General features: G+C 39.6%; 2 protein-coding genes across 3 annotated transcripts; both read right to left on the bottom strand.

The window, feature by feature from the left end:
- Positions 1-2,468: 2,468 nt before the first annotated feature.
- LOC118210730 (ubiquitin-conjugating enzyme E2 E1) lies at positions 2,469-10,390 on the bottom strand. The gene is made up of 6 exons (XM_035387140.1): positions 10,244-10,390; positions 9,048-9,229; positions 8,244-8,294; positions 4,138-4,270; positions 3,467-3,614; positions 2,469-2,970 (listed from the first exon to the last, which is right to left on the bottom strand). The coding sequence occupies exons 2-6, from the start codon at positions 9,197-9,199 to the stop codon at positions 2,873-2,875; spliced, it is 582 nt and encodes a 193-aa protein (XP_035243031.1). The 5' UTR covers positions 9,200-9,229; positions 10,244-10,390; the 3' UTR covers positions 2,469-2,872.
- A 4,765-nt stretch (positions 10,391-15,155) lies between these two features.
- On the bottom strand, positions 15,156-67,601 carry ube2e2 (ubiquitin-conjugating enzyme E2E 2). Of its 2 annotated transcripts, none has more exons than XM_035390433.1 (6): positions 67,443-67,601; positions 65,364-65,546; positions 64,172-64,222; positions 20,642-20,774; positions 18,248-18,395; positions 15,156-15,925 (listed from the first exon to the last, which is right to left on the bottom strand). In XM_035390433.1, exons 2-6 carry the CDS (start codon positions 65,537-65,539, stop codon positions 15,828-15,830), a joined length of 606 nt encoding a protein of 201 aa, XP_035246324.1. In that variant the 5' UTR covers positions 65,540-65,546; positions 67,443-67,601; the 3' UTR covers positions 15,156-15,827. The 2 variants fall into 2 exon arrangements, with proteins under 2 accessions (XP_035246324.1, XP_035246317.1); XM_035390426.1 differs by lacking the exon at positions 67,443-67,601 and adding an exon at positions 67,197-67,333.
- Positions 67,602-121,896: the final 54,295 nt, after the last annotated feature.

The following is a 121,896-nucleotide window of genomic DNA, read 5'->3' as shown; positions in this document are numbered from 1 at the left end:
TTTCAGACACTGTACACAACATTAAATGTGCCTTATCGTTTATAATTTCCACTCCACTATACTACCAAAATATTTGTACAACTGTCATGCTCATCTTCTGGTCTGAAAACGGGTACATTCCAAACCACACCCATGGGAAGTCATCTGGGTAAACACAGATGGAACACAGATGCGTCTGTGTAACTCAGTTGCTAGTTTTGGCTGAGTAGAGGCAGTTTGCCCTAGTCCAAAAGGTTATGGGCACAGACAGGCTCTTTCCATTTTCACGCAATTGTCAATGGTGAGAAGCACAGCCTTTCGGCATGGAAGGAGCCACGAATACAACAGCTTCACATAGCATGTAAGTGGTACTGATAAGAGACACAGAAGTGCTAATCTACCCAAACAAATGGCACACAATCTGCCCAGACTGAATGGAGCTATGTTTCACACGATAATTCCGTATAATCATTAGTTCTAACGCCATAAAAGAGCTGTTAAGGCTCTTGTGTTTCTAATTATTTTCTTGTTCTTTTTGCCTTGGTGAATCATTTCACATTCAAAGACATATTTCTTTATGAAAATGCAAAACATATCAAGTTATGTGCTGGTAATTATATTTATAAAATGGCAATGCAGGCTTCCTATGGATTACTCAGAGGCACATGGAAAATATTGGTTACCAGCTGGAAAGGATCATTTATTGTCCATTAGCACAGAGATTTTATCACAATCTAGTTGAATGGCTTCAACTCTCAGGATGGCTTCCCAAATATACAAAACAAACCTTTTTTTAAACATGCAACTGATCATTTACACCATTTATTTAGTCAGCTTTTCAATCATTCACGTAAGGGAAATGCTTTTTAATCTATTATTACTAACATTGTTTACTGTACCTTCAGTGTTAACATTTTATGTTGCGCATAACATCATAATCATAGTTACTGTCTGTCAGAACTTATCAAAAACTTTATAAAAGGATCAAGTAAATAATGTAGTAATGTTTATGAAATGAGGACCTGACCATATGAAATCTATTTGCCTTGGAAAATAGTTATGCCACTTGGATAAGAAAGCTCACTAATGAGCTACTAGTGAAATACAAGAAAACAAAGCTAATTATGCACAGACTCAGCACACCCTGTATAGTGAGTTTCACATGTGATACACATATCAAAAAATACGTATTAAAGTATTCAGCAGGCCTGCACATATTTTGAAGGGACATTTTTGTTTCAGAGTGGAGTTGCAGAAAAATTAGGTAATGGAGAAAAAGTGCTTAATTTTATTATTCATAAAATTTTAGCGGGACATTAAGCGGACATAAAATGTTTAAGTTGGGCGATTATCCAACAAGGATAAATGGAATTAAGTTATCCCATTATAAGTTTTGCCCAAATCAGAGTAGTGCATTCTGTCAGGAAACCATAAATTAATTACAAAAAGAGGCAATTACACAGCAGAGTTAGCCTGCTGAACATGTCATTAGCAGCTATACACACCTGCGGCTGCAATTATGATCACTCAGAGCAATTTTAGCAGTCAATCCGAGCATGTGTGTATTGGGCATTTTTCCTTCATGGCATAACTGCACTGTCACTCAAGAGGGAAAATCACCCCTTTATATAAAAAGTTCTAATTTGTTACCGTTGAGAGGTTGCAAATGTGATTGGAATAAAAGCCGACATACACATGGGTCCTCAGGAAAGTTATAGACCTCCAAGAGAACTATAGAGGAATGACTTTCCATTAGATGACAAAACTGTTCATTTGTTCACATTACTATGGAAGAGAACAACTGCCAAAACACCACTAATCCTGGCCATCTTACTCACTTCTTTTACAATCAAGACACCTTTAGAATTCCTTTAAGGAGCTACATCAGACTAGAATTTATTTTCACTATCTTCTATACCAGCGGTTACCTCGGACCAGAGCGCTGGGCTCTTGAACACTTTCACATACGAAAGTATGACTTAGTATCAAAGGTTTATGCACTTAAAAATATCAACCCTCCAAAGAATAGTGAACAGTTTACTGCACAAACCTGAGCAGTGGAGACATTCTGCCATCATGTACAACTGGCAGAGAGAGAGAGCTGCTGTTGTCAGATTAAGGCCTTATGCCTAATCAGCCCTGTCATTGTGATGGATCCTGCTTCTGTAAAACAGTCATGTTTAGCTTCCAGTAAGCCGCCGAGCATAGCTCACAGTGTTTTATCACAGCTTTACTGGAAGACAGACATTTGCATTCAATTATTTTTCTAGTCGAAATGATAAATTGAAAATGTTAGCAGGTTAAAAATTCATTCAAATGTATTTTTGTGAGCAATTGTCTGACAAGGACAAAAGCACCTTCGGAATGCTTAGCAAAGGTGTGCAAAGCATTTAATCAGGAGAAAAACTGTCTTTACCCCCTATCCTAATCTCACAAATCTTAAGGGCTATGGAGAAGGAGAACACTTCTGGAATAAAAATAATCAATTATTCATCATTGAGAGACTTTATTAATGGTTCACATTTAAAACTGAAATCCTGGAAAGAGAGTAAACATGCTATGATACCTTTTAAACGAGCAGTCAATAAGTAAAATTTCTGTATTTTAACAGCACTAACTCACTAAAAGACCTAAATTAAAAAAAGAGAAAGATAAACTAAAGAACCCAAAGATACTTATTGCATTTTTTATTCCTAGCTGTGCCAAGATAACTTAAAACTGAAAACAAAAACAAAAAATATCAGGCAATAAAGGACTTAAAATCTGCAATGGAAATCCCCGCCCCGTCCCGCCCCAAAGCCCGCCCCCCGCCCAAAGCCCACCCCCAATCCCCAGACGTTCTCTGAGCAGCTCCCTCCACGACGCAGCCCCTGTGCTGGGCCTGGCGGTGCAGTTATGTGGCGTATCGCTTGGTCCACTGTTTGGCTATTCTGTCGTGCTCAGCTCTGTTTGTCATGTATTGGGTGGCGATGCTTCCAACCAGGGGATCAGCTGCACAGAGGAGACGGAACGGATTCATGAGCACATTCAGCTGATTCTTAGGCCACAGGTGGGTCTAACTGCACAATGCCTTGTGCAGTTTAACAACCTGCACAAGTTGACTTTAACAAACTGAAGCAAGCAATGAGATGAAAAAATTAGGCTGCTGATCATGTTAATTTTTCATTTGTGGGGGAAAGAATATGCGGCAGCTAGCATTTTTATTTTTAACCGTATAATTATACATTTATAAAATATGTCACATATGAAATCACAATCGTGAAACTTCATAACCGTCCTTTCTCTTGAAAATAAAATATTTAAAGAGTAATATATATAAAACACTCTGGTCTTGCTATAACCTATGACTCAAAGAGGGAAGGGATGGGATAAGAGGTGAACAGGGATGTCAGGGATGCTTTTCCTTACATCAGTCAACAGTGTCAGGCATGAGTATGAAGTCTGTGAAAGGTAGCAGGTCTGAAGGCAGGATGGGGGCGTGTCTTACCAGGGTTGCAGTCTGTGAGCAGGGAGCAGATGGACAGCAGCACCTTGGAGATGGTGAGGGCGGGGCTCCAGTTGTCCTTCAGGATGTCCAGGCAGATCACACCCTGGCTGTTGATGTTACAGTGGTAGATTCTTGTGCGGAACGTTACCTGACACAAACAAACCGTATTCATCATACAAGCACTGTTATACTGCAGCTTATTTTGAGGATGAAGGACAGAGATGCTGCACAGCCAAACACATTTTGTATCTATTCATGAGTACAAGCACAAGATCGCTCTATACTTTATACAGTACTTCTACAAAAACAATGGATGACAAAAAGACCTTGAAAACAAAACAGTTCCTAAAAGGGTTTTTCCACAAACACTCAAAGAAAAATGAGTAGGCCTATTGCAGTGGCCTGTTAAAGCGATGACGTAAGCATGACAGCCCTCTGGTGGTGGAAGAGTGGTATGCCAACCTTCCCTGCAGTGAGACCACACAGGGAAGTGCCAGACGCAGGCCACTGGAATGTTAAACAACCCTCCAGCACATAAACATTCCATGCATTCAGACAGCACGCAGGAATGAACAGCAGGGCTGTAGGAACTCCCTCTTCAATTCCGTCTTGTGACTTTACAGGACTCTCAGATCCGTTTTCAGTGCTGAGAGAACACCAGTGCTCAGTACCTTTGGAGGTTTGAAGGGGTAGTCGGGTGTGAAGGCGATGTCGAGGAAGAAGACCCCTCCCTCGTACACGGACCCCGGGGGTCCCAGGATCGTGGACCTCCACTCATAGATGTTGTCTCCTTTAGGCCCGGCACTGAGGAAACCACAACAATGATGTCAATGACCATTAAATAAGCAGCAGAACTGGCTAGGAGAGTAAATGTAAAATACAACATGCTCCTGCATGCCTTCTCAGAGGTCATCCATTTAAATACTCTCTCTTTCAATTGCAATTTCTATGCATCCTAACATCTACTTTTGAGGGAAAGTTGACCATATAACTACTGCTAAACAGCTGCTAAATAACCTAAAACATTTTCAGGGACTTCAATGGCAGATACTAGCACTTGAAATGCACTATTTTCATGAAAAATGTTGGAAGCTGAACGGAAAGATTAACACAGAGGAGAACAACCTCATCCTTGTGCTCCTGCATTGTGCTCAGGAAATGAACTACAAGTGTTCAGAGGGAAACGCTGAATAGTGAGAGCTGCCTCTTGAATGTCAAAAGTTGGGACACTAACGACACAAAAACAGAGGCTAACGCATCGCTTGCTGTCCCTTTGTATCCGCGGTAATAAAAACAGGCAGCCAAAGGGACCAGGGGGCATTGAGAAAGCCTTCTTGGCAGGAGCTGAGGAGCGGAGAGAAGCGCCCAGCTGAAGGCTGTGGAATCGCACCGTTTCCTGAAGTGCAATTAGCGGACAATAGGTTTCTCTAAGGACGGCTTGTGCAGGGGAAGCACTTACTGACCTGGAACCAAGGCAAAGGAAACCCCCCCACCCCCCTCTCCCCTCCCTCTCCCCTCCCCCCACAGAAAAGAAAGCAGGAGTAATTTAGTTTGTCGTCTTGGTTTATCACATTGTGTTGTTCCTCATACTGAAACAAAAAAAAGCCAACTGCATCCCTCTCTGTGTCCCTTTAGCAATACACTCATGGTGTGCTAGGATTATCCATCCTCATCCTCTTGCGTTTGCCCAAAAATAAACATTCAAATGTATAATCTCCTAATACACACATCTGTCCATTTTTATACAGTACACGGAGCAGAACAGTGGTTATGGAACACAGACGATGATGCTGTTATTATGGTAATATAGTGAATACCTCAGGGGTATAGATGCACTTCCATTATTAAATCATATGGCAGTGAATGGTGTGGCAGTGCATAAGCCCATTTCTCATATCACGTGTAAATTGGATGGAATACACCGAACTGCCATAAACACATTTCTAAGGGCAGGTTATGAATGTAAATGATAATATCATATTTGATGAGAGGTTCCCCAAGCAAATGAATAATCAGGTAATACATATTTATATGCTCGGGGGATAGGCTAAATGAATTGGGAAGGCAGTACAGTAGAACACCCCTAAAAAAAGGAAGGTCACATTAAAATTCAAACTAAATTCTCCTCGGCCCCTTTAGAAATAGACATTAGCATTCATATTTCTTAGTCTGAATGTTTTTTCCATACTGACATTTTTAAACAGATTTATTGAAGTCGTCATTGTAATTACAGTACATTCACACTTAATTTTATCCAACTCTGACGGTATAACCCTCTGTCACAATACAACTGTGGTGACTGCTAAATGATTGATTGATTGATCAATTGATCAAATGGCTGGCTGAAGCCAGGATGTTAAAACCATAGCAGTAAAAGTCTAGAACGTGACCATGCGCTCACACCTCAAGCGTAACACGGTCCTAGGGCGTATTCAGCCGTAGTGCCCTCAGCCTAGGCTTCACTCCTCACGTCTGGCTAACGGTGCCATCGCGCACAATGGGACGGGCTGTAGCAGTGATGTAAACTCTGCCCGCTCGCATGCGCTCGAACCCTAGGGGTTCGGCTCAGCGCCCGACGGTTAACATTCTTGCCTGCAATTAAGGGGTTCACCACGCGGCCCATTTCTCTGCTCCCAGAATGCACCTGACAGCAAACGCCCTCAGAACCAGAAGCTGGGCAAGAGGCGAGCGCATTACAGAGCGCCGCTGAGCCCAACACAAACGCTTTATTTACCGAACGAAAGCAAATAAACGAGCGCAGCGCCCGGTGCCTGGGGACCCACTCTGAATGGAATCCGTTTGTTTTGCGCCAGAGGCGAACCCATCTGTCAGACAACACCCTTTCTACCGTTCTGTTTCAGGTTGTTTGTTCAACTGAAACGTACCTGCATTGCCCTGCGTAATTTTCCTGACAAAACCAGACCTTCACACCTCAGAGTTTGATGTGACATTCCATTTTCAACACGCACATAAATATTTAAACTGATGCAAGAACATAAGATTAACGTCAAGCTATAGGACTAGAAAATTAAGTGAAATCTGACAAAACAAAGACCAATGGTAAAACTTTATTTTGTATTAAGTTGATATGAAAATGAATTAATGCTCTGCAGACTTAGAATTCAAATTGAGCCCCACAAACCACTCTAAAGTTTCTGCAATGTGTTTGTCATAATACCCTCATTACCCTCACATCTGTTTCAACTGAAAATGTTATCAATAGTAAAAAAAAAAACAAAAAAAAAACAGGCATGACCTATTTTCTGAGCAGTGTACACATTTCACTTGACATTCCTTGCAGGGCACAATATGTTGCCCTTATGAGTTCTGACTGAATCCAATTCACATACATTTTTGACACGGTTAAAGAGGAAATCCAATTTCAATTTCAACATACCAAACCAGGAGGGTAAACCACAACCCTCACGGTCTTGCTAAAACATGACCTGACAAAGACAGGATATTGACTTGCTATACAAACATGAGTAGAAGTATCACTACAAATATTCTCCTACATTTTCTGTGTTTCTGACCTAAGATAAGACCGTTACCTATTAAACAACTGGTTTAATGTGGGACTGAAATGCATTCCAACCACAAGCCCTACAGCACGCATGAATGCAAACATCTCTACATTAAACGCTATTCTCACATATTCACAACAAGCAGAAACCAGTCATATTCTGACTGCAAAGTTTAGGTTAATAGGGTGCTGTTCAGACTAGACAGTTCAGACTAAAGGAAATGCCCTTTCAGTCACAGGGCTCCTTCAGAAAGTATCCAGGTGTACTGACTTTTATGCAGAACTCATTTGGCTCATTTCAAAGACAGATACTTAAAAATGAAATATTGTACAGTCCTTCATAAAAACATGATGATACTACATCAAAAATAACCTAAATAGTGAAGGTAATAATGTTCAGCAGACTGCAATTAGCTGCGTTGCCATTCAAAATAGTTTCTCAAGGGTGTGCTCATCTGTGGGATGTCATTTGAGTAAGCATGTGAAGTATTCATTCAATAAATATTGTTGCTGAGTAATGACAGATGAATAGACCACTGAATTCCATCAAGGTTTCTTCCCACCTTCTCTAAAATGAGACGCAGAAACACTTGATTCTGACCCTCAAAGAAGGCAGCGAGCGGCTGGGAAGATAACATCAAATAACATCCTTTTCACCTGACAACCACGAAGAGACGTTTGAAAAACATTGGGGGCAAACTTAAAAAGGCAGAAAATTCTGAGACTGGTGTTGCTTCTAGTCGCTTCACACCAGTACAGACTTTCAAACAAACTGTTAATCTGCAACAATGAAATTTTAATGCTTACATTTTACATATCAGTTTAGACAGCTACGGAGTTATCGATGAAAAGTTCAGTGCCTCATTCAACAGCATAGTGACAGTATTCCACTGGAGGGTTTATCCTGCTACACGCGGACAAGTACTCCAGTTCACACTAATACACACTGTGCAATAAAATGATATTTCTTTATCCACTATAAAATTTGGTTTAACACCAAGACAAAGTACCATAAAACGACATCTACAGATTTAGTACCTTCCTGTTCCCATGGCAGCCATTAAAATGCGCTGACACCATCTGATTCAACTGAGGCAACTTGACATTTCTATGACTTAAAAACTTTCAAAAAACGACATGGATTTCTGAGAGCTTAGGAGTGAAAGACATTTTCGCAGAAAAAAACTATGCAGAATAGAGGTAGCAGCGTGGAACTGTGTGTGTGAGCATACGGCGCAGAAATAAGTCGCCTACCTGCAGTTCGGCGGCGGGTCCAGTGTGATGTCTGCCAGCTCTTTCTGAATCCTGTACAAACATCAAAAGGCATTCGCTTTATCTGGCGCCCCGTGCCATCGCGGAGAATCCCGATTGATCTTGTGCCGACACGCACAGCTACTGACCTTTGCGCGAGAAACAACATGGCCGCCAACACCGCCTTATATTCATTAGATAGACGCGTTTTTAAAAAAGATGAAATGACCTCCAACGAGAGTCCGTATCGCAAAAATCTTAACACTGCACCCAAATACACCATTCTAGGAAAACGTACCGGACCAAACAGAGCACATTGTCCTTGCCGTATTTTAGCAACAAACGCTATAAGCTAATATGCAAATGAGATGGTCTCCATTGAAATAGAATAGCACCGCTTGTTCCGAGATCTGTTATAGCTAGGACACGCGTCGACAACAGAATGCTCCACTGGCTGGGCGTATAACGTTAGCTAGCAACCTGCCGTTCCATATATCTAGCCTTAGTGGAAATACAAAAATGATATAACATATTCCAGCTAAATGTACCACTATATGTTTGGCAGAGCTGCCTGTAACAACTGTTGTTTACAGCCCGACTCAATCATGTTCTGCAACAATAAAATAGCTACTGACACTGCGGTGTTTACACTATCAGGTTGCATTCCAGTGATATACATAAACGGAACGATATAAACACTCAGAGCGTTAACCCTCCCCATCCCTTTGACACACTAATCACATGAACGCGTGACATTTATCCAACCATATTTCTTCACTGAATTTATGTAGCTAGCTAATGTTATACCTTTTCGCACTGGTCGAGAGCAGTTTCGAGGTCTTGCTCATGTTGGCTTTGCTCTCCCGTTTCTTGTTAGGTGTGTCTCTTTGTTTTTGTTGTTGAGTCGAGGAAGAGGAAGATGAAGAACTAGTGCTGGCACGCGAATCCTCATCCGACATACCGGCCTCAAATAAAAAGGGGAAAAGAACCTGAAAATATAATCAGACAGGGAAGTTTAGGTAACATTGGCGTATACTAACTTACACAGGGCTAACGTCAGTGATTTGCTAGACCACGTTACCTAGCTAATTGACGTGTTTAGCTATCGCAAAGTCAAGCTCACAAAATGGAATTTAACTTGATGGTTTTTAATTTAAGCCAATTCATGTAACGTTACTGTTAGCTATGTGGTTGTCCATCTATAATGTTGTACCCGACGTTTGCCTCTCATCAACACTTAGGTAGGGGAAACGCTAACGACAGACGTTTGGATTCCAGCTAAGTTCCCTAATGCGTGCTGCCTGGTTAACCAATTTTCTCGTATTCAGACAAATTTCTCTTCGCTACTAGCATGGGCTAGTACTAGTAGTACTACCGCCATGCATGAAGCTTAGCAAGTTAGCCAGCTAAATGTTTACACTAACGTTAGCTAGCTACACATCTGGCTTGTCTACAGCAAGACTCACTCTGATAACAAACCTAGCTATAACGTTAGTGATTTAAAAAACCTTTCCTGTTTCTGTCGCTGTGCTGATTAACTATCTGGTCTGCTAATTGACTTTTTAAATCCCCCAGTGTCGTTGCACTCCATTCTGGGAACGTTTTCACTAGACTCTTCCGTGCTAGCAGACCAATTGGCTAGCTCGCTAATTCCTGAATACATCACAAAACTTTGCCCCAGGAAAAAAAACAATAGTTTATGTAGCCTCTTGTAGATGTATATGAATAAGTCCATTTTAAACTGCTCCCCGAACAGATACATTGGCTAAAATGATTCTTTACGGCGTCTTTCCCCATAGTAATTCGCTATTGGACAACTGGTCTGTTCTGCCTTCACTCCACGGTGGGATCGTTTTCTTCGTTCTTTCTCCCGACAGCTATAATCCTCATTCATGTTATGAAAGTTCGACGAGAAGCCCTCCATATATCCTGGAAATGAAGTACGAACCAATAAAATTATGTAGTTATCGTACTTAGCTGTTATTTTGCCCTTTAAACAGTACCTTTCTTTGTGTCTTTGCCTCCGCCGCGTAGGCTCGTGTCTCGCCTCTTGCGGAGCGGAAGTGCTGCAGCAGGCAGCTATGGAGTCTTGTTCTGTCGCACTCGGAGTGGAGTTAAGACTGGGAGAGAACCGATTTGAACTGAGATCTGATCCACTTCAGCTAAGAGATACAGAATGATTTAAGGAATCTCATTTAATTCAGTATTTAAGCTGTTGTTTTTTTTTTTTTGAAGTTTTTTGTCAAATAAGACCACTTTAATGAATAAGTAGGCTATATTATTCTATACTGTAAAATGACATAGAGTTGAAGTAATTGCGTAATAAAACGATATATTCCCAGAAAATCGGTTCATCACTGAATTCAAATCAAGAGGAGGGATTATTTTTAAATGCCTTAAGCATTCCACTGTAGGTCCTGATATATGTGCTTTCATACTCTCATTTCTTAAGACCACCATTGCAAGGTGCACCTTAGTAAGTAGCTAACTATTTAGGAATGTAGGAGTTATTGCTTTGTATAATCAACAGACGATTAATAGTGATAGGCCTACTGCTACATTCTGAATTATTTACAGGCGAGAAAGGGTTCTTCCACTCTCCCCCTCCCACAGTCCCATACACTACCTAGCTACTGTATGAGTCAGGAAAGTATGTCAGATTTTTATGGATAGCATTTTATTGCACAAAGAATTTTAACAGCGAGGCTGAATTAATTTTCTACACCAAAATAGAAAGAGGAAAACTGCTGTTTACACAGAGAAAACGAAAGTCAAGCAGTCCACAGGTTTGAATCCTGGACATGACTCTGCACCTATTCCCTTTCTTGAACAACCCTGAATTGAACCATGTTAAACACTGTTTGGATTTCTTAAGTAGGCTTTAGTTCCCAAGCCATATGCAAAGGCTCATCTTTGTTGATGTGAGTCCATCTATATATATATATATATATATATATATATATATATATATATATATACTGTATATATAACTCATTAAAATGACTATGATAATAGTCTACCTAGTAGGACAGTTTCCAATTAATATTGTCTTAAGAAGATTGTTTATATGATTAACTGGCTGATTGATTGTGAAAATGCAAGTCTGGGGTCACATTCTGTCTCTGTATGGAATGTGAGAGGACTTCAACAGAATAGGAGCATGGGCATGTGTTGTTTGTTGGTGTAGACATTCCTTGGATTCTGTCATAGCTTCCAATTGACTGCAGTCAAATTAATGGTATTTTCAGCAATGTCTGTTTTGACTAAATCAGATATCACAAACTATAAAACTATAACAGGCTCTCCTTGGCCTCTCCTTGAAATTAAAAATCAGTGTTAGATAAATTGCCTCATCCACAGTACTGCAAAATAGTACTGGGTTTGGACAAAACATTTTGTTTTGACAGAACTATTTCTATGTAGATTTGGAGGTATGTTTGGGGTCACTGTGCATGGGGACAGCATGTACTTAAGTCCTCTTCCTGGCAAGTTTGCAACTGTTCTAGATGTTTCAAATGTTGTGATTGCTCTAACAGCAATTAGTGGCATGTTTACCATTTCTGTATTTATTGTATCCATTGCCTGATTTCCGTTGGCCAGCAACAGTCTGTCTCTTGATTTGATAGGTTTTTGGCTTTCCTCATGGTGATGGATGACAACGGGATTTTACATACGTGTTGCTGCGTTTTAACACCATAGTGAAACAGGAAGTGATAAAAGGCCACGATACAGTTCCCTAAGACCGAGATGAGGTTTTTTTGTTGTTGTTGCAGATTAACAGTTTGTTTGAAATTAATCTTTAGGGGTGCCAGTACTTTTGACACCATTGTTTTTGAAAACAATATTACTCAATAAAACAAGTTTTAAGAATAATTGTTTTGAAGTAATGTAATAGACCTAGGTCAGAACAGAATAGGTCAGAACATCTGAGACCCTGACCCACTTCAAGCGACAACTGAAGACTCACCTCTTCAGGCTGCACCTCCCCCATCCCTCCCTGTAATCTCCAAATTGACTGTAAGCTTAGGGTTGTAACTAGGTAGCTGTTTCGTAGTTGACTTAGTTAATGCACTCATCTTAACTACTGCTTGTATTTTTGCATAGACTGTGTTGTTGCTGTTGTTGTTTGTGTTAGTGGTAATCAGTTTAACCTACAGGGTCCAAGTTGAACTATGCGGTTGTTCCCTGCACTTGGAACGGTACTTCTCTCTAGGGTTTTCGACACACTTGTTCCTGGTTATGGTTATACACTTTGTTGTACGTCGCTCTGGATAAGAGCGTCTGCCAAATGCCTGTAATGTAATGTAATGTAATATAATGTAGACCTCATCTGTGTTGATTTTATGTGAGCCCCCTCCCCCATTTTCATCAATACTTAAACTGCATATGATTATGGAACTTGATATATAGATGTAGTGCCTTCAGAATCTCCCACCACTGTGGTGTATTCTACACTTTTTTTTAAACGAAGACTTGCATTTGTCATTTGTAAATGAGCAAATACTTTGTAGATTGGACTTTAGTAGCACTTATAGCTCAGCTTTCATTCCAAAGTTTTTTTATTTTTTATTTTTTTTGTAGCAGGAATACAAGGATGCTGGATTGTGAATGATCACATGGAGGGACGTAATTGGACAGACTGGGAGACACATGAATAAATAGATTCTAGCTGCATCAGAAGCAATTTCTCATGATATTTTTCTTTCTTTTTAAATACAAGTGAATGGTTAAACTGAATCCGATGATTTTGATCCAGTTTCTCCAACTCTTTTTAGCATGGCCCTTATTACTATTAATTTAATTTAAATGTAGGGTATATTGTTCTAATAACTCATTACTCCCCCTAACAGATATAGTTAATTGCATTCGCCATGTAATATCATTTATTGCACATTTATCTGACAACATAATATGTGCTTAAACACAGTTTTTATTCCAGATGTTGTTTGCAGTCACATTGTAATTATCTTAGCACATTCCCTGGAACAGACTATCTGCTAAATGGCAATAATAATCAAGACTGCATATTGAAGGGGGATTATTTAACTCACTCATTAATGAGCTCGGTGTTTATCTAGAACTGACTTTTGATTTAGCCATGAACAAACAATTGAGTCAGGTGTGGGCTCATGCAGATTGTAATATCAGGGAAAGGAAGCAGCAAAGCCACTACTGTGCACTTTTAGCATATGAATAAATAAATAAACCTGATTTAGTCTGAATCTGTAAATATAACACAGATCACTGTTCTGTAGAAAGAAAAATAGTTAAGCCAGAAGTCGTAATCACAGTGAGCAATCAGCATGGACAAAGTTGATCAGAGAAAGTACTGCACACTGTATTTAAACTGTGTGTCTGTGTGTACTGTTTATTGAGATGTGACAACGGCCTCAGAAGTGGTTGTCAACTACCTGTTTTTTTTTTTTTTAGAAATGGACCTACAAGTTTGAACTTGCATGTCATTTTTTGTCAAATTATTCAAACATGAATACCGTTGTAACCCAGGGTATTGTGTAAAGCTATTGTGGCAGTATAGATGACATAACAAAATGCTTCATCAGGGTGCCAGTTGCAAAAATTTCTCCACGTTTTGAAAAAAAGGGCAGTTTAGTTGGGGATCTTGGTGGATGGAGACCGTAATGTAGGGTAAACACAGGTAGGTCTTTGTTTTCTGCCTTCACACAGCAGTGGGTCTTCTGGGTGACTGTGACACTAAGGCTAAATAATCTGTCAGTTTCCTGTCAGAGTGTGCTTGGCTCGGCAGCATTCAGCAGGGAAACCCTTCTCCTCGCTCGCGGGGGCTGTCTCATAACTAGGTCAAAACTCTTCTGCGGCTGAAAATTCTAGCACCCAAAGTCTTTTTCTAGAAATTGATGCCAAGAAGAAAACAAGTTTGTCGTATGCATGCATGCACGCACACACACACACACACTGCTGCATGGAAGGGTTTGTATGTAACTGATGTGGTGCTGTATCTTATTGGGAGTGAACACTAAGCCAGTGACAGAACAGTTATGAGCACCTAATGTAATGACATTTAGAGAGGAGATTGTGACACCTGTCAGTCAAGATTCCTGAAGACCCATCAAAAATCTCCAATCAAAGATGCAAAATACATGTCGGGCACCAGTGATGCACATTTGGCGGGGTACCATTACCGTGTCTGCACTAGAAAGCAAATGAAGAAGCAGAAAGCACAAAAGTGCAGTAGTTCTGAATTTAAGCAACAAAGCAAGTCAATGTCGTTCCCATTCCATGCTGCATAACATTAATAAAAATGCAAGTTAGCTTAATGCTTGGCTAGAGACAATTGGCAGTAATTACAGTTTTTTCCAACTATAAAAATGATAACCTTGGATTATGTTTTAATACATCCTGATGTACATACAGAGTCCATTTAGTTTTTTCTTGCTCAGATGCAGAGAAATGAGCCACTGGGAATGCGTGCATAGATCTAGTATGTCAGTCCTTATTGATAGTAAAATGCTAATTAATCCTGAGGAGTGGGCAGCCTCTTTTGTCTGGAGTCATTAGGTATACTCCATTTACAATAGCCTGGCTTTACCTCAAACTTTTGTTTTGCAGTGTATGAATACAATTCAGATATATAACCAGGTGCTATAATACACACTGTATCTGAAAGAGAGTAATTTTCTCCTGGCTCACTTTCAGATACAGTGTGTATTATCCTTCTCTGTGTCGCATGCTTTCTCTTATGTTAAGAGGTACAGACCCAATACCAGAGTAAAATTACAACAGTGTGTGTGGTTTAAAAGGAAGTGATTTCAGGAAGTGGTGAGCTGGCAGTCAAACTGAGACACAGGCATTACCCATTTGATTAAAACGAGCATATTTCTGCTCACACGTGACTAAAATGAGAAGCAAATGAAACGCCACAGTGACACGTCCCAGAGCTGCAGTTCAGCCAGTGTTTTATTGGGTGCTTTAATAATGCAAAGTGTACAACAAGCCACTCTGGAATGTCAGAGGTGGCATGTAGCGCGTAAATTTACAAGTCCCGTCTTCTCACAGGCGGACCCATATTTTTGCAGTCCACCTCAACAGCCTCTTTTAAAAAATAATACATACAAACAAAATCCAACGGTAGAGCATGAACAGTTTCTTTTTAGATGCCACGTGAATGCGAAAAATAATACAATCTTCAATTTCCATCCTGTTAACATGCACATACCATGAATGAATTCCGTACAAAAAACTTCTAAACACTACAGTATAGTAGAAACAAGATATAATCTGCATTTGTCTGTGGGACCACTTAAAAAGGATGGGGGGGAGGGAGAACACACATTTACAGAGTGGGGGGGAAGAGGGAACAGTTATTATAATAAAACATTTTTTTCTATGACAGTTCCAACATTCAGTTCATTGGAAAATAAAATCCCAATCTACTCTTTGTATAAAAAAGAAGCTTTCAAGTCAACAAGGAACGAAAGACATTTCTTTTCACAAAAAAGGTAAACAAAAGGTACAAGGGAGGGTCAAAGGTTGCACTTTAGTGAGTGTGCTTTGACAAGGTGAGGGAAAGGGTGGAGAGGGGTGTGGAGTTTGTGTGAGTGTGGAGGGGGTCTATGTGGCGTATCGCTTGGTCCACTGTTTGGCTATTCTGTCGTGCTCGGCTCTGTTGGTCAAGTACTGTGTGGCGATGCTCCCTACTAGAGGGTCAGCTGAAAAAGAAGAGATCAAACAAACATGAACATGTGGTCACATGGGGAATGGGAAAAGCAAGCTTCAGGCTTCAGTTACAGAGATTCATGCTTTTCAGATTTTTAAGCCCCCGATAGCTTTACATACACCATCTGGAATAACAGACACTGTTATGTCAATGTAAAGCCTTAATGATAGGTAATGACCAATCCCTAATTTAACAAGAATGATCAAAACATTTTAAAAGCATTTTTAGCTATTTATAATAAGGTATAAACCACACTTCACAAAGTATTACATTTCTTCAATTCATTCATGACACATTTCACAAATTTCATGATATGCCTAACACCAACAAAAAGTAAACATACTGTACAACTGTATTCAATATGTCACTCAAATTTAAGTCCTAGTCCTAAAATCTGTTCAATGTGCCACCATAATATCCAAAGCTCGCAGTATGTGATGGACACATTTTGGGACTCCTCTAGCTTGGGAGGCACCAGCTGTGCTCTAGAGCTGGGGGAGGGGTGGATGCAGTGGGGAGGAGAAGGTGGATATTGCAGACTGGAGTGTAATTAGCATTTCCTCTACACTGCAGTACCTCAGTCCTGTCCACACACAGCCCCCTGTTTTCTCCAGTTATTAAGAGTGTCTTAAGTGTAAAAAGCTGACATTATCACTCATTCTTATCCAGAAAAGTAAGAAAGTACACAATGTCAGCTTCCCACTGTACAATGACAATAAGGGCTGTATTCTGCCAAAGGACTGCTATTACTAGCCTGTAGTCTTATCACTTAAAGTAAAACACATCATAGTACACTCAGTCACATACACATGCACACGCTAGCTATAAAATTGTAGCTCTGAACTAGGAGATCACTAAAAAGAAAAGGCAGTACAAAATTACACCCATAGAAAGCATTATGTTGTTGGAAAAAGCATCTTGAAGGAACACCTTTGCAAGGGTCATCTGCTATGAAAATCTACCCTGGCTATAATTTTTTTCAGAGAACAACACTGAAGGGCTAAAACCACAGACAAGACAGATTGTTCCTAGCGTTCCAAAGTAGTACAGTAAACAATAGGTTGTCCACTGCCAAAACAAGAGTGTTGTGCTAGTGACAGAGGGGTCATTAGTGGTTTTAACAGCCCGTGGTGGGTGTGCCCGGGCACGCTGCGTGAGCGCGATCGCTCCTCTTAGCTGAGTGGCGAGCACGACTGCAGCGCGCAGCGAGATAATAAATGCTTTGAGGGTTAATTAAGTGTTATCCTGCTTCTCTATAGAGCAATACCACAGAGCTCCCATGAGCCCCAGCTTCAGTGTGCAGGGGGGCGGGGTGGGTGGCCTGTCTCTCTCCACGCAGGGCTCAGAGCGAGCATTGTTACTAGCGCCGCTTTCCGTTGAGTCGAGGGTCGGCTGAACAGAAGTCCGCCTGAGGTGGGAAGTGACACAGGAGAGCAGGAGAGATCCGCACTGCTCTGAAAGGGGAACTAAAAACACGTGCAGATGCGCATGGAAGTGCTGTCAAACTGGACTGAGATATGGGCTGAGCAGAGGGATGTACCACAGGTCACCTTACCATCAATACGGATATAATCAGTGCGTGTGCTTGGAGGACACAATTGAAAATGAGATACTGGACATAATATCTGACTAGATATAATCAGAGATGCACTGTGCTATTAATTATTGCCTACCACTGCTTCTCAGTATAACCTGTGATTGAGTTTCAGAGCTGACCTACCTGCCATGTAACAACATTGTTCAATGACAATGTTTACACAAATTGCTCTTCAGATACTCATTTCAGTTATTTCATGGTGTGAAAAGAATTCCACATTGTGCATTGATCAGGGCATCGTTACACAAATTTCATGTTACACGTTTTCATGTTTTGACAAGGTGAGGACCCCAGTACTGATGTCCCAATTTATAGTAAGAGATTCTCACACAGTTTACCTAACAGTTAATATGTCTTCCCACAATATGACATATTTGTTGGAAGACAAATGACACAAGCAAGCTTGGGGCTTACAGGGCTGCTGGGTTGAGATCAACAGTCAAGGAGCATAATGTCAGAATGTCCATAGTCTTGTTTAAAGGCATTTTCTGATGAACATTTAGCACAGACTCACTGGTCTTAATGTACTACAAGAGGGAACAATGGCAGGGACAAGGATTAAAGAAGAGCTAAACACCAGCTCTGAAAATTTTTTCACAGCACGGCAAGCTGCCTTAAATATAAAAATGATCACAGTGGCATGTAATAAAGGTTATTTCCCTGCTTAAGGTTCCCCTGAAGGCAGGTGGTCTTTTTATGGACAGGGGCGTGTCTTACCAGGGTTGCAGTCTGTGAGCAGGGAGCAGATGGACAGCAGCACCTTGGAGATGGTGAGGGCGGGGCTCCAGTTGTCCTTCAGGATGTCCAGGCAGATCACACCCTGGCTGTTGATGTTACAGTGGTAGATTCTTGTGCGGAACGTTACCTGGGAAACAAATGATTCATAACCAACAATGTCTGCAGGATTAGTCCTTTAACCTACAATCATTTGGCCAAACGCACTTAGGCTATAAGTATCAGAAAACAGCCATTAAAGTCACATTTGGCATTTACCCAGAGAAGGAAGAATAAGGGTGTCTGAGGGAGAAGCTCTGGCGGAAATAATCTTTTTAGCCCAGATCAACTGTCCTATTAGCACAACCAGTGACTATCTAAGCGCAGGAGCACAGAAAGCGATAATAAGAGAGCTGATGTTCTCTGCCATTACTGTGGAACAAAATTTCACTCCCTGCTGTGCCAATGGCAGTGACAATGTCTTCCGTTGTTCCAGTCAGTTGTGCTGACACAGGGTCTGTTCTGTGATAACAGCCACATGCAGAGCAGGAGATGCATTCTAACTGCCATGCAGCACCACAGCTGTGGATGGCTCAATCACCTTTTGTACAACTCTAAATGGCAAAGGTAATTAGTGTATATTGTTGTCATTACTTAACATGATCATATCAATGATCATAACTGAAGAGAAAGAAAACAGATGCGGTTGGCTTAATTGAGCTCTTCTTCCATCACCTTTTGTTCAACTTTAAATGGCAAAGATAATTGGTGTATATAGTTGTCATTAATTAAGCTGATCATATCTATGATCATGACTGAAGAAGATGAAGACAAAGAAAAATAATGAAGAAAAAAAAGAATATGAAGAAGAAGAATAATCTAACCACTCCACCGCAACAACCTCTACTTCACTGAACTCACCGATTACATGTGACATAATGTCTGGGGGGGGGGGGGGGGCATGAATAAAACTCAGATCAGACAAAACCACTTTTTACTGGATACAAAGTACTATTTTTACTTTACTAGTAAGAGCCATCATGATTTAATTTACGAAAGCCATTGAATGTGCATTTTTTTCCACATTCATTCGTGAGTTTAATTTTCACAGTTATCTTGGCGGTATCTTGTATGTTCTATTAATAAATACGACAAGAACAATGTGAAATGTAACAAATCATGCTTAAAGGCAGCTGTTGTTCTGGAAATAATCAATCCCCATGTACAGCCTTTCAAAAGATGGCAACATCTGGGTCTCAACATCACACATTATTCCTCAATCCAGTAATTAAACAGGGATCAGTAGATTCATCTCAGTATCTGGGGAATGACTCCAAAGGACTGTCTGGTAATAACATTAGGCAGAGAGAACAGAGCAAATGCAACAGAAACGCAGAGTCTGTTGAATTCAAAATGAGTACTGCACACAAAGGCCTCCCCACTCTTCCAATCGCTAACATATGGGGGAAAATGACTCTGACCTTTACAGGAAACATCAAATGGCCTTTACATTCTTTCAATATACCAAGCATCAGATGTGATGATGCAGAGTGGGATTCAACAGAACGGACAAGTGTGAGTTCCCTTCTTGCCTGACCCTAGTCCTTTTTAACCACATGAATGTAAGAACAGTGTTAAAAATGGTAACTGAATCTTCATCGTGATCTCTAAAAGAGGGAGTCTGGAGCACAGCTGTGACTGTGCCCTCAGGCAGCACAGGGCACGGCTGCAGCTGCGTTCTGTGCAAACCTGAGCTGACATCTGCCGGTATGTGTGGGAATGCTGATTTACACAGCCTCAGCTCCCACATCAGTAAAAGAGAGAGAGGTGCCTATGGCAACTAACAGAGACACGTTTCAGATGATTTACAGTGTAGCTGGGCATTGCTTGACTATCAAAATGTATATCTAAAAGCATGCTCTGCTAAAGGGTACTATACTATCTTAGCTTAAGTATTCAATAGCAGTGTCATGCCCTGGATCCAAACCAGCAACCTTTTGCTCAATTAAATGTTCGCCTTTCCAAACTGTGCACTGCACAAACCGCTGCAAACTAAATGGGCAAAAGTCAAAGAAATCACCCCAATAAAAACTGAAAATATTTTCCAGTGTCAAACAGAGACTTTTGAACAAGCCTGCTTACACAGCACAGTAAGCCGGTACTGTGTTTGACACGGGCCACTCTGTGAGCGTGGTATTCCAAGATATGTGAGCTCCTATGAACTCCTATCAGAGGAGCAGAATGCAGCTTTCACCTCACCTCCGGAATAACCAGGCCTTTGCAGTCATTTTTATGAGATTATTTCAATGTGCAAAGTGAGCACTGTACAAATAAGGAGCAATGAACAGCAGAATACAAATGACCATAAAGCTCCGCCGGGAACATACTGGGTCTTACCTTAGGTGGTTTGAAGGGGTAGTCGGGCGTGAAGGCGATGTCGAGGAAGAAGACCCCTCCCTCGTACACGGACCCCGGGGGTCCCAGGATCGTGGACCTCCACTCATAGATGTTGTCTCCTTTAGGCCCGGCACTAGAATCAGAACAGCAAGATGGATCCATTCTGTCAGCAATTATATACATTTCATCGCTTACAATGTGAAAAACTGTCTCATTAGAAACAAGGGCCAATGCTGTTCAGAGACCCTATGTTCTGCATATGTCCATATTTTTAATAATAAATCAAATATTGATCACAAAAAAGACCAGTCTCATCAGCCCAGGGTTAAAGGAAGCACAATTAATTCATAATCACTTGATGATGTATGATTACTACAGAGAGAACAGGAAAATAGAAAATGGGAGAAGAAATGAAATATACAGAGGGATGGAGGGAGAAAGAGAGAGCTGATGTTAACCCTGACAAAAGAAAAATAGCTAGAAGGACAGCGAAGGGGGAGGAGGGACAGCCTTGTTTCTGATGGGTTAATGATCGTGTTACATTCCTGGCTCCTGATTCACCTCTGTCCTCAGGAGAGCTGGAGCAGTCAGCACGTTTCTCACTCCATCAGTCTTTGAGGGTTTCTAATGAACTCCTCTCTGATAACCTTCTCCTGCCCAGGACTTCATAGTGAGACACCAGACCAGAATGCACTGAGTGTAGCAGTCGGATCGCATCTCTCTTAATGTCCTCACCTGCCTTTCACTCTCCCAACAATGGGAGTGCTGACAAATGGAGGCAATGCTTTCAACATTTAACCTTCCACAGGCATTTCTGTAATTTCAGCATAATAAAAACACAATATGGTAGGCCTGAAGACTTGGCAAAAATATAATATCTTAATATTTTTTAAGATTTTTGGTGATATAGGATACACATCTTGATATTAATTAATTATCTGAAATAGATTTTCAATACAAATCACATACTTAATGTAAACAGCCTATATTTACTGCAATCAGATGTGCACAACTTGTGCATAACTTATTTTAGAACCTGACTATAAAATAATAACAGAGCTCAGACAGAGCTCAGACAAACCTATGCTTACGCTAAATATTGTTCCAAATAAAAATTGCAACGAATGCATAACTGTCAAATGAAAATAAATTTTGCACATTGGCCCGATGACATAGCATAAAAAGGTAAACAAAATTCTCCACTTTATACAATATTTTTTTCAATAAATCCAAAATATTGAGTGGGGTCTGTGAGATACACAGACCGAATTAGTGTACAATGAATCAGCACAAAGCACAGACAAATGCAAATTAACAGAAAAAAATGCCTTCTTTAAGCAGAAAGCAATTTTTCAAAGTATTCCATTTTATGTTGGTGTGCATGGGTTCTGACTCTTGTGTAAGGCAAACATCACAGCTACTCTTACAAGTTTCTAGACAGGAACACAAGTCTATCTGGTTCCTGGCTTGAGTGATGCTTTGCAGCATGACAGAATGTTGCCACTGGAATTAAATGCCTTCCAAGGGAGAACGACATGCCAACAGAGCTCGTTCGAAAACCAGAGTCAACCTTGAAACTGCTTTTCCTCGACGGCGACAGCTATCGAAAAACGATAAAAACGGATATAAAATATAAAACGGAGGTGAGTGGACGGGGTTTACGACAGAGGACACTTTGACTGTCATCACAGGACCACAGCAAAACTAATAATACTACAGTAAATAAGATATCCTCAAGAGAAATAGTTCTGTTTATTAAAGAGGCTTAGAAAAAGTATATTAAACCGTTTCAAAAAAGCTAGCAGTACATGCAGTGTTAACAATAATACAAATTAACACGACTTGAAAGATGGAACTAATTGTGATGTTAAAAAATATACGAAAAACAATTTTTCAGGATTGTTAAGCATATTTCTAAATGCAGTTTCTGAGAAGCCCGGAAGAATCCACTGGTGCACTACGCGTAGTAGTACGCTTTTGGTGTTAACTGACATGCTGTGACTGGGATGATACTCGTAAAATCCGTTTCTGGTGGAATTCCAGAAGGCTAGGTCATTGCACCCGTCTTCCGTGTCTGGCCAACAAATAGGCCTACATCTACTACGTGCTATGTGGTTTCACAGTCGCCTGGCTGGGCCTTCAATAATAATAATAATAAAAAACAGCATAAAAATAATTAGTATCAGCACCAGGCGATAGTATCAATGTCGATTCATTTTGTATCCCGACAAAAAGATATCAAATAAGTCACCCAGCCCTACATGGTAGCCTAATACGGGAAACACGGGCTTCTACATCTGTGATTTTCAACAAGGTATTTGATTGTTCCAGACCTTAAACCTCCTTCCTAGACAATTAAACTGCATTACTTCACTTGACATTTCCGCTTAAATCAAGTATGTAATCTCTATTTATGTATACCAAGCTTGTGGTTCAGTCTCTCATTTAATAAGTGATTTAAAATTCTCAGCTTTGACAGTTGTTTGAATTATTGCATTTTGTTCATGCATATGGAAGGATGAACAACTGATTTAATGATGATGTTTTTCCCACGGCGCGCAGGAACTGGCGCCATGGGCTATGCGTGGAAAATTGTGGTCACTCACTCACTAACTCACTCACACACGGACAATTTTGAGGGAGGTTTGGTGGGACGCATGCGCAGGTGGTGCTTCGTTTAGTAGGACGCATGTACAGGTGGTACGGCACGACATTTTTAAGCACTGCTTTATCGCCTAACGTTACTTTAGCTAACCCTAACATGTTCGCGTTTCGCCTACTAGCACAATCTGACAGCACTAACCCATAAAAATGTGAATGGTACTTGCTCAATCGAATGGTAAATGTGAAAAACATTCGATTACAGTCAGCGGCACCAAAATTTTGTCACACCCTCAATAAACGGCAAAACTTGCAGTAGAAGACTGAATTAAATCTTTTAACGTTATATATTTTCTGAAACGTTATCGATTCCGCTTGGCCACAGTGAGTGAAACTAGGTGATCTGAGCGTATAGTTTCTATGTAAATTACGTCAAAATGATTCAGCCTTGTTGTTTGCTACCTAAACTTCACAGCACAGTCATTGCCGTTATCATGATTGTAGCATGAAGTGTCTATTTTCAACCAACTGTCATATATGAGTGTGTAAACTCAACCAAAAAATATAGTTCGCCAAGTTGCGCCGTGGGTCTGGACGGTTTCCTGGTTGTTGTAGCATTACCATGCTATAACCATGGTAATAAGTGCTCAACTATCACATCAGAAAGCCCTGAATCCTGACAAATCAATTCATTTTTAAAGACAGATGATGAAACCACACATCTCTAGTTAATCCTAATCACAAGGCAAAAAGGTGAATTGCAGATATTTATAGACCCAACATTCTGCAAGTCCCAGAAAGGCAGCTCATTTCCAGTTATACATTTTTTAAATCACGTCAAAGCTACAGCACGTGACAAATTTATGGAAAACTTTAAGTCAGTTTTCTGTACACACACCTAAGGTTTTAACTAAGGATGGCACGTAGGACCTGTGATTTTGTTTCAAACATTACTTTTAAACAGAATGCAAAAATTAGGGGAACTGAACGATAAAACAAGCAAAAGTAATGGAGTATTCAACCACGCTGTTGAAGGTTAAGGTGTGAAAACCAGAGAAACCTTCTGAAGGCCTAAATATCTTTCTCTTCCTCTGCCTCTTTGCAACCTTGGTTACAGAGCTTTAACATTTAGGGGTCATGTGTGAATGAGAGCCGGGGTCGGCACAACGGAAACATTGCTCTGGCAATTTGTCAGCAGAAGACGTAGTAACATTAGCAGAAATATTCTGTTTAGACATTAGTGAGAACAAAGCCATAACATTACTGGATCAAGCAGACAAAACTGCTTTTAACTAAAATATCCATCCAGCTATGTTGTTTCTTACTAACAGCAAAAAATAAATGGAGCAAGTACATCAAAATAATTATACCTTACTAGCTACAGAGCATACACTGTCAATGTTACACATCCATGTTATGTAGTTATGCAAAAGTTCCCACAGGAGTTTGTTATGATTCACATTTTTTATTATCAGGCTACTTAATGTCAGATCGCTCACTAGTTATATAATGTTAACAAAGTCATACCTCATCAGGACTGTTCACATCTTGGTTATGCTCTTGACCTACTTCTGTCCCATCATAACTCTTTTTGAGTATTTGACAGCTGGGAGTGTTGCCGGAAAAGTTAATACAGCAACGTTACATGATCGATTTATACAAAGCGGTCTCTCTCTAACACACACACACACAGACACACAAGAAATCCAGTGCTGCAAAGTAACAAAGAGCTTGAGGGTAGGCTGAGGTAAAGGCAGACCTGTTTCAATTTATACACACAGGCACTCACAGTTGACAGGGTTCATGAGCTGAGACAGGCTGTTTAAAGTGAGGAGAAGGGAGGGGGAGGGGGCTAAAGAATAGGAAATACAACCGTCCTCTGGGAAAGCTGAGAGGGCACAATATGACACATGTGGGCCTGGGCTGGATTTAATAGGCTGGGGTCATAGGTCATGTTAATCAACTCCAAGTTTCCCCAGCCTTCCCACCAGCAGATCTGTCTGTGTGGAGAACAAAGTTTAACCATTCCAGGCTGCCTCACAGTCCACAACACATCCACACTTTGAGGGTGGGAGATATCTATGTTTAGTGGAAGAAATGGCAAATTGTCCTTTTGTTCATGAAGTGGAAAGAAAAGTGAATATGATCCATTTTCAGGTGAAATATTGTCTGGAAAATTCCAGAGCCAGTAGCTTGAATTTCCAGTGGCAGAGATTCCTTCACACATTAGGGTTAGACAATCCTGCATTATTTATCTTCTGTGTGCAGTGATTATGTATTTTATATTTTGATGTCCTCGGAAAGAGATTAAAGCTGAGTCTGGAGCATATCACTGTCTGTCTATAGTGAGATCATAACAACTAAAGTCAATAAATGTTCTGACAAGAGACAATTTAGACATGAATAGCTCTAGTCTCCATGTGTTGTACGTCTTTTAAACAATGATAAAGAATACAAGCTGTAACCGATTTCACATTGTTATTGATTTTGTAATGATGAGGTCTTAATGCGTGCTTGCTGAGCATGTGAGAGATGGGGGAACGTCATAACCAAATATGCAAGCACAATTTAACAGAACAGTGGGGAAGGTAATGAGGGATTTAGATCATTCTCACTGAGAGCTTGGAGCTGGGCGATTGCACTCATTCTCTTTTTTAACCCTTCAGTTACCACATTTATTTTCTGACATCACAAACACATCTGTATCCAATCAGACGGCAGTCTCCCTCCTTTCTACACTATACACCTTTTAATACCCAGAAACAAGGCATATATATTTCAGCAGTCCAGGTTTGCCAGACTTTAGCCAGAAAATCTTATGGCGGCCTTGGTATTATTAAGGTGAGCTGCTTGATGAGAGGCTTTAAGGATCAACAGGCCTATACAGAACTGAAATATGGAACTATACATGTACAACATCCGCTTGTCAGACTGGCCTGCATTAAGAGGTTGGAATTCCTACAAACCTTGAAATCGACACTGTGGTGCCCTTGCTGTGTTCAGCATGCATCCAAACAGATCTCTCATCTGCACTCAGAAATTAATCAACAAGCACTCCATAAGGAGGAAGCAGATTACTGCACTGTATAAGATAACCACCAAGACAGTATTGACATTTTCGGAAATGGTATTAGCAACCAAGCTTCTCGACTCACGCTGAGAGCACAAAACGTCTCACAATATTTTAATGTAATGCAAATTATGCAGCATGCTACTCGGCAGCATATTCAGATACATTTAAAGGGCACTGATCGGCACTGTATGCGTGTATGTACTATTGTGTCTGATCGCTAAGTCCAAGTTCTTTAAATACAATTCAGGGAGCAAAGGCCCAGCCTCTCAGTTTCCCCTATAATCATTTCCACCTGCAGCAAATATGAGGAATAACAAATCCAGAAAATAGCAATGTTCAATAGAAACAAATGAATAATGGTGTTAAGACAGCCTAGATACAGCACTGAGAATGTTACAGGAGACCACAATAACAGCCATGATGGGGTATGAACCAACTAAAATACCTCCACACAGCTTCTTTACATTTCTCACACAGTCACTTTCCTTTTTCTTCAAAGCCACCCCACCAGCTCACCCTTACAGATAATGCAATATATTTTACAAAATAAACACATACAGTATATAATCAATACATTTCTGGGAAATATAGTTAGGCTTTAGGCTTTCGGAAAAGTCATATTCAAAATACACTGTGGTGGTTTCAATTTCATCACAACCCACACTTGGAACCGCTCTGGCCAGCTAATTTTACACCATTTAAAACAGATCTGTCAGGCCTATAAAAAGTAGTAACTTTTAATAATACTCCTGAGGTTTTGTGCTGGAAGTGTTTCTCCTTGTGACACAGGATCAGGCTTGTTTCCCAGATGAATGGTGACCTGTACAGCTACCGACGACCTCCAGTTGCTGTTTGCACAGAAACCCAGCGGACCCTCTGGAAAGCTTTCCCTTCTCTCCACCCAGGAGGAGGAAGCGGTGGGGCAAAAATCACGATTAATACCCCTCAGCATTCGCTTTTAAGAGACTGCGTATAGAGGGGATATTTACGACCTGCAAGACACTCTCTTGCTGTGGATCTTGGCTGAGTTTTACTTGAGCAAGAGATTACTCTTTGCAATTGCTCGAAAACTGATCTGCTTTTGATATACGGAACCTGGATATTCAGCTTTCAGAAAAGCCACTGACTTGAGGTCTTTTTGAAATACTTCATATACGCTGCATTACCTTAAATCATTCATATGTTTAGCAGGTGCCCTTATCCAGGGTGACTTGCATAGATTTTTACTGCCGGATATTTATGGAAGTGAGGCAGGTTAGGTACCTTGCTTGAGGGCGGCAGTGCTTCAGTGGGGGGAGGGGAGTAAACTGCCACCTTACGCGTAGAGGTCTGGTTACTTTAACCCTGTGCCTCTACCGCCTGCAAAACAGCATGGTTATCAGCACTCTGCCTCTCTTCAGCAGGAGCTACACTAACCACTCCATGTGTGCTAAAGAGTTAAATAAATCCCCACACTATAAAATCCAATCTTTTTGATAATTTCCTCAGTAAATGGCAATGGGGTGGAGGAGTGGTTGGAGCATAGACTGAACTTAAGTAAACAGACAAAAAAAATATGACTCCACATTAGCAGTGTCACACACTTAAAATACAGTAAACACCAGCGGTCTACAGTACATCACTCTTATTAGCTGCAAGTAGTAAAAAGGTAATGATACCCAATGACTGGAGATGTCAACAAACCAAATGGGGCTAAATGGAATACTACATATAGCCCCTGAAGAAGAGTGGCTTTAATATAATGAGCAAGCCGTGCCACAGACACAGTCATGTGATTCACACTCCTCTCATAGTCTCAAGCATTTCAGAAGACAATGTCACCCCATTAGTCACGCATAAAACTGGCGTCTCTTAAACTCAACGACAGCACACTTTTTTCCACTCTCTAGGAGTGAGAAGAGATTAAGTGTGTACTAAAAACAGGCTAAATATAAATACAAGAGATTTATAAATGTGTACCCAGAACTTGCAAATTACAATACATTTGCAGGCGACTAAATCGTGACACACTGATAAGGTCACGCTGGCTTTGCATTGCAGTTAGAGACATTCTTATTTTAGATTACATTGCGGTTTTGCACAGCCAATCCTGGCATACAAGTCTTTTCTCACTGTTTAAAGTCCTTAGTTTATCCCACAATACAGTGGCACATACTTGAGGGGCTTATGAGAGAGAAAGGTGTCACTGGGTATTTTCCAGGGCAAAGACTTACTGCTTCCACCTACGGCACTGAATGCCCTCACATCTGCACTCTGAATACGAACACTGTGAAAGCCGAGCTAAAAGGAAGCATTGAAATGCTCTCCTTCTGGATAGGTGGACTGGCAGATGAATTCAGTACTGAACTCATAAGGTTTCAGCAACTTTTTTTGGTTTTTAACACCCAAGGTTGTTCCAGTTGTACTTAGAAAGAGGCTTTTGCCAAGAACATCCACTGTTTTGATCTCTTTCCATTCATGGTTCAGAGGTTACTGGTTGTGCATGTGGAGTCGACAAGACAAGACTTCTTCACCTTGGCCTGTAGAATTAGATTTTTTTTACCACTGGTTTCACTGCGATCACTACCAACCATGCAAATATGTGTGAAGAGAGCAAATATTTCTTTAGTTTAGACTTCTCAGAGTAGCTGAAGAGCTACATGTACAATACCCTAATAACGCTCTGTTCCTGAGTCAATAAATAGGTATTTAATAGGTATTAAAATCTTTAGCCAATACATCACATTTCAATTCAAAGCAAAGACAAATAAGGTTGCAGGATATTTTCAACAGTAAAACTGCTTAGTTTCCCACATACAGTGTTGTGTCATAACTCCCACACTAGCAGCATCATGCTGGCCCACAGCTAAAAAACAGAAATGCCCATTGCATTATTTCGCTGTAATTCGGTTTTTTTTTCTGTTCTGGAAGCTACTTTTCAACTGAATAAATAGATGGGATTTACGCACTGTCAAGACCAACATATTTCCAAATTTGTAACGACTGTTCAACAAAACATGAAACCATTAGTACAGTCCTATCATCACCTGTGTAACGTGCCAGTCATGTCACTGGATATTATAATGCAGGTGGTGGAAGTAAGCCTGCAGAAGGCATTAAAATTTAAGCCGTGACAGAAAGATGTGGGGATACTATTTATTCTCCCACAAATACTATGGAGGACACCTGTGCCAAAATAAATAAATAAATAGATAGATAAATAAATAAATAAATAAATAAATAAATCTAAGTTGATTCATGTAGAAATTATTTACATCAGTATTTATTTGCATATTTATTTTTTTATAAAATTCTATACAAATTTCAGGCACCATCGCCACTATTATTTGGAGACTTTTTGAGGACAACATGGATAATGATGTCATAAGACAGAGACTGCTAAGAGAACAACACAGTAACGAGCTGCACCAATAGGCCCTTCCAAAAAAGCTCAGCATCTCTGTGCATAGTGGCCAGTTGTGTATTTACACCCTCTCCTCCACAAACAGCTAAAAGATTTTCCTTTCCCTTTCATTCCAAGCGTCTCTATCCTGCTCCCATTTGCAGTTTTGCTCACTGGACACCAAAGAGAAACAGCGTGTTTAACCATCAACAGATTCGACGTGGAACATGGGGATCCTCTAAAACTGGAACATTTCTTTAATGAAGCACTTAATATGAAGAGCCCCATTATTGGTTTAATAAAAGTTATGTTGATGGGAAGCAAGTGATGGCCACATCTGCAGACCTCCCTTGTGATTAATGCTGTTTCCATGTTTAAGATTTATTGCCCCCTATTCCCCACCCCCCTCAGCTCAGCTCAGCTCAGCGTGCCGTGAGAGTGCTGGTCAGTGAGCTCCTTACTGGACCAGTGCCAGGAGCCTGGGACAAGATCCAGTTCCAGGAGCCCAGGATAATAAACAATCTCCCAGACTTCATGTAATTACTGTACACGGTCTAACTGACACAGCAAACACACACTCACAGCCTCCACATCTTCGCTTTAAATAAATAACTAACTCAAAACAACAGCATTGAGGCTTAACAGCTTATGCACACAAAAAATTATTCAAATGAATTAAAATTAATTTGAACTAATTACAAATTACAAACAATTCAGTCCCAAATGGAGCCAACTTCTGTCATTGGAAAATCTCAGAGGCTTAAAGATATCCAACTGAATCACAAATAGTAAATAATTTGACATATCCTTCAGGAGAGAGGATTTCCCTACTTTACTGTAATCCATTTCTGTGTGAGCCACTGTGAGCAGGAAAAAAGAAAAACTATGGAAAAACAAAAACAAAGCTAGCATTTGGCCCGTAAAATACCTCTGAGACTTTATAGTGAAGCAGAAAAGTATTTATTTTAAAGTGTCATTTAAAAGAGTGTGCCGAAAGGGAAATATTAATCATGAACACCATTCATAAACCATTTCTGTTATTTCATCTTCAACAGAAACATTGTTGTACAGATTCTTCTGGTTAAACACACACAGCTGAAATGCACAAAATGAAATGGATACCATGCCAAAAAACGTTGTCAAAATGAGATAATTACGCTACAATTTTAAACAAAAGTGTCTCTGTCAATATGAGATTATTAGGCTTCATTTACAAAAAAATAAAATGATTAAGTAATTAAACAATATAATTCAATTATATATACATATTTGTAATTTTTCCCAGATGAATAAACCTAGACCTTAATGTACCTGTTTGAATTTGACATAAAAAGACAGGGACTAATTGCTTTTCAGACTTCACTCATTGACTATTAAAATGTGTCAGACACCATGTCCACAGATGTATATGCAAAGCAGAAAAGAACAACTGTCACAGAGGAAAACAGCAAACAACACAGAAGCGCTTATTTCTAGATTCAGAATGATAGAATTCAGTAAAGAAGTATAAAGCCCCTACCACTTAGGCCATTACTTCAAAATGTTTAGGGCTCAGTCTGTAAACATGCTCACCATGCGTGAAGAGGAGTTTAACACTGTACACATAACCATGAGATGTTGACTGAATCATTTCTTTCCAAGTCTTAGTCATGCAAATAACAAGGTTTTGGCTAGAAGTAAAGTCCAATTAAAGTTGATAAACATTATCACTGGGCTCAGAAGTGGCTCAGCTGGTAAAGGTGCTTGCCAAGAGTGCAGACTGGGTGTACAGCTGGCCTTACAGCCTATAAACTGAGGGCTAAACAGAAAACAACAGGCTTCAGCCGGCAGACCACTTATCAGCAGCAGTAGCACTAATTTATTTGATTATTTGTTTGTATAGTTTTGTGTAGTCTGTGCAGTGGAAAATAGTGAGTTCATTGGAGGAGTGCATATGCTTCACTGGGCAGGATCCTTGCATGGGGTGTTGGAGGCACAGTAAACTGAGCAGCATAACTGCTGATTTGAAATTTGGGAAAAAATACGTTTGGATAAAAATAAATAAATTCAGACAAAAATAAACACATATTTAACAAAAAATTAAAAAACTGAGTCATTTCCCTTATTACAGTGTTGGCAAAGGCCAGTTTCATGCATCCTCATTAGTTTTAGCTGTCTACGTGTCAGTGCTTTGAGCCCTCATTAATTAATAGTGATTATCACCAGGCTGCTTCTGCCATGTGGTGAGACTATATTGCCTCATGGGAAATGTAGTCTTTTCAACTGCAGCTTTGGTTCCTGCACACAAAATGCCCAAACTATTTGATATGTGTTCAATACGCACAATGAGTGTTCAATACGCTGGATATAGAGAAAGACACAAATTTCCCAAGCCACATTGGGTATATCTTTGTCTTTTTGTGTCAAAAGGGCTCCCCACTTAGGACTTTGTCTGAAAGCTGGCACATAATGTGTGATCTAGGGAGGCCAGCAGTCCTGAGCATAATTTTGGCAACTCCTGACCTTTGGGTAAATGGGAAGTCAGGTGTTATAAATACCAGTCAGCACTGGTGGTTGCCTGGCAACTCTACTCAGGATGTTTCTTTGCCATAGATCTACAAAGCTTCCTTTAAAATAAACACCTGCTTGAGGTAGATTATAATAAAACTAATATTTATTTAATATGTTCGGCCTCCATACAAAGATACAATATTGCATATAAATATTTGTCGTAACAAAGTAAATAACCACATTATATTTTTTCTACAACCATTTGGTTTAGCATTCATATTAGAAAATATGGTATCACTGATATCAGATACACTGGTATCATAAAATTCTATACACAGAAAGGATTCAAACATTAATTAATAATTAACCAAAATCTCTTGTGTGGCCAAATCATTAATTAATTGCAGCGGTAAGTTAAATAACAATCAATTGCAGTTATACAACCACAATACCTAGGCAAGATATAAGCAGTGCAATAGTGTCTCAACATCTCAGAGACGTTCATGGACCACATCCACTCATATATTCACCTGGTGAGAATTTGAGAGACGCAAGAACACCATTTTTCACAAAAGCTGTGCTCCTTGTATGGTTCAGTGGAATGTGTGCTGGCTGTGAGAGCACATGGATGGTCTCTGTGCAAATCTGTAATCTAAAAATGAACACATTTAATCGTGACGAAGCAAAGCAACTGAGCAAAGCAACAAGCTACCCCATGAAATGGTTTCTAAGATCTGCTGCATCTGGTGGCTCCCCATAATGCAATTTCTGTCCACTGGGGATCCGCTCCATCAGTATTCAGGTGGTTTGCAATGCACAATACGGTATTACACATGCAGCCCAATTATCCCGCGTCAGCTCCTTCATCCTGGCCAACCCCCTGCAGCCTTTCAGCTCATTCAGAGCTGCCCTGAATGAACGCCTGCAACACTCAGTGGCGTCTGGGGGCTTTCAACTGCACATTTCTAATGCACATATGGTTGCAATGACTGCTCCCCAACACGAGCAGGCCATCATTTTGGGCTGAAAACCGTTTGGCTTGAGCCTTGAGTGGTATGTTGGCCTGTTAAGATCTCCGAATCAGCCATTGGTGGATAATTCACCAGTTCTGAAACAACATTGGTTAAAATCATCACATTGCACCTCACCTCCCACTCCCCAACCAGGCCATATTCTTTGATCAATAATGGGTGTGAGATATGTAAAATACTTAAGAAAACACTTTCCCAGTCCAGTCCTTCCCTGTCCATATATTAAACTGTTTATCACTGTTACATACTCCCTCAGGTCCAGACTCAGTCAGTTTGCAGGGCTTAGTTACTATTTCCTAACTGTTATTTACCCAGAGATCAAATAAACATCACCATAGTCTGCACTTAGCAATTACAGTGGCAAAATATGCTTTTAACAGGAGTAGGCCTACATGTCTCTAGTCTATTTTCAGTAGAAAAATACTCCATACTGTTAAGGGTAAATGAAGGCAGCATCAGTTGAAATCTGTTACGTTAGCTAATGCCATCGCAGCCATACATATAGGATCTGTGGAAAAAAATACCATTACGAACAGTTTTCAGAGCAAATTGCAAGACTACAGCTGGATATCCACAAGCAAGATTCTTATTCATACTGCATAAAAAATAATATTCATAAAACAAGTCACTTCAAAACTTAGAACTGCTAACAGCAAACACACAAATGTAATTTTACATTGAATGTAAAATGCGAGAATATTAATACATGTACATGTAGAAACATGAATATTTTTCACCCTTGAAAGCATTTCTCTGTGTTCTTTCATCACAGATTCCGCATAAATAAATGACAATGAATAAACTACATAATGATATGCCAAAGCGGTGTACTTTAAGCAACAGCAATCTGTGGAATATCAGAGGAATTTCAGATTTAATGAGCATCTGGGTCATTTGTTCCCAGAATCTGGGATGCATTAGCGATGAGGGTGTCTGTGAGAATTCCAAGCTATGTGTCCACAGAGATTATGCTCACGTGGGAACCAGCATGGCAGTTGGAACACTGTATCATCTGCGGTAATCCCTCAAAGCAGGCACTCTCGCTGGGTTTGCTTATGAACAAAACACTCCTACTGAGTTTGACAGCGATGAGAACATTTTTGTGGAAAACCGAGGCCTACAGTACACAGTAAATGACAGGGTTGGGGTTTGTCTCGGCTAATTCAGTGTGGCAATGAAGCTACAGTCTTTGGGGAGACAACATTGGCCCTCTGTTTGTGACACTTTATTTGGCACACAAAATTCATTTCTGTGGCAAGAGATTGTATTTGCGTGGGTTGAAATGACCATTATCTATGAAAGTACTGAACGACCAATATGTGTAAAAAATGACTTCATTGTACAACATTATTAGTACAATAATAAACATTCACTCTCCTGATGATGAGCTAGCTGCGTCAGCATTGAAAAAAGAAAGAGTCAGCTCACTATGGACATGAGCTGTGTATAAAAACTATTTACCAGACTGAGGAGTTGAGAGATATATGTTACTCATGTTGCACTTGGAAGCATGTGTGCTCAGGGCTTTGTGGCAAACATTTAATAGTGCTGCTCCTGACCACAAAACATCATGTTGAAGACCCAAATGGCCTTAAAACACTTCTGAATAAATCAAGCTAGAAATATATTAGACAACAGACATAAAATAGATTTCAACAAATATGTAGTAAGGAATTTTAAGTATAGCAAATCAGCAAATCTATACACACTAACTGTCCTGTGGGTTGTTAGTTTAGATATTTCCCTGTTTGTAGCCTGGTCAGTTAGGGTACCAGTAAAGCTGCCTTTGCATCCATCATACACGGCCTCAGTGTGCCAGCAGTACCAACATTGCTGGATCCCTGGATCCCCAGGTGTCCTGTGTGGCCTGCAGGTTTATTCATTTAAACATATCTGATCAATCCATCCTTTCAGTGAACCTTTCTTAATATTCATGCTATAAACAAGTGACCATAATTAATGAGCTGAGAATATAATATTGTGGTAAATTAAGAACAAGTACATTCAGGCTTTAAAATTTAAATTTATAAATTAAAAAATTAATTCTTCTGAATTATTCTGAAGTAGTATGACATAACAGACAACTGATAAACAACCAGAATGCCAAACAACTCACCAAAACCAAACAAACACTGAGGAATGCACACAAATAAAGTAAATGCACAAGATTGGGAATAAAGTCGAATAAGCTGTCACTTTGCAGCGATCATTAGCCCAACACACATTACCCAGAAGGTCAGGGGAGATAATTAAATGCTTCCACAGCAGACAGGGGCATTAATCAACAAATTAGACCACTGGTCCTACAGCACGTTAGGGTGGCAGCACTACACTGACACATCCCAGCCAGCAGAAGGCACTGCAAAACATGAGCCTGCCCCAACGGGTTGTGTGTGTGTGTGTGTGTGAGTGCACGTAAAAATCACACACACATCCAGAAACACACACAGTGTCCACCTTGTACCAGTGAGTGTTCAGACTTGCTTTTTAATACCAACTTTTCCTACAGTCAGTGTCCCTGAGGGACCACCTATATCCGCCTCACACACACATTCACAAAGAAAGAGCCCTCTTTCTCTTACTGACTTTACCCCACCAGTCATGGACAGCATGGTGTCCATTGCCCAGAGTGGATTGGACCTTTGTCCTCTGGATACTAAAGTAATTCCACAAACTGAACAACATCAGCATCATGCCATAAAGCAAGTGGAGCCTTGGGCCCAGTACTTCCCAGTCTGGCAACAGTAGGTCAAGAACAGGACAGTGCTGATGACAACCAATCGGGGGAAAGTACATGCAAATCGCCAGAAGCGGACATGAAGAGGAAGAGAGAATTTACGCAGGATGCCCACGCGGTAATGAGATCTAAGCTGTGTGACGCAGTGACTGCTGAGTGGGCTGATTTCCCAGAGAAGGGATCTAGAGATCAGGGCAGTACTACTTGACCTTGGCGAAGGAGGACAGTTGTATCTGCAAGCTTTCAATCCCACCAGACAACTCACAAAGTCAGGGCATTTTTTTAAAAGGATGCCCAGAAATACGAGGTGGCAGCAATCACTTTCACATCTTCTGTGCCAATTCTGTGAAACACTGGAAAATCAAACCGTGGCTTGAACAGAAAGTAAATCGAGGTAATGGAGAAAAGGTTCTGTGCTTAAACTGTGGTTTACATTCAAATTTGGGGTTCTTCTATGATTATGGTGAGAATTTGGTCATCACCTGTAGAGGTCTTCCTTGGCCTACAAGACCCTTTGCAATTACTGAGCTCACCAGTGCTTTCTTTCTTGTTAATGATGTTCCAAACAGTCCATTTTAGCAAGCATAAGGATTAGATTTTTGGCCTATGTCTCTGACTGTTTTTTCTTCTTTCTCAGTCTCATAAGGCACAGACTTTCATTGGCACAACTCCTCATGTTGACAAACGCCAATAACAGACTCCAAAGGCAATTGAAAACCTAGACTCAAGACTAGATACTTAAAGCTCTCTTATGTGTGCACTAAGGAAGCAATTGAGCTCACCTGACTAATCAGAAACACCAGTGAAGTCATTTGTCCCAAACATTATGGTGTTCTGAAATGGGGGGACTTGTGTATAAAAAGTGCTGTATTTTCTACCAAACATGCATAAGAATACCCTTTAATTTAATAAAAGAGAATCTGCACTTTAACCACACGTGAATTGTTTGATTATAAATACAATATTGTGGTGCACATATCCCAAATAAAAAAATATATATTTCATGTCTTAAATATTATGGAATTTGTTTGAGTTTGTTGCATCTCACTCTGCGAGGCTGAATGAGTGTAGGGAACAGTGACCAGACCAGGATTATGCAGGATAAATAAATGTACACAGAAATGTAATTATTAAGAAGTACTACTCACATATTAAAATAGACAATGACAAGACCTACCTAATACAAATGTTTTATGATTTTTGAAAGTTTCAGATAAATCTCTTTATAATACATACATTCTTTCATCTTGAAAAGGCACTTATAGTAACAACTTAATACGTTATAATACCAGGATATGATGTTACACACTGGGTAAGTATCTTGTTGGCCATTAGCAGCTTTTAAAACTCAATCTTGAGAGTGATCTGGCTGGCACACCCAGCTAAACACTGTCCCTGTTGTTGATTTTTCTTTCTTTTTAAAGTCCTATTAGCCTCCTGAAAACTTAAAATCAGTTTCAAGTTCCAATTACATAAGAATTTGAAAGGACAGTTATAAGCTGAACATCTTGTAATTGTTGAGAAAAGTGCCCTGGGTGTCCTTTAAAACCCAGGCTCTCATGTTACGGTCCAGAAGCAGGTAAACACTACAGAACACGTTAAGTCACTGTCAACAGTGGGGACTCGTGGCCACTCCCCCTACACTACAGCAGGCCCCAGGGGTGTGGGAGCAGCACATATTCAGCCATAAATCACTCACTTAAATTCACAAAGGGAGCTTCTTTTCCACTGTCAGGAGACAGGAGTCAGTGAGCACATACGCATGTGCATACACACACACAGGCGCGCACACGCACACAAACACACAGGCACACACAGAAACACAGGTGCGCACACACACACACAAACATACCCATACACACACACACACACACAGACACACAAACACATATACACACAGACAACTTCATTCATGGTCAAACAAACACACAGACCCAGTGAGTTTACTTCAGTTGGTTAAACAGTTAAAACAGAGAGTGGGTTTATACAGGTTAGATCCTTGGTGTCTTTTACAATGCAATAACTAGAAAATGTTTCTTAACCATGTGAAGTAAATGAATAGGATGAAGCACATTTTAACTGGGGCAATTGGCTGAACACGTGCACAGCGAGAGATTCTCATGTGTTGCATGACTGTTCCGATACCCCAATACACTCTGTGGATATCACATTTTTTCTTGTCTGGAAGCCTGGTAGGCAGGGGGCTTTTTAAACTCAGCTAAGTGGAGAACAAGGGGGGAATGTTTCATTTTGGGAACAAAGTCTTTTTTGGTGCATTATGCGAAGGCTTCAAAGACATATGGATCAAAGAGGTCAAACAGCTATTACATGCTAGGATTTCACAAAGTGCTGGAATGGATCAAATCAATTTTTCAGCAACATGGAATTGGAATAATGATGTGTGTAAGCATTCCCAAGAGTCAATACTGTATGTAATATTCAATATAAGGCACGCGTGTACGCTGGGCTGCTGTAAAATTAGGCCACTGTGTGTTTATGACTATATGTCAAATATTGACCCGTATGAGCCACAATACTGACAGGCATAAAAATGAGGAAAACCTGGGTTGTTCATTTCAGATTCCCATAGTCCAGGGCTATTTCAAGGCAGAAGACAGTATACCCATTCCCTACACTGCTATTAACAAAAACATTTCAAGCTTTATATCCGGTTTTTTGTTCTGCAATTCGGAACTGCCAGTTGCAGCTGTAAGCCTGTCCAACAAAGTAACATCCTCTGCTGTCTGCAACTTCTGTAGTTCAGCAGCTGAGCTGTGCAGTCGTTGCGCTGGAGGATTAAACTATTTGTCCAGGGACACGGTCAACCAGAGGAGGTACTGTGTCGTGAGGCAGGGCTTACCATGACAGCCGACTCCGTTACTTGTGAGATAACATCACAACTGACCCTTTGTGAAGCCCCTCCCAGGTCCCATTCTCATTAGTTACTGCTGCCAATTCCGTCAAGCTTTCTTAGAAAAGCAAGTTTCCATAGAAAACCCATTGAGAGGACCTGTCAGTGATATTCACTTGTATTTATATGGACTTGATCAGATTGAACACAGGCTCCCCCCTTGTTAATCAAGCAACTCCCGGGCATGTCACAGCGCCCTGCATTTAGTCCATTTCATGGTTATCTTGAAAACAGCTTTAATTTCCTGACCAAGTAGCACAACACAGGCTACAGTTACTGTATTCAACCAAGGCTTGCTGTAGTTACTGTGCTCGACCGGTTGACACTGTATGCATATAATTAACAAAATGCTTCCAGGTAATCAAATAAGTTGTCAAATCATTGTTATTTCTTTCTCTTTGTGCTCCCACCTCGTTAAAAGTCAGAGGTGTGTAGGCTACTTTTCTAGGCTAATAATGCTCCATTGTCAAGGTTGCCTGGCGCCTCCTTCATTCTCCTATCAGAGTCAATATCCCATATTTGAAGCAGTTTTCACAGATATGAATCTGACAAAGTTGACATTAAAATGAAACGTACTAGGAATACATTTTAATGTTAGCTAACTAATGATGGCTATTACCGCCAGCTATTAATGGCTACTTTTGGAGCCAGAGATCTCTTACCTCATCCAAAAGTTGACAGCAGCGTCTCCAGTATGTAGTCCAGGGTTATATTAATGACTTAACAGATAATAAGGAAAATATTAGCAAATAATGCTATCACTCTTAGTGTTAGAGAAGCCTCATCTGCTGTCAGTGAAAGTGAGAGGCACTGGCAAAATGGAGCATAACTGTCCATGCATTGCTGGATAACTAGCTAATAATTTCATTGAACATAATATTTATTATTTCCCTAATCTATGTGACATGGAAAATTGATTTGCTTATCGTTGATCCCTGTGCGCACAGTTTAACTGTATTTTTTTATTTTAGTTTTGATATAAAGATAGGCTACAACTCATTTTAATTACAATCCTCATAGATGGTAATGATTTCAAAAGGAAAGCTTGACGGTCTCCATGGTGATTAGCAACTGTTGCTATGCACAGGAGCGCTCTGATTGGTGATTCAGCTAGCCTATCAAAAGGCCAACAAAGGGTCAATTTGCTTCTGAAACTTTTGCTGATCAGAAATTCTTCATGGCCTTCACATGATCCCAGTAGTTAGCCCATCTCCCAGTCCAACATAACTTGTTGCTCTCTCATTGTCACCCCAAAGCGTGGGCTTTTCCTCAAGTCTCAATCTGGCTTCATTCACTAAGCTGTTCCTTCTCATTTTACCTTTGTGAGTCTTTCTCAAAATATCATCACAGAGCAGCAGTGAGAAAAGTGACCAGTTTTGTTGTCGTTCCTTATGGTTCTGGGGCCTCATGCGGCCGCATGGTACGCTAAAACGTGTCGCTCTGATTCTTCAGTTCCCCAGTCTGTAGTAAATACACAGTTTTGTTAATAATTAAGACACCCTCATCAATACTGCATCCAAGAGGCTCATGACTTGGAAATGGAATAATGATCCATATAGGCTAAATGTTTAGCCACTTCAGAGTCACTCAAAATAATCAGGAAAATAGTAATAGAACCCCCAGACACAGTAACCAGCTAATGAATACACTGTCCGCTAACAAGCAGCGTTCCCCAGCCTGACGCCCCCTGAGACAATGATAGATTTGTTCACGATGACATTAAAAGCCCACAACTATTATTATTACTCCACATATATGTTTCATTATAGCATTATGTATTCGTTCAGCAGATACACTTCCTGAATTTAGCCCATGTATAATGTATTCCACACATCTACTACTCAATTCCCCTGAATCAAACCTAACACCTCTCTCTACTCTGTGCTACCTACTGGCAGAAATACATGCTGAACAGGTGCCTCTGCAGTGCTGTAATGGTCCTGGGTCTACAGTAAGTACATGACACGGCTTGTAGACTGAAGCACTCAGTTGACTCACCATGACTGCACATTAACTCCCCTCACAAGTAGGAGAAATTGACAGAGAGTTGAGTTAAAGTTCCATCTGTGCACTCTGCGGGAAAAAAAAATCCCTTCTCTTTTCCATAGCCCAGCTATGTATACAGGACGCAGGCCTACACAGGCGTTTCAGTAATACCTTTCCAAGAATACTGACACATGAGCTGTTAGCCAATGCCTGTACATAGCAATTGCTGAGGAAACTCATACCTGAGAAAACATCTGAGATTAACCGCATCTGTCCTGTGCCATGTGTCACTGTACTGAAGAGAATGACCGGAATGACACCGGAATGACAAAATTGGATCCTACATATCATAATCTAATTAAAAGAAGGCACCTTGGGCACTTCAAAGAGACAACAAAACTCAGGCACAGCATCTGGTTGCATTTATTGTAAAAAAGTATCTATGAATCGCCCTTTGCAGAGCCATGGACTTGGTGTATTCTGAGAAGTGAACACTTTGCCTGGGGGTCATTTTCAAATGCTTACTGATTTCTGGAAGAAATATGATTCATTTCAAGCTTCAATAAATGTTAAATGATAATTGTAAAGTGAACCACGGGTACTTTTTCAGAGACATAGCCCCAGGTGCTCTTTGTATTACCTCATAATTGCTGAATTAATACATCGGCCGCTAATGTTTTTTTCTCTGCAGCACAGACTCACTATGCAAGCCCAAGCTTCTGACCACAGAAATGAAAGGCTTTTAAAATTTCATTATGTCTAGCTGAAATGGTCATTTTAACCACAAGTATGAGTGTACACTACACAGTGCTGTGATACACGTATGAGGCATGCTGCTGCAGACTAAGGGCCAGATTCAGTCTAACAACAACACACTCTGCATTCAATTCTGAACAACAAAAACAATATATTTCCTAATTAAATATACATCCATGAAATATACATCAATTTTAATTATAACTACAATGCACCAACACATAGACGCTGGAATTTGTTAAAAAAGTTTCCCATAATTGTTCAGTATTTAATATGCTGACACAAAGGATAATTCAACATTTTTCAGAGCTGAGAGTCATAAATGTGTTGAGAGGTTAAACAAATGGAAGCTTGTCATTTGTTAGAACATGTTAGCCACATGCCACAACAATGGAGAAGCGGTGAGAGAGCTGACGAGGAAGGACACCAAAGCAAAGAAAAGAGCAGGCTGGCTAATAATGTTCAGTAATAATGGTAGCCAAAATACCCTGAATATTAGGCATACCAGAAAAATTGGCACTTGACACCCAACTCCAGAGAAAGCGATCATGGCAAACGAGAACGATGCGACAGGTCCGACGAGCGCACGCTCGCGCAGGGTCCTCAGAACTTTCTCTGCGCGTTCCGGGCCGCTCCGCCATCTAATCAGGATCAGAGTTTATTCCTGCGCCGCAATTAAAAGGCTGTGCAAATGACACATCCATTATCCGCGAGATTTTCCCTTATCTCATTTCCTTCCCACACTTCCTCGTCGGAGTCCCAGGCTCATTGAGAGAGCCTCGCTCGACCGCCGCCGCACATCAGCAGAGCCGGGCTCATCAGCCATTCAGAGCATGCACTTAATGAGGAAATCTTCCGTTCCCCTGACCATGAAAGGCCCGGAGAGTCATTACGGCTCCACTGCAGAGGTGACACTCCCCCCCCCCCCCCCCCGTCTCTCCACTGCTTATTCTCCAAAACGACACGCATCGTTATAATTAGACATTTTGTTCATCGGTCTCAGTAACGTAAACAGCAGTTGTGCGGAACTATGTCATTTTGAAGTGAAAACTGACGAGCAACCAGCGTTTCCTCCAGTTCCAGGAATGTGTGTCAACGCCACCGACTCCAGACATTCATTACATTCTGTGCTGCATGTAATGAATGTTTGCTAAAATACATCTTATGGTAGTGAAAAAACAAGGAGTTTCTTCTGTGGGCTGTGACTGAACATATCCAGTATTCACTGGCATTGTGTGCTGCTGGAAGTGAAACAAATGGGCGACATGTCAATGTCTCAAGCACTCCTCCGAAGCTGTGTGAATTATGTCTCTGACACAAAGACCGGTGACAGACAAAACCCCTCTTCACGAAGCCAATACCCCTTTGTGTCAAATCAGCGCCTCTGCTTCAAGTACAGTTATAGAATGCCTCTCAGAGGATATTGTCAGTGTACTAAGTTTGGACTATAATATAAAACGGCATCAGAAAAATGTCACAGTTTTATGGTAACCACCTTAAATATCTGTTATTTATGCTCCTTTACATTGTAAGTGTCTATGCAACCGATGGGAGAATCAAAGCGCGCTGCAGTTTGGTGCGCGAGTACTCAAATAGAGAATTAAATATTCATTGCCAATATTACCTTTTACTCACACAAGATAAAATTTTTGTCAGTCAAACAAAATAAAAATGATTCAAGAATGAAAATGTCGCGAGAATTTTACTAACATATTAAAATGAGTATATGCAGAGCAGTAAGATTTAATCCAGGCCTGTGCTTGGATGTGAAATAAAACATCTTCCTTTTCTATTAACAGTACTGGCTCTTGTCCAGGTCGTAATCTGCCCATGTAAACACTGCCATTTCCTCACTCGTTTCATTTTCAATACAATCCACGTCTTTCGATCCTTCCTGTTGGAATCAGCAGGAGGTTAATCTTTGACTCCGAGGAGCTGTGGATTTTGTGGGAAAAACAAGCAGAAACCTTCCTTATTAAAACTACAAATGGGCGTTTGCAAAATATCCAGCTCAAATAATTCTTTAGGGTTTAAATTACACACAAATAACAAAGAGCAAACTCACGCAAAATGGCCATAGGGTACCTGATATCCAGGATATGGTGCACTTTTCTTTTCTCAGTCACAAAGCTGATCTCTGTCAGCACGTCTATCAAAAATATTGCAAGATACTGTCCAACAGTCATTGCCATAATCTTTAAACAGAGATGACTGTTTAATCACTTATTACTTTATAGCAATTCCCTCTCCCTTCTCTTTGTCCATGGCGAGCTTTCACAAATACCATCCTAAATGAAATGTGTCTGTTCACAGTCTGAAAGTGGATACATTGACTAATGTCAAACACAAGAAATTAGGAGACATTTGAATTTCAGGCCTTTCACATAGTTAGACTGGCAAATGAATTCTTTCGACAACACACTTTGGCCTAGAAGTACTGTGATCCATACTCATAGTAGGTGGTGTGTTACATTTAACTCCTCTAATAAATCCACAGAATAAAACCACTGCTGTGGAACCAGAGGACTCCACTTTGCCTACTAGAAATGTGCTACCGTTAAAGTACCAGACTAGATTTACTTGAGCTCGGCAATTCATTTTTTGCGCCCTGTAGGAGACATGAGTCACTGGTCTTAATCTCAAGAGCCATTCTATTATGCTGAAACTCACACTACAAGAAACATCCAATAAAAATAAAATAAATATTTCCATTGCAACAGGTTTTAACATGATACACATGTCATTGAAGACACTAGTGGTATGCCAAAAAAATGTAATACTTGTCTTCTGGGTCTCTGGGGGATAGAATATGTCTTTCTTTGTTAGGCTATTTAGTGATCATTTTTCTAATTGCACAATTTCAAACTTACAGTTTCAACAGTACTTGCTGTGTGAGGTTATAAAATGACCAGAAAATCAGCATCATGTGAAAAAGAACATGCACCAAGCTGTTTACCATAATGATTTTGGGCTCCATTCCAATTTCTTTTCAATAAAAGAAAGGATTAGTCTTCAGTGAGCAGACTGCTTTTAGGAGTATGAATTTTTATGAAACATATTTCCTGGGAACTGTAGTGCAATACAGTGAAATACAGATTATGTTAGATATATCAAGGGCAACAAACAGACAACATTTAATGAATGTGAATTAATTAAATTAATTTCTCGCAACTGATTTTTCACATAAGTGGGACATCAGATGGTGTTAGGCAACAGGTTTGAATCTGAATTCCAGATGTGGAACACCCATTCAACTATGAGACAGGAGCAGATCTGGTCTTTCCATCACAGCAGATCTGGTCATTTATAAAAAAAAACTAGTGTATAGTCACAACCAAGCCCTAACTCTTTTCTAAACCACAGAGATAGGTACCAAATATTGCAACCAACACATTTATATGAATCCATGGTGTTGATATTTAAACCATTCTTCTACATAATAGGATTCACTCCAACACAATCCAGTAAATACTAGCAGCGGTCAAACATTTCCACAACCTACTCAACATGTCATTCCACAGTTTAAGATCAATGTATAGAGCATCAATACTGAGGTTGTTCGCAGACACCTGTATTTACAACTATCAATAAATTACATACAGATCCAAATTCTTAACTTTATGGTGGCACACAGCTAAAAATGATTATGTTTCTTTGTACTTTCAAATAATCAATTTCATAAATATGTCATAATAAGCTTGACTGCAGTTTAGAAAGGTTAAGTCAACAGTGGTGAGGTTTTTCATGTTTTACAGGCAATTAAACACAAGGTGGGGAGGCTCTGTTCCCTTTATGACCTCTTTAGCTTTTAAAAACAATCAGAGCTGAAAAGATCCATCATCAGTTTGTCTATAGGGCTCTATGAATTCATGTGCAAAATTCTCAAGTCAGTGTGGTTCACATTCCATCATTCCAGCAATGGCCAATGAGCTAGTCACAGGGGACACCATAGAAGGAATGTACTGCCGCTTAATCAGAGTGCAGGTAATGGGTACTCTGTCTCTATGGGCTTCCACTTAGCAATCTGAAACTAGACTAAACACAAAATAAAAACCAGTGCATAAACAGAAAAAAATAGGTTGTTTTATTTGAGCTTTATTTATTTTAAGACCCGTTTTCACTGAGCTGTTGATTTGTTCACCACTCATCCTTTCTGCAGACAGCAGCGTACTTATAAAGTGATAAATAACCACTTTTCTGATCCACATTTTTTTTCTGCGATTAAAATTCTTGCCACAAGTTATGAATACTATTGTCCTGGCAGCATTCATTTATTAATCACTTGAGTACTCAATTTGGGTTGCATGACATTAAAACTATATATAATCAACACTTTCGGTCATGGAAAAAATTTTTTATATGAAGGCAGCAAAGGTGACAGTAACATAGATGCAATTAAATAAAATGATTGTGTTGCTAATGGATGGTGCAGGCCTATTTTTGGTCTCACTGTAAAAATTCCCCACATTTTTCTTACTCCTCTGCTTACATAATAAGGCACTAAAGAGAAAGCAAATGTTTTATCATTACCTTTTATGCGCCCTTTAACATTAACAGCTTTCATTAGGACACAGATAAGGTGATAAATAACCTTGTGTGATGTGGGTGTGGAGAGCAATAAAACTGTGCTTAGCTCAGATTAGCGAGAGAGAGAGAGAGCAGGAGAGAGGGAGAAAGGGAAAGAGAGAGAATCAATACCTTTATTGGCCTCCTGAGACTCACATTGGTACAGTCATTGGCCCACAATGGCAGTTACAGAATTTTAGCTGAATGGTTCCCCCTCACAGTATTTTCCCTACAATAATCCCACAGTTGTGGCCCCTGGCGTTTGCTGTAGAAAAGTTGCACAGTTGTTACCCCTCACAAGAGCTGCAGTGGAATATTGGCAGAGTTACAGACCTTCACAATGGCGTCTGTCTATAACTGGCACAACTGTGTATTGCCCTGAGCAGTGTGAGTCCAGACCTTTCTTTCCCTACGCCCCTGCGCAGTCACTGTCTTTCCATTTGCGCACACTCCCATTCCCCCAGCAGCGAGAATTACCCAGAGTTCTTCTCGGCCCTACGGAACAACGCATACAGCTTTACATTTCTTCACAATGAACATGTGGTGGAGGGAAAAAAATCATCCAGGGTGACTTACTCAGCTTATATTTAGCATATTATCCATTTATAGAGTTGAAAATTTTGCTTAAGTAAAAATGTAGTTCCTTAAATACAGCCCTTCACATCTACTACACGGGCTGAGACAAGGCTGAAAAAATGTAGATTGCCTTAGTACTGGGAGATGCAAATATAGTTTACTGTCACATAAGCACAGTGTGCTTCCTGAAGTAAAGCCAAAGTCTGACTTTAACAGTTAGTGAAAGTCTTTCCCTCAGAATAGAAGCATGGTATTATTAACATGTGCTTGTTCTGTGTTGCTCTTCCTCGACTGTATTTTTAAATAAGCAGAAGCCACTACAAGTTTGAATTAACTAAGTCTTGTGTCTTTCAACACACACATGGTAACATAAATCCAGAGAGAGCAATAAAAGTTGCTATAAAAAAAGAAGTGTTTGTTTGAGGCGCAGACCGAAATGTCTTTATCGGGGGATATTTCACCGTGTCTGAAGGCAGCACAAACGACCTGTAAAAATATGCACGTCTCAGTGGCACTTTATAGAGACATCAGTCAGCTCTGACAGGCAGGAAGTTGAAGAAAGGAAGTAAAGCCGAATCAGACTCTTCCAGGGAACCCTGGTCTCATGCCTCCTGCACAGCTGGGTGTGGGCAAAGGGAGGTGTCTTCACAACCTCTCTTCGCGTCTTTGGTGCAATTTTTGTATCCCCGCTCTTCACACTCAGGATGTCACGCACCACTAGTTATTTCCTCAGACTGGAATTAATATTGGAGCTTCATGGCATTGGATTTGTTCTCCCTCTAAATGTTTTTTATTCTGGGTGCCAATAAAAACACAACATTGCTAGCATCAAAAAATCTGTTTCATGAATTTGGTTCGTTCTTCTTCTGACTGCTCACCAGACTGCACAGTTGCCATTGCACTTGAACTAGTGCGCAAGAGTGGATGGAGGGACATCTGGTTGATTCAAGAGTTTATAGAGAATAATTCAATAATAAAAAAGAGCAGTACAGACGTAGCTGAGGTGCTTTAGAATGACTATTTTTCCAAGTTTAAGGCAGAACTGCTTAATATACTGTACTAACCAATAAACTGTATTGATTTCTTCACCCTCTTGCTAGGGGGTTCTTCACTTTAAATAGCTTATGACTGAGAAATGTTACCTTTGTGCCAGTGTGAACACTTAGGTCTCAGACAGTATTTTTCTCCAGTGCTCTGGACGATGAACGACCCACATGTCAAACACATCATTTCATTCCCCTTTATGGGTGAAGCAGAGAACAAATCACAGCCGCCCTAAACACAATAGGCTTTGTCTAACTTTGAGTGATGATGTTAGGCATGCTTTACATTCACGTTGTAGAGGCAAACAAATATGGCAGGCTTGGTTAGATTCTTTTCTCAAATTTAGGGCAAGCCAAATAAGCCTAGACTGAATAGATGTCTCACTGCTCACAAAAATCAGTAATAAGACGTGCAATTTAGGCAAACCAGTCTGGCAGACAATTTTCATTTTCATTTTTGTAGGCCCACTATTGAATTACTGTGTACACATTTCTGTCGTAGAACACTTAGATGTTAAGATCTGGTAAGGAAAGCTGGTCTGTTCCCTTTTGTATAGTGCTACAAGCACAAAGACTGAAATTCTGAAAGGTTCAATGCCATTTTCTCTCCAATTGAAGCAGTTCTTTCATTTCTCTTCTCTTTTGCCGGTGACCCGTATTTTTATATTGCCTGACTCTAATACTTTGAAGTGTAATTTTATTTCTTTTTTTACCACTTTCTAGTATGTCACCTCGTGTCATATTCATATCATATTCTTTTATATTTTCCGAAGACAAATACTCAGATCAGAAGTCACAGACTGAGGCACAATTTGCTCTCCGAGGAATGGAATGGAGATGATGCAAGATGACTGAGGCAAACAGACATTTCTTCTTTCACAAGAATCTCCATTTCAAATACAGCAACATGCAAACATTTAAACAAATCATGATTTCCAAACCTGGAGGGAGAGAGGGAGGTGGAGATTCTTTTTTTGTAGAAGTAGCTACTGTCAACCTGCTTCATAATCGCCCCATTTCACTGAGAGTAAATGCACACAGGCTGTGTTTTTGGTGTCAACTGTAATCTGTGATGACAGGGCAGCTGCTACATCAGCACAGACATAATGAGATGGCAATTACCTGAGACTCAGAGTGAATGCTCCTCTGTGCTGCACAGACCTGACGATCAGCGCTCGGCCTGATAATCCCCCTTGAGTTGCTCTCATTCGCCCGTCCCAGCGCAATTTGGGCAGGCACGGGGTGACGGGGACGGGTGAGCGCAACCCGAGCGAGCGCAGGATGAGAAGGGCACAGAGTAAAGTGTGTGTGTTTCAGTCCGTATTAAATGAGTGCCGAACAGAGGGCAGAATACAGGGGAATACAGGCTTTGCTCAGGAAGGCACTTGGTTTGCATGTGCTATAAGTCAAGCGCCCAAAACACTACACCGCAATGCTGCCCAGAGACAGTAGAAAGGTGCATTGTATGGTTACCTTGATGTAGGCAGACTGCAAACATCTCCACCCCCCCGACTCAACTGCTTCTTCGTTTCAAGAAAAAAATGATATGGGAAACACTGCTGTGAATGTTTGTCTGATCGTATTTGCTTTTATCTTCTACAAAGCCACAGTGCTGCATTCTGCAGCTAAAAGAAGCAATTGGGTGTTTTCTAAATGACTCTTCTAAGCCGGGAACAGCTGCTCGGTGTCACAATCTTAGTCTTTACTGCGTCTTTGTGTTTGCTGCCAAAGAGAGCGCACTGTTGAATATCCAGGTGGTAAAATGTAAGTGGAGAGGACAGCATGCTTTAGTGCAGTCCATGTGTGGAAGTCTGCTACAAACAGGCTAGAGAGAAAAGCAAGCAATGGAAAAATAAGTTCTACTTAATTATTGGGGGTAAAAAGAAAACATTTGACCCTGGAGCTGCACCTCAAGATTAGTCCTAGCATTAAATCATAATCTGACACATCTGAACACGTTAAGAGCTTAAGTTTGCATTTTCTATTCAAAACATATTCATGGCAGGCAAAAATAAAGAGGAAATGCCTCAAACCCTCTGTTTTTAATTTCCTGAATCCAGTTGGCTGAATACTGCAAAAGGAGTCATCTGAAATAGGCTAGATGAGATATTGTAGAGGCCCATTCTAAATTCCATGCCATTTCAGCCCTTTAATAAGGGGAACAGCCTTCCTCTATAGGAGGTCTCTCTCTCTCTCTCTCTCTCTCCCCCCCCCCCCCCCAGCACACACGCTCACACATGCTCATTATCATTAGGTAATGTGAAGGCAGTTTTGAGCAATTAATCCAGGCCAGATGAGAATATGGGATCATTAGTGTTTTGGGGTTCAGCAGTGTCTGGCCATGGCTTTAAACAACCATTAAAATCCGTGGCAGAACCTTCAACTCCTGTAGTGCATAATGTGGTGTTTAATAGAAAAAATGTCACGGCGAGTTCTGTCAACAGGCAGTGGACTCAATTACGTGTCACCGGGAACAGGGCACACAAACAAGAGCAGCAGGCAGACTGTGGCAGCGGAGCGCAGGGAAAGGAACAAAATGGGGGCTTGCAGTGAATGGACTCAGTATTCTTAGAGAGAGGTTTCCAACATGACCACGAATAAATCCACCCTGCGTGTAAGCCAATGGAAAATCCCATGCTAACCATGCTTGTACGCAACCGAGGATTAAATTAAAATACATACCAACACAGACTCAGCGAAAAAAAATCAGGTGCCACTGATGTTCAGGCTGGTGTGTCAAATGTCTCCTGCTTTCTCCACGCTGTCAGTCATAAGTTCAAATGCCTTGTTGGCTGCCACAGTCAATCAGAGATGAAGGCTCTCAATTTTATGCGCGACGGAAAAGCAAAGAGTTTAGCGTAGCGTAAGTCACACTATCAATCTACGGACCAAACTCCCAGCATGCACAGATACAGGAAATCAGCAAAAACAACACAAAACACCAGATAATGGGCTTCACAGATCACCGCAGCTGCTGCCAAATGATCTTTCAAACCGAGCACATCTCCCCTGCCGACAGCTCGGAAGACAAAGTCTGAGCAGAAGCCATGAATATTAACGCCAGCTCAGCAGCACCGAGCATTTGTTCTGCTGAAGACATACATTAATTAAGGGATCGTACTGTTCTATCAGAGCAATCGAAAGCGGTGCAGTTCTTCTGGTAACAGTGTGGCGCGGTGTTGTGCAGACACAGTGCTCTTCCTATGTAATTTTTGCATTAATTACCGAGGTAGTGACCTTTTGGCAAGCTTTTCTTATCCTGTTTCACACGTAGTCTCTCACAATCTCCCATCCACAGATGCAAACGTCAATTAGGCCTGATCTTTCCTCATCACTGTTCTCACCATCTCCTCTGACATTCCTCCAGTACACAGAGCATTTCTTTGACGTGCTGTGTCCATCACTGCCAATGCCTTCTCCCCCTCCTGTCCACCAGTCATTTTTCACCTTTTTCAGACGGCAGAAACCAGAGAGGGCTCCAAATAGATGTAGGGTCACACAAGACATTAAGTACCGTGACGGGGGACCAAACTCCCAGCTGCACAGGGCTTGTCTATGGGATGTGAGCTGGGCCCCCCGCACGCTCTTGCCCACCCTTCGAAATTCAGACAAAATGCACCACAACTTAAGGTCTGTGCCTATTAATAATCATTACACCCACATTTCAAATTCATTCTTATTCATACTGATTCAGATTCATTCCTTTGCAGGTTCATCTGGTGAAGCTGCCCATGTCAACTTCCTGTATGCCCACCATCTGAACCATAAACCTCCACCAAACTCACCTCTGCCATCTTATTTATTCTTGGTTTGTTCTTCTCATTTGTTGAGCTCTCAGGTTCACAAGGGCCTAGATTACTTTGCCCACAGCCTCCTCTGCTAAAACCTAAAAAAAGTAGCTCTAGTCTGCACCAATTTCAGCACTGTCATTTTTCAAACAATATTACACATTAGATCTACACCAATTTAAGCTGCTCTGCTGGCCTCCTCTGCTCACTCTATCCACACTCTTTCCTGCTAGCCAGTGGCTCACTGTTTGTCCCTTTTCACTCTAAAAGCTTTGCTCATGCTTAGTACTGATTTGTTCAAACATGTTCTTCATGAGATGTGAACACATTTTCATAGCAAATCAGGAATCGTCACTATACAGCAGAAGCTGAAGTAAAATGAAACAGTTCCTCCATTATTTAGCTGAATAAACTTAGACGCATTCTAGACGGTTTGGCTGGGCCCTTAACTCACATGAAATCACCCTCCTAACTTCAAAGATGAAGAGAGCCCACATTGTCTTTCATCATTGCCTCTCACAACCTCTCAGCCTGTGGAAATGACCCGAGGCATTGATTCAATGTCACATTGGCATGACATGTGACTGCACAACAATTACTCACAAACTTGTAGGGCCTTTGTGATCTAAACAAACAGTGTAGTTTATGTAGTAATGAGCATTCACCAGTCACTAATAATCTTCTTTTGAGCTCAGGTTAATATTGTTAGGCAGTTTAACTTTAATAAACCAGCGGCGATAATTGAGATTATAAAAGAGATCCAATTTTTTTTCCTCCTGCTGGCTGTTTCCTTTTGTTACTGGGAGAAATCCATTATGCCTGTGACGGCATTTGTGCCAAAGCGGTAATGGTATCCCAGAGCAAGTGTTTGCTTTTGAGTTATTTGTTCACATGCCAAGAGTCTGCTGTTTGCTTACACATCAGCTGCGGATTACCATTCTGTCAGTCTGCCGAGAGCCTCGTCTGCCCGCGAGAGCAAGTTTTTCAATGCCTGTTCCTCACCAAGAAATCGTGACGCTAACCTCTAACTTATTAGGTTATTTTAAAAAATGACAAAATATCAATGTGACTTGAGTGTCTAGATAAAAGGGATTAGAGAAAAAGTTGGGCAAGGTACCGGACGAACCCCCGCAGGAAATCCACAGTGAGAAGGGAAAAGAGGCGCACTGATAATTCAAGGGCAGGCATGAATAACAAGTAGCCGTGCAGGCTGTGAAACCCAAACCTGCACGGAGACAATTAAACAGAGATTTACTGGAGGGGATGATCCTGGCTGAAATAAAATCTATAAGGAGCGTGAAAAGGTGCACTGTTTGAGATTACATGATGATTAGCAGTGCATTAGCACTAGCGTGGTGCCTCACCAATGCCACTGCACTTAGGCCGATGTTATCAGTAACATATTGTGGAGGGATGATTTATTGCCATGGATGGCTCAAATCATTTCCTGATTGTCTACCACAGTGTACTGAGAATTAGGCACTGGAGAGAAAGAGCACCAAAGTGTCATAGAATTGAATGAGAAACATGCAGAAACATGAATTTTGAAGAAGAGTATGGAATCTTTGAGTAATACCAATACATAGTCCTGTGTGACATATAGGAAAAATCCAAATGAGGAGAACTCAAAAACAAATACCTTCAACCACAGTACACACACAATGTCACACAATTATCCATAAGATCAACTGGGAGTAAGAAGAAATATGGTAAGAAAGACCAATATGCGGTAGAACCTACTTGTAAACATATTGGATACAGCCCAAGTATAACCCCACTATAGTGATGAAAATCTGTGGGATGGCATTGTTCATAAATAAATGCTGTTTAAATACTCCACATGTAATAAAAAAGCTATGTCTACTCATTTTCAGCACAGCAAAATAAAATTATTAATGGAATTCACAAAATACACAACCTATAAATGTCTTACAATAATACATTTTCAGCATAATAAATGAGGTAATAAGAGGAACTATATTTACTTTATAAATATGTATAATCGTGCATAACCTAACCAATATCACACATTCTTATATAAAATCTTTAGTCAAACTACATCACGAGAAAAAGTCTGTTCTTCAACAAAACAAATAAAAGAAAGGTTATTTCTGTGAATTCCCCATTTGACTAGAATTACAGTCTGAAAGGTTAAGTGAAAAGTGAGAAACACAGTTTCTGTTTACACTAAAACTCACTAACAAAATCATTCAAAACGAGGGAACAGAAAACAAAGGCAAACTGGCATAAGATTGACAAGATCACGAATCAGTGTTTCCGAACACTAGACAGATTTATCAAACAGGAAAATGGTTCAGGTTTTTTCCACAAATTTTGCAGCAGAACAGTTTTGCCATACATTAGAAATCCAGCAACATGACATTCATTCTTACCAAATGAAGTCTAAATAAAATACACTCATACAATATTTCAGATACTATATGGTTGTTAATTTGAGCCAAGTTCAAATCAAGCATCGCGCTGTGGTTATGTTCACAAGAAATTTGAATCCCTACAAAACAGCAAGATGTTTCACTGTTTAGTACTATTATTGCATTGTTTATTGACATACAGTTTATTAACATTACGTAAAAAATACAGTATATCCATAACTTATGAATATCCATTCAACAAATCTGGTAGATTCATGCATTTAAATGAATAAAATTATTTCAATATACTACTTCTAAGAATACGATCTTTCAGGATGGGTGCTATCTTTACAAGCAGGCCATCCGGAATCAGTGTCCTACCCATCCTCATAGAGAATTTAGCCAATTTTGATGATTAGTAACAAGTCCCAAACTGACAGATTAATCCCAGAACTACCCTGAAATCTGATGCAAAACAATGGGAAATTCAATACTTGGAAATAAATAATTGTTTTACACTCATAAATGGTACATGCTTCAGTTAAAACAGCTATATGGTAAGGAGTGGGCTTGAAAGGAAACCAGATGGAGACACTCTGTGCTGCCATGTTTTAGTATCTAAATTTAATTTTAAACGGCGTGTCTGTTGTGGCATCCAGGCATTTTCTGTTCGCTGGGAGTACACCAGGCGTGTATGAAATATGCATGCAGGCTACGCTGTAAAGGTTATTTCCACATACAGTAGCGCCAGAGGTCTGGATGTTCTACAAACCTTGAAGCATTACTGATTCAACATGTCTGTCATGTAAAAGAGGCAAATCAAATCGGAGAATTTTATTGAAAGGCTGAATAGGATCAGATTTTTTTGACAGGCAATAAATGCAGGGAGATGAGTGACTCTCTGTGAAAGAGCACTTACTCTAGAGAGAGTGCTGTGTGCTGAGTGACAGGGGCCAGCTCATTAGCCAACCGACTGGGCACAGCACCCACACATCTTTCTTATGCTGGCTGTGTTTTCACATAAAGTCTCCACGCTTGAGTATTGATTCCACATTGTAGATGTATGATAAATTGTCGAGAGGACTGCAAAGGCTCCACAAGGTACCTTGTCAAACAAATTAGGGTCAAGGCTATTTTGGACAAACACACATTTATGGTTTGCATCTATCTGTACTGCCTACTGCTGTAAGCCCACCAACCAAAGGATTCTAAATAACAGGAAATTTATATTTTCAACTTTTTGAAATTAAACTTCTACAAACATGTTTCAGCTAATGGTTCCCTTCTTCTAGCACTTAACATATCTTCTTGCCTTGTGCATATAAAAGTGAATAATCTTAACAGAATTTACTCTTAAAATTACTCTAAACAGGATGTTATGGATCTGTATAGTGCAATGTCATGCAAAGTACTGGACACATGTTTGTAGGTTTCATGGTTGACTATTCCAATTAATCTACAGTATGTGAAATTATAAATTCATAAAAAATGCTAATTTATGAACATCATCCTAACTTGGCAAAAGCACAAGATCAGCATTTTTGAACTCCACTGCAGGGTGATTGATTCAGCAAAAATATTATCAAAGTGCACCAGATCTTAAAACTACCAATCAATTATTGCTGCTTTGCAGTATCAGTGCATACACAATGCAATCATATGTAGCCATTATTGCTTCTCCAACGCATAAAAAGATGAGTACTCCTTGGATGTCCCAAATGCACTGAAGTAGCCATACAAGAGCAGGCCCTGGCTTCATCCACAGTAATGGACTAAATAGGCATGGAAAATAACATTGTGTCTGATCAACACAAAGGAAAATATCAGTCATTTTCAAAGGAGATTAATATTCATTTATGTCCTTTGAGATGCAGCAAAGCTCTTTTATGACTGTAATTGAGACCTGCATGACACATTATTTAGCATATCCCAGGTGGCAAGTGTGCAACAATACCAGATTATTGCAGGGCCTGCATTATTTTAGTTTCACAATCACACACACAGGGAGACCATTCAAGGCTTAAAATAACTGCAGTTTCTCAATGTTAACTTGACATGGGAACGTTTTATATGCACTTTTGTAAAAAGGTTTAGCCTGGTTTGGGGGAAAATGATAAAATCTTTTAAGGTGGCGACACATTTTTTCCCTCATTAGTACAAATATCCTTTTACCATACGAGAGAGCATAATAATGATCTTTTATCTTTCAGAATAAGCATTTATCCACTATTCATTGTATTTTGGCAATTATTCAATGACAGAACAGAATCTGAAACGGATAATCTTACTGGCAGATCAGACGTTTTTAAGGCTCCAGGACTTACTCAAACTCACAATTTAAAAAAAAGAAACGGTTAGATTTTTCTAAAAAATTGGAGCATTTCTGTATTTGCTTGTATGGCTTCCACATCCAGGCTTCCTTGATAAATGTATCTTAAAGCAAAAAAAGTAAAAAAATAAAAGTAAATGAATCAATAAAATGGTACATAGGTGGGCAGGTTTCGAGGCTTCTTCTGTGGTCGGGCAACATCCTGAGATGAGGGGTAAAAATACCCAGTGTCAGCTCTGTGCTTGCATTACACTGCGGAGTCTCCTCTGAGCTCAGCATCTCTGATAACCTTAAATATGACATCACGGTCTGCTGTGTGAATCCCACGCAATCCCACACTTTAGCCCAGGTGGTAAAATTAGGGGGCGTGTTGTGACAAAACAAGTAATCATTGTAAGAAAAAGCTCACTTAAAAATGATTCACACAGATGGGAAAAGTCACACTTCTTGTGTAATAAGCTATATTGTTTTACATTTTCAGACACCTTTTGTATGTCCTTTAATTTCTGTCACCTGAAGGTCTGTGCGCTCATTGTAAATTTGCAAGGACATTTAGAATTTTCACCCGGCAATGTATCTTGAATTACACATTTGTCACACAACTGATTAAAATGCAGCTACAGTCGTTCCATTTGATAAAGCCCGTTTTAAAATTGGCTGCTTGTTGACCTTTTTCTAGAAAAAAAATTTAATTTAATTCTCTACATGCCATATTATAATTATACAGTATATTACCTATTTTTGGGAAAATCTTCAAGATTGCTTCAGAACAGGAAACTCTGAAATTAAAATACTGGTAGCGCTAGCTGTGGTTTTGACTTTAGTGAGATCACATAAAACCATTAAATTTACTGCCTGCAACACATCTTTGACAGCTCAGCTCTCAAGTTTAGATATATATAAACACTGAAACCATGACTGCATCTTCCCACACTCATACACTAAGTGAACAGCTGATACATTCTACACAGAGCAAAAGCCAAAAACCGCAAAAATAGTACCTTCTGTCAACCAGAAACACATGGTTACAATAATATTCATTCAATGCACTGACAGGCCTTGAATTTCATCACTTTTAGGGCCAAGTCCAAAGCCAAAATTTCAGAGGCCACCGACGCCAGCTCAGAAGGGAGTAAGTCCAAACCCAAATTTGCCATGAGGGCAACTGAAAAACAGTTTCTATGAAAACCTTATTTATAATAAATAAATCTTATTTATAATATAAAACAAAAAATATGGAAGATACTGGTAACTACTTAGATTGTAGGATATGCAGATATTTCTCGATCTATTTATATTATATATATTTATGCTATATAGATTCCTTGCAATACTGTTTTTCTCAGACTGTTTATTCAAACCAAAACAAAAATATGACAAGTATCTAGCTGTAAGTTGGATGGCTGTGTATTTCTAGACATGATACGATAAACTGCTGTTTATTAACATTACTAAATACAGCTATGCAACTAGGTAATTAAAAACTTTTGAAAGCAGTCATGTCAAAATAGGATTTGGAAAGCTTACCTCAAGGATATATTTCATGGATGAGCTCCTGTTAGGTTGATGTAACTCTACACTCAGCAGGTGTATGGCTGATGTGAATGCTTGAGAGCATAATGTAAAAGAGCAGGAGACAAGCCCGCTATGAAAAGCGTGAGGCCGGTGGCTCGGTGATGGTAATACCATGGGAAACACGCTGCTGTACAGTGGAGAATTATGCATTTCCATGAGCAGGGATGGGTAGGTGCTTTTCTCCTCGAGAGGGCACCACGTCCATACAGATTATGGTCATGCAGGTAGTTATTTTGAAGGGCATTAAGTCCAAAATACAAGCCATCCTCGACAATGGCTTTACAGTTGCCATGCAATTTGAGCCCCTCACCAAACATGAACACCTCAGAAAATGTTGTATGTATGCATTGGACCTAGGCACACTTTTTTATACCTAGATAGAACCCTTTCATGCAAATGAATGAATCTTGATGCTTTGTTGGACATTTAGCCTAAGTGTCTAAACAAGCTGACGCAAACAGAGTCCATCTATTGCTACAAAACTCCCACACACAATGGCACGGCAGCCCTGACAAGAGAAGTGTCGTCTGCACAGGATGGAACTAGACAGAACTAATGAGGATGGAAGGTTCTTTCACACTGCTTTGTGTTAGATTTAAAGCGTTTGATGATGCAAACGTGCTAATTTTCAAAGCGCTGGCAGACGGATTTGAAGCCCACCTTTAAGAAGAACCCAGGGGAGCCGTCTTCACACAACGTGTACAGCAAAAAAAAAGCTCCAAACCCATGAAAGGAATAGAAACCCATGTTGCTTCAGCCGGGTAAGCAATTACAGCTTATAGTTTTAATTTTAGAATTGGCACTCATGTTTTGTGAGGTAAACTAACAAACATTAAAGTGGAATCTATTGTACTATTGTCATGTAAAACATTCATATAATATTTCACTCACAGAGAAATTCAGCTCTCTGAAATAGATTAAAGCTAATTCCCCAAGACACCTGCACACATATACAAAAAATACTTAAAGGCTATATTTGTCTCCTGCACATCAACAGTGATTATCGATAAACAACGAAAGAATAAAGAAGCCATTAATCCCCTGGTCATTTGGGCACATTGTGTTACTGGTTCCTCAGCTCGCTTTTTAAACAGAACATATCATCAATATGATCAGTGTGAACATTCATCTGACAAATAGCTATTGGATTTCAATGTTTTATATTATTAATTATCAGGTGGGTTTTCTTGTGTTCCTTAATTAATATAGTCTGCTTTCTCTTCAAACAAACCTGCACATAAATGACTTGATTTGAGGGGACTGCACAGGTTCAGACTTTGGCATTCTGCAGATGTCAACACAGAGAGATTTCCCAGAGGCCTTCAGGGCCCTCCTTCCTCATGAATATTTATGCTTTTGCCGTCGTTAATCAATGGTCAAAACATGAAGTATGGTCACAAAATCCCCGAGGAGCCCCGCACCAATCAGTAGCAGGCTCCAACTGCCCAACCACCACTAACAGGAAGTGGGGCTGTTCCCATCAACACTCAGCTGTCAGCTATTTGGGGCGTTTTCTCTGCATTGGCAGCTGCCGTTTGGAAGATTCTGTAAGTGTGGAGCAGTGGTGCACTGGAACGAAGCCAACTGGAGCTTTTCACAGCTGGACTCCTACTGCATCCCCCAACTCTCAGAAACACAGACTCCATCCGTCTGGGTCCTGACATCATCAGGAGACAATGACTTATTTTAGCATTCTGGAATCGTGAGAATATTGGCTTGTTCTAGAATTCTAGCCTCAGGAGGAGTGAATACTTGATAGTATAATTCAAAGTTCCAAATAATACTAAGCACAGATACATTTTACAGCATACCCAAAGTCTGATTCTTTGCTCATTCATTGTCTTTGTTGTTAATATCATTAGTGTTAACCACAGAATCTCCATGAATGGTAAATTAATGCATTAATGGAACTTCTTACACACTCTTTCATTTCAAAGAGGGTTTACAAACAGACAACACCTAGGCCTATTTGATTTCATAACGGCTCACTCTATGTAAAACAGTTTGTTGCTTAGGCACTGGGAGCATATGGTCAGACAATAGCATATGGCCAAATACATTATCTTTATTTGACAGCAGCAATTAATAGCCACTTTCGCACATGGAACACACAACATTGGCATATTAAAATTTCCAGCAATGCTAGTGGCTTCTCTTGTTCATACAACCAACAACTATCCATGGTACCAGTAAACAATGTCTGAACAAGCAGCTGTCAAATACTCAAAAAGAATTACAATGGGATGGAAGGAGGTCAAGAACATAACAAAGTACATCACAACACAGTCCTGATGAGGTATGACTTTGTTAAATCTGGCTTGCTGGGCACTGTGGGTAAGCAAGCTAAGTAGTAAAAGTTAAATATCTTGCCACTGAAGAAATTTCTTTTTTCAAACAAGGACTCGAAGGTCAGGTAGTCTTTACGACAGCACAGACACGGAGTATTTAATGAGCTCATATGAAAATGAGACAGTGAGAGAGAGAGAAAAAAGAGAGAGAGAGAGAGAGAGATGTATCACCATCTCATGACCTGTCATGGCTGAAACGATATACTCAATGCATCATTTGTGATGAAACAAAACAAGTCTCAGAAAAGGTCAGACAGAAGAGAAAGATGTTTTACAGCAGAATACATGTAACGTCCCTGTGCCTCAAGTCAAACGACAATAATAAGGTAATACACACGCAGCACAACATTTCTTCTATGGTCCTCGCACCACAGAAACTGCCATTTGCAATAGGGTCATTCCTCTTAGACACATAGAGGACATTATAGGTTAAGCTCTTGTCCTGGAATCACAGAGGCCATGTAGGCATGAGACAGAAAAAGCAGCACTGTGACAGATTTCCCCCTTCCCCCTTCAGTATTGCTTACACTGTCAAGAAGGACCAACAGTTATCATAACCCTGCCAGGGGAATGCGAAGAAAATATGATCATCTTCAACAATAGCTTTCGCTTCACTTTTCAGAAATCCAGGTTTAACAAACGCAAAGCAATCCATTCGGTATGGGAATATTTGTTTCTTCTCCCATTGGGAACGACATATTTATGACTATGGTGTGAGTAAAAATGAGCGAATTAAGAAATCTATAAAGTGTTGATATTAATGAGAACATTATTTTCCTGCCTAGAGGGACACATCTTTTAAATGAGCCCATTACGGAGAACATAATGAGGTGTACTGCAGAATTCTTTCCTACACTCTGATAACTAAAACCTACAAACGGATAACAGTGCCCATCACAACAAAGAAATGTACGTTGGCCCTGTCATTGAGAAGAACGCCGAGGTCAGACACCTCTTTGCAAATACGACGACCGCTCAAAGATAAGCAAAGCGAAGGAATGAAAGCACGCGAGCATAAATGTAAAAACACAAAACACAATCAGCACGCCCACGGTACAATATCCCCTCGTCCAAGAGCTCATAAAGCAGTCTGCTGACCCCGAGCATTAAAAGAAGTGGCTGAAAAGTAACGCTTTCCTCTTTCAAGTAAATGTGTGCAGACAGACAAAAATCTGATACAAGACCATCATGTGCTTCCAGGTCAAGCACATGCAAAGCACATCTCCTCTTACAGATACCGTTTTTATTTTCTATCCACCAACAATGTACCATACCTCGGTTGCTGCTACAAATATCCTACGCAGTGATTACTGTGCAGAAACTGTGGCTTCAAACGCACTTTTTGTACAAGAAAGTTTCAATGGCACACTGCTTCCAGGAAAGCAAGATAGAAGCTGAAAGAAGCCTTTAAAGGGCAGCAGGACTCTCTGCCCTCCTTCTGTACGTATTGCTTTCATTCCGACAGGAAGAAAGCAGGGAGTGTAACAGACAGGGAAGGGACCACAGCTGGGGAAGAGCCATGCATGGAGAGGATTCACACAGGGCTCGAGAGTTTGCCGGCCTGCGGACTGCATCACACGTCTCGCCCATCAAGCGAGTGTTTAGGCTGACGTCTTTCACCACATCTTTAAAAAAAGCCAGGCGTGCGGTCCTTAGGAAGCAAAGTAAAACTGAGTTTTTGATATCGTTTAACGGGGTTGCCATGGAACACGGGGGAAACCACATGATTTCAAAATATATTAGGTCAGAGCTGGACGACGGACAGATTGTGGCAGACAAGACTGAAACTGAAAACTTTTCTGTTCCTCTTTTGAGAAAGCCGCGGGGAGTCAGGTATCCTTATGAGAGAGTGAAAAACATAAAACCACATGGCACAAGTCTGAACTCAATCCTCTCTGCGCAAAACTCCAGCAGGCACTATGGCTTGTGTTCAGTCTAATCTATTCAATCACTTCGCCAGGTGGATTTGAGTGAGTGTTACTTTGCTCTGATTCTCAGACAGCATGACGGGTTTAGTGGTTACTGAAATTAACAAAACGTGTAACAGAATCTAAAGAGCAAGCAAACAGAAAACCAAAACTTCCTCGCTCAAAGTTAGCAATGAGGGCTGAAGAAGTTCAAGTGCACGGATGTTCCTTCACACAACATTTCAAAGAAAAGATTACAGAATTCAGAATGTCTCACTCTAGCATTTTGAATGAAAGGGTCTCCTGCAATCCAACTCAACTTGCAGTAAACTCGGTGAATAATGTTTTTTTTTCCTACCGATTTGCCTTTTGAAAGCAGCAGCACAAGTAATTACACTCACGCTGGAAACAGGAGAATAATCAATGACGTGTCAAGCTGTAATATTCCAGTCAATAAGGGCTGGCTTTATCACAGGCGGTCCCCAGCGGGATCCTGTGTTGTTATTCAGCCGCGATGCCGATGCGGTCTGGCACCCGCCACAGTCCGCCGTCTCCCCGCCTCAGAGGACGGCCGGCCGCAGAGATGCACAATAACCTTTGTCTGCAATAATTTCCCCAAAGAATAAACAGCACCTTCAAAAAAAACAGCCCGTTTCCAAGGACATGCATTTCTCCAGCAACAGGAGCCTGACGGGTGTCATGGCTTTTTAGGCAAGCAAAAAAAAAAGAAAAGAAAAGAAAAGAAAAACACGAAACGGCGGTAAGCGCCTGGGAAACGGGAGACTGTTGCCATGCCGGCTGACTGGAGCTCAGAGAACACTGCGGATTTAAATGTCAACAATGTATTGTGGCAAAATATTGACAAGAGAACAGGCACATTTTTTCTCAGGCACAACGTCTGTGAATTTATCTCTGGTAATTCTACAGGGAACACAAGACAACACAGATAGGTAGGCATGCCTTCTCTTAGCATTTCACATCCATCACACTTTGGATGAAAAGAAAAACTCAAAGACCAAAAAAACACTAGTCAAATGACAAGTCACTGCTAGGGCAGAGTTATTGCACCTGTTCACAATTTAAAACTCGCAGTCAGCTCTGTTTGAAGGGCCAAACTGCTGCCGTCATCAGGGCAAACCCATTCCTCACAAAATTGGCAAGCCTTCCAGTGAGCCAATCTTTCACACAGTGCGCCTTTTACGTTGTTCACCGCAATTTAGTCTTCATGAAATCACTTTTCCCATCTGCGCGGAGCTCTGGATGACAAATATATCATCCTGGGTGGCCACGCTGTTATTATCATGTTTTATCATTATTCATGCTCTTATCAGGCACCTACATTCAGGAGCAGTTACAATGTTTACAGTTCTACGATTCTGACGCATTCCTGCATCTGTCTTTTTTATGGGGGTGACTGAAGTAAAGGCCACAGCTAAAAGCCACAACTGCTTCACACCTACAGGCCCACAGGCCAGTGCTCAGACTTCCACACAAACGACTCAATTTTAAGCTCTCAGTGATGGTACACTGCCGGAAAATAAAGTTCATGGGCCCAATTATGTTACACATTATATTAGTCACACCACAACAAGATTTGCCAATGGATAACAGCACATAGTCTCTGCTTCAAACTACACCAAATCTGTGTCTTTCTCTGTAGACACCTCACCTCTGTAAAATGTAATGAAGCTAGAGCACATAGCATAGCCATCACTGCTAACTCCATTTACTTTTTTTCAGCATTGCTGTGCGGGGTCACAAACCCCACATGTTTCAGTTAACAGAGGCTATATACAATTTCACTGCTAGAAACCACTGATTCGCTACTGCATCTAATGACAGCTCTTCAACCCACAAAAGCCACTAATTCAGACCCATGCTGGTGCAGAATCCACTTGTCCTGAGCTGGAAAACCTCTCTCTTTTACTCATGTTATGACCGTTAGCTCGAATCGACAACAGACTGCACTGCATGGCAATCGCACAGAAAAAGGACGGCTGAGAAACAAGACACTTTTCAGAAAGCTGCCGTTAAACAATGAACTCATGCTAGCCCTTACCTGCAGTTTGGCGGGGGGTCAAGTGTGATTTCAGCTAATTCCTTCTGAATCCTGAAAACAAAGGTTGCAGTTTATTAATGAGCACAAGTAAACTAGTGATAAAGACACACTCCCAGATTATAGCTGAATGTAACTGATACAATAGGAATCACTCCAGGGCACTGCTTCATCCAATTTAATAATATTACCCAACTGCTAAAATCATTTGATAACAAGATTTATGGATATTTTTGCAATTCATTGACTCATAAAAACAAGTACATTTGTACTTACACATGGCCCTGACATTAGCACTGACTATGACTCGATTAGAATGTACAATGTAAGAGCTAGCCAGGTTTTTTTTTCTCCCCCCCAAAATGAAACGGTAATTCATCAGCGACAATTCATTTTGTGACAAAATTGTGATTCAAGAACAAAGTCTGTCGGGAAAGAGAAAGGCTGGGAAAGAGAAAGCTTGCAGGATGATGAAAGAAATAAGGTAGGTGATACAATTCACAACAATGGCCTGCTTATTTTAAACTACTCCCATTAATGTGGAAAGCATATGAATCACACAGCACGAGGCAACAGCGGCATCTCCGCGACGCTCGTCTCAATATTAAACTCTCCTTCTAAGTGCAACAGAGGGGGGACAGATTACAGCGGCACACGCACGGGAACAAGCACATTACGTGGGCCGTATTTTGCGAAGGGCTGCCATAAAAGCGCTATGGTCTGAGTCTCTCTCTCCGCTCAGCTGGTTGCATAATTCCATCCTTGCAGTATTTCTCCCGAGGAGTTGCATTATCGTGGGCAAGGGCAGGCTGAGAACTCCACGGGATGGAGCTGCCGTACCTTAGGGATTCCGTCCGCTTCACCCGCCCTCACTGCGGGCTCTCTACACACTCTTATTGATACATCAGGGTCACTTACACAGCTCTCACTTTCTTACGTATCACTCATTTATGCAACATGACATTTACTCAACCTGTGCGTGCAGCCTCCTGGTAACAAACTTGCAGTCCCTTAACTATTTCTCACTGCTGCCCAGTGTAATTGACTTGTACATTTTACAGCACTGTGAGATGATTACAGCAAAGATGAAAATTGTGGGTACTGCGAAGGCCCTCATGTCACTGGAACACGCATGCTTCCGGAAATAGAGTTCACCCCCCCAGATAATATTCTTGAAGCAGGGATAGAGCATTACCTCTTGGCACTGGTGGAGAGCTTGGCAGCCGTCTTGCTGGAGATCTTGGTCTCCTTCTTCTTGGGCTGCGTCTGTTCTCTCTCCTGCTCCGTGGGGACAGCCTCTCGTTGCTCGATATCCGAGCTGCCCCCGCTTGTGCTGGGGCTGTCGTCTGGTCTCTGCACCTCACTGGACATCCTGGCCCTGTGATCACATGACCCACAACACACACCAGTCACAACCCCAGCTCCCAAGAATTCTTCCTGCTGGGTCCAACCCTCATCTGAGAACACCTGGAATACACTTACAGGCTTCAGCATCTGGTCTTGGAACCTTCATACATCTAATTGAGTCCACAGCAACATCATGAGCTGTGCAAAACCATCTTATCTTCTCTGATTTTAAAATCTCTGCCAAGAACTTCAATTTCAGCACCAATACATCCAGGATACTCTTGTTGTGTTTTATTAAAACTACAACAATGACAGGCATCAAAACACTGTATTTGCACATCACCATCTGAGCATGTTTTGCTATTTTCCTTGTTTCTCTACCACATAATAATAATAAACAAAGACGATAGTATCAGATAAAGTAATGTGTGGGATAATTTGGAAGCAGTAGTAGCCTACATTATAATCTGGAGCTCCAAATGACCAGCTATTTTTATATATGCTTTTGACTACATCATTAAGGTCAAATCCACAGATGTGGACCATGTGGGTTGGGTCTGGATCCCGAGACGAAGTCTTTTTTTATTTGTACTTATCTGTGAAATTGAAGCATGCATCTCAGCAGCAATAGAGCTGTCACATTTACGGCTACAATGTTCCCGTCAAAGCAATATCGACATTTTTTATGAACACGTTTTAGCAACAACATAATAGACTAGCCTATTAAAAAAAGATAGAGGGCATTAATTAGATTCCCATCACTTCTAAAAACCTATCACTTTTAAACAGCGAAGCCTTGGTGCTGCTATGAACGGAAACTTACTTCTCTATAGCTTAAAAACAGGTTAACATCATACGTAAATTTCTCTTTGTCACAGGCTACGTGAAATATTTATTTCAAACAAAGAGCAAAATCATTTCTCGCGTGTTTAAGCATCGGGTGAAGATTTTAACAGTAGGTTCGAGGGCAGGAGTGTGGCTTCCGAACATTTTCCATGTATTTTAACTAATTGTAAAACAGAAACTTTTATCCATTTATCCAGGGGGTGATGCTATGGTTGGTTATTTATCAAATTCATCAATCTGGTAGCTACAAACTCAAGGCACCCACTAATTAAACTGAATAATCTTGCTGGGAAACTTAAATTAACTGTGTTTAAAAGGATGCGTATTTGTATCTGCGTAGGCCTATTGTATTTGCAATAATTTGCGATGGCAATTACTATATATTCATACAATCAGTCTCTTTAAAAACTAACATTCGAAATACAGTACCTTGCAAAACAGAAAAAAAAACCTATATGGAAACACACGCAAACAGTTTTATCCTATATCATATATGCCGTACAAGCTGGTCTGTAAAGTTAATGTAAACTACAGAGACATGCAGAGTCAGTTAAAATAAACAGTTAAGTTTGAGCCTGTAGCCCGTATCGTTGTGTTGAGACATCTAGAGCGAAAATCTCAATCCCAAGCACCCCTCGCACCCCCCTCCCCTCCCACCCCCGCTTTGTTGTGTAAATATACTCCTCTTTTCATGCGGAGCTGTCAAAACGCCGTGGAGGAACATCAAACTGCAGGATAAGCACTGGATCATATGTACTGATCATTATTTAAGGAGGCCTGAAATTTTACCGCACGAAATAAAATCCCGATAACCCGTATTTGTCTCGAATCTTACCCTGAAAGAAGCATGGAATCTAAAACAACTCGGTCGATACGTTGAAGGCACCCAAAAGCAAGCACCTTGGAATATGTGCAAATTCTGCTCGCTGCGTTTCTCCAGTGACCACAATGAGAGCTGCCTCTGGCTCTGCACAAAGACACAGCACATCCCCCTCCGTGTGAAAACGCCCACTTCCACGGGGCATTTCCCACTTTGTAAACACTTTCGAAGCACAGTCACAAAAAGAAGCGGTCATATTACCTGTAAAGCGGCTGTCGTGGCAAAAAATCAATGTTTTGAACCTCGATGTAAAGTATCTCCAGATTACCAACCCGCTCGTTCGTTCCTAGCTCTCTTTTCTTAAGCGACTGAAAAAAAACGGAGGACGCGAGAAACTGAGGTAACCGGACCGCCTCCGCGCGCGCTCCCTAACACTGAGCGCGCTGCGCGGTCTTGTGCGCTCGATTAATGTTGACTGATATAGGATTATACACTATAAATCTCAAACTATACGCTGAATCGGACGGAAATAGTGCTTAAATTTCATTTCGTTTTATTTAATTACATTTTTGTTGTTGTTGTTGTTGTTGTAGAGGTCGTATCCGGCTTTGGAAAATTAATGTTGAAGAAATCTCTTCAGAACTAGGAGAACCCCAAAACGACCGTTATGACGTATTGATGATTAGGTTCTTGTAAACTGTATTATCATTGTAAAATTGTGATATTTTGATTGAATATGTGTGCATTACACAGCCACAGAATTAATGAATAGCATAGCACACCACACCTGTGAGTTTAGTCCAAAGCTTCAATGCTTTGTGTGCATCACACATTTGGCTTCTATGGTTCATTTGTTAGTAACATTTGTCTTGAACAATGTCATTCAGCTATTATTTTCCTGTTTGTGCAAGTATAAGGTTAATGATCGTCTTCACTCATTTGTGCACACTGTCTCCTTATAAGAAAATGGCGTAATGAAATGCTCATCTCATGATTTTTAATTTGTCTTAATCAGGGTTGTCTTTGAAAACTGAAAACATATATTTCTATTTTATGAGAAGAATGTTGTATTTGGACAGCACACTCCACTTCAGGCAATGCATCTACACTTTTTTCCCCCCAGCGTTTATGAATTCAGACCTAAATCTGTCCAGGCTTTGGCTTACCCCGTGTGGCCATCAGATCAGCATAACAATCGTCGTGGCGATGGAGGGGCCAGCAGGGCCCTGTGGGCTCATGTGAATAGCAGTGGATTCTGCCCCAACACTTCCTGTCAGGGCTCAAGGTCAGCACTGTGCTGCAGTGTGCAGAATGACAGAATGGCTTTGTGATGTAAATACCTTGCACAAATGTAGGACAATTGTACCCTGGCGATGCTTCTCCTCACCCTTCTCTCTCATTACTGCACCAAAATGAAGGGGACAGGAATGCACAAAGTCTCTCTGCTATGGACAATCAGAGCAGCAGCTAGCTTTGTAAGGGGTAGGAACTTGGAGAGTTGGTTGGAGTGGGTTGTAAACTTATGGGTGGGAAACTTTTCTTTCACTGAGTAAGTACACTTTAAAGGACTGCTGATCATCTTTCAACACGAGAATGTACTGTTCCAACACATATCATGAAGGTTGCCATTAATTCAGTGTGGAAAACTGGGTACTGTGTGAAAAGGTTTAAATTGAGTGAATCGGATTGTCGTGATTTCATTCCAAACTAAAATTTAAAAAAACATACAGAAAATTTAAGGGAAGGATCGACAATACTCTAATGAAATCAGTTACACTTGTATACAATCTAAACACTCCTCAGGTTCCCAACTGTCTGTATCCATTACAAGAACAGTACAAACCTGGTGTCAGCTTAAAACAGCTGCTGGTCCATTGCTATATCTGGCCGCTTGCAGAAAGTGGAATGAGAGAGGAGATACTGATTGGCCGATTACTTTCAGTGTTTCTGAGGCAGCTGGATCTGATAATGTATAAACTCTCTGATGACTTTGATGACTCTGACACAGATGGAAAAATGAGCTGTGGACTTTGCCTAACTCCCTTAACTGGAACTGCCCATAAATCCATTGAGTAGAGCCCACGCTAAATGCAGGATCATGGAAATGATCCAGGTTTGTCTCATTCAGACGCCCATGGAGAAAGAGAAAATGATCCAGTTATTATTATGATTGAGTATCATATTAAACACATTTATACAAGTGTGTGTGTGTGTGTGCTTATAATATATACTGCCTTCAGAAATCATTCATCCCCTCAAACGTATTCATATTTTTCCTGTTAAACTTTAAAATACGGAATTAGCAAAATCTTTTCCCCCTTTGCTAACAAAAGAATGTGAACACATTTTTAATGCTAAAAATATTTCTTATTCAATTGGAAAGACTTACGTTTCTGATTTACAAATGTATTCACCCCCAAGAGTCAATGCTTTGTGGATGGGCATTTGATACAGTGCAGTTTAAAGTTTTGGGTATGTCTGTATGACCTTTGCACATTTACATTTTGGCTTTTTTTTGCCCAGTAGTCCATTCAGACTTGGTACAGTTAAATATTTTAGTCATACCACAGAGTTTTCATAGGACTTAAGTCTGAGATTGGCTGGGCCCGGCACTTATGGTCATTACAAGATGTATGTTGTAACATACATCTTCACCAAAACGCTGATCAATGGGCTGTACTCCTCAATGATTTGCCTGGGTTTGGCTCTGTCCATCTCACCCTTGATGGCAACAGGCTTCCCATTCCCTTCTGCTGAAATGCAACTCCATAGCATGATGCTACTACCACCATGCTTAATGACAGGGATGGTGTTTGGTTTGCACTTTTACTTTCAGGCCTAAGTGCTCAAGTTTAGACTTATCTGATCACAAAAAGGTTTATCTATCACATCTCAGAAGTGGTTTCCATCTAGCCACTGTCCCAAAGAGGTCAACTCTGTGCTGAAGACATTATTGATCTATGGGTAGTTTCTCCCCTTTCAGCCAATGAGCTGTGCAACTCAGTATTAGCCTCTTAGTCATTTATCTCACTATTGCCCTTGTCCGGTTACTCAACGTGATAGCACGGTCTAATTTTTTGAAGTGTTGGGGATGTACCATATTTTTCCCCATTTTATTACAATGGACTTAACAGTGTTCCCAGGAAGATTCAAAGCTTTGCCAAGCTTCTGATAACCTTCTCTTCCACTTTCATCTCAAAGGTCCATGGGCAGTTCCATGGTCTTCATGACAACGTGATTGATCTGATCTGTTGTTTCAGCTGTGAGATCTTACAAAGTCAGAGACATTTATTCTGCAATCACACAATTTAACACCGGTAGATGAAAAGTAAACATTCACTATATGACCAAATGTATCTGGGCACCCCTTGGTCAGGGACTGTTTTTCATGGTTTGGTCTAAACCCCTTAGTTCCACTGAAGACAAATCTTAATACAACACAATCATACAATCACACTCTAGATGATTTTGTGCTACCTCAATAGTTTGGGAAATACCTTTTCCTGTTTCAGCATGACAATGACCCGGGCACACAGCAAGGTCCATATAAAATGGTTTTGTCGAGAACAGTGTGGAAGAACTTGATCAATTGGAAAGCCAACTGGGAGCAAGGCCTAATCGCCCAATCAGTGCCCGACCTCACTAATGCTTTTCCAGCTGAATGGAAACAAATCCCTGAAGCAATGCTCCAACATCTGGCACAAAGCCTTCCCAGAGGAGTGGAGGTTGTTATAGCAGCAAAGGATGGACCAACAACATTTTAATGCCCATAATTTTGGATGAGATGTTGGATGTCCGGTGTCCATTTACTTTTGGTCATGTAATATAGATGGACCTCATTAACTTACAATGTTAATGCTCTAGAAAATAGAATAAAGCAGGCTCAAATTAAGTTTTTAGTACAGTGAAAGTGAAAACTTCCTTTTTATTTTGACATTATCAAGTTACTAAAATAAAAGCAGCAAAAAAGCAATCTAATTTACTAGTGTTATGATATTTCTTTATACTGCTGCATTTTTTATTACCTGGGAGTCTAGTGCACATGCATTTATGAATGGACTGAACACATTTTTAAACATAAAACAGTCTTCTTAGATCAGGGAGGTTTCAAATTCACTTCATTGTGTCCTATAGGTGCATGTTTTATCTTTTCAGTTCTGACCCTTCGCTGTTCATTTATTGACTCAGATGAAATCAGCTGCTCCATACATCTTTGAGCTTTCACAAAACCAGACTCAATAACTCAATAACATTCCCCATATCCATGTTGTTGACCATGGGAATGGAGAAAAGTGCTTGGTCTGGATTGGTCTGTCAGAGAGCATTGATGTGTTCAATGCCTGTGCCAAAATAACATCATGTCCTTGAGTGAATATGACTGATCTTAGGGCTCTTTTGGCATAGAACTCTTATAAGAGCATATTCTGTGGAATGGAAATGATCATGAGTTCTGCTCTGAATTCCTACTCTATGCTGTTTGATTCTTCAGATGTTCAGGACAAGATGTTGATGACTACAAGTTGAGAACTTTGATGGTCCTCATGCAAGAATTCCCTGCTAGGGTGACTGTCTGCAGGATAATGTGGGAGACAGGCAACAATCTGGGTATGGACCAAGACTTGTGGCTTGAAAATAGCAGGTTTGACTCCCAGACGGTGCATTGCCATAATACTATTGAAGCTTATTCACACCATTTAATATCCAGCTGAATAAATGGATCATACATAAGCTAAGAAAGTTGCTTTGAAGAAGAGTGTCTATCATTCAAGCTAATAAATTGTTAAAAATGAAGCAGGACAGCCTTCTCAACTCTCGGTAGAGCCAGTCTCCCTGTTTCAAAGTCTGAAGGCGAGGCTTTGTGTAATCCACGGAGACTCTGTGTTTTCATAAGATGCTTGCGATGAAATCTAATATTGCTACATCCCAGCACAGCTGCAGCGTGATGAAACCAGTCTTTACATGTTTCAACTGCAGCCCTGAAAACCCTGGAGCATTTCAAACTCTATTAATAATAATGACAACCCATACACACACACCCATACACACACGCATTCATGCGCGCACACACACACACACACACACACACACGCATACACACACCTATGAATGATCTCCTCGTACAATAACTCTCTCTGTCCACCACCAAGCTTTAGCACCCATTTGGGTGGTGTTGAGTGGACAATTTGAGCAAGAACATTGAACACAATCTTCTTTTCTGCACTGAAAGAAGGATTTATTTAGCCTGCTAAACTGTGATTTGTTTCATTGGCCAAGAGGCCATAAGATTTTTTTTTTGTATTGCTGCAGTGAATTAGGACCAAGGTTGAAAGCTTCACAACACAGTTTCCCCATCTCTTTACTTGCACATTGATTTTTACTTAACTCTTCTTTTACCTTCATAACTGGGAATTTTTCCTTGAATTGGCCCATTAACACAAATTTTTTTTTAGAACATTCTGCTTCACTTCACTTTTGGTCCTGGAGACCCAGGATTCTTTTTAACCAGAAGTTCACAGACACCTGATGCAACATTTCACATTCTCATCCAATGGCAATTCCAATTACACACTAAGGAATGCATTTTAATGGATTGTAATAACTTGTGGCTCTCTAGTGCCCACTGCTACCCTGTGAAATTGAAAAGCCTTGATATAGTCCTACACTGCATACAATAGTCTCAACCACTTAGCACTGAAACCCAAAGGCACCTTGATTTCATTTTGCTTCTAATTTGTGATGTACTAAGCACACCATAAAGAGAGATGACGCTCATTGCAATGGTTTGAAACATATGATTCTTTGATTCATTGAAACAACAGTAAATATGATGTAATTGTTATTAAAGTTCATTAAATCACATAAACTGTGCAATCAGTTGTACTCCAACTACTGCTAACTGGATTTATGTTTCTGTTCCCAGTGCACTGCTAATCATAAAAATAAACACTTAATCAATATATTTTCTTAGAAAAGGCCAAACTCTTAAATTCTATAGTGATTCCTTCTAAGCACATCTCAGAAAAATCAATTTTCCTGCGATGAAAACAGTAAATTAGATATTCTGAAGCTTTTGTGGTGTTAATCAATATATCTGTTACTGGCAAAATTGAATCAAGTTGCAGTTGGAAATAACATTTTGAGTTTGATTGGCCAGAATTTAGTAATTTTACTCAGATATTGTACATTCTTATTGAAGTTCTGTATTACAAACTTTTACCTTTAGTCTCTCCTATAGGAAGAAAATGATTTATAATACTGTAGCATCTCTGATGTGTCTCCCATACATCACAATTATTCATACAAATCTCACTGCATTATATACTACTGTCTGTAATGGTAAAGTAAAAAGACATTATGTTCAAAGATTGAACAATCACAGCATTTGCCATACCCATAGACTTACCATTAATATAGGAATGTGTGAATGGGTGGTGGACCTAAGCTCTTCATGTGGTGATTAGTCTCATTCCCTCCATTATGGAAATGGTGGTGATAGCAGTAATGCAAAGCACTGGATGAAAAGATCTTTGTGGATTGGGGTTCATAGGTGAAAATGCAACACCAATTTTTGTCACATCTTGTTGGGATACAATGTTATGCAGATTAACACAAAATTAGAACAAGAGACATAATTTGACTTGGGCTTAAGAAAAGGCATAATGTGCACTGTGTGTCATTGGATTATTGATCTGAAAGCTGTGGACTGCTGGTTAGCATTGTAGTGTGGTTTAATCTATATTCCAAAAGGTGAATGACTGATTCCCAGTTTGGGCACTTCAGTTGTACCCCAGAGAAAGACGGTTAACCTGAATTGCTTCAGTAAATATCCAGCTGTAAAATATGTGAAAAAATGCTTTTGAAAGTGTAGGATATGTAAGTCACCCCGGGGAAGGGTGTCTGCTAAGCAAATTAAAACTGTAATATAATAATAATGTTCAAATCCTGGGTGGAACTCTGCAGTACCCTTGAGCAAGATGTGTTGTCTCAGTAAGAATGTAGCTGTAGAAATGAGCCAGTGAATTCACATTAAGTAAACATTGTCAGACACCCAGGATAAGGGTGCCTAAAATAATATCCTGCAGATTACTGAGTGTGGGAGTGTTTTCATGGCTATGGGGTTTAGCTGAATGTGCAATTTTGAACCTAATAATCAGTAACTTTGTTATTTTCATCAGTGGCACCCCCAACAGTCCATGTAGCCTGTCATGTTCAGCATAAAAAAATGGCTATTGTGATTGAACTAGAACTATACGTCCATGGGCATTAATTCAGAACAAATGGATTGATTACTGAATCTTCACAAAGCATTCACATCAAATCAACTAAACAACGCTGTGAAATAAATCTCTAAGCACAAAGAATGAAGGACATTTTATCACCAGCAAGGAAAAATGCACCTGTTATTACAAATATACTGTATAAAAAACTGAGACCATTGGCTTTTATTCCCTTTCACACAAATTGATGATACATATTATGCCGTGTTTTTTTATTTTAAGCAGAGATGGCTTTTTTCCAGGAAAAGACAGGAGAGATAAACTGAAGAGAGGTCACAACAGAGCAGCCTGGTTTTCTGAAGTGAATAACTTTACAAGTGCTACCATTTCAACTGTTAATCTGAATGGACAGTCTGACCCAACTGCGGACTACAAATTATAAAAGCAGAGAAAATTGAAATGTCACGTCAGAATGTGAATAGGAGTTTTGGCAGCACTAACTGCCATCTGATAAATAAAAAGGCGGGGGGAAAATGGCAGGGGAAAATGTATGACCTATCAAGGGGCTATGCCATATTTTTTATTATGTTTAAAACTCACAGTCTATTAGACGTCTTATTGGGGAAAGGTATCCGATGGAAGTACCACTAAAACTGTTCCAAAATAAACAAATACAATCACAGTCTCTGACATGTTAACCCGATGATCTGTTAGGATTGTTTTAATACCATTTCTAACAGGGCCTTTATTTCAACATCTTACATCACCCCATTTGTTATCTATCCCCAAAGCTTAGTCTTGAAAAAACAAACAAAAACAAACAAAAAAAAGAAACCAAAGGTGTAGTGTAGCAACAACCCCTTTCAGGCAATTTAGACTGTCCTCCAGCCCAAATCAGATTCCCCAGCTAATCTTCTTCAATCTATTCCCTATGGAATCAATGGTTCATATTTATAAGGTGACAATCTCCAATCTTTCCTTGTTTCAGACAGTGGCCGACATATTCCTCAAAGTTCTGTAAAATGTATAAACACATATACCATGGCTAACATGCTTGCGTAGAGCAGGGAAATGCTATGAACAGAAAGAATTGCTTCTTTATATTATGATTTTTTATTAACCTGTGCTTGGACATTAATATGGATATGTAATTGGATATGGGCATTTGCAAGACAATACACTGTGAATCTAAATTATATACTTACTAGTAAGATACAGTACAAAAGTGTGTAGATCTCTGAAACAAATCATCTGTATTTATCATCAAATCATCATAGGCTTCAAAAGGTGCTGAGTGTCTTCTCTGGCGATGCTCTGCCAGACTGTACTGCAGCCATCTTCAGCTCCTGCTTTTTCGGGGGCTAGTTGCCTTAAGTTTTCTCGTCAGCTTATGAATCGTATATTCAATTGGATTCAGGTCAGGTGAATTACTTGACCAGCAAAATTTTGTTACTTTAACAGTATGTTTTGGATAATTGTCTTACTGTAGGATGAAATGGTGTTCAACGAGTTTGGGCAGAATGAATTACTGAAGTGTACAGAAGCATCTTATTTGCTCAATTTCAAGCAAATACATAGATGCCCAAATCATAACATCTTGACTACCATGTTTCATAGATGAGAGGTGGTGCTTGGATCTTGGGCAGTTACTTTTAGCTTCCACACTTCAAGTCTTAGTCTCATCTGTCCACAAGATCTTTTTCCAGAACTCTTTTTTTCATAATGGTTTCCTTGACTATCTTTGGCAAAAAAATACCTTGACTATCATTGGAGTACAGAGTCAAATCAAGTCAAAAATATACTGTATCTTTGTCCCAAACATTATGGAGTTACGTTTAAAAGTTGTTACAAATAGTGGCCCCTACAATTAAGATTCATTCACATTTACAACGTTAGACTCTTTGCCTACTACTTTTTTTAGTTAAAACTTCATTGTCTTACTGTTTCATCAAAAACTATTGTAACACTCAAACCACAGAAAGGCATTGTAAACCAGTTAGAAACCATGATTGAAAAACTCATTCTGTTTTTACATGACACTTTCAATCAATCTTTCAATGGTATTGCTTGAATGCTGTTTTCTCTCTTCCCTGACAGCCTGAGACCTGATTTACATAGAACCCCAGCTTTCCGTATATAGTTGTTCAGACAGATATGATTAAGTATTTATGACCTGTGCCGCAACACAGAACATTGAATAGAGCTTGGTGGAAATACAGTGAAAGACCAGAGCATTAAACATTAATGCAATGCTTATACTCCTGACCTCTTTGCAGACTGGCCTGATAAACTACTTAAATGCTTAGCTAATTGGCTTAGCAAGTGTTTATTCCAAATCAAGTGACCTTGAGAATTCTTTAAACTTAAAAAATGTAAACTTTAGGCCACTATAGAAATGATACATGATGTATGACATAGCACTAAAAACATTGTAGCTTATTGCTGTCTCCAGCCAGCTTGACAGACTTGCTTTGTTTAAGACCAGCATGACTGGGAGAATATACCCTGCCAACCAACCACCCCCCACCCCCTCAGGAAAATGTTTCCCATCTTGAACTATGATTTCATGACCACTAGGGGGCATTATTAGTTAACAATAAAGGTTGTGCGTTTATGAAGGTGATTCAAGCAATGTTCAGACCAGCAAGTATGTGCTTTTGGAAGATTACTATGCATATTAATATATGTGCATGTATACATGTACGTGCATATTAATTTATGTGAACTACAGAGTGTGTGTGCACGGGCACATGTGTGTTCGCGCATGTGGGAACATGCACATACGTGTGTGTTTGTGTGTGTGTTTATGTATATAAGTAGCTGATATTCGGAGGGAAACAGAATCTCAGATTGGCAGCCTACACTCAGTCTGTGAATGGGTTGTCTTGGTGCCATTCTCTCATTTATATGCTGAAACATTTTGGAGACTCTGAAGTGGTAAACAAGATGCATTAGTTAAGTTATGTGCCTACAATTTTGATTAGTCAATTGGTATCAAATTAGTCAAAGTGGTGTGATTGCAGAATGAATAAATCTGCTTGAGATAATTCTCTTGTACCAGTGCTAAACACAAGGTGGAGCTGTCAGACCTGAGAACTACTTTTTTCTCTGATTTTTTTCAGGCCTCCTCAGGTCACATGCCACAAAATTAAGCATGCATAATTAAGCCTAACATTTATAATATCTTATATCTCTGATTTCAGTGACTGCAGAGCTAGAATAGTTGATCGCTTTCTTTGTAATGAGCAATACCTGAACCTCTCGGTACATGCCAGTTAACAATGTTATTACTTCTTTGTCCACAATTCATCACATTTGGGGAAAAAATATTTTAAATACTTCTATTTAGCTTTGCCACCCATCATATGTTAACAATTTCATAGAAATAAAAAAAATCAGCCTGTCCCTCTTTGTTGTTCTGAGCATAATGGGGCTTAGAGATACTCTGATTAGAAGGAATGATGCGGTGGCAAGCCCTCTGATGAGCCTCGGTTGTTCAAACAGCACATGCTTGTTTATTAAACAATCAAGACACTTTTGGGTCGTGATACTGATGTGAGCGGAATCTTCAAAAAACTGGCATCAGGTTAGTCTCTACAAGCCTGTGAAAACTGCAAAAAAAGCAGGTATTTCCCAATTTCTCCAGGGAGAAAAATGGATTGTTTGTTATCTCTTGTTCAGGTATCCTCAGGATGTAGCGAGAGTGTCTAAAGATAAGTATTTCGAAAAGGAGTCAGTTGCCCAGGCAACCACTGGAAGGAGGGTGACAGGTGCAATTCTGACATGCTGTGGCAGAAAAGATGTTGTCTGAGACAGAGATTTGAAGTGCTGTACTGTGTCAGAGGACAGAGACAGCGTCTCAACAAATTCACAGAAGGGAGAAGAAACATTCTCTTTCCCTGTCTGATCACAGTGACATTACACGGCCACTGTAAAATGCAGTAGCTTTCATGCCAATACAGACTATTCTCCTGATGGATATGCACTGTTGTCCTCCAAGTTCTCCCTTAAGCTTTGTTGAAAGCAAAAGCCTCTCAAAATTAGAAGAAACTCCTGGCAGAGAGAGGTAGATGAGAAAAAGACAGAAGAGGCTGTGAACATAAATGCTGTCCTGCCAGTGAAGACCACTTCATGAAACACTAGAGTAATAAGGGGACTGTGTTATTAAAACACTATGAGCAAGATTTGTGAATTTGGAGAAGACAGGAGAACAAGGCCAGCTGTTTCATATAATAGTTAATAACCAGAAACGGGCTTGTGTTTCACATCAATCCTGAAATTATGAAAACCGTCTATTAGGATAATGGGAAGCATACAGCATTAGACACAACGTCATTCTGAGTTCATTAGTAACATAAAATTTAATCTATGATCTTTTAGAACAAAAACTATTTCACATTTTAATCTTTTGCATACATGGCCCAGTATTGATTATATCACAATACAGCATACAATGTATCGTGGAGCAGGTTCTGGACAATATTGTACATTTTATGATCTAAGCACCATAATGAATTCTGCCCATATGTTTGTAAAAGAGCTTTATACATGATAACCAAAGCAATTTTGAAAGAATGTCTGGTAAATTTCAGAGACCTCTGATCTCTGCTAGAAACAAACAGTAAAATGAAGCTTATGTACAGTATGTTAGTCAAGGTCGAGGAGGAAGTGTATTATGGTTAGATCGAACTGAAGGAGGCTTGGCTGGCCAATCAGTGAACCTTAAATACGAAAAATATCAGGCAGGTTTCAGGCAGTATTTCTCGCCTGTCACATCTTCCTCTGAAATGCTGAACTCTGTTTGCTACTCATCACAGATGTGATTGTATTGATTTTTATAGCAGTTGAATCTTTGCGAGCCAATGACTTGGGTAGAACAAGGGGCTGAAAACGTGCAGATATCCAGCTGTCTCATACAGACCAGAAAAGCACTTTTCATCAGGAAATCAATAAGAAAGAGCAACTCTGCTGTCCAGAGCTCCGTCAGCTGAGAGAATGCATGTCTTATCAGCATTATCCTTTTACACTGACCAGTCTTTATTGAAGTACACAACAAATTAAATTAGAATCTGATATATTGACTAGGATCTATATATATATATATATATACAGTATATATATAGATTTTAATCCATCCTATATGAAGATAAAGTAAGTTAAGTAATTTTATTCCAGTGCAATGTTAACCATATGATCATACCACTAGCATTTTCGCTGTTTTCCTGTCACGTTTTGTCTGAGACCTGCCTTGGTGCAGCCATGTCATATGCACACACTATCCTGGTTGTTGGCCTGTGGACAATTAGAGGATTAGATTGATTAGAGGATAAATCCTGGGAATATTCCATAATGGACAGCCATTCCCAGATACAAGAGATGGAGCGCTGGCCAGTTTACACCACCAGTGAGGTTTGGGAAATGAAACTCACAACAGCTCAATATTTCCTAATGCATAACCATATCAAATTAAATATTGAAATATTTTTATTATTTTCAGCATTTCTTCATAAAAGGGAATAAGATTTCAAACAAGCATGTCCCACATTGATGCAGGCAGCCACTGAAAGACGTAATCCTTTGAATACCAAATTATATTGTTCTTCCTAAAGCAAATAAATGTATTTAGCGATACTGATGACAAAATCTTAATAACTCTATTACTAATGTTTATTTTTAAATATTGAAGTCATTATGGAACCACAACCAGTTTATAATGATGTTATAATGACGATGGGATGTGAACATTAAAATCGGTTTTGGTTGTAAAATTTGTTATATAATTACCTACGTTCAAGGCAAACCTTCTACCGTGTCAACATTCTTGCCCCTCTGATATTTAAAAAATTTGTACAGACTTACATACACGAGCGCGCACACACACTGCACAGAAAATAAACTGCAATTTACTTTTCTCACACAAATTGCAGTTATGCATAAGCAACAGTAACCACTTAAAATGAATATCTAGTGCTGACATTTTGGAGAGAGAGAAAGAGAGAGAAACAAATATGGAGCATCATTAACTTCAAAAACAATATAGTTCCAGAAAAATACCACTGATGTCCCTGTAATTGTTATTCATTTGTTTATTTAATGTAATTTTACAATTTGTTTAAATTAATGTTTCAAATATTGTCAATTGCAGAGGCAAACCAACCTAATGACATACTGTATATAAATTGATAAATGGAAAAATACCCAGATCATAAAAAAAATCTTACACCCAAATCTAAATGACCCTCATTTCATTTTCTCAGATTGAATAGAGCAAGTACCAAACAAATTCCACATTCAGATTCTGCTGTACTCACAACCTCCTGCTGCAGAGATTAATGGCCTTTTCATGTGTGGAATGAAAATTTTCAGAGGAGGTAAAATAAGCTGATGTTGCTGTCAAGGCCAATTAATCTTTTTGAAGTCGATACAAAGAAGACCTCAGTGATACAAAGTGGACAATAATGTTGGGAATATAAGTAATAAAGCATGACCTGTTTATGATTTCACTGAATTACATAGTGGAGTGAACAGAAGCACAGGTTTGTTACTTTTCAGGTGGACTGGAGTATAGCATGAATAGGAAACCATTTACCAAGCTTAGAGTATATGTGTGATACAATTTCACTGGTACAACATAAGCACCAAGAACATAACATCAATAAACTGATAATACTTAAAACATAACACAAACACACACACACACATATATATATATATATATATATATATATGTATGTAAATCTTTTTTTTTTTTTGTCTGTTGTAATTTTTGGCATTGAAAAGGCTAAAGTTTGGACAAAGTAGGTATGCAAATAACACTTGAGGTTTCACCTTTAGCTTTCTTGATTATCCCACAAGGAAACATGAAACATAATCTCCAATGCATGTAAATGTACCAAAATATTGAAAAGCAGTAAAGGTGCCTTTCAAGCCACTTAGTGGAACTAATCACAAGTTAATAAAGTATTGCTCTTTGAAGGGCTAGTGAATACATTTCCAGTCATAATTTTTGTAAATGTTTTGGAAAAAAATACAAATAATAACAATAAGCAAACAGTGTACAGTACCAGCATATTACAATGCAAAGCCTTTAGAAAACAAGACCAGTTGCATGGACTGCATTCTACATGTAATTTTTACTGAGGACTAAAAAACAACAACGATGAAATAAGGTTACACTACCAAATGATAACAATGTCTGTAACTTGTCCATGAGAGTATGAAAGGGCATGGATTGTTTTGTACAATCATTTAGCCTCCTCTCTTATGTTTGCATGATGTCAATAGCTGCGTGAAATTTTTTTGAAACTGGTCCACACTCATGACCTCTGCTTGCCTGTCTGTAATGGTTCTGGCATGCAACTCTGTTGTGTCCTGGGACTTGGGGACTTTGGTGGAATTGTTCCTCTATAATTGACTAATTCCTCTGAGCCTGGAAGAAATACCCACTCAGCAAAGCTCAAACTCCTACGGGTGACAGGTTCATAGAAATTTTGCAAACACATTCTGTTTTTTGGGTCTAATATAAATCACAGAGGATGCCTGAGGGAGGAGCTTGAACCTGAGGTGACTGTAATAATCACACGCTGTTTTGTCAACACATTCTGTACCCGAGGGACACATGTAATGGCGCAGTCAATGTGAGTGCATAGGCATGGAAGCAGTGCCTGAGAGAATGCTGTGCTAGTCCACATTTAGATCTCTTCTGTCCCAATTCAATCATTCTGCAAAGCTTTTAGCCATATATTTTATAACTCAATGTCCTGGAAGGGCTTTGCCTTCCACTTGAATGTGACAATCAATTCCTGGCATAGCTTTGCTGAGCTTTGCTACAGTACATATAGAGACAGCTCACCTATTAGCCTTCTCAATAATAATTCCAGCTCAACTCTTCACTATTATGACCAAAGGTGATAATTATTTGGTAGGGCACTGTATACAGATTATTATTTTTCCTTCTGGAATACAGGAAAACAAGATGCAAATAATTCACAGCTTGGAATTGTGAAGAGCAAATGTCTACATATGGTATTTTTGCTCAATGCAAAATCTGTATCCAGATTTCAACATTTTTTTTTTAGGTTTGGCATTTTAAAACCCTCGTATGAACTTTTGAGTCAAACGGTTCTATGAACATCAAATGTCCTTTAGAAATTACTTTTTCATTATCACCCTCCCCCAGCCTGTATTGACATTGAAAAATGAAGAACACTGGTTGCTCTATGGTTAGAACATATCAGCAGGACACCTGCTAATTTCTGCTCTTATCTGTAAACAGCCAATACTCTCTTTTTACAGGTGAACAAAGATAAGCACCATACAGCCAGCAGCCAGCAAATTGCATTTCAAGAATGGGTTGTCACCAATATTTATTTTTGTGAAGAAAACAACTCATTCTGCATTCTACTGAAAGAAGATGCTTTTCAAGATCAGCATAGAAATCACCAAGTATTAATCTGTACAGTCCAACACATAAAACTTGTTTAATATTTCAATATACGGATATACATCTATATCAACAAAAATTTGGCTGAACAAAAAAAAAAAAAAAAAAATCTGTTATTCTGAGTAGAAAACAAATTACATGAGATTCTTTTAAGCTGTAGGTATTTTCTTGAATCTCTGTATCCTATAAACACAGGCCATTTTGTCAGTATGTAAGAAACTTAAAAAATAGCTGTGAAGAAATAATTATTTCGAATGAACTTTTCACTTCATTACATGTTACATCTACTGTTTTGACAGGTTACATCTTCATTGACCAGAGTTTGTCTTGTGTTATGATCATTTAGAGAATGTACAAGGTTTAGGCTGACCTAATGTCTTCTGCAAATGATTTAATGGCATGACTGAGCTTCATTTATCTTGCTCACTTAATGTTTGAAGAACCACCCTATACAGGAAGCACATACAGGATATGTATGTCTCAACAGGAAAGGCTTATCTTTAGACACACTCGTACAGAACACTATGTTTATTTGTGTGCATGTGTGATTATGTGCCCACGTATTTATCTTTCACAGATGTTCTGCACGAAGCACTATCAGGATATTCTGGAAAAAATAACAACGATTCAAACAATCCTAAAGTCATTTTATGTATCAGCACTCAAACAGAAACACAAGTTCTTCAAGAACTTGTCTCAACACCGCTCCTCACAAGATACATTTTGTAACCAAAGGTAATATTAGTAGTAGTAGTAGCAATGATAATGATAATGATAATAATAATAATAATAATAATAATAATTACACATCTGCAATGGTTAGATTTGGGTGGCCGGGTAGTAATCAGGAATTAATTCTCAGAAAATTCTCAAGGATGTGACTAAAAAGTAACATTGATGGATGTCCACTGATGTGAGTCAGATATGCATTTGAAATATTTGAATACTTTACATGACAGAAGAACCACCAGATAATTAAACCCATTACCAAAGAAAACTTGCAATGAGAAAGAAATGTGTTCTTAATATTAGTGAAAATAGGTATTCACTTTAAAACTATTCATGATCTGCAGGAATTGTGCAGGTGTCTAATGGGTTAAATCACTTCAAAGAAATATTTGACCCAGGTCTGGTCCTTTTTTTCTTCAGTTAAATTTAGACAGTGACAAAGGTGTCAGTGTCTCAGTGCTCACTTAAAATAGTTTGGTGATGGATGCTTTTCACGCTCACTTTTACTTGAGAGAGGACATGTGTACCTTGCTGAGTGGAATCTTGGTCAATGACATCTATAATTAGCAAATGAGAGACTAGGCAGTGTGCATCCTGTCCTTAGCCTGGCTCTGCACTGAAAGTGTTCAGTTCTCATCGCAGATTTCAGCTGTACTCCTTTCAGTAATACACAAAACATCTATCAAACCAGGTAAATACCATCACAGAACTGTGTTCATTGCAAGTTCTACTTCAGAAAAGAAATGAATAAAATAATAAATAAATGAATAAATAAAATTTCAGTGACACAATACATACACAATACAAATGATAACGGACTCAATGATAAGAGAATGGACTCAATGTAAACTATGGCTCAGTCACCACTGAGCTTTCACCTCTGTCCATGCCACCACAGAAATGGCAGACATTGAACCCTCATTCCTGTCAAAACAACAACAATAACAACAACAACAAAAAAGACCCACTCTAACTACATTACAATATCAATTTAATGTATATTGCAAAAACAACAATGGCATCATAATTCATGTTGCACAAGATCATCTGCCAAATGAAACACCAAAACATACAAATAGCCTACGGCACAATGCGATGTCAACCACAGAAAGGATACATCTGAAAACATCTGAATAATTTTATCCCATAAAACAATTTTATATAATGAATTGTTCCAGAAAAGCGAGCGGATGATTTTAAATAAGCTGGTAATCGTATTAATGGCTGATACAGGAGTTTCCTCGGGTCTACTTGAATGTTCTCACGCATATGCTAACCACAAGCCATTAGGCTATACCCCCCCCCCCCCCCCCCCCCAATTCCTAAGCAAAACCTTGTGCATTCCACGTAGTTAATAAATTATATCTGCCAAGTGCCAACTCGAGTGTTTCATTTTTCCTTGATAAGTTTCTTTGTCCTAATCTCTATTAGGTTTAATATTATTCGGTGGCAGCATTAGGCTCGGAATTTAAATTAGGTAGGCTTATTTCCCACCGCAAGCCCCATTGAACGTTTCCTGTTTTTGATGTTCTTTCAGATCTGGACTATCCGTTGACGCTGAGCAGAGACCTTTCCGTATCTTGCCAGATAGTTACCTAATTTTGTCAACTACTACTGTAGGCTACTAGGCTATACATTAATACGACTGCCATTTTACCGGTGTCCTAGAAACCTACTAGAGCGCAGGTCATGCTCGTAGCGATGAAGTTCTTTGGCTAAAAAAAAGCGCGGAGTGCGGAATTGATTGTGAACATCAAAACAGCTGTTGCTGCGACCGCACAACTGCATTAAAGGCTGTTCATCTGAAAGGCTGCTGTCCTACTACAATCCCTGATAAAGGTAAGCATGTGCTTGTTTTCACGTGCATGCACTATTTAATGATTTTCCTAAGTTAATGGCCGCAGTGGGCAATACATTCATCAGTAGGCTACTAATCACCTCCTCTCTTTTGAGTCTGGAAAATTATCATTAATGCATGGTGATTCTCATTTTAAGTGTGCGTTGAACAGCGCGTTTCGCTTGTGCACAAATATGTACGTGCATAAATTTGCCTTGTGTTACTAACACTATGAAAGAAAACTGTATTCTGTATTTAATGGTCATTGGAATGACTTTAGCATATTGTGCAGGAAAACTTGCAAATATAGGGTAAATGTAGTTTGGCAGCTCCACACGTCATACGTGGTTATAATCTATTTCACAGCTGCTTGGGTGGAGAGGAAATTAGTAGAAATCTAAGATTGGAACCAAAGTATTCTGTTCTTAAATCACGTATGCAGCATCACCTCTGACACATTTTAAACTTAATCACACACATAACACACTGTCAAACACTTTAGAAATCACTATCTACACACACACACACACACAAATTATATAGGCTGTGAAGTGCTCAAACTACGTACACACAGCTGAAATCTTATTCCATACAAAACACACCTGTTTTACACACCCCGAGAAATGGAAAAAATGGCATGCATACCCATGGAACTGTAAGCACCTTGAATACTGTAGGCTCTCTTCAATTTCAAAGATTATACTGGTGGGCTTTATTGCTTAAATGTCTGCTGATCTTTATTGCCTAAAAGGCCAACATTCATGTCACTGTTATTAAAGAGCATCATTGAAGCCATTATGTTTTTGTTTCGGTTCTGTGGATTTGTTCCATCCCTTTTCCTCACAGAGCACAACCCTTTTTTGTCTGAAGTGTTTTGTTCTTCGTATGACTCAGAGCTCCTTGGTCTGATATGCATTTGTTTTCTCAGGCTGGAAGTGTTTGCCTGCTTCTTCTGGGAAATGAGATCTTGGCGATTACTGATATCAAAGTTCCCCAAACATGTAGAGGAACATGTGAATGAGAGCATTCTGTTACTCTTCCATTACGTTTCTGGAAAAGAGCAGAACAGTATGAGTCAAACTAATGCATCCTTTATGATTTATTAATAAATATTAAAACAATCTTTCATTATTAAAAAACAAGCCAGGATCAGTGGAGCCTTTTCTTATCAGTGCATATTCTGTTTATGCAAGGCTTTGATATAAAAGTAGTCCCTGGTACAGGGTGAAACTTTATGCCTGTTTATGCTGTCCTAAACACCAGGTGTCATCAACCCTCTTCTTGAGACTTTCCCAGGTCAACGGGCATGACAGCAGCTGCAGTCCAACTTCTAATCGGATCACTGATACCCGTGCAACTCTCATTTTGTTGTGCTTTTATTTTCCAAATGCATTACATTATTGCACATTGTACTGCCTTTCAGAAGTTAAGTGAAAGTCAGTACATTGCTATGGTTTAAAGCAGATGCTAAGACCTTACTGACGTTGGTGGAGACCATTTTGAGGTGGTAGAACCTGGTGAAAGCACCTCTTGGTTTCTAATAAGCCACAGTAGACATTAGCTCATGGCAGTTTTTGTGACTCTCAGGATATTGCCATCATCCTTATTAAATAAGCTCCAGATGGCGAGAGAAGGCTAATACTGTTCCACGTCATCTGGATAGCTTCCATTCCACAGCTGGATAGCTGTACCTTGGAAAGCACTTCCTCGGCTATTCTTTCACCAAAATGATCAAATATCTACGAGCCAATGCCATGTGTATGTTCAACATACAGCTTCATGGCTTGTACTGGACAGAATGCAAAAATAAAAGATTAAACTAAGGGCCTGCTTGCACGACTATGACAGGTCACTGGGCATAAAGACAAGATCAGGTTGAAGTGTACAATCAGTAATGCAGCCTAATCCACTGCAATAAAATGAGTTTGCTTGATCTTTTGGTGGCTGAGATTGCAAACAGGGAAGATATCTCAAGTTTCAGAAAGCCTTTAGATAGGTGCTTGCTGCTAGTTTCTGGCAGCAGGTCAAAAGCAGGACTAAAAGCCCTACATCTAAGTCCCAAGAGGGAACACGCAGTAACTCTCTAGAACACATGTATGCAATTCATTTAAAATGTAGAGGATCTTCTTTAGCAACTCTATTCTGTCCATGTCAGTGCCAACTGTGGCAAGCTTTCTGATGCAGAATGTGCAATTAGTTACAATGTCAGGCAAGCAGGGAGGGGTTCAGTAGGATCAAAGAAAATATGAAGATTAGAATACATAATGAAGAGAATAAGCTATTCAGCCCATCTCAGCATGTCTGTACCCCATTTCTTTACAGAAGGACTCCTCTGGTCTGTCAGGTGTCTGCAGTCTGGCTGTGCAGCTGTTGATGAATTGTAGTCCTCCAGTTCACTGACTGTGGAGTTCATCCTGCGGCCTGAAAAGAAGCCACAGCTGGCAGGATAACCCTTGGAGGACACTTTGCCAGTTTGTGGCCTCCTGAATGAGTGGATTTATACTGCAGCAATGGAATATGCTTAGTGAGTCCATCAGCTGCTTGCAGTCTGGCTGCATTAAAGGCTTTTGATGTGTGCCACACTGCAGTGACTGTCCGGCTAAGCTGGTGGATTGCAGAGTTAACAAGCTGTGGCTGTCAAAATGCTTATGAAGAGTAGTTGAGACTGCATTCTGATCGCTTATGTTGGGAGGGGCTAATGTCGCGGTAAACAGAGAAACCCTGGTCACATTAAACCCAATGAACCCCTTGGGGTCAAAGCTAATTGCTCCCAGTTGCTCCTTGCATTACCTTTCATGGTGTCCTCCACAGCAGAATCAGACTGGACCAAATTTGAATTTGATTTGATAGATTTTATGTTTGAGATACAGTGATAATGCCGGTGACCAGCGTCTGTTTTTGCTTTTTTTATACAGGTGCCAAGAAGATTTCTCACCCCAAATAACTGACTTATCGTGAGTCCCTGCAAGGGACATCTTAGACAAACATCCACGTTTCCCTCTCCCCCTCTTTGGTTTGGAGTGACCTATACTGTTGAGGCTATTGGGAGAGAAATGGAGTTTATCAAGGATCTCTGTGTGGAACATACAGACTCTGATGGTGGTCCATTCAGGCCTCACCTATGTCAGGCATGCAATCTGCAGCTCGGTTCCCCTGCAGAAGCCCAGGTACACTGCAGCAGCAAGTCTCACCTAAAGAGGATCCAACTGCTCAGTGCCACCCCCATGCCACTTAACACAGGTAGGATCCGTGGGTCCCACAGAGCAATTCTCTTTGTGGGATGATTGTTGTGTACTGTACACTTTGTATTTTAGTATGAAATTGAATATGGAAAAAATGACATGGAAATGAAATTATCTGCCATTGTTTTTTAAATTTTTTTTGGTTAATTAATGATGCAAGATGAAAAATAATTATAATGTCCTCATTTGACATGGTTTTTGATATGCCCCAAAACATTAATTTGTCATGTTGCCCTTTGAATTGCTTTTCATGTTGCTGGCATGCATAGTCTTTCACTGCTGTCGTTTGTATATCATTTGAATTGCTTTTCATTGTGCTACTTTAAATTGATATTGCATGTACATGGCGATCTGTCATTCACGTCTTAGAGGCATGGACAGTATTGGGGTGTGGCTGATTTCCTTTTTCATAGGATGATGCTATGGCAGTCTTAATTCAGTTATTTACACATCCGATTCAAATGTGCTAAGTGATCTCAAGACCTCTATACTTCAGCTTAATGAACCAAACTAGTGAGAACTAGAATTCCTCAGGCCTATTTATGATTCTTCACAGTGAAAGGGGTGTCAGTGCACAATGCACTGGCAGTCCTTTTCTGAATCCAAATATGTGGGGTTTAAGTAACTCTTGAAAGCTGTGAATGAACTTTTCCTGCTCTGATCTTCATTCCCCAGGGTAAATTGATATTTTCAGATTTAGCTGGAATGAGGTGTATAATTAAAAAATATGCTTTCATTGAAAACAATAATGGTATGATTTGCAACCTGATACCAGCTGTATGTTTTTTATGTTTCTATATGTAAACACACATACACAGTATATGGAACATATGGTGTCTATAAGTCATGAACATTTGATTAGACAGCTCACACTTGCTGTCCTTAATTTTTGCATAATGCGTGGTGAAAATTCGGCCTTTATTCAGCTACTATGTTTACTGCATAGGGAAACTGAAATGATCTTTAAGTTGCAGTCTCCAGTTGTCTGATTGACAAGGTGGTTAAACTTTAGTCAGGCCAACCGCTGATTCTACATGTTGGGGTACTGTCCAGAATTGGGAGCAAAAGCTCAGACTCAGCTGGCACTTTATTCCTTGCTGTTATTTAGGAAAGAACAGGGGATGAAAGTACTTGAGGCAAATAAAGAGAAGAATGATGCTGGTTGAGGTGATGCACAATTTGCAACAGAGTCACCGAGAGAGTTTCAGTGAACAGGATAATCCTCATCTCAGGGCACATTAGTGACTACTCTGATCAATCAGGCGCTGCAATCTGCCGGTGAGATCACTTGATCTGTGGGTAATTCCTCTTCTGCTTTAGCTTTAGTGGCTTAGCTGGCCGCTTGCAGAATGAACAGACAAGCAATTGGATGGGGACGCATTTCATGCAGGCATTTCAGAGAATGCACATGCTACTTCACACCCAGGAATTCCAGTACAGACCAAGCCATTTTATTTATTCATTTGTTCATGAGTATTAACATAGTTGGTCTTCTGCAGGCACAATAAATATAGCTGTTAGTGCTGTGTGGGTGGATGTAATGTGTACATCCTGAATTATTCTAAAATGCTAATTTGTTCCAATGAATGGACTGCCTGTCAGGTCTGGTACATTTTACTTTATGTCCTGGGGATTTTTACAAAAGAACTTAGTTGACTTTTTTTGTTGTACAAGGGAAGATCTGTGCTGTGATTCAGGAGCCAGAGCAAGAAAGGATACAAAAAAGAAGCTATCATAAATTTGGATGATATGACCTCATCCGGGTGTAGTCAAGTTATCACCTAGCCAGATTTTGACTTGGGATGTGATATTTGTGTTGTATGTGAGGCACGTATGCTATCTTTGTTAGAAAGAGTTGTGTTAGCTCCGGGCTTCATCAGAAAAACAGCATATGCATTTTAAATTGTCATACATGCATACATGTGCTTGCGTGTATTAGTCATAATTTCAGAACATACACCTCTTGTAACTAGTACCCCTAATAGCAAACTACCATCTTCAGATATCTCCTAATACATCGTACCACATTGGCAATGGTTTGCCTTGATAGTAGACTATTTTTTTTAAGTTGCAGAGTTAGATATCAGTCATAAATCCTCAGAAGAGTGTTTTAGTAGACTAAATGATGGGTATAATAAATGACAATGGGCTGTACTTCAAGACCTGTCCTATAGATGGCAGCAGTATCATGCCACATTATGGAGTAGTGAGGATGCTTTGTATAAAAGGTCTAAGGTTTTCCGTGATGGAATGACCCGAAAGTCTGTTTTCATGGGTATCCAGTGGCCTGCTTTTTTATATACTGTGAAACAAGTATATGTAACAAAACTTTTTTTTTAAAATGTACTTTATTTTTATTTTTTAGTTTATGGACTTTGCAAAGACCCCAGACCAAACTACTGAGTTTTTTTTTGCAACTGCCATCTATAACTAAAATAAACCGTAAATGATCCTGTATAATTATTAACTGTATAAATTATACATAAAAAGAAATATGAACTCTAAGATGAGTAATGTGACAATCTTCTGAATGAAGATCTCACAGAATAGTTGTCAGTGTCACAGTCATCCAGCTGTTATTGGAGAGGACATCTTGACAAGATATAGATTTTAATATTCTACTTTTTTTCAGCGCTGTCATACGCTGTAGAATATCAAATTATTTTTCAATTTGTGCCTGCCACCATCAGGGTGTTTTTAAAGGTAGCTTGCTTCTCAAAGGAACTGCCCCATGAGTACTGTTGTTAACATCGTAGATATATTGGCTGCATGCCCTTTCAATTCCAGTTCAGTTCTAAACAGGTTAGCTATTAGCAGCTCTATGCTCGAGTGAAAAGTACATTTTCAAGAATTCCGCTTCCCTTAAATTTGAGAGCATTTATTTTACTGTCTTGCAGAGTTGCAATAAGGACTCAGAGATCTGAACTGCTGATGAGGGCAGTTTGGGCCAGGCTGAGGTATTTGTCCCTCTTGTAGAGCAATATTTTTTAACAGGAACCACTCATGAGGCGGAAATAGGTTTGCTGACTTCACACTGCAGCGTTTATGGTTTTGACAAAATATTTTTGCTTTTGTTAGACGTATGTGCAGTTAGCCTGAAAGATCTCTTACTTTCTAGTCATAAGTGATTGTGGCCAGGTATTCTGTCGAAAGCATGTACGTTGATAGTCAAGCAAACTTGTGAATAATGTGGGTGACAGATAGCACAACAATCTCCCCAAGGGTTGCAAAGATGTAGCACAAAATGCTAGGGAAACAAAATAGCTCAGCCCTTCAGAATTAGTATTTTTGAATAAGGCATGCCTACCAAGCAATGAGATGTATGTAAGAATCATCCTCATCCATACACAGTTGGATGGCTATACTTTTAATTAAGTAAAACTATTTTCCCATAGTGGGTAAATTGATGTTAGATGAGTAGGGTTATCTGCCCTGAACAAAACTTACACAGAAATAGCATTTATATTTCCAGCATTATATTATAAGCATTAGGTATTTTGCCATTTAAGTTACAGAGAGGAAAGCAAGAGTTATGGCCTGGATTCCAATTGAATGTAAATAGAAGTTGAAGAGAAAATAAATAGAAGTTTCTTTTTTAGTGCAAACATTATTTGTCATCATTGCACTTGACAAAGTCTGTTAGTTAAGAAAAGAAAAACAAATAATATTTGCATTCCATTGTGATTCAGAGTCAAGGACAAAAGTTGATTGAATCCAGGTTTATATAGCTTTTAAACTATAGTGGTCCGAGACCTTGTGTACAAATCATTCAAAGTGAAAGTGTGAACATCCTGCTGTACAAGAGAGCCCAAACCTATCAATAAATTATTGTTCGGCCAAATGTGGGAGATACTAGACATACCCAGGCCTCTACTCACCTGCTTAAATATGTCTAATGAATTAATGATGATAGGCTGTATGACAGACCAAAGGGAATGGGCCCTAATTGGTTTTACTTATTTGGACAGGCAAATGACCCAAGAAGATGAATAAAAAGACATCTTAGCCCTGTCTAATTTCAATTTTTAATTTTAACAGTAATTTGTTCCATATACATTTTCTGCAAATTACTACAATTTTGGAGTAGTGTAATCCCATCACGGCAATATTGAACAGAGAATCTGTCATGTTAAGCAAGATTTAAAGGTAAAAAGAAGTGTGAAGCCTGGCTGCTGCATGGAAACATGCGAGGAGAGCTGAAATCAGAGAGCGGTGAGCAGATGTATTTAGAGGCAATAAAATGGACATTGATCAATTGATTTTATAACCAGAGCAAGAGTCATTCTTTATTTTTTATTGAAAAAGCAATGCGTTTCAGAGACATATATAACTCAGAAATACAAACTAATACATTTTCTTGAATAAAAATGAGTTGTGGTAGTACTATATCAAGCTGTCACCGAGCACTGCTCACACTGTGTTGGACAGACAGGATCTGAGGTTTATGTTCCCACATGTGATGCAGTGGGTCTCTGCACACCTGTAAAAATGTCCCATTTCTAGATTTGGGGAAGGAGGGGGCTTCTTTATTGGAGGGATGAAATAAAAGAGGAGAGACGAGTGAACTCTATTAACTGCGGAGGAGAGCCGCTGCTGAGGAGAAATGTTTATTCCGTTCAATGGTGGGATGAGGAAATGCCCCCCAGGTCACCGGTCCTGTCACTGCCACTGATTAAACTGGAGAACAAAGCCGTGGGGTGGGGGAGCACGCAAAAAAGCTATTTAAATGATTTACTTCATGACCATTAAACATTGCATGCAAACTCTAAATATTGTTGCTTTCTCTTTTAACGGCAGTTTTAAGGCTTTTGTCGCCCGCTACTGATGGCAAACAGCAGCAAGACAGTAAATTGTGTAAATTCAATTTTCCTGTTTAAATCCTCAAACACAAATCGGGGAATGTTGTTTATAGTTGTTAGTATGTTTTAGTCACTTTATTAAATCTAGTGCTGTTTTTTCAATCATACTTTTGTATAAGGTTTTATGCCTTCCCATCTTTTGGGTTTCCCCGAGTGAGTTAGGAAGTTCTTTCGGAAGCCAAATAATGACGCCAGACGAATGAGGGAGGGAGATAACCCATAGCTCATAATCCACTGGTTTCAGGTTTGATTCCCACAGCACTTGACCAGATTGGCTCAGTAAACGTCCGGCTGTGTCAATGGATTATATATTCAAATGTTTCCCATGGCAGTAATCTTTTATAAAGTTCTCTGCAAACCAAATGAAAATATAGCAGTGATCTCACACATTGAGCCAGGAAAATTAATTAACAATTTGGAGACATCCAATATGGTGTCTTCCAATACAACTGTAAAATTTAGGTGAGACAATTGCTTTGGAATGATTGTCTCTAAAGGCATGTTTTTGGCTGGATAACAATGGACAGATTTCAAAATCCATCCATGTGTAATTGGTGTTGAGCATTGCTTTCAGAATGCTGCTGCACTGTTACAAAAAGCTTATTTTATTAGACTGGTATGTGTACTGATTTTCTTCATAATGGAGAAGCCATTTTACCCATGATGACCTTTGTTTTTCGCTCAAGCATTTATAGCTGAGGGTATAATTGTCACATACAAGGCTGCTGTTTTTACATCCACTTCTTGATTGAGATGTACTACAGGGCTTAGTATACTCAGAGCTCTAATTTAGAATACATGCTGTGGATTGTTACAACTATATGCATTTATGAGGAGAAACAGATTTGAGACATATGTACTTTTTCAGTGTATTTTAACTTAACTTTAACTTTAATAGTGCCATAACTTACAAAGACTTTAAAAACAAAAATTAATGTCACTCTCCGATGTCTCATCTGGCCACGACTCATCAACTATCAAGAATAAAGGATATGAATTAAAGCAGGAGTTTCTCAGTCTCTGAAATGTAAACTGCCCAGAGATGTTATGAGGAATGGGAGACATGGTTCTAACACCAGCCAAAACATGATAGAAGATAGAAGGGAAGTTAGAGTGCACTGTTTCTGTCTGTGGTTTTCAATGTTGTGCAGATGCTAACAGGAGACACATATTGGTCATATAAGCCTTTCAGCTTTTTCTCAGAATGCTTGTGAACCATTCCTGCCTATATTTACCAGGAAGAAGTTATACTGAAGGCACTGGAGGGTACTGGTGGCTAAACCACCATGTTCTTGGAGTGGAAAGTGGAAGGCTCATCTGATATAACCAGTGTATCATGCCAGTGGGAGAGTCCAATGGGCTGAGTCTCATTGGCCCATTATGGAGACATTTTACTTGAGTAAACAAATACTTTCATATACATATATATATATATATATGTATATGAAAGCACTGGTGAGCTATGTATATATACTTGAATCTAATTTTTGAGAGTTTTCCATGTGATTATCCCCTTCTCCCCCTCTTTTGACCAAAAATCCAAAAAGTCCAAAAATGACATACCAAAAATAAAATGGTTACGGTTCTTGAACTCTGACTACAGGCATAATCCTGGTCTTTTCTGAAAGGTAACCACTGGGAGTTCGTTTTGAAGGAGCCCAAATTACACTGTATTACTGAAAGAAAGCAGTACGGAAGGAAATACGTGGATGTGGAAGATTATTCTTGCCTGAAAGATGTTTTTTACTTTTTTTACCATAAGAATATGAACTTTACCAATTTGTGTCTTCTATGGATTTCCAGAACACATAGACATTATAGAGTCGTCATTTTGAAGGAGCCTGTTTTGTGCCCACTCATGCACTCGTCCAAAATAAGGAACCATTTTCTCTCCAACACTGGGATCGTAAAATATTTTACAGAGAGAACCATGAATTTTAAAACTTTCAAATGGTAAAATTTTACCATATAAACGCAATGAATGCAAATAAGCCATACCACTTCCTGCCCAAATTTTGGCTGGTGCTAGTATAACGGGTTAATAAATAACTGAGGCTTAATAAATAAGGCTTTTTTTTACCACAAGCCTGAAAATGGTATACCCAAAATAAAATGATTACTATTCTTGAACCGGTTTGACAACATAATCCTGGTCTCTTCTGAAAGGTAACCCTCTGGACTTTGTTTTCCAAGAGTCAGAATTACTCAAAATATTACTGGAACAAAGTAACAGCAGCTCAAACACAGTGAAAGTTTTTTTTAGGTGATTTTAGGTGAGAAAAGGCATAGAATTAAATGGGTCTGATGCTGTAAAATGGCATCTGACCTGCTTTAGGCTAAATTGAGACTTCTCAAGTAATCGCAAGGATAAACAGCTCATCGTCATGTAGAGCAATACATAAAATTCTCCATCCCTAGTGACCATCCCCGTTTACCTATCCTGGAAGATGCTGAAGCAAGTGCCTGTCCGACATAATGGTCTGCCACAAGGTACTTTCGAACTGTTAAAGCGAGGAAGCTCTGTTGAAGTCAATCAATGTGGTAAGTTATGCATTATACATCCAATCCTTACTTCAGTGATGGAGAGATGGCTTCAGTGTGCCATATGCTCTAGAGCTGATCCTCCACCTCCTGCTGCTGCTACACCCAGCAGGCCTGCTGCTTCAAGTGTTTAATTGACTCATTGGTAAAGAAATCGACTTTCTCGCTGCAACAAAGTGTTTTTACAGTACATGGTATGATCTCTGGTTACTTTGAAATAAAAAACAGATTGTTTATTTGCTTCCCGTGAGTACTTTAAAGAATTATAAATAAATAAATTGCCCTTATGGAGACTTATGAATCTCAGGAGTCTGCACAGAACATGTTGTGTTTGTAATAAAGGAATAAAGGTTCTATTTTACAATCTAGGATACAGGGGTAAACGCATGGTAAAAATGTGACAACATTATGCCTTCCTTAACACTGTGGCTTCTTATAGATAAAAAAAACCATAGTACAAAGAACACCGAAATGTGAAGTGGTATCAGAGAGGGAGGCAGTATGTCAAAACCAACTCTCAGTCTGTGGACACATATGTGTGTACCCCCAGGCACAGAAATTTTTTTTTGATCTTGGCATATTAAAGATTTTGATTGGAGGTGTCCTTTCATGCTTTTTCGTGGTGTTCAGTTCCTCAAACTCTGGTTTGTGTGAGAAATTGACATTAAACCAGGTGACAGCGCTACCATTTTGCAAAAAAAAGGACACTAGAATTGCAACTATGCAGAATTAGAAACTGACAAAAACGCGCACAATGTTTTAATCACTACTACTTCCTTGTGACTTTGGAACTAAGTTGAGCTTGGTGCTGTTACCTTCAGTGCATTTCTTCTGCTCAATCTAGCTGATTGTGTTTGCTTTTGGAACTGCACTGATAAAGCAGAGGGGAGATAAAGTGTCTGATATCAGGAGAGACGGTGCACCATTCTCTTAATGAGATTACGCTGAACAGTGCTTAATGTGATGACGCTCTGGAATGTAAAATTACACATTTATCTGCTCCAGACAGGACCTTTATGTGATAAATAATTAATGTGTGCTGTACGCTATCTCTGTCATTTGGAATAATCGCAGACACAGGTGGCAGGGGGATGTAAAACTGAGTTATTTGTAGGACTGATATGACAGTGAAGGGTTTTTCACATCAGTTTCTGAAGTTCATATCTTAGTATGTGGTATTTTTTTAAAAGCTGCAATGATCTAAATTAAGCTTTGGGGAATTGAACGTGTATTCGGAGTCAGTATGTGATGAGCTTCACAGCTCTTTTCAGATAAAAGCACAGTCCATTTAGTTATAGAGGAGTCAAGGTCACAGCAGCAGATTATTATTTACGCTTATAAGACACCCATATTCAGAGCCCTTTAGACGGAATGCATTAAGCAGATTTTCTGATTCATATTGATGGTTTTACTCAAGCTGTTCAAGTTAACTGTCTCACTCAGTGGTACCACAGCAGTGCATCACTGAGATTTAAACCCACAATACTTTGGGTAATAACTGGATTTTGTTTCTTCAAATCCATCTCCCTACTATGTACATGGGCAAAACAGGAATTCACAGGCGCATGCAGATGTACAGGTGTATTTAGAAGGAAAAAACATCTTGCTTTTTGAATGACATATTTGACTATTGAGATAATAGTGATTCGCATAGTGTACATTTTATAAATTAATTCTATTTTACATTTATGCAGCTGTATATTTATTGAAGAAAATCAGATTTATCTTTCTCAGGGTACATGATATTCATTGATGTCACTGAACGATTGGACTGTATTCGTGTGATTGCATTTTTTGCTGTGGGCTGTGCCCTGCAAAAAGTAAAATTCCATTGTGAAGTACACGATGCAAGTTAGAATTAGAATGAATTTTTGACAGGTTTAACCCAGTGTAGATCAGATTTTTGTAAATCTGTTGTCATTATTACGACATGCCAGTCATCATGGCAGTTGAATGCAGTATGCTTTACTTCCTGCCTCCAACATGTCCACAGGTGTATTGGAGGGTTGAGCTGGGTCAGTTTCATGTGTGATACAACGCATCTCACAGTATTGTTTAACATGTCCATATACTGGATGCAGCTTTGAAGGAAGCTGAAGAAAGTTGATGGCACAAATGAGTGACACGCATGAGATGCACAAAGCAAGTTCAGTCAGGAAACTCGACCAATGGTCGGCCTCAGCAACCACATGTTCTCATACTCAACCTATCACATACACACATCGCTACATGTTCTCATACTCAACCTATCACATACACACATCGCTACATGTTCTCATACTCAACCTATCACATACACACATCACTACATGTTCTCATACTCAACCTATCACATACACACATCACTACATGTTCTCATACTCAACCTGTCACATGGCACACATCACTAACGGAGTGCCTTTTTAAACTGAGAGTCAAACCTCTTTGCCTCTTTGTTCATTGCCTGCACTGCTTTTTGCATGCAATGTTTTCTGCAGCTCATAGAATTGCTCTCACCCTCTACCACCCCAGCTTCCACCTGCAGTTTGGTTCTGCTTGTAGGTATTGAGGGGTTTTGGTATTTCTTTGATTTAGGGAAATATGTATTGTGATCCCTCTTTGATGGGTTACTGCATGCTGGTGCATGACCAGACATACTTAAAGCAGTCAGTGACAAACCAAAAATAATTACTTTGCATATTCCTTAATATATTTAATATAATACGTGACAGAAATGCCTGAAATGTTCTTACTTGTTATATGAAGGGAAACGTAAAGCCTGGCTGTCTATGCTGCTTCCAAGCCTGTGATAAGGACATTCTGCAATCATAATCATTATCATATTCAGTCTTGAAAATGAGTGAAATGGTCTCCTCTCCATTTCCGCAAGGCAAACCGCGGGTAATTGATCTAACCTTTTCGTTTGCTGTTTGTTAACGAAGACACCTGGTGACTGGTAAATGTCGGTTTGGCTTGATTTCTCTCTCTGGTCCCAGGTGTGTTTTTTTGTTCTGTGTTTCTGATCTGCTGCCGGCTGCATGAATATAGAAGCTGAAACATTTGTTCGTTGGAGTGTGACAGTTCTGCAGGCAAGACTTGGAGCAGTATTTTGGAGATTTCAGTCTCTTTACCACTGCACCAGTTTCACATCTCCGAGACTGAACCCAGATACTGTATTAAATTGTAGCCGCATTATGTGTTAATAAAATAATAAATCAAACCATGCAATGAGGATTATGTTTTGGGTTTGCTCCTAAAATGTAACAAGCACTAAAGGTACTGGCTTCATTATTTATATTATATGATTTAGGGTGGTTCAATGTGCAGTTTGAATATGACAGCTAAGGAAATGCCGCTGTGGCTGAATTTATTCACTCTCCCCTCCCCCATCTGCTTCTGGTGTTGGGCTGTGTTTCATTAACTCACAGTGTAACAAAAAAGCTGTGATGCAGTCCTACATGTCTGCTTAATTTAGGGACTATATGGGAAATAATTAAATGGGAAATTCTGTTTGATGGTGATTACAATACCGGAATATTGTAAAAATCCTAATTATGTACCTGTCAGTGAATTTAATTACACAATAAATTGCATAGCATTTGTTTTTCTCTTGACATGTAATGTAAAGCACTGTTACTACTGTGTGTGCATAGGCAGTTATGTCATGGCAGGTTTTGGGGTCTCTGAAGGCTCTACAGCTGGCATGTTAAATAGAGCTATGTGTTAATTAAATCTACTATTTTCAGGGACTGGCAGATGTTCCATTTCTCAAAGCCTCTTAAACACAGTATTGATCCAGCAGTCTTTTAATCAAATGATGCTTCCTTCTCATCATGTTTGACTCGCATATGTATGTCACATCAGTACATATGTCCCAGCATTTGTGTGTTTCAGACACAGATACTTCTAATCTGTATTGCACAGAAAGGTCAAATTCTTTTCTTCCTCAATGTCTGTTTCCTTTCAACAGCTGTTTACACAGGCTCAGCATTATAATAAGATGTTTTTTTATGCCAGGACCATGTACTATATTCATATCATAATTAACCTTTCAGTGAAATAAAGCAAAGAAATAAATGAGAGGATGGCAGTTTAAAAATGAGACCAAAATCATCTTTTTTCACATGCCCTAAGCTTCACAGCAAAAGATTTTGCAAAAATAAAAAAATATGACCTTATTTTAAGTACATACAAAAATGCCCATAACGTTTAATTATTTCCTGTGCAATATAATTTTAATGGAGAGAAGCATATGGTTTGCTAATCCCTGGCTCTGTGGGTTGTGGAAATTTGCAATGACCGTGAAGCACATATTGGTAGATTTCCCCCCCCCCCAGCAGTCATAAAAAGTCTACACTTGGTTTGTCTACATTGTCTGTCAGTAGCTCATTTGGACACACTCAATTTTCTTTTGTGCAATGCATAATTTTTGTACTCAATTCATTTGTTATTTTACAATGAAATATGCCTTTAGGGGTCACTGAAAATAATGGAAATAATTATGCAAAGCATTTGATTAAACAAAGCATTTTAACCTCAATATTATGTATAAAGATTATGTGGTCAGATTACATGGAGGAATCTGTGTGTGCTCTATTGTATCAACTACTGGGCTGTTACAGTCTCTTCCCAAATATCCAGACCTCTTGCTGAACCCCTGCTGAGGGACAGCAAGTGTGGCCCTTGAGCCGTAGTCAGTACAGTTGGCTGCTGTACGCATTCCACAGCTTCAAATCTGACATGTGTATCCCATAAAAAGGGACTCTAAATCTCTGGGCACTCAGTGGTCTGACAGGCGAACAAGATTGTGCTATCGGGCATCGTTGAGCTGTAAATCCAGATGTGAAGAGGGAACCCCCAAACCTCTGACCTGCTGGGGTTTTACATCTGTCAGATCACACCTGCTTTGGTTTACGATCCCTTGGTATAAGCTTCAAGTCCTCACTATTGAATGTGCTTCTTGGGAGAAAACTGCTCTCATAGCTCGTGTTTCTGTTAGCAGTCCTCAGAGCATGTGTTTCACATCACCCGAAACACCATCACAATCCAAAGGAGAATACCAGGGCTGTAAAATGTGCCAGTGCCAAGGCCTCTTCCATGTGATGTATGTTCTGTAAGGAGCTGCATGCTATAGTTTCCTATTGTATACCCAAGAGTCATTTGTTGCACTTATCAAGTTATCTTTGTGATGCTGGGAAGAAAGTGAGGCTGTCCCCACAGAAAAGTTCAGTTATATTGCACAGAAGGCCTTGAAAGAATTAGGGTAAAACATGGATTCAGAAATGTATTTTAACTATTTATCTTTACGCCAAAGGTACTTGAATCTGCTTTCGATGCTACGTCAAAACATAGTTAAGGACTGCTTGGGCAGTTTTAATGTGTGCATTGCCTCAGCCATTTGTTTAAGCAGAGAACTTCCTCTGCTGTGGAACTAGTAGTATTTATTATTCTGCTTTTGTTTTGTCTGATCAATAGAGAACCTGTCAAAACACTCTTTACTGATGTCCCTGTTCCTATTTGAATAAAACAGCACAATATCCAGCCCTCGGCATTTCTCCTACGTGTTCTGTTCTCTCGTGATTGGCTCTGCCCTTCCTGCCAGTCTAATCTCTCAGCTCCTCTGTGTCTGAAAGCTGATCCCATCTCTGTGACCTTATTTACAGGCTGCATCTCTCATGTGTACTGTCTCGTGTGTCTAATGCTTTTTGAAACCAGTATGCTTCCAAAAGCTGCCCATGACTGAAAGAAAAAGACACGAGTGTGGAAAGAATATGGGATGGGTCACATATGAGGTTCATATGAATTCATCCCAGTTGACATGTCCTTTTCAAGTAAAAGTCTGTCTTGCTGTGCACAGCCGTCCTGTCCAAGCCAGTATCTGGTTTCCTTCCCTTTCTTCCTTCCAAGACCTCTTCCTTTTTAATGAGGGTTCATTGATAAAGCTTTTCTATTTTCACAACAGAAAGGGACAGTTTTCAGCAGAACCGCTCACTGCTGTCTGTCTGACATTTCCTTCCAACCTTTTTTATTCCAGGAGAAAGTGGAGGGAAACCAGTGTGAAAGTTCAACTGTGTATTACTACACACTTGCAGTGGGAGTGTTTTAGAGGAGTCGATATGAGATTGAACATCTGCCCTTTGAGATCTATGTCCTAACACAGGAATGCTATGTAATCAGCCCTGGTCCTAGCCAATCTTCCTGCTGTGTAAGAATAAAATTATATAAATACCAAAATACATCATTCCAAATATATAATGTGAAAACATCTTAGCTAGTGATTTTCCACTTTGCTTGCAGGGATCTAGCCATGGTCATGTAGTCAATTATTATTTACTAGGCCTGCCCCCCCTTCCTCGAACACAACAATATTCCATCACATTTGGCAACTATTAGCTACATTCACCTGCCAAAGAGAAATCAAAGTATATCTTACTGTTTTTGGAAGTTGACCAATCTGAAACCCTTTTTTGTGACTAGACTGACCCAATACGGAAAGCATTGTAATGTCAGTTATTAACGAAAGCCACTATGCAGAAGTTAAATATCATAAATGTGCAGTATTTATCAGATACATCTGTTAACCAGCTAGCTAGCACAATGGTACAGTATGTATGTTGTTTGCCGACCAGCTTCCTACAAGCCAATCAGCCAGTTGGTCACAATAAAGCCCATACCTTTGGCCATGTTGTGTATTTATGGTGAATGCATTCTGTAAGATACACTGTACGTGCAGTGTATGATCATGCATATTTACTTATGTAACATTTTTCCTCTTACTAATACATGTTCATGTAACAGTGTTTCTTTAATTTTGTTAACAGAATTATAGAAATGCCTTGCTTGCATGTGGCAGTGGGGTTTTGCCGTTAGGGAGTGGAAAAAAAGGAATCCTTGTCGAACTGAGCTGGGTTTACTGTGTAAGTCTTGTGTTTACTTAAGTCAAAATTAAGGACAAATGTTGAATGAAGGCAGGCCTGTCATTATTTTAATTTAACCTGTGGTGTTTCAGTGATCATCCAGCTGCATAAATCCATGCAGTAATGTAATTTGTGGAAGTCACTGTGGTTAAGGGCGTCTCCTAACAAAACAGATAGTAATATCTGTGGGAACTCATGCTCTCTCTAGGGGGCTCAATCTTATGGATCAGAGATACTGAGGATCTCTTCCTAACCTAAATTATATTTATTATTTCTTTCAATACTGCTCTTTCAGTGTCTATACCTTAAAATTGACATTGTTTTCAGAATAAACGGAACTGTGTGTTCTTTTCAGGGGCCTCTTCCAGTTTCACAGGTTTGAATATATCTCTAACCATAAGAAATGTTACCATAGGTATCAAATTCACATTATATTTTGAATTTCAGCCTCTGGTTGACATTGAAATCACATTCATGTTCTTCAACTTTACACACCTTGTTTGCATTGCTAATGTAAAAGTGTTACAGGGTTATATGTGACCATATAAATTTTAGTTTGGCATAACAGTCGTAAACAAATATTTCTCAAATCTCAAATCTTAGTCTCTCAAAAGCTCAGAGGAAATGTATTATTTAAACATGTAAGATAATAAAAGTACAATAAAAGGGGTTTCAGTGACTTTTACTCACACTCCTCAGTTATAATCTCATGAGGTTATTTTTCTTGAGTTAATATAACATGAGTTAACTCAAACACATTACCAACTCATGAGATATATGGTACTTAATTTAATGCATTATGATTAGCACAAACATAATAGATGTGCATTTGAATAAATGCTTCGTGGCTGTGCTGCTAAATGTATAATTTCATTCATTTATTTGTTTATCTTTTTCATTTACTGCTCATTTATCATAACTGGGCTAAGCCACTCGAGGGCTCGAAACATTACCAGTATGCATTCGGGCTAGGGATCAAACAATAGTGCTGGGTAACTTCTCACCTCCTCTTTTATGGACTGTCTGAGCAATGGAACGAATCGGCAGAATTTCATCGTTTTCCATGGAACCTCAGTAGCATGATCAATGATTGCAGGGTGAAGAGCAGGCCATTCAGCCCATCTAGTTTCAAAAAATATTGTACATATGGGTTCCAACCTAAAGGAAAAACCAACATGAAGTGTCTTAGTAAGGTGTTGGGCCACCAGGAGCCGCCAGAACAGGTTCAATGCGCCTTGACATAGAAAGTCTTTGGAAGTTTGTGTCCGGGATGATTTGTCTTTGACAAACCTCCGGAGCTAGAGCGGGCGCATCGCTCGCTGGCACCGAAGCCCAAACCAGGAGACCCCCCCCCCCCCAGAAGCATCATCGTGTGTTTCCATCGACATCAGGAAAAGGAGCGTGCTTTACGCTGGGCCAGGCAGCACAAGCTGAAATTTCAGGGGAAAGTCCTGAGAGTATATCCCGATCTGAGTACCAGCCTTTCGAAGAAGCGCGCTGCTTTCAACACTGTCAAACATGCCCTCTACTAGAAATAAGGAGATATTTAATTTTCAGAAATGTAGAATTAAATTAGACTCCACTAACAGATATGGACACACATTATGTAACATGGAAAATACTTGAAACTAGTTTCAACGTTTATTTCTGTAAATTATACATCATAAATCTTTCAGTTTTCAGACATCATGTCTTAGAAACTGGATTTGCACAGACAGGGAAACGTGTCCACACTTGTTATTTGTGGTCATTTTTATGAGGGTTTTATAAGTTACAAGTTGCATGTAAACATCTTCACTCTTACTGGTTTCCATATTCTTCTTATGTTCAGCAGCCCTTCGTCCTGGGAAAACAAACCCCCAGACAAGGACACAACATAATGAGACCTTAAATACTTCTACTGCTCAACATCAGTCATTCAATTAAAGCAAATGAAGAGATCCCTGATGCAGAATAAGAGTGATCAAGCTAGAAATTAGGACGTACGGGCAATGAGGGAATTAACCTAGTCGCACATAAAATAGAACAGATAAAAACAGCCCTATTTGCGGTGACAACTTAAGCAGAATTTCTAGTTTCATCTCACGCGGATGGAATCTTTGTTGCCTGTGCCAGATTTGGTAGCTTTTTGGTCTGCAGTAAACCCTTTTGCATGGACATGCCTTGGACTCTGTAATAGGAACATTTGGCGCTGTGCAAGTTTGGTGTTGAATTCTGCATTCGCATTATTAACCAACGCAGGCCAGGTTTGAACTTAAATGCTGGTGCATTCTGCAATTTTGGTGGCGTTATGAATGCGCACACTTGAATGCATGAATTCATAACACAGATGCAAGAACTATTTTATTTAAAGTTCAGACTATTTAATATGCGAGCTGTGTTCAGTTTTGCTTTCCAATGTTGGCTCTTTAGGCATTGCACATGCATGGCGTTAATCAATGTACTGTAAGCTTCTTGAATGAGTGAGACAAGGAACGTGGGTGACCAGCTCTACAAATGGTGTAAGATATGCATTTGTTAAATGTGTGTAGGTGCACTGGTTCTTGTTAGGTTAATTGTATAACAGTCACTACAGTCAAAGGGATTACGTAATGAGATGCTGTATGAGGCAGCACTACAGGCTCCACATTAATAGTGGCTGTTAGAGGACAGTGGCTATCCATTAAAATCGTGGCTACTTACTCCATACCTTGAGCCCAGAACACACAGACAACTTGCTTTTATTTGTGCATTTGGTGGGGCAAGGTCAATGATTGAGTAAACCTTTGAAATGTTAAAATGTGCCTTATGTTAGGGCTAACATTTAACAATTACGCCTTATCGGTTGAAATAGGGGACCTAGACTCAATATAGTCAGCATAAACAAAATAGCAAAATGAGCCCTTTCATCACTGTGTTGGGGATACTCTTTCTCTCCCTTTATATCCACAAATTAACTCCTGTTGAGGCTAAGGGATTCATTTTTGCATTTAATGGATTCACTGCTCTAAAAAATCAACTGCAGTAATTTTTACATTAAACAGACCAATGTTTTATTTTTGTGTGAAGGCTGAATTGCAAACGATATCTAGGAAGAAGTTGATAACCAGCTGAGCCAAGGCTAAGCTTCACCCTGCATGGAATAGCACTTCCAATCCAGACCACCTGTGATAGATACCCTTGGTCGTCATTTATTGGACAGCTGTGATGATTGACTTTTACAGGGGTCATTTATCCTTCTTCCTTTGGTATACTCTGCTCTCAACAAAGGCAGGGAGAATAATGATATATGGACAAAGGAGTTGTAATTACACCTTAATGATGATGAGCTGAGACTGTTATCTGCCAGTGAGTTCATCCAAACGGTGCTGGAATGAGCGTGTCAAAGTCGTTGTGATTTAGATTGTCCCCTGGCTGGTGTTCTGACCTCAATTTCAGGTCAGGTGATTTAGTCCAAATGGGATCAGACTTTGTGTTAGGTGCAGCTCTTTGTTTGAGTGCAACGAGTTACCCACAACTGATAACCCTGGACCTTGTGATTACCTTGGGATGAACAGAAATCAATATTATGCCATTGTTAATTATTGACTAATAAATCAATATCAAAAATCAATAACCTTAATCATTTCTGTGGAAAATTTAACAATGCATAAAATGTAAGTTGAACTGTGCTATGGGAAGCAAATATAAATGATTCCTGTATGCAACTTTATATTGTTTGCTTCGTATTTGGAGGGTGCCTGACAAGTTGTGTTGTACTCGATCACAACTGTATGGAAATACCATCATTAGATGATGCACCATTGGGGTGTTCGTAGGAATTCATAGAGGACCCAAGCCCTCCCAGACTGTTAGGCACGAAAGGTCTGTTACAAAAGCTGTTATCTAGGTTTTCTAGGCACATTTTACTGAGTCATACGAGGGCCACAAATGCTAAACTTAACAGGTTTTAAGAGGCTATTGCTAATCCTAGGCGTACTCAGAGGTGTTCATGCAATGGCCATGTAACCCAGTGTATTGATTGATTATTGAATGACATTGTATGTTCTCTTGGTATACTGTGTATAATGTCTGAATATGTATGTAGTTTTACAGTTAAATGTATGGTTATTAAGCTTTCAGCTGAGCTGACGTTGAACTGAAGCAATATCAAACACAGTCATACAATGGCTGTAATTGAGTGAGCATTTTCTATGTTTGTCTCCATATCATATTAGTTTCAGTACAACTGTCTCTTATGTGTATTCCTTCATAAAGAATGTACAGCTGAGTTAAAAAATGGTGATTGTCATATGGTTTAACAGAGAACATATACTGTATAGAGCGTGCTCCATTCCTGGCCTCTGCAAATGTTTTCATGTGCTCATTTGTGAATGGTGGTTATAACCTCTGGTCTGCAGATCACGGATCAGTCCCCTGTGCAGGTGTAAGTTCATTGGGCTCGATCCCAATTTACTAGGAGGGGAAATGAGTGCTGATGCCAAACACACAGAGGCTACCCTAGAGCTAAACAAGGGAATCATGCTGAGAACTTCTTGGCTGTGCACCTCAGGCTATGCTGATAAACACATGCTGAGCCCTTCCTGGAGACGTGTTTCCTTCTGTCTGAGAAGAGTGGGCGGCTGCGCTGATCTGGAAAAGAAATACAGTATAACCACTGAGCTCTCAAAATAACATTTAATTACCTGGTATGATAGACCACACACAATTGTGAACATTGTGCGAACCGAAACTTCGATTTACGTTGGACTTTTTAACATTTTATTTCATAGTTTTAATATTACCAGGGGACAGGTTCTTCTAGGGCTTTCTGTGTTTCGAATTCCTCTGCACGAGAGCAGTAAAATGGGTTATTGTTGGAGGCTAATGTGATGATCCAGGGCCAGCAGTGCTGACAGTCCTGTCATGAGTCTGCCTGACATAATTAAACATGCAACTTCATTTATGAAATAACTATCATGACAAACACAAGCCTTGCTTGTATTTCTAATGAGCACCATGCACTGTAAATTGAAGCCATGCAAATTTGCTTGAATTTTTTTTTTTTTACAACAGTTATTATTTTTCTCCCTGGATTTTTTAAATGAATGGTGACAGTTACCTATACATTTTTTGCATCTGGAAGCTTAAATGTTGTTAATTTTGTGCCTCCTCTTCTCTGATTGGCTTAGTGGATGAACATCATCACAGGTAGTTGACTGAGATTCTAAATGTAGATTTGGGAAAGAACTACCTTCATTAATTATTAGCTGGCGTGGCACACCTGGTAGAATTTTTGTGCAGACCATCTTGTCAGCTATAATTGGCTTGATGTGTAGAGGCATTGACTGCAATTCTGAAAGTCTGTTCTGCCAGCTGAGTTGTCACACTGAGAAGTATCAATACAGGATGTACTGTGTGACAAATGTAAGAGATGCTGTGTTACTGGAGATTGTGTTACTTCACCATTAGCATTGCCCGCCCTCCCCATCAGTGGTTTCATCACAGTTTCCCCATTTCTCTAGGTCCCTGGCTTTACTTTGCTTCTAGGGAGTAGTGTTGCACACAACTCTAAATAATCCTTTGTCAGGCAATTCGAAACCATAAAAATTGAATTACAGTAAATGGTTTTGAAAACCTGCAGCATCTTTAGCTAAATATGATTCATAGTGGTCTCACATGTCTGTGGGAATTTCAGAAGTGGGAAAACCACTGTTATTTTGCAGTCAAAGCCAAGCCAACTTAATTCTGAGAGGCAAAGTACTATCTTGTATCGCTCACATTACCAATTATGTTGAAGAACCCAAATTATTTGAAGTAATTCCATAAAAATAAAATGCAATAAAATTAATTCTGGTTCAATGTCACCACCACTGTTCTCCTTGTTTCAGAATTTGAACCACTGCTTTGATTTTCTGAGAAAGAAACCACTTAATTAAGTTTTATGTGCTTGTAATTAGCCTTTTTATAACAGGGATCAAAAATACAGTTCAGTGTTAATGAAGAGTATTTTAGCTTTGCAGAGCTTTATCTACAGTATAAAAATTGTGTCTATATTATTACAATTTTATTAAAATTGAGCTGTTTTTATTCCTTATTTATTTCAGCCAATCCATTTAACGTGATGAAATACATTTCAGAGTCAGGTCTTCCCTGATAAATTTCTGGTGACCAGACTCCATATGAAACATTGAATTTAGCAGAGAGATATTTTGTCTGTCTGATCCCCTTTGTGTAATAATTTAATTAATTGCTTATCATGAGTTTACTCCCTTTTGGTGATATCTATTATGATTTTGTAATCGTTTTATTTCAGGGTAAATGTAATCATGTATGTGCATGATTATATTTTTTATCACTTTTAACTTCATTAACTTCATTAACTATACCATTAGAGCCATTCTATGCTTCATATCATATGGAAGGAGCATCTCTCTATGAGCTAGTCCTTTGCGACAAGGTTATGCAATGGTGTATGAGAGTTCTTGTGCTTGTGTCTGCAGGCTCCCAGGAGAAACAGGGCTTGTGTGAATGATAGTTCCCCTCATCTGAGATAGGACTGTTTGGGATCACTGAGGTGTGTAATGAGTGCTAACACTCTCCTCTTGTGCTTTTCCCACTTGCATTCTTCTGTCCTTGCTACAGAGGCAGCACAGCCTTTTGCTCAATATTAGTTGCTATATGAATATCACTCTGGCAGTTAAAACAGGATATATAATGTGGTTTTCACATAGGTCTATGTATGTGAAAATATGTTGTGTCCAGACTGGGACATACACATGCTCTTGTTTTGTGAACCGGGGTTCCAAAACTGTTGCCTGGGGGGCCCTTGGAAAAATAGGGGAATATTTAGATTATATTTCCATATCTCATACATGACCTATGACATATATCATATCAAATACCTGGATTTAAAAAAAGGCTTTAACCCGGCTTTAAAAAAAATCTGTACAAAATAAAATTATGTCTATTGCCATTTAGTAATTACAGTTGTGATAAGTCAGTAGTATATGAGTTCTTTTTTAGATGTACTTCAATGAACTAGAGTATTAAATTGTCACTGCATTGCAGTCTGCAGTGGGTGTTATGAAAGATAAAGGTGTCTACTGTTGACCATTTTATTGAGGTGGCTGGGCCCAGGGATGAGATAGTTTAGGAATCCATGTCCTAAAAGATAATACCTTTATATCAGTATGTCTTGCCCGGAGAAGCCACATTCTGCCTCTGTACTCTGTATTGTTGCTGATCTCTATGGTATGATGCTTTTTGTGGAAGTATTAACATAATGAAAAATCCATCCATTGAGACAATCTAGGCCGTTTCCCTGTGAAATAATTATGCATTTTATGGGACAAAATGAACATTAATGCTCTGTGTTTTTGTGGGCAGAGCTGGAATTTGCCTGAGTCAAGTCAGTGTAAGGCATAGTCTTTCATAAGTACCCTTAGTCATGACCAATACTTTGGAAAGTGTGTTGGTTTGGACTGTGACTCCTTTGGAATGACTTTAGTGAGAGATATCTGCTGTCTTTCACACCATTGCTTGCTTTGCACTGTGATGTTAGCCCAAATGAGCTCCTTTTCGGACACCATTATGGTTCAGTGAACCAGGTTGAATGCTCAGCTTTGGTGCCCAATGCTGTTACACAGCTGGGCCAGTGGCATAGAGCAGTAGTGGGGGAGCAGCACCTCAGACCTCGAGGGCACAGGTTCAAAGATGGAGGAGGCAGGGCACTGGTGTTGTGCCTTTCAGCGAGGCAGCATGAATTTCAGTAATTCAGTAAAATATACATGAAACTGTCGATGTGGTCCTGACAGAAGGGTTTCTGCTAAGCAAATAAAAAATGCAATAATCTGTTTCACCCTCTTGCATCAATCGGCCATAATTCACCAACACAGACTAGTTGGAATAACTAAAATAACTGAATTTTTCAAGTTGACTGAGTTCACCGCCTCACTAGATACTGCATTATTACTATTATACAGTATTTTAAAATTATTCCCGATCATCTATTAATGGTTATACATCTTTGGTTATACAACCTATTGGTTTGCTCTAGAATGAAGCAGTTTACAATTAGTAAAAATGTGGTGTAGTATTGAATAATGGCAGTATTTATAGTTTAATATTTCATTTCTGCATGCGGTATGAGACATACTGCTTGAACAATTTTGGTGTGATGAAATAAGCTTCTCATCAGTACCCTCGCTATGAATTCTATTCCATCAGCTATTTTTTCTCAAAGCAGTCTGTCTTGGGGTAAACGGCCCCTCCATTAATCAGGTGGTTCATGCGTTCCGGCAAACTGCTGCATGTGTTAGAAAATGTGCAAGGGAGGCAAATGCTGTTTGTGGAGCGCGAGAAGATGGGAGGGAACATGTGAGCGGCTCGGTAAAAGAATCACTTTGGAGTGAGAGCTGAATGATGAAAGACCTGAAGGGTGCAGAGCAGAATGATGAATATTTTCTGCGCAGGGAACAGCGCAGCCTGCGCGTAGCAGCCTTCACGTCTGCGTGTCACACGCTGTATGCTTAACATCCGTCAGACCATGGGTCCCACGACAACATAGGAGCCGGGAGAAAATGAAATCAGAGAAGAGATCAGAATACGCAGTCTGGTAATGTTTCTTCTTGTCCATCTATCCAGTGAATTAGAGATGTTAATGCAGGTTTTTCAAGTGTATCACAATTGCAGAAGGCCATCAGGCCGTCCTTCAGAGAGTAGAATTTGTTATTAGAAATTAGAAATTATAATTAGATCTTCAGTGATTTGCTTGGATAAATGTTAAAGAATTAAGTTCAGATCGTAGTTATTTTCAAATACTATTGAACAAATTGAGTAAGACCAAAATATTGTCAAGTCTAATACTTAATACAGACCATATAACAACGAGAACAGCCATTCAATCCAGCAATGCTTGCCATTTACCTACCACTAATGGGTATCTAGTGCTCACTATTTATCAACAAACTAGATAGTATCTAGCACTGTATCAAGCCTGGTCTTGAAAACCCCCTGCCTCCAGTTGCTGCCTATACTACAGGACCTGGCAAGCTATTCCACACAGCAACTGCTCTCTGTGTGAAAAAATACTTCCTAATGTCTGTACCTTTTGCTAATTTCCATTTATACCCCCTCATTCTACTGACAGAACTCAACCTGAAGAATCTTTTGTATTTCACTTTAATCGCTTTTCTGAATTTGAAAACCTCAGTAAAAGTTGCCCCTAAGTCTCCTTTAACTAAGCTTGAAGAGATTAAGGGCCATATTTATTAAGGATTTGTGAGGCTTTTATAGATGCTAATGAGACAAAAAGCGTTTTTCCATATTTACTACAGTGCCGCACTGGAGGTTTGCACTGGTAAAATGAGAGAAATGCGGCATTGCAGATTGTCCTGCAAACCTACCCTTACCTATGTCATTGGTTCCAACATTGACCATGACCACTGGATCCCTCCCTGTTCTGGCCAGCAGTTGGTCCGCATGCACCAGGAGATCTCCTACTTGGGCACCAGCCAAGCAACGCACTATACAAGACTCGTGCAAACAGACTATGCTGTCTATAGCTCTGATAGAGTCCCCCACTGTATCTCCCTTTTTCTGGAGGATGTGGCCTCCTGGGTTCCCTGTGGCTCATCTGTCCTTCCACCCTCAAAGTAAATAGCCAGGTCCAATTCCTGAAAGGGCTGGAATCGGTTGGACACAACAACATCTGGAAATGCCATTCCTGTGTGGATGCATGTCCTTTTCTTGCACCATACTGTCACCCAACACTTCCCCCTCCCCAGCTGTGGCATTCCTGGACCTCTACCAATTGTGAACTGTGGAGTCCAGCAAGCTGGTCCTCAAGATCAAGAATATTGCTCTTGAGATGCTCAACAAGCTGGCAACGGTAGCAGATGAACTCACCCAGGAAACTATGACCAGAATTGCGACCATCCTGCTACCCTCATATAGCTTTGACCACATTTTAACCCCCTAACTATCTTCCTATCTCTCCCTAAGTCTAGATTGAGTAGTGCTGAGACAGAGACACCAAGACTTCAACTATAAAATGCGCAAATGTCTCTGTACAGGTAACAGCAGAAACTGGAGAGGACAAACACGACATTTTAACTATCTAATGTTAACCATTTAATTAATGACACAAAAAACAAAACGATGTGGATTGGGTTTACGAAATGGAGGAGGAAATAATGGAAAATTCCTTCTCTGTCCCCAAACAGCAACAAGGATTTTCACTTTAGGAGCACGGTGTCTTGCCTTGCTTATAATATGGGCTTTAAAAACTCGAACTAATATCAATTACACGCTTGAAAGCACAATACACTACAATCCTCCTCCAAACTTTTCCAAACTCCTACAAACTCCTTCCACCAATTCTCTCTACCACTGAAGGGGAAGTGCGCATCAGGCATGAGCAATCAAGCCAGAGCAAGCAATCAGCCAAGTCACTGTGATCCTCTGATGTATTTCAGAAATGTTTTTGAACGGATATAGCAGTAAAATACATTACACAAATTGTAACAATCCTGTTATTTCTCCGTGAACACTGATATGACTTAGGATTCAGAATAACAGAATAACAATAATGTGAGTGGAAACACAGGTGTATAAAAATCCAGTTCTCATTGTTTCATAATTGTTCTAAAATGTTAGCTATTGTTGCCCACATGCTATTCCTTTTGTATCACCTTGATTTCTCACAGATCAGTCAGCATTCACTGTTGCTGATGGTTATCACATGACAGAATGTGAAGTGGTCTGAGAGGGCAAATGGATTGTGACAACACAGAAGCATTGTACTTTAGCATCTTCAACATTCTCGTCTTTCACATTCCAACAATGATGAATGTGTGATTAGTGGGCCATCTTTTTTTTTTACATGGTCTTGTACAAAGAACATTTAGGACACACATTGCTTTCATTAGGAGTAATGGAAGACTGTGAACCAATATTCTTTTCAATAATGCATTAATGAAGCTTACTTTAAAGGGTCTTTTTACTTTAAAGGGTCTTTTTTTTTCGCTTAGGAAAAAATCTATATTAAAAGCAATACTCATTGCACTAGCATTTCTCTAACAGCCAGAAGCAAGAAATTGTGATATACCACATTCACAAAAGTGAGTCATGTGGCCTGGTGTAAGTTTATTTACTCATACAATGGTAGGCTTGGACTGGTAATTAAACTGTATTTCTTCAAACCTTTTTTTCTGATTAGTGAAAAGTAAAAAATTAAATTATCATTAAATTTGCACTCATTTAATTTAGTATCTGTCATATTAAAAGATGGTTTTCACTCATAATGGTGAAACAGACCTTGCTCTGACTGAGCTTATTGAAAAATATTGCTAGTTCACATATTTTAAAGCGAATATTGAACTGCTGAAATTAAAAGTAGAACTAGCATTTTTCAATAGTGTGACTCTACAAGTCTATTTAGTGTACTATGACTGCTACAAGCCAAGTTAACGATCATACTCATGGACAGGTTTTACCCTCGAATGTGATCATATTAATAAAATGCAGAGACACTGTTACATGGCTGTAGTCTTTGATAATTCCTGGCGTTTTTCTTAAAATATTCCAGACCCTGCTCTTAACAGCATTTGCCTTGTTTAGTGTATTGATTAGCTTCATAGAGTGCATTTAAGCTGGCCATTTGTCCAGTCAGCAGGTTGTGGTCATTTTCTGTGTGCTGTCTAGCCCAGTGAACACACTCTTAACTGAGAGGCTAAATATATCTGCCTCGGGGGATGCAAGGCTACATTTAACAACATGTTTATGCTAAGATATGCAGTTCTTTTATTCAAGGAATGGCATTAAAAATTACACCACCCAATAAGTGTGTAAAAATAACATGGCACAGCATTGAAATGGAAAATTTACAGACACATATATTATCACATATATTATTATTGATTATGGATTATTTTTTATTATGGACAATGGATTATTATTATTATTATTATTAATTTGTGCACATTCATTTATATTGCACATTATCAGTATCAGATCTTGGATAAAAGGCTTGTATTAAAAAGTCTTCCAGCCCTACAGGGAAGAAGAAATTAAATTCTAAAACAACTGATCATGTCCGGTTAGTGGCTATTGTCAGTTATCTACATCATCATCACCTAATCATCAACAACATCTCAACAAGAAATAAAAAAATCATTAATTTTCAGTTAACAAACATGCCTTTGTACTGTAAGATACAACACTGCATCTTTCTACTTTCTGTGGCACATATAAGCAGATGTAACTAACAATAAACCTAATGTTTATTTCCTTTGGTTCTCAGAGCAACATTGCTTATTTAGTCTTTTTGGAAGACAAAGTAATCAGAATAATCTGCAGCATGATCATGTGCTCAGATGACGATAACAACACAACAACACTGGCATTTCATGCACGTGAAAAAGCAATTACTTTTGCTGCATTCTGTCAGAAATGTGTGGTTATTACACAGTGACCTTGACTGTTTTCCTATTAACACATAATAATATCACATTAACAGAGTCATTCAGCAGCTGCTGTGAATGGCAAGCTGCAAGACATACAACGTTTATTCAGTCTTTTCTTAAAATAGTTTTTTTTGTTTTCATATTTTATATATTTCTTATTTTATTCTCCCTTGAATTCTGGCCTTGAAATGGTGTGCCGGTGTATTTTGTGGATCTGAAGATATGCTGAACTGTAGATATTCTCTCACTGTATCGGGACTTAAGGGCAGAAAGGAAGATCTATTGTTGCGCTGAAATTAGAATCTTAACAAAAAGTGCCTGCCACTTACTGACTGCTTTGTGATGGTCTTCTAGAGGTAATTATCGGCCGTGGGGTAAGGTTAAGTGTGCAACAAATGACGGGGAGATAATAGACAACCTGAAACGATCTTAATGTGACTCATCCCGCAGGTAATTATGTGGCTTTGTTACGAGGGTCTACCTCGTATTCCCTGCATCCTGTCAGGATGAATAGAGCATACCTCCTCACAGATAGCAGTCTGAAAGCACTCCATGCACAAAGGAAACCGATGCTCTGTGAATCAGTGGATAGACCTTGTTAGAAGAGCAGAACTGGCTGCATTAAAGCCATTGGTGCTGCTGTTCTTTTGGAGGTCATGAGATCCAACTCGGGAAGAAGAGAAATATGGTGACACAGCAGGAAGGTTGAAAATAATAGAAGGCTTTACCTGCTTAAATAGGTTTATGACCATTGGCTGCCTGTTGTACAGGACTGAGCAATGTCGCCACCTCTCATTGGTTTAACAAATTACAGAAACCAATCACATTTGTAAGTGTCATTGCTGCACTGAAGCATGCTGTTGTTTGATGCCAGCTGCCTATTCTCATCACATTACAGTCCACCAGCTGCACTGCCATTGTATTGAAGGAGTACACTAGATGCACAGCTGTCAGACAGACTAAAATGTTAAACCAATAAAAGGACAGTTTGGGAACTGCATTCTTGTCTGACAAATTCTATACGAACTGAAACCTTACCACCCTCAGCCACACTAAAGTTGAATGTTTGCAGCCATATGTGGCTCCTATTCAAGTCAAACATTTCAAATAAAATTTTTAAATAGAGTAATTCAGTTTGAATATTAGAAATTCAAATTATTGCTACTAATTTACTAATTTCTGCCCATACTGCCTCTTTAGCAATACAAATCCAGGAGGCATTGATGTTTTTTTTCACCTTTAACCTAGTATACCTCATTCAGTTCAAAATCTCTTTGGCAAGGAGCACCTGACACAAAACACAGTTAACCAACAAGGCAGTTGACAATTATGTTACAAATAACAAATGGGAAATGAGACAGTAGTATAACAACAGCATACTTCAGTCGCATTAATTACATATTTACAATCAGCAATTAAAAATAATTTGTCAAATGTAAGATCATTCCAACTATAAGGTGCAGAATTTCTGAAGTCCAACTTTCCAAATTCAGTAGGGGGATGAGGGACTTATCACATCCCTGGAGCAGAGGAGATAATTATGTGAATTTCTAATTATTAGATAACTGAGGTAGGAAGGAAATAGCCCTTTGTATCCAATGCATATAAAGTTGTAAAGCATGCATATATAGTGTGTTTCCATAGTCTAAAACAGGGGTTTAGTACCTATAAGTCTTCTCTTGATCTTAAAACAAAAAAAAAGATTTATTTCTAAAATAGAAGCCCAATTTTATTCGGAATTTCTTAATTAATTTATCAGTATGTGAAACGAATCTCTGTCAATGCACTTGCCATCAAAAGTGGTGATTTCATTTCACCACCAAGAGTAGGAGTGGGACCTTTGAAAACACAAGACATTTATTTTTATACATAAGATAAATAACAACAGGAGGGGTGGTGCGTAACCCCATGTTTCTTATATCAACGTGATGAGGAAAGGGAACCTGAACTATATTTCCAAGAATTGAAACACCAGTTTTCCATGCTGGAGGCAGGTGGCCTTACAGTAACTACATCAGGAAGGGGCCCTTTTACCCCATTATACCTGTTAACCCCTCAATAAGACTACAATGAACTACAGCCTAGCTCAGTTTCAATGACTTGGCCCTACTTCACAGACGGAAATGCTACAGTTCTTGCTTGGCTTCACAGTAAACCGAAAACAGACACTGAATAAATAAATGGCTTAACCCACTTGAATACTGGTTAAAAAAAAATGCATGCGATTCTGAAACCACATTGTCTTAAGCATTTTGTAAGATATGCAAGTAGCTTCCCACAGCTGTAGGTGTTAGAGACAACCAAGCTGTAAAGCTCTAAAATCAAGTTGTTATATTTGAACAGGAGCATAACAGGGATAGTTTTCAAAGGCGCAATCAGGTCCAGGAGGCCCCTAGAGGTTTGCAGCATTTCCCGCACTTCCGCTAGTTGTTTCACGACTGTTGGATAAATTGTGATTTTGACTAACAATTTATTCATGGTATATATCCTTAAACCATTGCCAATTTAAAGTTAATTGTTCTTCGCATGATATTCATAAAAGATCTCTGTGAAACTGCAAAAACACTTCAGTTACAGCAGCACAGAAAACAGCAATCAACACATTTGTAAAAAAATTGCCTAGCAGAGTATGCTTTGGCCTTTGCTGTGAGTTGCAAATTCAAATGAGTTTCATTCTCTCATTGCCTGCATAATATTTCCCGTAGTACCATTACGGCAAAATCGTTACTTTGCATAATCTGGATAAAGGTTCAGCCAAGCTTCAGTCTATTAGTTTATATAGGAAGGATGTGGTGCATTGCATTGTAGTATGGTTTGATTTAGACATGACTATTGTATGTCTTTGGTGGGATAAAGACAGCATACTGTACATTATAGATCCATCAGTAAATAGATCCTGAATAATCTCTTTCTGCTCAGACTAATATGCAACAGCTGTACAAAAGGGATTCGACCAGATGAAGTGACCAAGCTATGAGTACAAACCCCAATGCACACTGCATAATCCCCACTGATTATTTTCAGAATGTACTGAGCTGAGGCTCAAAGAGCAAAACAAACACCCTGGCAAGAAATCTGGTCTCAATTTCTGTCGACCGGTTAATGGGAATCTGTGAACAGATGGAGGTTGGAAAGTGGGCTATCTCTGACTTTACAGTTGGATCAAAGGAGAAGCAAGGGATGACAAATAATGGAGGGTGCATGTCTACTGGAATTCAAACATGAGACAAGCCTGCAGAGGGAAGGTGCTGAACCCTCAGGAAGGAAGCTCTAGCTCCCCTCTTTGAAGGCCATTTCCCCCTTTGCTTTCTTAAAATACCATGCGGGCTGCTTGTACTCAGAGACGAAAAAGACAAATGGGGTTCAGTGATTCACTTTGCTTTGCAACTGAACCGGTGCGAGAGCAGATTGTGCCCAGGTTCATTAAAATACCTGTATTCTGAGCTTATTATTTTTAAACAATTTGTTCACATGTAAACTAAGTAAATGACAAGATAGAATTACACTTCCAGATGCAAAAAATATTTGTGAAACATTTTCCGTGAACTGTGGACTGGAATTACAGTTATACAGTACTGTGCTAAGCGTGAAATATATTGAACAAATATAAATACTTTCTCCAGTAATTCTGGGTAATCCCTTTGCCATAGTAAACTGAAAGAGTGAAATGTAGGCAAATAAATAAATAACTGGAAAATGATGTTATTTTTAGTTTTGCCAGGGGTAGATGTCTGAAACTTCTTGATTTGGGTCAAACCGACAGATTCGGGTAGCGAGTGAATGACACCTGTCTCTCATATTTACGAGGAATCAATAGCATTCTATTGCAGGGAAGTTTCCATTTCTGCTCCATACTGTGCCTCACTCAAAAAATGCATTTTCAAAACTTTCATCATTCCGGGGACAAATTAAGTCTGTTGAATTAGTGAATGATTAAAAGAAGAAAGAAGAAAACAGGAACAGGGTTACAGATGGGGAGGGGGGGGGTTCATACATGGATTCACAGGCAGTTGCCATACAAGCCACACAGTCTCCTTGGACAGCATTTTGGTCATTTACACACTTCTTCGTTTCCCCTCAATTCCACCCCATCAGGTTTTATGTGTCAGTTTAATGTGTTTCCTTCCAGTCTTCCCAGACTGAAGAAAATGTGTCTAAAGAACAATTGCATATCTAAAACTGTAGATGACTTGTCTTTCTATTCTGATAAGAGGTACACATTTTTAAAAAGGATTTTTGAGTTACAAATTAAGTGGCTTGAGAAAACTGTGTGTTCCTTCTCTCCCCATTGAGGCAATAAGCATATACTTGAATTGCAATTTCATGACAATGAAAGTTGTTAAAGCCTTTCTAGGTTACATTGGGACCAATCCTTTTTTGACAGTCATAGTCCCTGAGATATACTGTGAGGTGTCATATTCTTCTATATGCATGGCGACATATTCAGCTTACTACATTAAAATCAACCAAGAAATAAATTATTGTCATCAGATACCATTTGAAAACAAAAGAGGGAAAATTGTGAGAGCTGTTTCACATATACTGTATATGAAAACAGGTAATACAAACCTTGTTCTTTTGTTTTTACATAGAATCATGAATTACAATATCCATATGATTATTATGGCTCAGCTACAGTGGAGGTACATTTTTGTTCTTCCATCTATCATCTATACATGCTTATCCTGGTCAGGGTAGTGGGGCGTGCTGGAACCTATCCCAGCGTGCAGTGGGCGAGAGGTGGGAATACACCCTGAACAAGTCACCAATCTGTCGCAGGGCACTCACACCATTCACTCACACTTATAAGTAAGGGCAAGCTAGAGTCTCCAATTACCCTACTGTACATGTCTGCATGTCTTTGGACCATGGGAGGAAACTGGCATACTCAAAGAAAACCCACATGGACATGGGGAGAACTTGCAAACTCCACACAGAAAGGCCCAGGCCTGGATTCGAACCCAGAACTCTCCTGCTGTAAGGTAACTACCCACTGCACCACTGGGGTAGGGAACAAATTGCCTGAATGTACCCTGACAGTACAATGATGTTCTATTTGGGTACTAATAAGGACCTTTCACAAGCAAAAAAGGTACAAATTAATTATGTATTGCTGGCAAGGGGTACAGTTTTGTGTATGTGTGGGGTATCACCCCAGTGACAAGCTTTTGTACCTTTTGTGATGGGCACTTCTTCATGCTTTTTTTGAGAGTGTAGCATAGCAATGTGTGGTCATGCTCCACACAGAACAATCAATTGGGTTTTTTCCATTTATTAAACAAAGCATGAAATAAGCTTTTCTTCTTCACATAGGAATCATTCCCATATCCAGCATATCCAGCCTAGTGCTGGCTGGCAGTGGGGCCATAGCTGAAAGGGCAAGCTGCTTGAAGAGCTTGGTTTGTTTTGTTTTCATGGTAATAATGGTCTTGACGGTATGAAGTCATAATGAGTGCTTGAAGTCAAAGCCCCCACACCAAATAAGACGTACCACTTAACTCTGCTGACTTTCTGCATTGGCTTCACTGGGGGGGAGGGGGTTGGGTGGGAGGCGGATCAAGCCATGGTGTATGCTCGGAATACTATGTAATTACAAAGAGTATATATTAACAATGGCCAATTTTCCTGGCGATAGTTCAGGATGGCCATTTAGTGAACGCAAAATCAATCCTTGAGATTAATAAATCTTTTCTTTTTATAAGTAAAAAAAGGTCATGCATTATGTCAATGGTGACTGATGATGACTGATAATGCTCATTAAAGCTTGCATACTGTTATGCACATTTAAAAATCCTTTATATATTGTTACTTCATGAGAAATATTATGGTTTGATATTGGCCTGTTGGGTGTGTCAACGCAGGGATTTAGACAAACTACTGAAGGGCCCAGAAATTTCCATACATCTAGCCATACATTCAATATAACCTGCAGATGCTTTGGCCTTTCTGTAATGTTGGTAAATGAAATGTTGGTAAATGTTGATTTTTATAACCACAATTATTAGCCTAAGTGTACAACATATATCTAATCTAATTGGGATGGCAGGTATGCCATCCCGCCAAGTTACGCCTTGGCGGGGGCATGCCCCCATACCTATACAGCACCGAGAGTTTGGCACTTTTCAGGGTTCCCCACAGAAATAACCACAACAGCCACAGACACTCAGCCCTTAAAAACATTTAATTCTGTACATTCTGACCCCATTTCAACAGACAGAATTCATAAACAACTTCACATGTCCACACAATAAAGCCCCAAACTAAGGGGATTTTGCGTTTTCTCCTTCTTCTTCTTCTTCTTCTTCTTCTTCTTCTTCTTCTTCTCATTCTTATTTTTCCTGCCGCCTATCCCACTAACAACATGTCTCCCCATTGGACATTTCACTAACACCAGCCAAATCTGCCCTACACGACCCAATCAAAAACGCGCATACACACGCAAAATACCCATACATTTGTATTCTGAAAGAAACATTTCCCGTTCAAACAGCTAGTCCACCTGTGGCCTAGTGGGTAAGGTTACAGT

This window comes from Anguilla anguilla, chromosome 1 (genome assembly GCF_013347855.1).
Source record: "Anguilla anguilla isolate fAngAng1 chromosome 1, fAngAng1.pri, whole genome shotgun sequence".
NCBI lineage: Eukaryota > Metazoa > Chordata > Actinopteri > Anguilliformes > Anguillidae > Anguilla > Anguilla anguilla.
This window is presented reverse-complemented; position numbering and strand designations above follow the sequence as displayed.

Excerpts from the sequence above, each read along its gene's own strand:
- LOC118210730 (XM_035387140.1), bottom strand. The coding sequence starts at position 9,199 with ATGTCGGATGAGGATTCGCGTGCCAGCACTAGTTCTTCATCTTCCTCT. Across the intron at positions 4,271-8,243 it reads GACCCGCCGCCGAACTGCAG|TGCCGGGCCTAAAGGAGACA; the intron begins GTAGGCGACTTA and ends TGGTTTCCTCAG. Across the intron at positions 2,971-3,466 it reads GCTCACAGACTGCAACCCTG|CTGATCCCCTGGTTGGAAGC; the intron begins GTAAGACACGCC and ends TCCTCTGTGCAG.
- ube2e2 (XM_035390426.1), bottom strand. Across the intron at positions 64,223-65,363 it reads CTCTCCACCAGTGCCAAGAG|GATTCAGAAGGAATTAGCTG; the intron begins GTAATGCTCTAT and ends CTTTGTTTTCAG. Across the intron at positions 18,396-20,641 it reads ACCCCTTCAAACCACCTAAG|GTAACGTTCCGCACAAGAAT; the intron begins GTAAGACCCAGT and ends TTTGTTTCCCAG.